The following is a 144,179-nucleotide window of genomic DNA, read 5'->3' on the forward strand; positions in this document are numbered from 1 at the left end:
GCTGGGGAACCAAGGTATGCTGCGCGTTGCTCTGCTACTTCTCTACATCGGAGCAATACGTGAGTCGGTGTTTCATCTGCCTCCATGCACGCTCTGCACTGAGGAGAGAGGATGTTATTTAGTATTAGGTTTTCCATGAGGTCCATTTGAGGGTCGATTTTTATCGTGTTTTAGTTTTTGTGCACTATTTTTGGTCTAGAGAAAAAATCGGCCTTTGCTAGTTTTATTCCGGAATGATCTATATGTGTAATTTAAAAAAAAATTACTGACGTCCATGGATATCGTGCGTTATCTGTGGCCACGCGGGTGGTAGCATTGGTTTTTCTCGATGTAGAGAAACGGGTGGTACGACTGCTGTAAAAATGGCGGCGAGGCGGTACATTGTGCGTACCCCACGCAAAAATGTTGGAAGCGTATTGTGAAAAATAAGTGTTCAGTTGTGGTTATGTACCGTTAGAGGAACGAAAGCAAGAGAAGTGCATCCATACCTTCAGCTTCAGCTCCAAAAATTAATTAAAATGTTATTACAGAGTATGTCTGCAATAAAAATTATATTATGTTGCACGCCTCATAAGCAAAGCGTTTAGGTGGATATTACTGTCAGTTTAAGCTGGTCAGGTTACGATGATTCTCTTCTTTACTGCTTGAAGGTTGAGAAAAATCACTATTTTTAACACTTATGATATTTTTAAATATCTTTTTATTATTTAAACGAATTAAAAAATTGTTTAAAAAAGTTCTGTCTTGGACGTCCGTGTGTCTGTCCCATATCTTGTGGTTACGATAACGAGCGAAATATTTCACTTATCGAGTTGTTTTTTTTATAGGCTTCAGTATTTTGAGGAATAGAAGCCTATTACGCTTCTTAGATTTTTACGGTTCCGTCTCGTAAAGGGTAAAACGTTACCCTGTTGCTAAGACTCCGCTTTCAGTCCGTCTAGATGTCTGCCTGCCTGCCACAAGGCCGGTACTCATGAATCGATATAGTTATACAGTTAAATTTTCACGGATGATTTATTTCTGTTGTCGGGATTCAGCAACAACTAAAAAAACGGAATTAAATTAATATCTCCGGGGTCTCCGTTGTTAAAGAGCTGTTCCCCGTGTGGTTAACTGCGTTTATTAAAATATATTTTATTTAAAAAAAAGCGTGGGGTGCTTTATAAGATATTATCAAAATAATAATCACTCTACTCATATCTGTCAATAAAATATTTATAACTATTGACACCCATGCACCCCACGCTTTTTTTACAATAAAATATATTTTTTTTAATCACACTATTATTAATTTATATTTATTGAAATTTTTAACACTATTCTTAATTTAAATTTATTAAAATTTATTTTCTATTTTTTAGTTCGTTTTTCTAAAAAAAAGCGTGTTTTTTTAGTTTTTTTTAAACTATTAATTTTGGACACAATGAACTGCATACAATAATGGCTGAATGAGGATTCTGTATGTTCTTAATTCAATGGTTGGAAGGTCTCGATCCCGATGTACTAATATTTATATTTACCACTGTTTTTATTTTCTGTGGAAATCGAAAAATATATTTATATCGCTATCTTTTTAACACAAAACAATAAAAGTATCGAATATGTTAGGCGGGCATCTGAATAACTTAGTTTTTATTACGGCGCGCGGCGTTCAGCTCGGCACGCGGCGTTCAGCTCGGCAAGCGCGTAAATGACAATATTCTTTTTTTAAAATTCATGCACATAAGAGTATGGAGGGTAGAGGTAAGGAGAGTCATCTTATATGGGAGAAAAGTTGAAAAAGTGTCCAGTTGTATGCGCTAAATAACAGTTCAAAAATCCTCCACAATGGCGCTGGTGGATGCACAGGGTATGGTATGAATGTAGCAATCGTAGATGAATTGAAGTATGCCGAGTTAAAAAATTTAATGTCATTATCGACTAAAGTAGTTAATTATTGAGAATTTCAACAACTTACGTTGTACAAAATATTGTGGTAAATATAACCTTACTTCCTTGTTTATTTTTCAAGCCTACACTAACAATATTTATATTTGGCGCTTCTTTTAAGAGTTACCTTGATGCAAATGTGGCGCCATCCTAATTTAATACATTTTGACGACACTTTTTCATATACACAGATGATCCTCCTTACCTCTACCCTCCATACATAAGAGCAGTAAGAAATTGGCTGTCTATGTGAAACTCTTTGCGCAGAAGGATCGAAAAAAAAACCAAAGGAGTGTTATAATGAAATTTAGTACAACATATAATGGTTATCATGACATAGGGTTTTTTAATAAGTTAACTGTTTCAGAATCTTCTATAGAGGATTTAATGCAATAAAAATTAAAATATATTTTATCTACTCCCATGAGTAGATAAAATATATTTAATGTTCTGTACCTATAACCCAATTGTACAACTTACGATTATATTTAGGGTGTCGTTTTATATTGTTGTTGTATGAGTTTCTTGGTGATTCTTGATTTACACAAATCGGCCAAGAAACCTAGGAAAAAATAAATAAAAGAAACATACACTGAATAGAAAACCACCTAGCATAACATAATACCTAGCGCACGCTAAGAACTACATTGTCCGGTGAATAAAGATCCACAGAGATTTTTCTTCTCGTGTTTATTGTCTTGGTGAGAAATACAGTTGTACTCCGGTTTTAACAATTGCTATCTTTTGTCATTGTCATGAGCAGTTCATGTTTTGTGAACGATAGGGAGTGAATACTGCAAACAACATCACATGGTTTTTGTGCAATACATGCGTGAAAACAAAACGGCTAGAGGAATGTAAGTAAATCAATATGTAAATAAAAAATATATATGTATTTATTTATTTAAACTCTTTATTTGTACACCACTACACAGTTAGGAAAATGAAGAGAGAAACACAAAGACAGTAGGATACAAAAGGCAGCTTATCGCTTTAAAGCGATCTCTGCCAGGTAACCTTAGGATTAGGACAACAAGAGCGAGAACAAATCGGTGGTGCAAAATTATTGTAAACCTATATTCAAATAACTATATACATACGTATACATAAACAAAAAGTAGAAGTAAAATATACATATATATAAAAAAAAAGTATATGAAATAAATATAAAAATAATAAACCAATATTATTATGATAAGCTTTATTAATAAATAGATGGAAAAAAAACCAGTCTTCTTATTGCGTAAGATACTAAGAATTAACGTTTTTAAACATATAAAGCGATTTTGCCTGTTCCACACTTCGATAGCTTGCAAATAATAAAGTATAAAATCAACTTCTCATCAGTGGCGTGCGCTTTATACAGAAGCACTGCCTACTCTAAAAATTTATATAACTCGTAAAGTAGAAGGTTTTCCATTTCCTGCGAATTTTTTGAATTATACCTAGCCTGGTCTAAAACATTGTGCACGCCACTGTTTTTCAATAATTTTAAATTAATCAGCCACTTAGTTTTCTATATCTCTATAGAGTTATAGTCAGTATAGTCTTATATTTTCAATAAAGTTAATTTATTTATTTATTTCAAACAAACACATAAAAATTAATCCAAAGAATACAGATAAAGTCTGTGATTTCCACACTAGGATTCCCTGTGTCGTGGAAATCTAATAATAAAACAAAAAAAATCAAAAACATAAAAAAAAAAACAGCTTAGCATACAAATTCTGTTGGAGCAATAATGACACAAAAAAAATGGTTGTCTGTAAAGTCGGCTTACTAACGATAGTTGAACGTGACAACGTCGTAAGAAAATACTGATGGAATGGTTGCATTTTTCAAAAGGAAATTTTAATTTTATTTGTTTGATAGATATTATCGTTGCTATAAACAATTGACACCTCATTCACTTTTCACTGCACTTCATCCTTGCTGAAAACATGTAAATATATTATTGTATAGAAGCTGTCCACGCGGACGCATCGCTCACTCAAGTAGGAGAGAGACAGATGTCGAACGCGGAGGCCTACTGTGCCTCTTTGTCGCTCGTTCCGCGCTCTCGCTTGCACTTCAAGCCTTGAATGGAACGCCTCAGAGCGAGGTAACGCCGCATACTTCATGTTTTTTCGTGCCTGCAGCCGGCTCCATCGAATTATAAGACGTTGTCACGTCAAAAATTGTTCTTTAGTGTGTGTAATGTGTGTGCGTGTGTATGATTGTGTTGATGTGTGTGTATAACTGTGTTTGGGTGTCCATGCGTGTGTCTCTCTGTGTGTTTATTGTATGTTATATTTATTGTAATATTGTAAGCATTTTTAGGAGTTATCAATTATTAGTAGTATTAAAAGACAACTCTAAGGCATGTACATTATCCCGTGATGGTTTTCTTCATCGTTAAAGAGTTATGTGCGTGAGTTGTTACGCACATAACTCCGAAAAATTAGAGCTGAGCGCCCAAGATTAAACTCTTTCAGCCTAAAAGGGAGACCGAAGCCCTGATTTCCAGCAGCTTTGTCGATAAGAAATCTATCTATTGTATAGAGTTGATAATAAACGGGTCGTGATACGGGCAAAGACAACACCATAAGTAGACAAGGCCATATTGAAGATAAAATTTCTGATGCTTATAAGGTTGCTTTTACGATACACGTTGTATTTATTACGGTGTATTTGCACGTTGGGGTAAATTAAGCATTCATCACACGTGCTGGAAACAAGGACTAAAGTAATACTCGGGCAGTGTAGACATGCGTTTTCAAAAATAATTTCACAAATATAGTATGTAGAACTAAAAAGTTATTTATATCACAATAATTGAAATTTCTTTACGATTGATAAATTCTTTACTTTAGAGTTTTAGACTATATAGTTAGGTTAGATTAGGTTAGGGGGAATCTACAGGGCACAGCTAGTTTTTGACAAATTGAAATTTATTTATATATTAATGGAAATTTTAGCCCTATTTTCTTGGATGAGAAACCTCTTATGTAATGTATTTGATACTTATAATTTCCAGCTTTAAATATGGAGATAGAACATTAGCAATAAATGCAAATTTACCCTAGTTAACTTTAAGACTTCGCGTCGCTCGGTCAATACCAGAAGCGTAAGTCTGCGTTCCCCCAAACATACTCGTAAATCTCCATTAGCATTAGACAGGGAAGTGATGGCATGCTTTAAATTAAACACTTTATTGACTTTGATCGAGATATGAACGAGACTTTGGATGTGACGATATTTAATAACGCCATTATAGGCGACATGAACGAAAAATTTAAACGGGTTTGACTAAGGATACCTCATATATTATGAAGCCGATATTTCATAAGTTAGGTATTTTAGACCTCTATTTTAAATATTAAAAACTAGGTGCAGTGTTCTCGCTCGCATTTAACTGAAGGAGTAGGTATTAAACCTTATGTGCCTGTTATTACACTGGCAACTAAGCCCTTCAGACACCAGCCTGAACCATCAACCAGTGTTGTGTACCAACAACAATGCTGTTTGGCAACAGTAATAGGTATAGCGGTATCACGAAATTACTACTCCAAATTCAAATTCATAAATTCATAAATTCAAATTCAAAATTAATTTATTTTAAGTAGGCCTAATATAAGCACTTTTGAAACGTCAAGTCTGTCTGTTTGTAGTGGCTCTACCACCGGTTCGGAAGGCAGATTCTACCGAGAAGAAGCCGGCAAAAAACTCAGCAGTTCCTCTTTTCCAACATCAAAAATTTACATTTTACATTTTAACATTCATTTTTCTATCTTGTGAGAGATAAAAGCGCAGCCGGATGCTTCCAAGCAACCTTCAAAAGTTACACTGGTATAACTTGATTGTGATACTAGTGTAACTTTCAACCGGTCACATTGAAAATGTTACTGCACCCTTAGAAGTCTATTTTCAATTGAGTTCAAAGGGTACCTGACACTTGCTAGTTGAGGTCTACGGAAGCAGCATTTCTCGGTGCGTAATTGTCTAAGCAGCTTTCGCTGATGCGTCTTTATAATTTCTTGTGCTTTTTTGTTTTATTGATGCTTGTCCAGTCTATTTTTAAACTGATTCAGTGATACTGTAGTCGCTACATCTTCAGGCAAGGCATTCCACATTTGTACATTTGTATAACTCGAACTACAGCCCTTTCTGTTTCTCAGAGAAAAGGGTTGCTAAGGATGATGCCGTAAGTTTTTAAATTCGTTGATCTTTGTTGCTAGCACCGGTTGCTTTACGAATCTCCTCACTTCTAAGGCATAGAGCATTCTCAAACCATAAATCACTCCATGCTAACCATGAGCTGAGTGCTGAGTGCAAGTAAAGCCAAATAAATTATAGTAACCTGCTGCCACACTAAATTAAAAAGTAATAGAGCTTTTTAGTTTTACCGCTCGTCCGGAGAATTACTGGCGCCATGTTTATTTCTTCCTCCAAAAAGTATCGCTGTGTTGTTGTCTTAAGGGCGTGTTTGCGGTTGTAATTTTAGGCACTTTGAGGCTTAAATTTTCTATGACGTGTTACTGATATGCTTTGCGAACTGTTGCTCTGTTTATAGGCGATGTTTTTCCACTGACCATCAAGTGCTCCATTTGCTTGGTCCTTCAGTTATAACTATTTTATAAAAATAATAGCTGTTGCCCGCGACTTCATCTGCGTTTGATTTTGTTTTTTAAAAGCAGGGTCGCTGCAAACTGCGCCAATCGGCCGTCGAATTGATGTTGTAATTCTGTTGTTTTTATATAGATACTTCAAGGATAAATGTTACTTTTCTTATGTCAATATCAGTATCGTCTAACTCTGAACTAAACGTCATTGCCATAGTAAATGTAGTGTAATGTAGTGTAGCTATAAAAGCACTAAATTCTCGTTTATGCAACATTACCTGCACTGTGCATAGAAATGATGGAAAACATTTTCCATAGAAATGGCGCTTTCTGAAGCTTATTATTATTCCTACAACTGGAAGATGTTTGCGTTATGAACATTATTTTTTTTTCATGTGTCATGTGTCTGGGTGTATATGTAAATTATAAGTTTTAATGTATGTTATTAATTTAAGCCAGATCTTAGTACCCTTGTCACAAGCTATGCTTACTTTGGGGCTGGATGGCGATGTGTGTAATTTCGTAGTAAGTATATTTATTATTTTACGAAGTTGATTTTCGCCCCTTGACCCGGAATATACTAACTCCTAGAGTAACGAGGCGGGCATTAAGTAATTAATTATTTTTAAGTTTATATAATTTACTAAAGTAATGATTAATAAGTACTTCGTAAAATATACATGACAGTGACAGAAGCGGTGATGTGATGATGATGAAGCTAACTTGTCTAAGTTATGTGCATTTTAAGCACACATCACATGCCTCAACGGTGAAGGAAAACATTGTGAGGTAAACTGCATGACTGAGAGTTATCCATAATGTTCTCAAAGGTGTGTTGAGTCCACCAATCCGCACTGGGCCATGGTGGACTACAGCTGGTGGGAGGGAGGTGGGACTACAGTGAGAGGACACCCGTGCCGCGTAGTGGACCGGTAATGGGTTGATACGACGAAAATATATTATAGTATTTTTTGCAAAGAACGTAATATTTGTCATCAGAATTTAGAACGAGGCTTCTAAAAGTGACGTTTTGTTTGAGGTTAACTCAATCTCGTTAAAAAGAAGAGTGGATTAAAGTAGCACTAAACTTTTTCGTACATGAACAAATACTATAAGATTTGAATGTGCTCCTTAAAATGGTGATAAGGTTTGTAAATTTTTCACAACAGTGAATTTGCAACTAAAACAGTCTTAAGTACATTCAAAAAAATAAATATTCTAATAAAAAAAAATCTAAAAATATTTATTTCGTTTCGTATAGTTGAAAAATAATACATGGATATTAAAACCATCCTATTAAGTTGCTAGTATTACAACTAGCAATTGTGGTGGCGGCCCCGCTCTTCCATAACATCATACACAAATTGAAATCAATAAGTAGATCTTTAATGTATAATTGAAAGTTATAAAGTTTTAACAAAGATAGTAACAATATGTTTGTCTACTTGTGGTGCGTTTGTTTGTGCGCGTGTGTGTATTTATGCGTGCGTGTGTAATTTTGTGTGTGCGTGTGTGTTTGTGTGTGTGTATGTATGCAAGTGACTGTATGCAGAGTGTGTATTCAAGCGCGTGTTTGTGTGTTTGTGCGTTACAGTGCATGGGGTGCAAAATATACATGTACATTTGTTGCATCAAATTCAACGTTTCGTAATAGTTTAATTTATGCAACGAATCAGTAAGTATATTTTGCTGCCTGCTCTCAGTTATATTTCCGAAAACTATCTACCTATATCATCGTACAATTCTCGCAAATTTATTTCCCAGATCGCAAGGGCGCTGAGTTAGCATCTATTAGGATTTACTGACGCTTTTCCGTTTGTATTCTCCATTAGCTATCGACAGCTTGGCGTAAAAGGGTAGAAGATCGATGGTCCTTGCTTAGATCGTATTATACCTGTTACGGAAGATAGGGTTTGATCTGACGTCATGAGGATCTTTCTAAATCACAATCAGATTCGCATCCTGTTTTATTTATAAAGCCTTCATCACACTGCATCTGTTAGAGGTATGCCAAGTTATAATTATCCCACGCTTCTATGGTTTCTATACGACACGTCTTTGTCGTTACGTTCTTAAGCCACGGCCAACCAGTCTAGACCAGAGAAAATTAAGAAACCAGAAATTTCCCCTGCTGGGGATTGAACCAGGGACCTTTCACATACAAGATCATATCGCTCACCACTGCGCCATGGAGGTTGATGGCATCTTGGATACCTACTTGGATTACAAGCATTTCTACGAGCGTTCTAATTCACCGAAAGGATCTAAAAATCATACTAATGATGTTTTTATTTTTAAACTGATACTTTTGCATCGAATTTATTCAAAGAATGACTTTTAACACGATACAAGATAATTATTACATTGCAGAGAAATTTGTTGCTCCGTTTCAGTAGTTCAGGAAGTTCTTAGACCAATATTGGAAGCCAGATTAAAGCTGGAAACTTATCGGATAACGTGGCAAAGATTGGTGTTATTTAAGTATTAAATGCCTTAATTATAGAGCTCGGAGAAACTTGAACATTCGAGTCGGTAAGACGTGGCTTATAAATACGTAATATGGTTTTAAAGACTCCACACTTTATTAGGAAACGTTTGAGTTTTCAGTGGAGTTTATTTATAGTATGAGGTCACGTAGAGTAAATTTCTGAGTTTTCTGAGTTGTTTTTTTTTTCTAGTAATTATTGGCGGACAAAACACATGAAACTTCTCATTGGAATGGAAAAATCATCGCTTATAAACAGAGTTAAACTTCGCAGGGCATGCAAGGAATACGTCCTGCTAAGGGTCGCCCTGTGTCAAACCTGAAGCGTAGGCGTGATGTGCCTGTGATTACATCGGCATCCACGCCCTTCAGACCGGAACACAGAAATGCTGATTAGCGGCAGATATAAGCATGGTGGTACTACTCTTAGATTAGTAGTTGGTTTAAGAACATTATGGACAACTCACGAAGATTTTCTTAGATATTTATCCCGATAAATTGTTAGAAATATTGGGTTAGGCTCTCATAAATAAAATACAGTGCACATATTTAAGTTATTTATTTACTTCGTTAATTGCCCCTTTTTTCCCACTGACATTGACATTCCGCCTACCAAGACCTACAGCTTTCGTTCAGGAATCGGGAATCCTAACTGATTCTTAGTGCTGTTTTTTACAATTTGTTCGTTTGGATGTTTTATTTATATATATTTATTCCAAGTCCTAACCACTAGGCTGTCAACGCATAAATTGAAATTTAAATTCAAAATTTCTTTATTCATGTAGGCCTATTACAGGCACTTATAAGCGTTCGTACATATAAGTTTACATAAATGTAAGGGATGGTGATAACTTCGTTCGCCAACTTAAACCTAAAAGCATTGGCTATCCCACTCTGGTAGTGGAAATTGGCGGGGACCTCTCGCCCAGCGTAGTATTTGCCATGCTGAGAAGCGACAGGCCTTGGGAAAGTGTGTCTGACTCCTGCCAAGAAGTCATCTTTTCTCTTTCGACAGCCAAGTGGCGCAGTGAGCACTGACCCTGCTTTCCGCGTCCAAGGCCGTGGGTTCGATTCCCACAACTGGAAAAATGTTTGTGTGTGATGAACATTAATGTTTTTCAGTGTCTGGGTGTTTATATGTATATTATAAGTATTAATGTGTATTATATTCATAAAAATATTCATCAGTTATCTTAGTACCCATAACACAAGTTATGCTTACTTTGGGGCTAGATAGCGATGTGTGGCTTGTCGTAGTATATTTATTTATTTATTTATCTTGCAGAACAAGGATGCAGAGCGGATGGCTGAAGAAGCTACAGACACACATCCGCGCCGGCGTAGATGGGGGGAAGGGAAACGATGTGAATACCAGCTTGCCCTGGGAGGCGTCAGGTAGCTATTGGGATAGCTACCCCACACTCAGACGTCATAAGAGTCTTCCTACTATTTATTTATTTAATAGGAAGCCAACGTTATAAACAATGTCATAAATCGTTTATAAACGTAATGGTAATATTATAAACTATACATTGTATACCCCACTTACAGGCTAACTCTGAATGCATTATGAAACTTAGACGTGCTTCTATAATACTTATATAAAATATAAATTAAGAAATAAATTTAAAAAATACTAAACTTAAAAACTATTACTACTATATTTAATAGATATAAATTAAGAAATAAATTTAAAAAATACTAAACTTAAAAACTATTACTACGCAGGACTAGGATTTCCGCAAAATAAAACAAATATAACTTCGGGCAGAGTAACACCCTGGTTGACTCTCACACGAATAATGTCCGCTTGTTATTCTACTACCCTATTTATAGTATTTTTGTCAATGTATCAAATCAACATTTAAAATTTAGATAGCTCATACTATTTGATCAATTAGTGTAATAAATCATGATTACATTAATAACCAATTATTGTAATATCAAATAATTAAATTAATATAAAACAGTATCTTGTAATAACTATGTGCCAACTACGTCACGTCCGTCGGGCGCCTATTGGGTACTTGTTAACACTATATAATAAAAATAAAAATAAAAGAGGATTACGTAATAAACAGTTTTTTAAGTTACGTAATAAACAGTTTTTACTAAGGAGGGGGTCAAGCTGCCCCTCCTGTTTAGCGTGGGAGCCCTGGACTTAGTTGGGCGGTTGTTACCAAGGGGTCCCCAGAAGTCTAGTAAAGCCAACGCAATACACATGCCTCGGTTTTTTTAGTCTGGATATAAAAGTCCCACATTTCCTTTTTGGCAGGACAGAGGTAGCCTTAAAGCATTTCCACCACGACATTAAGCCTTTAGTATCGCCAAGCCTTAAATGAGGGTTTGCCGCTGTCCGCTGAGGAGTTCTGTCCTCTATCTTCAACCACAGTTTGGGCAAAATGAAACACATATTATAACCTCTATTAATAGTACAAAAATAATTAATTAAATTGGTTATAATTTGTCGGAGTTATGATGTAAAATCGTCAAACACTCATCCCCTCTCCCGAGAAAGGAACCGAGCTTACTGTCGGGATAAAAAGTATCCTATATTACTTCTAACACGTCCAAGAATTTGTGTACAAAGTTTCATGAGGATCGGTTAAGTAGTTTTTGCGTGAAAGCGTAACAAACAAACTTACATTGACTTTTATAATATTAGTAGGGGTATATTTTAAACAAAACACCGGTATCTCCAGAATGTTGCAAAGTTACGCTAAGTTCTGCGATTACTCGCACGTGCTCGTGCTTTGGTTGTGTGGTTTGTTGGGCCATTTGTTATAAACTTTTTGTATTAAAGTGTACTTTATGTGTGTACCGGTGTGGTTTAAACATCGTTTACGCTTCCGTTTTAAGAGTGCAGTTTTCTGGCGCTTCACCACTCTTTCTGTAGGTATGTATTTTACGTCTTTGGTTGCTTGAAGGGTTCGATATGCAGCAAGTGTGTAGCGGTTTTTTTGTGGTTTCTGTACTTTAAGTGTTGTGCAATCAAGTGTTTATGGGCGATGGTTTTCACTTACTATATCCCTACTTATATTATAAATGTAAATGCAAGTTTGTTTGTTACGCTTTCCTGCAAAAACTACTAAACCGATCATCACGAAACTTTGTACACATATTCCTGAAGGTATTAGAAGTAATATAGGATGCTTTTTATCTTGAAATTAAGCTCAGTTCTCTTAGGAGACGGGACGAAAGTGTTTGGCGATTTTACACCAGGTTTAGCTATCCTAAATACATAAAGTGCTGCCACATTTATGAGGCATATGTCTTTCGAAAAACAAAAACAAAAGCGGACGAAGTCGCGGGCAACAGCTGGTTAATATATAAACTCAAAATTCCAAAATCTTTTATTCATCTAGACCTTATTACAGGCACTTATGAAGCGTTCATACATTTAACATGTTACACTAATGTTAGTGATGGTGATAACTGCATTCGTTAAATTAAAACTAAAGCTAGAAGGGTTCCGAACGCGCCCTGGTCTAAGAAAAACCCACAACCAACTTAGCCAGGTTTTTTTTATTTTTGTTATCACCATCTCAGTCTTGTTAATGTTGAGCTATGAAGTTACAGGCATTCATTCCCAAGCTTTTTTATCTTACATTTAATCCTTAATATTATAATAGGATTTTTCAAGCAATATTTCACTTTAGATCCGTACAGTTAGACGACAATGAATAAATCCGAGGCGTCGGTCTGTATTTATAACAACACTTCGAATCACAACAATTGTTATTACGATTAAAGATGATAGAAGTAGAAGGTTAAAGTTATTACAAAAATTGTACAAACAATGTTTTTTAGATTAGTTTTAAATAATTCGATGCTCTTTTGGCACATGTGTACACACATTGTGTCAGAGTTCTGAAGCCAAATATAGGTATCACGCCGATAAATATTTCAATTAGAAAAAAAACCATACGCGAGGAATTGAAAAATAACTTTTAAAAAGGACAGCCCTAACAAAATTTCCATTATCGCCAGTGAAGCCACGATCATTATTATATCCTGTTTTACCTAAAACTCAAGTGGATGCTATCCTAAATGACCCCCTATTTGTAATGTTTAGCCACTAAGCCAATACAGATTAATCCAGAATCTAGGTGCGTGAAATTTAATAATCCAGACCAAACCAAACATCAAATACAGCTCAATCTAAATTACACCGTACTCCAACACAATAAAAATCATTACAGCCTGTTGCTATTTTGTTGTTGTCCTTTGGGATTTTACATTTGGACTCGCCCTTTCCCTATTCGATTACAGTTATGTGTTTTAATACCCACGAGTATTTCTTCTGTAAGCGGACCACTAACTTGTTTAGTACATACCTAATCTTGGATTATATTAGTTTAAAATGTGTTGACGGCAGATCGGAATACAGATGTCACCACCCCTCGTTTTCCCGCGGATGTCGTACGAGGCGACTTAGGGAATATAACGGAAAACCGGCAGCAGCGTCTTCCGTGGTACTACTAACTACTGCGATCAGCAGCCCGTGTTCCCAGCGTGGTGATTATGGGTAAACCTTCCCGTTGGGAGAGGCCTAGTGCAGCATTGGACTGTTATAGTTTATGGATGGTCGATGGTCGATAAGTGGAGATGTCTCTTATAAAGTTCAAAGTTTGTATTAAATATAAGCTTATCATCATCATCATCATCATCTCAACCAATGGACGTCCACTGCTGGACATAGGTCTTTTGTAGGGAGTTCCACAATGCACGGTCCTGGGCCGCTTGCCTCCAACGGCTCCTATCTACTCGCCTGATGTCATCTGTCCACCTCGTTTGGGGCCGACCTACGCTGCGTTTACCGGTGCGGGGTCGCCATTCCAGCACCTTAAGACCCCAACGTCCATCGGTTCTCCGAGCTATGTGCCCAGCCCATTGCCACTTCAGCTTCGCAACTCGCTGAGCTATGTCGGTAACTCTAGTTCTTCTACGGATCTCCTCATTTCTGATTTGATCACGTAGAGATACTCCTAACATAGCTCTCTCCATCGCCCGCTGAGTGACTCTGAGCCTTCTTATGAGGCCCATAGTTAGCGACCATGTCTCTGATCCGTAAGTCATCACTGGCAACACGCACTGTTCGAAGACTTTAGTCTTCAGGCACTGGGGGATTTTGGACGAGAAGATGTCACGAAGTTTCCCGAACGCTGACCATCCGAGTTGGATTCGGCGGTTTACCTCTTTCTCGAAATTGGACCTACCTAACTGGATCGTGTGTCCTAGGTATATATACTCGTCTACAATTTCGAGTGCAGAGCTCCCAATAATTATTGGGTGGAGCGGAACATGAGCGTTGGACATAATTTTCGTCTTGCTCATATTCATACGAAGGCCCACCTGTTGAGAAACTCTGCTGAGGTCATTAAGCATCGCATTAAGGTCTTCCAGAGCTCTGCCATTATGACTACATCGTCGGCAAACCGAAGTTGAGTGATGTACTCGCCGTTAATGTTGATGCCAAGCCCGTTCCAATCCAGAAGCTTAAAAACGTCCTCCAACGCAGCTGTAAACAGCTTCGGGGAGATAACATCTCCCTGTCGCACTCCTCGCTGCAGTTGGATCGGTTTCGTAGTCTGCTCCTGTATACGGACTGACATAGTGGCGTTTTTGTACAAACACTTCAAAACTTCGATGTACCGGTAGTCAATTCGGCATCTCTGCAGTGACCTTAACACAGCCCAGGTTTCCACCGAATCAAAGGCTTTCTCATAGTCCACAAATGCTAAGCAAAGTGGCCAGTTATACTCTTGAGTCTTCTGTATAACCTGCCGCAGCGTATGTATGTGGTCTATGGTACTAAAGCCCTTTCGGAAACCGGCTTGTTCGGGAGGCTGGAAGTCGTCAAACCTATTCGCGAGACGATTCGTAATGACTCTCGAGAACAACTTGTAGACATGGCTCAACAACGAGATAGGTCTGTAGTTCTTCAGCAAGGTATTATCACCTTTTTTGAAGAACAGAACCACCACGCTCCTGTGCCATGCCTCTGGCGTTGTGCCTTGATGAATGACGGAATTGAACAACCGCTGAAGGACTTTAAGTATCGGTTTTCCACCCGCTTTCAGGAGTTCTGCTGTGATTCCGTCATCACCCGTAGCCTTGTTGTTCTTTAGTTGTTTGAGAGCCATACTAATCTCGTAAAGGCTGACATCCGGGATATCTTCAGTGAAGTGTCGGGTCAATTTGGCTCTAGGGTCTTTAGCCAAACTTTCAACAGGCTTTGGTGTTGAGGTGTATAACTGTCCATAGAATTTCTCAACCTCACTCAGGATCTCTGGTTTAGAAGAAATGAGACTACCATTTTCAGTCTTTAGGCGAGTCAACAGGCTCTGTCCGATAGACAGATCTCTGGCGAACACTTTCGAGCCTTTGTTGCGCTCAATGGCGACTTTAATTTTCTCAGGGCATGTATGGCTTTGGAGGCTTTTGGAGGTATGTATGGCTTTCGAAATATCCTCATACAGTGCCTCTACTTCCTCGTCGGAGTGCGCAGTTGTGGGTGCGTAGACCTGTATAACCTTCAGGGAATACCGTTTGGTTATTCTGAGTACAAGGTACGCTACCCTGCTCGACACGCTTTCGACTCGAACAATGTTGTTGACAAGGGATTTGTGGACGATGAGTCCGACACCACCTTGGGACTGTTGTTCGCCCTCCCGGTAGTAGAACAAGTTGCCGGATTTTAGGATTATCGTGTCCTCCCCCTCTCTACGGACTTCAGATAAACCCATGATACTCCAGCGCAACTTGCTCACTGCTTCTTCCAGCTCGACTAACTTCTCATCGGTCCTCAACGTGCGTGCGTTATACGTTGCTAGGTCCAGTCGTCGGGTTTGGCAGCGGAATCTCTTCCGGAGATTCTTGACACCCCTTGCCCCGCCGTTACCATAACCGCTGCCAGAGCCAGGAATAGCGGGGCTGCTGGGGACTAGGGGCTGTGGCTTTGTTTTCTCCATTCGTACAAAGATTTGCCCGGTAATGACCACGCTGGGCAGGCGGGTTGATCATCGCAGGGCTAGACTGATCGCACCGGCGTCGCTGCTGCCCGACACCGGTCTGTGCCATTTATTCAGTCTAGCCAATTTGAAGTCGTTATACCGCCACTTGTCGGTCGCCAGAGCCTCGTCGGTTAGACGGCAGGGTGCACCACGTGCAGGTGAGGTTGGCATTTTGGGAGGCTTACTGGTACTAGCCTCCCCCTTACACCCATAAGCTTATAGAGAAGTCTTATTATAGTGTAAAGGAATACGTTATCGATAAAAAAAGGTTGGGTGTGAATTATTGTTCTAACCAGGTATATGTCAATGTATATTTGTTACGCTTTCACGCAAAAACTACTTAACCTATCCTCATGAAACTTTGTACACATATTCTTAGAAGTGATAAAATATAGTGTAATATGGGATACTTTTTATCTGGACATTAAGCTCGGCTCCTTTGGGAGAGGGGATGAAAATGTTTGACGATTTTACACCATAACTCCGACAAGTTATAACCGATTTAAATAATCATTTTTGTATTATAGAGGTTGTAATATGTGTTTAATTTTGCCCAAACTTTGTGTAGATCTGATGAATGTGGTTGGAAAAACCCCCATTTAAGGTGATTTTAGCGATACTAAAGACTTTAATTTTATTTAGAACTACAACTAAATTGAATGCCACATCAAAAAACAAAATCAAACGCAGACGAAGTCGCGGGCAACCGCTAGTAATAATATAAATGTGAAAGTTTTGATGTTTGTTACTCAATCACGCAAAAACGGCTGAACGGGTTTGGATGAAATTTGGCATGCATGTAGCCTTTGGCATGGAAAAGAACATAGGCTTCCTTTTATCCCAATTCCTTAAGTTCCTTTAGCGATAAGGCTGTCTATTGTACCTGCGTTTTATTTAGTGTTGTTTTTTTGTTTATAATTTCATTTCTGTTAGGTGTACAATAAAGAGTATTTTCATTTCGTTTCAGTTCCCTTGGTAGGATAAAAATTATTAACGAGCGAAGCTTTAGACCCATTTCTGAAGTCCACGCAGACGAAGTCGCGGGCAGAAGCTAGTAATTTATATGATAATTTGAGATGGTGGTAAAAAAAAACAAACGGCTAAGTTTGCTGTGGGCTTCTTCGTAGACCAGGACCAGGACGCGTTTGAAACCCTCGTAGCTTTAGTTTTAATTTTACGGATATGGTATATACATAGATACACTATATATAGATACACCCTCAGGTAAATTTCCTGAGCTCATGAAAAAAAATTGACTGCCTTGTGGTTCAAGTGTTTAGCACATTCGACTCTAGATGGACGGTCTTGGGTTCGAGGCACTGGTTGAGCCACAAATTGTCATGTACTTAGTTTTTAAGTCAATAAAACTTGCGTTGCTTCGAAGAGCTTGTTAAGCCACTGGATCCAGTTTTCAAGAAAATTAAACGAAAACAACACTTAGCCAACACGAATTAGCGACGTGGTGGGCTTATAAATTTTGTACTGAATGTTTAATATCCATTATCATAACATTCAGTGTAAAATTTATACAGCTTAGGAAAATAAAAAGCAAACGTAATATTTTTACGGATAAAAAGCAATTCTGTGTTATCCAACCCTGAAATCTAGGCCCGTGGCATTTTATAGGCCTGAATAGACAAATTGCTGGACAGAAGTTTTATACAAAAAAACCTTTGTTCTTTTACAGCTAAGGGCTAAATTTCTGTGAACATTTCATTATCACGGACAATTTGCAGTTCAATGTCGCATTTATAAGCTTGTTATATATGATGAGTAATAGAGAAAGTTGGTAGCGATAGCCAAACGCTTTGAAGGTTTAGTTTTAAGTTTTCCTGAAGAATATCAAAACTAGAGATTTTTTTCTATGTTCGTATTTCATCACTTGTCTGAAAGAGATCTCTATTATATATAGTTGTATTGTGATTATGTTTTATTGTCTGTACTTTTCTAGGGTGTAAAACTGTGGCCATATAAATAACTCAAAAATAACGTTTGTAACGTTAATTTTGGGAATTGATATGGATACAAATTGAACGCATATTGTTACAAACAACCTTATTACTAGTACTGTAAAGCTCATAATTGCGCTTGACAATCTAACGTGTAGGACTATAGTCAATACCTATGAAACAACAGTAATTCTGACAATTGTCATTAATTTAAAACTTTCCTAGATCATTCATTTTATCATGATTTCCTAGTAAAGAAGGTTCCAGGCCTCCGATAAGTAGTAAAAACCGGGCTAACTTGTCCGGGTAAGCTTGTCCGAGTCAGTCCGCTCTGAAAGCGAAGTCAATAATTTCAAGCGAACAAGTGATCAGTTATTGAGAATCCTAGTGTACTCGGCTTCCATTCTGGACTACGATTGACTTGCGATTGGGAGTTTGAAAGTTTGTATTGAAGGGAAGATTAATGTCTTAAAGAGTCATTAGTAGTTCTTATTGCAAGTCTTCGCAACTTAGCACGTACTAATATGAAAAGATTTTATTACTTTTTTTAGCTACCACAGCTGTTAATGCTTCCCAAAAGTTATTGTAAACAAAAGAGTACATCTTTTGTACATTAAATAAAAGAGCCATTGTACATTCAATAAAAGAGTACATTGTACATTAAGGCGAGAATGGGACTGATTACTAACGGAACGAGTTTTGTATGCAATTTCTTGTATTGGTTAAATTTGTTTAACCACCTAGCGCAGTGGGCAGCTATAAACCCCCGGCGAGGGAAATCTATAACTTCTTAATTTTCACTAGTCTATCTGGTCTTGTGGGAAGGCTTTAGCCGTGTCTTGTTACCACCCTACCGACAAAGGCGTGCCACCAAGCGATCAAGCGTTCTGGTATGTATTTTATGTAATTGTCAACAGGTTAGCATCTTAGACTGGATTGACTTATCCTGAGGTAATATTGCATTCGCGGGCTAACTTGTAGTAGTAAAATAAAAATATGTGTTTATGCATGAATACTTAGTGCTGTGTAGTGGCGGCAGTACTACGCCTCCTCGTTCTACGGTACCATCTACCGCGACCACCAACGCGTTTTTTTTTGTTTTTTTTTTAATAGATTGAACCAGCGTGGTTATGAGTAAACCAAAGGACTTTTACTCCAGCAGTAGGTTGTTATAAGCTTTTACATGGGTCCTTATGTACACGTGTTGGTCACCAAGTTTATTTTGAATACCAAAATTATTTTCGAAAAAGAAGATCGAAAATTCAGGCATCCAATATGCCCAGAAGACCCACAAACTGCGAAAAGAAAATTCAATCGCTCTATCTGAATGAAATAATAATTTAGGATCAGCTAGTAACGTAATACACTTTTGAGATGTCTGTTAGAATATTATATTCCCAAAGTGCCCCTTGTGCGAAGCCAGCCGCATTTTCCTCTATTTGAAAGACTGGAAAAATGTTTTGAAAGCTATTTTTGATATTACAAGATATTACGTACTTTATAGTCAGCTTATTCTGTCGCATCTGGTTTATATTAAAATGTTATAATCTCAAAAGTACTAAATTAATCCTATACCAGCTTATTTAAAAGAAAGACACAGAATTAAGGACGATTACAAAATCCTCATTCAGCCATTATTGAATGCAGTCTAGTGTTTTTCCTACTATAGTATTAAGGACTACGTCAACGATAAAAATGCTTGGGTGTAAATTATTGTTCTAACCAGGTTGCTTCTCTTAATAGTTTTTGAATGACAATGTGAGATGGTGATCAAGAAAAAAAAAATAACAACCGGCTAAGTTTGTTGTGGGCTTCTTCTTAGACCAGAGAGCGTATGGAACCCTCGTAGCTTTAGTTTTAAGTTGACGAATTTATTTATCGCCATCAACTCACTCCTATGTCATATTTTACATGTAATGTACGCACCAAAGGTGCCATCTATGTGCCTATTTGAATAAAGATTTATTTGACTTTGACTTTTACTTTGTGTCCAAAAACAGTGAAAACGCCCCGCGCACAGAGAGTGGACGGGAATCGCGAGTGCAGCAGTATTATTTCGCCTAGCGACCAATTGACCAGAATTTACGAAGCTGACTGCCAACCTTCGCTAGTCGGAGAGGCACCACAAGAAGAAGAAGCTAGTAAACGTTTAAAACATTACAGGTAAATTAATAACTGTCAACTCCTAATGCTATAAAGTGACTAACAGTTCATTCGAGAAACACTTCTAAAGTGGAGTGGTTTTTAATGGTTTAATATAGTCGTGTACACGGTTTCTGTATGCTCTTAATTTTATGTAGATAAAGTACTTGCTGGGATAGGTTATTTACAATATTGAGGTCTAAAACCATATTTTCATTTCCTATGCAATGTTAGATTAGTCAAAGCTGAGCACTAAATTATCAGGGAATCATTGAAAAAATATTAATTTCAGTGTAAGTTATTTTCATCAGCATCACAAGTGGCCTTTAACTGTTCACTGCTGGATTAAAGTACCTACTCGCCAACGAATAGTGGCGTGCATAGAGGGCATGCACATAAGGGGAGGGTATTCATATGATATCTAATGAAGGAAATCTTCAGTTCGAGTTATAAATACTTAAGGATAGGATTTTTATAGCTCTTACAATATCTATCTTTAAGTTTTTTATAACTCTTAATGGAGATTTTCTTCATTTTATATCACCTACATACCTTGTGCCTACCCTCTATGCACGCCAGGCAACGAAGGTCTGCCCATAATCACCACGCTGGGCAGACAGGTTAGAGATCTCTGTAGATGGTAGTGGTAGCACAGAGCTCGCTGTTGCCCGTTCTCAGTAAAACTTCCTTAGTCGCCTCGTACAAAACCCGTGTTAAGAGGAGGGTTGGTGGCCACGGTATTCTGATCTGCCGTCACCATACGGCATATTACTAAAAAAAAATATATATGCAAAAAAAAACAGAACCAGTCACTGTTGCCGCGGCAGTGAATCAATGAGGTTATAATGTAATACATTAACCTGGCCCTACTTTGCTGTAATAAAATAGCTACTGAGTACTGATATTAGAGACTAAACTCTTACCACTGTATATCTTCGAAAGACAAGAGCTGACCTTTTGAAGACCTCCTTTGCGCAGTTGTGAGCGCTGTGGATTTAAGTGAGAGGTCCCGGATTCGATACCCAGCAGGGGAAATTTGGCAATTAATAATTTCTGAATTTTCTCTGGTTTGATCTGGTAGGAGTCCTCTGACGTGGCTAGTTACCACTCTACAGACAAAGAAATGCCGCTCAGCGATTTAGCGTTCCAGTACGATTTCTCGTAGAAAAAGATTAGTGGTATAGGTTTAATATAACTGCCATAACTGCCATAACCTAACAGGTTAGCCCGTTACCATCTTAGACTGCATCATCACTTACTCTAACCTAACTCATAGTGGAATAAAAAAAAGACAGAGGAAGCTTTTTTCTTAACGTGTAGACAGCGCGGCGCTTGACTACAGTCATAGCTGATGGTAACTCATGGAGCTAAGATGGTCGAAGATTCCTTTGCAAAGAAGATCTTTCCACTCTGGATTTAAAAAAAAAACATATTATAGGTTTTTGGGTCCCCTTCTCATTTTGAAAAGACAACCGTGCCTCATAGAGTACGTTAAGCCGTCAACTACCAACCTGCATTGTTGGTTCTTAAAGTCATAAATCCTACCGTTTTCCAACTCACCTGTTGTAAGAATCCTATAAAGTCCTTACAGTACGTAAACTATTCTTGTTGTCCATTACCCTTAAGACACATTCATCCCTTACATTAGATCCCACATTCCCCGCTAACAAACGCAGAAGCGACATTCTTTGCCGTATCGTTTATAATCTCCGAACATCCTTCTTTAAACACCAACATTCATTCTTAGCTCCCTATATATATAACAAGATCAATAAAAAATTAAATATCTATCCCATGCCTAAATGCAAAATACACACACACACACCCACAAAACAACTCACATATATAAAATACACTAAATCTAGTGGAACATACGTGGTAAACTCCTTATCTGGATAAAAGACTTCCTAAACGAAAGAAAATTCCGCGTGAGGATTGGCAATGAATTTTCAAGTATTCGCCCAGTACGCAGCGGCGTGCCTCAAGGTTCTGTACTAGGGCCGATATTATTCACCCTGTACTTAACCGATCTGCAAAATGTTTTAAATCTTCCTTTTTCCCTGTTCGCTGATGACACAAAATTCTTCGGGAACCCTATGCATCAGCATAAAATGATTCAACAAGATTTGAATGCTATTTTAAAGTGGACGAAGGAATGGCTACTATCGCTAAATGTCAATAAGTGCACTGTTTTACATCTTGGTAGGAAGAACCCACGGCTGCCATATTATCTAGGTAATAAGCAATTAAAAGTGGTGGATACACAAAAAGACCTAGGCGTGATCATAAGCAGTGATCTAAAATGGGAAGCGCACATTGTGGCTATTGTCAGTAAGGTCAACTCTATCCTTTACACAATTAGGAAAGCATTTTTTATATAAATAAGAAAACCTTCATACAGATATATAAGACATATGTAAGACCTTTATTGGAGTATGCTTTCCAGGTCTGGAGTCCCTATTTTGTCAAGGATATAGAAATGCTTGAAAAGGTTCAGAGACGAGCCACTAAACTGCCAAGAGAATTGAGAAATCTTTCATATGAGCAAAGGCTTGCAAACCTGGGACTCAGCACCCTTAAAAGTAGGCGAGAAAGAGGTGATCTCATTGAAACTTATAAAATATTAAATAAGTATTACAACATACCGAATTTTGAGGAAATATTTTCAAAAAAGAGTAACCCCAGATTAAGGAGCTATGGTCTCAAACTTGAATATCAGCAGGCATCGTCTAATCCTTCCAAGCACTTTATCAGCAATAGAGTTATACAAATGTGGAATGCCTTGCCTGAAGATGTAGTGACTGCAGAATCACTGAATCAGTTTAAGAATAGACTGGATAAACATCAAAAAGACAAAGAGCGCAAGAAATGATATAGACGCATCAGCGAAAGCTGCTTAGTCTATTATATAATAATAATAACATTTGTATAATTAGATTACTATAACTCGTAGGTGGGCGGTGGTACATGCAGCACAGTTTTTACTATTGCAGTGCCACCCTTGCTAAGTGTTTTAAGTGCTGTTTCAAATAAAATATTTATTATTTACTAGTGTACCCAGCCCGCTTCGCCGATCTAGATTTTGCTTTATTTTATTTAAATAATAAGCTCTGTCACAATAAGGTCTGAAGAATGGCTTGCTGTAGTAAGCCATTCTCCTAAGAGAAAGGATTGAGTTCAGTGGGACATGAGGACGAAGCTGTAGAACATGACTAAGACTCGATAACTTAATACCCCATACAGTGTACGGAGATACGAAATTTCCATATTCAATTTTCTTGCGTATCTAAAAGGAAAATAATAAGAAATATAACTCCTACGGGACAAGAGCACGGGCGTTTCGATACGATGAAGTAGAAGAAAAATATTCCAATGTTATTCTAAAATATATTTTGGAAGCTTTGGTAATCTATGTAACTCCGCTATCCTTTTTGTGACTTTTTTTTTACTATAAGCGTGGTTTTTTACTGTTTTTGGGTGCAATTTCGGGCTTTCCTTGAGAACAAGACATTGGCCTGTAATAAAGGAAGTTTATTTCCATCTCCAGAATGCAAGTAACAGAATGTCGAATGGAAGATCTACAATACGAGTAATATCTCTTTTTGGAGCGATATGATATCCTTTGTGGGGTGACCATAAATATCTAAAGTGTAACTTTCGTATTCTAAAATAAAACATAATAATACAAAAAAAAAAAAAAAGTTATCTAATTCTGTGAATTCGTAGTTCACAGAATTCGATTATGTATTAAAATTTGCGCACTAGACAAAATAATCCTGTAAAATTTTTACAACTCTTTAAAAAAAATATGAGTGTGCTATTCTCCACAAAGCAAGTTACAAATTCAAGATCTAGGAGACAAGTTATTTACATTGGAAGGTCACAAATAAATCCAGGATATCTATTTTACTACTGAGAAATATGAAATATATATACAGAACATATTTCCATTAAAATTCCCGTATTTTTAGTCATACACGAGAATATTATAATAGTTATAATTATTGTCATATTATGAAATTGGAGCTGTCACTGCACCGCTGTGAGAACAAAGACCGAAGAATGTACCATTTGTAGAGTCACCATAATTATATGCATCAAAGTTCTAATCTTTCGCATAAGACTTTATTCTTAAATAAATACCAGTTCACAAACGTATTCGGAAAAAATAATCCAATTGAAAACTGACATCCTTACTCTCTAAAAGGAAAGTATATTTTATCTTTCCCTCTGTCTTTAGTGACATTTAGTGGTGATGAATCTAACGAGTTCCTTAATAGCACAAAAAATTAGTAACAAGAGTTAACAATGCAGTAGAATTTGAGTGTTCAAATACAATGTTCATGTATATTCTAAGTATTTATGTATATTATTTATAAAAAAATATTCATCAGTCATCTTAGTACCCATAACACAAGCTACTCTTAAATTAGGGCTAGGTGGCGATGCCATAATATACTTATTTATTTATTTATTATATTATTAATTTAATAATGTTTCCCAATGCAGCCGGGCACTAACTCGTTTCTTTATTTTCAAATAAAGTCTACGCAAATTTAAAATAACAAAACACTCCGCATTGGGGCACATGCAATAACTAGCGGTCCCTCGTGATTTCATGTATAAGTCAATCTTAAAAGATAGTCGTATGCTTTTACAGGGGAAACACTGTCATACATAATTTTATCGAAACTTTAACCGTTTAACGCAGCGCACGCAGCGGAAGCTCTCAAAAGAAAAAAAAAAACCCCGATTTTTAAACATTCTTTTATTGGTCTTAGCGTGAGGATGTATTCTTTCATTGGTCTTAGCGTGAAGCCTTCCTCGATAAATGGGCTATCCAACACAAAGATAAATTTTCTAATCGGACCAGTAGTTCCTGAGACCATCGCACTCAATTGTGTAATAATTCATTCATAATTTAATAAAACCCGATTGGGTTTTATTAAATTATGTTACGCCATAATAGGTCTATTATTATGCTTATTTAAAAAATGTATATATTTTTTTCATATAAATAAATAATAAGAAAAATAAACTATTAATTTAATTTTTTAACACATCTATTTATTTATTATTTAACTGAGCCAATGATGCACGACAAAGTAAAGTAACCGTGTTGATGCAGAAGCGGCAAACTAAATGTCATGCACCGCGTGTTGACTCTATTGCTATTGCCAGTGTTTATTACTGTTTTTATCCTGTGAAGTCGTATGTTTTTCTGGGATAAAAAGTAGCCTGGGTTACTCCGTCCTTTTTACAAACTTTATGCCAAAAATTAAATAATTAAGGAAGGACAAACAAACAAACACACTTTCACAATTTTTAACATTAGTAGAGATGGAAAGAAGGAAATGGAGAGAGCTGGGGGAAGCCTACGCCGGAGAGGCGACTTCTACCGCAAGTAACAACGAATAAGAATTAACACAAGCTATTAAATTAATGTAACGTAATGAAATATGTAATTTGGTAAATATTTATAAATTTAATTATGTAATGTAGTGAAATTATGTAAGTGAATGTAATATGTAATTCTTAACTTAATGGTGGTAGAATAAATAGCTTTTTTATTTTTTTATTTTAGGAATTGTCTAAGCTACTTTTATAAAGGCAGTAATCCTGAGTGCATTATAATAAATCTACAGTCAAAATGCTATATATTTCAGACAGCGCATCTAGATGGCTTGGCTAAATACAGTCGAATTGCCTCACGGCCGAAGGATTACAAATAAATGGGCAAACGAGACAACGTTTGATCCTCGATTCGGATCAATTGAGCTGGGACAAAGGGCAACAGATTGAATAAATTTACCGATACGTTAAGTGAATAACAATTGTGTTAAATTCTTCAGTTCATAAATAAAATAGCTCATTCGCGTGCATATACTCGTGGGATATGCATTAAACGGGAAGATATAAAAGGAAAAAGGAGAAAATCTCTGGTACGAGTTATAACAACTTGTGGGTAGGCTTTTTATAACTCGTCCCTTAACTTAATTATAACTGGTACTGGAATTTTGTTTAACTTTATATCATCTCTGTCTGCGTCTACATAGTATTTTTATTTTGTTTTTATGCTATTTATTTTAATACATAAACTACTAAAATTAATATTCTTCGCGTCCTGCATGTATTTGTTTGGACATTCTGCACATTCCTCTAATATCTAATAAGTGATAAACGACTAGGACACCGGGAGGTATCTTTGCATCGTTCGAGTCCATGTAGGACTGAATTGTATCGAAAATGCATCCGTATTTACGAGTGTACCAAAATACACACAAACTCAATGTCATGAACATATTATTTACCCACTTTATAAAATAAATGTAACATAAGTTTAAAGTATGCACGCCACGGCTAGCTGTGGCTTTAATTGCAATAACTGCATCCCTAAAAATCCTATCCAGAATAGATGTGAAGGTTTATAAGAATGTATAGATGTATTTATTAATTATATTATGTATTTTTGATCTATTGTTGTAAACTAATTTATGTATTAGTATGTAGTTATTTGCATGTATGTATTTTAAAAATTTGTACAACCAGCAGTCTATTCTCCCTGGCCGAGATCGCTATTAAGCGATAAGGCCGCCTCTTGTATTTTATTTTATTGTTGTAATGTTAATTATGTGGTATACAAAGAAAAATTTAAATATATATGTATGTTTGTTACATATTCACTTTCTACTGAAAAAATCTTGATAAAATGGGACATTTAAGTCGATTTTTTTTGGTTTATTTTTTTAATTCCACTACTAATAAGCCCTTAACTGAAATCTCACCTGGTGGTAAGTTATGATGCAGCCTAAAATGTTAGCGGGCTATGTTAGGCCGTATGGTAGTCATACCCCTAATCGGTTTCTACGCGACACAGCACCGGAACACTGAATCGCTTAGTAGCACGTCTTTGTCGATAGGGTGGTAACTAGCCACGGTCAAAGCTTCTCACCAGACAAAAACTGCTTTAGTTAGTCCCTCTAAAGGCCGAAGCTTCCCTTACAGAGGGACTGATTTTGATCTCCAGCACGCCTGTAACATTTTAAGGCTTTGTGTGTTTTTAATTTAAGTTATTAGAATATCACATTCTTCAACAGTAAAGGAAAACATCGTGAGGATACCTGCATGCCTGAGAGTTCCCATAATATTCTCAAAGGTGTGTGGAGTATACCAGTCCGCCAGCGTGGTTGATTCCTTCTTAACCCATTCTTTGACAGCCGAGTGGCGCAGTGGGCAGCGACCCTGCTTTCTGAGTCCAAGGTCGTAGGTTCGATTCCCACAACTGGAGAATGTTTGTGTGATGAACATGAATGTTTTTCAGTGCTTGGGTGTTTATCTGTATATTGTAAGTATTTATGTGTATTATATTTATAAAAAAATATTCATCAGCTATCTCAGTATCCATAACACAAGCTACGCTTACTTTGGGGCTAGATGGCGATGTGTGTATTGTCGTAGTATATTTATTAATTAATTTATTTATTTATTTTCGTTGTGGGAGAAGACCCGTGCCCTGTAGTAGGTCGGTGATGATGATGACAATGATCATAAAGTAATAGGAAATAAAACATCAGTTAGCACATTTTAACCATTTATTATAATAACTTTTACGCAATATCTACAGTAATAGTTACGACATTTAATACTGCAACAAGACTCAAAGATAAAAACAATATTATTTTAATAATTATTTAATATTTATAATATGTATTCTAATTATACACAAATATCAAGCTTAATGCGGTATAGTTATTGCTTTTAATTTCAGATTTTTACATTATTTACAATTTTAAATATTCTCCTTTTTACACACACTCTACATTTACAATAATTTTATCTTAGAAGAAAACGTTTTTATTGAAGACAAGTAGATCACTAGGGCTAGCAGCCGTGCCACCATAAAAATAGCTCTTCCCGTTACTCGTGGTTGCTCTATAGACGAGATAATGGGTAGACATAATTTACTCGTGGCGCAAACGACTGTGAACTTGCTAAACTTTTTACAGGATTTCATAATAAAATAACTCAGTGTCAATATATGTTTTCATAAATAAAACTTAGTAACAATACATACAAATCGGTTTTTTATTCGCAAAAGTAATGAAAAACTTCATATGAAACTTGTCCAATGATCATTATGCTGTCGGCTCGACTAGTCTCTCTCGCGTTCCTAATTCTTGGCTTGAGTGTCTCTGATCAATATAGCACACTTTTATCAGTAAGTACTATTTGTATGGCACTTATTAAAAGTATTTTTTGTGAATATGCAGTACCTTTGCATTCTTTAATTATTAATTTAAGACCGCTTGGAGCGGCAGAGCTCTCGCAGACTACGGAATGATTGATCTAAGAAAGGTTAGACTGATTTACACTAATGTTTGAATTTGCTCCCTTCTCCCGGTCTCCTTACTTAAATCTGATACGCAATTCCATCACTACTTTACTTACTTAATAAACGTTGATTAAGTGAAGATAAGTTGGGGTCAAGTAAGTTAGATTAGAACAGAGTATCTTTCAGAGAGATCTAATCAGAAATGCCGTAGACAAACCAGAATTATAAAGTAATGGGATATAAAACTAAAGTAACAAATACCGCGACCGGTACACGTTGGGGTCCTATAGCGTTAGAATGGAGAATCTGTTTAGATGATATCAGGAAATATGCCAAGAGCCGCGGTTCAACTCCGTGGTTTATGGAAGTCACTACAAGAGACTTATGATTGTGGAAGTCATACGACGTCGATGACAACAAGAAAAGTCAGTACAAGAAAGATAAGTATAGCTAGCATACGCGCCATTTCTACCCATTATCTCATGTCTTCATAAAACACGAGTAAAGGGTAAAGATAATTATCTCGTATTTAGCATGCTAGCCCTGCATGAAACATTACTTCACGTTTATTATAAATATATTTTGTATCCGTAAGTAGATATAAACAAAAATAAGTTCCTTAGCTTCTTGTAAGAGAACGGCCTTAATGTAAACACAGTGCCTATCAACCCAAGAATGAACGTGACGGGTCGTTATAAGTGAAAGAGACATAAGAAGGGACATAACTGTTGCATAAATAAAATTCTCTTGCGTGTGCTCGCAATACTGCTTTATTTATGTCTCTTCGTTCAATCCTTTGTCTAGCTTAAGAAACAAAGTCCTTCACTTTTCTAAGCCTACTAGCCTACTCATTAAGAAGAATAAAACCCAAGAGTCGTCGGCGATACTTGAGACGCTGTTTGTTTTGTAGCAATTCTTTTAACACGGCTGGATTTATTTGTCACACTCGAATTATTTTGCTACGGAAAAGTCGGTTTCTTCAATACATCTATTGTTAGGTTTACCTATTAATTTTAATTTTTTTATTGTTATCAATGAAGAAAAATCGGTCTTAAAAGAGGTCCTATTGAAACCAATTTTTGTAATTCTGACTAATTAATAATCGCAGCACACTAATTATAAACGTTAATTTTGACGTCATCATTTTAACTTTATATAAAAAAATTATCTCCATTCACATATTTTTACCATGTCGGCAATGGAACTCTAATAACGATGGAATTTGCAATCGGCTCATACAAAAACATATGAACAAATACATTTAAAAAATATTATTGACATAAATAATATATATGCACGTTGCACAAATTCGTGCAATTTTGCAAGAATAGCTAATAGATTCGGTTTATTTAAGCCTATTAAATAAAAATAATCATGCATTTATGTAGCAAAACTGCAAAGAAATCGGATTACACCAGCGATTTATTCATAATGCAACCGTTTTTCTCCTTCTTTATCTACTTCTACTACTAGGCTTGTTGCCACAGATAAAGTACCGACCGTTGACCTAAATTGGAATCACATATCAAAAATTTACGGCGCCAAGGGATGGTAAGAAATTGGTAAAATAGAAATCATGAATTTCAACGCTACGGGAATCGGGATAGGATCAATTGGAAATAGGTACACCCTGGAGACAATGTTTTGATTAGTGTGACCTAGCGACAACATAATGATGTATTCGACCCAAAATTATTGTTATCTATATTCTTTATTTAGAAGTTTCGACTAAAAATTAAAAAAATATATATAACTTAAAAATGCTTTGCTGGGGATTCTACTTTAATGTGAAGTTTCTACAGTATTTATTTGATTTACACTTCTTCACCTCACTTTTATCTGGGAAAAATCGTTTTAAGCTTTATAATAAAACGACGTCGAAGCTGTTTTTATGAGATGAAACTTTATCTTTTATCTAGCTGAGGAAAAGTATTCAAAATGGTTAAACGCTTTTGAAAATTTTCTTTATTTAATAATGGAGCTTCGAGAACTTAACCTTATCCCCGATTGAAAATATGAAGTCATTAACTCAAAAGGTGCACGGTGATTATAAGACAATTTTTAAAGTATAAGGTTTGTAAATTGCCGTAAAAAATTAACATGATTTCATTGATTAAATAAGATGTTAATTATCTAAAAGATAACGCTTTCTTATATGATATTTTTTTAATTTATTAACCACAATTTATATTAATTTATCAGAAAGGATGTTTACGTTATACTAAACTATTCAATAATATACATTGAACTCATTTATACTCTAAACTCCCACATAGTAATTGAAATAGTTTCTAATAATAGTTAATTCTATTAAATATTAATTTCATAAGTAACTTAAAACGTTTAATTAACGCTTAATAATTACGTATTTGTTTTCCCCTTTTGCAAATAAAACAAAACAAAACAATCTTTAATCTTATTAAACTAGTTTATATGAAAATACTGATTCTAGATAACTACTTCTAGTAAATACGAGTCAATCAATGGACAAATTAATATGATTTACCTTACCTACTGAATATATCAATAATTTTAAATTAAAAACGAAGTAATCATAAACACTAATATTATTATACACCTATATCACAACACCTAATCTAAGTTAATTTTAACTATGATAATATGAATATACTATTTACAGTAGAATCGTTAATTAAAATTAAAGTTTTATAGTTATTAAACTACGGTTAACAATATTTGGTGAAATTTGCACTTTTGGTTATATATCAAGATGATAATAATACGGGAGGCTTACTACCATAGGTCAAAGCAGTATTATTTCAATATATATATATATATATATATATGTACCTTAACGTCCCAAAAATAAAGGTTGCATTTCCGAATACTCAAAATTTCATTCGATATGAAGTTCGTTTTAATTCAAAATGATATATTTGATTCTGCATGGACTTATGATAGTAAATTATATACGCTATTAGATTGGAACTCAAACCTTCGGAGACAAATGTCCTACTTGATAGAAATAACCTGTTTATAACGCTGTCTCTATTTGTATTTGTTAGTAGGAACAAAAAACGTTAATACCGGTGAGGTGAAGCGTGGATGGGATGAGCGTAAATTGTAATGTTAGTTGGTACAAACCTCCTTTTCTTTATAACCTACTGTCCTACTACTAAGATAAACTGGTGCCCGTACCTTCTTTGAGGCAATACAAATGGCCAAAGACACGACCCGATGGAGAGAGATAATATATGACAAGATTACTCGCCATAGCAGTGATCAGTCTCAGAATCGAAGAGGTGATCAGTGGGTGGGACTTCGACTTCACTTCCCTTTTCGGGGGGAGATCGAATCCCAGCACGCACCTCTAACTTTTCTAAGTTATGTGCGTTTTGAGCAATTCAAATATGACTTGCTTCGACGGTGAAGGAAAACTTCGTGAAGAAACCTGCATGCCTGAGAGTTCTCCATAATGTTATCAAAGGTGTGTGGAGTCCGCACTGTGTGTCCGCACTGTCCGCACACCAGCGTGGTGGACTAAGGCTTTAACCCCTCATCAATGTGGGAGGAGAACCGTGCCCTGTACTGTGCCGGCAATGGGTTTATATGATGAGTTCCGAGACTCATCATATAAACCCAGGTTTAAGTTCCAATCTCTTACATAATTTATTTATACAGAATCAAAGATATCGTTTTGAATTAAAACAAGTGACAAAACTAATATAATTATACTCGTTCTTCGTTACATTTAATGACGAAACTTTTTTTTTATTTGCATTTCGTTTTGAACATATTTTTAATTGCATAAAACTCCGAAAGTAAGCAGTGCGTACCTCTGGTACGATCTCTGATCGAACTTGGCTGAAGTCTCACTCTCGTCTCACTCATCCTATAAAATTACATAACGAAACTAAAACAAAGCGAATTCAATATTCAGATAAGTTCAATTTGTTTAACGATTAGATTAACGGTGATAAAATCCTTGTTAAAATAAATAATTGTTTATATTTTTAACCAGCACGACATGTTGCATGTTATACATTAATTCAAACGTAGTTAAAATACATTTGGATAAAAATTTCCGTGACCGATGAGTTAATTGGAAAAGCTGAGTTTTACGGATTCATAATTTGTCTAGTTTATTGACTTCTGGTCGGCGCCCTCAGAAACCTGTGGTGCGATTGTGTAAGGTAATGAATACCATAATATCATCTCATAAGCTCACTATCAATTTATTCCGAATTTCGTCACCAAATTTAGAAAAAAACTACATAATTTTGTTTACTTTTACTTTTAAAATAATTTACATTTAAAAAACCTATAGCCAGCGGGATACTATTAAGATAAGCCAGCGGGATTAAGTAGGTATGTGTGCCTTAGCCGTTTTAAAAAAAAAACTCTGCTGGTAGGTCAATTTAAATAAAAATCATTAATTTGAGCGATTAATTTAGTTTTAAGTTCGGTAGAAAAAAATCGGTACTAGTAATTACCTGACTCTTAGAATTAAGAACATACAGAATCCTCATTCAGCCATTTCCAAAATCTGTGAAAACGCCCCGCGCACGTATCACTTTACACCCGCGGAAACTTTTTCCCATTTTCAAATTTTATGGTGAACGCTTAGAACATTAGAGGTAAAATAATTAGTGTCATTTGCTAAATGGTATGGGAATGACTAACCATTTGTTCGAGAAACCATTCTTAAGTGGAGTTTTTCGATGCTTCAATATTAGACGTTTTCGACGAATTCTGTGACCTGACTTAAATTTGTTCTGCGATATGGGGTACCACTGAGTATATGTATATATATGTATGGTAAGGCAAATATGTTTCTATGTATTATTTTATTTTTCTGTGCTTTATTTATTTTAATTTTTTATTTGTTTTATTTGACATGTTAAAAACATTTATTTCTCAAAAATAACACAAAAGTTCACTTACATCTAGAATACAATAATATTTTAAAATTAGTAGATACAAAATCCCAAAGTGCTTTACAAATGTTTTTTTTACTTTGTTTAAAATTTAAAAAAATGTGGGTAATTAAAGAAAAAGTTAGCGAGCGATAATGCAAATCGTTTTATAAGAAAGAGGTCACATTAACTTAACTGAACGGTATTTTGTACATGTTCTATAACAAGTTTTTTAAATATTGGTAAACTTTTAGTGTTAACGATTATCTCAGGTAAATTATTGTACACCGGTTGGATATTATGTTCATAATGGATATTTATAATGTTTATAATATATCTTATCAATTCTCCTTTGTAATTTTTACTTTTTATGTCTTCATTATCTACACACAATAATTATAACCTTGTCCACTTTACCCAAAAGTGAGACTCGTAGAAAATACCTCCAGGCATAAGTTTACTTTCGTGCAATAAAGAATTAGAGCAAACAATGCCTACACCCTCGTTCTATATCTGGGGAACTGTATCAGACGCGAATCGATTCGGTAATATGCTTAATCTAGCATTCGCAGAGAAATGTGTCTCTCTTTGAGTGCTATGTCCGGTCTGGAACGACATCCAAGGCCCATGAAAATTGAAAAAAAAAGCTGACACGCCCGGCTCGACTATGCACCTAGCTTTAGTATTTTGGGGCTTTTTTCATATTCTTCATGTATTCCTTATTGCCTGTCTGCTCGTATACAACGTGTAAACGAATCACGAAATATTGTTTATGGGTGCATTAGTATATTTTATAAAAACACCTTATAAAAATATAAAATCAATACAAGCATATTTATTTTTCCGTAAAAACTAATTCATAACATTCTATTTTTTTACTTATGACAACCCTATTAGAGATCAAATACCAACACACGCATAGTACCTAGTACCTACACTACGCTACTTGATTTTAATTTTGCATGTGATGTTATGACTGTACCTTATTTCTTTCAGTAAGAACTATAGCGTGCTTCACTCAAAAATATTAGCGTTTCGGCTTCACAGATAAGTCTAGGAGACAGTTAATAATCTACCTCTAAATTATGTGAAGCATTATTTCGGTTTTCATTTACACGTTGTATTAATATAAATAAATAATAAAATATACTACGAGAATACACACATTGTCATCTAGCCCCAAAGTAAGCGTAGCGTGTGTTATGGGTATGAATGTTTTCCAGTGTCTGGGTGTTTATCTGTATATTATATACAGAAATCTGTATATTAATATCATATTAATTTCACATATTTCCGTTTCGAGTGTAAAGGGATAGAACTGCCGTCTTCAAAACTTACAGCACTCATAACTTTTGTATTGTACTTTTATAAATAAATTTCTTTAGTGATAACAAAAATTATCATTTTTACTAGTTTTAACATTTCAATTTAAGTATCTTAATAATTATTGATTTAAGTATACTAAAATATTTTGCTGATTTGTTTTCAAATCCTTAAATTATTGCCAAGTTACGATTAATTCTACGACCTTACCTATATCATACAAATCATTGATATTATATTTAGAAAAAAAATACACTCATTTTTGTTGACATCCAACATTAATATACAAATAAATTAAAACATAAATTAATAACGGCAATAAGCGCAATAATTATTATTAATTTATCATAATATATAACATATAACTATTTTCAATCACAATGATATTAAGCTTATAGTATTATTATCTTAAAGCTTAAAAATAGTAATTTTATAATCGGACTTTCCTCGAATAAACATGACTAACATTGCTTGCATTGAATTTTACTATTACAAATACACATTTAAACAACCTCGAACCTTTTTAATTATTATTTCGATATTTAATTGATAGAAATTTACGGCGTTACGTGACGTGTGATTTTGCTTTAGTTCCTATTTTTTCATTTACTACTAAATCTCGGTACCATAGATGCAATCTTATTATTTATCTAACTCTTAGATAAGTTATAACCTTACGATACTTTCGCACGAATGTATACTTGTTTATATTCTTACCACTACTATATTGAAAACATGTAGCCATCGAAATCGGATGTTCCAATTCAAACACGGATACGTTAGACGTGCTGCCCGCACTGATCTATAGATATTGTATCTACAAAGAATGCTTCTTAAATAGTTTTAAAAGACAATGTGAGATGGTGATAACAAAAAAATAACCGGCTAAATTTGCTGTGGGCTTCTTCTTAGACCAGGGCGCGTTTGGAACCCTACGAGGGTTACTTTCTAGTTATCGCTATCAACACACTTATAAGTCATATTTTACATGTAATGTACGCAAAAGCGCCATCTATGTGCCTATTTGTATAAAGAAAAAATTGACTTTGACTTTGAAATTTGGTATCGCTCATATCTTCCATCAAAGAAATGTAAAGCTGTATGTCGATAGGATAGCTTGATGCCATAATTAGTAGTGGTACTTGTGGTAGTAGTAGTAGTAGTAATAGAGCTTTTAGTGGCAGGGCTCGACCGGGGACGTAATGCTGCCAAGCTTCTTCCTGCGACCAAGCAGCATAGGACGTACTATCGCTTTTAGTATCTATCTTTAACCGCCGACGCGAAAACTACGGAGCTTTCTAATTTTGTAGTGTTTGCGTTTGTGTGTATGTCTGTCAGTGGCATCGTAGCTCTTTTGTTTCTTTTTGTTTAAAGGTGAATTAGTCAGAAGCGCTCTTAGCTATGTTTGATGAAAATCGGTCCAAGATGGCCGCCACAAATTCACAACTTCATCAAAATGGGTTTGATACATTAACTAGTAAAATACACTTTGACAAATTTCAAATCTAACATGGCTGCCACTACAAAATGGCGAATTACATTATGTGTCGAGGATTTTGATTTATAGTTACGATACACATATTCTTAGAATCTAGTTTGCAATAAGCTTATAATATGATTCAAAAGCCACAACAAACAAATTACAAAAATTGAGTGTCCAACAATAATATTATACTCGTATTTGCACCGTCTAATTACGAATTATTGCTTTGAGTTGTAATGCAGTTACGTTGCTACGTTACATGGGTATAATTATCTTTTATTATATAATATTCATAAAGTGATCTAATATAATATTATGGTAATATAAATATTTATAATATTATTTTCTACAAAAAAAAGAAATTTAACTTGATCTTTGAAATACGAATAAAATTCGTTGTGGGTTTGCATTTTTTAAATTCATAAATAGTTCAGAAAATCACTAAACGTTATGATAGAAATTGTGGACTTTACTATGAAAATTTTGGACTTATCATCAATTGTTGGACATAGGGATTTCTTGACTTTGGCTTTTCAGTTGTATATTTTACTGTCATATAAGACAGAATGATATTTTCAGTGAGAGACCTAATAAAAAATAATAATTTAGTGTTTAAGTATTTAATCACTGAGTGGTTTACGTAACAATTTAACCGAAAAATAGTTCTCATAATAATTGCCAAAGAACTAAAGACAGTTCTAATGAATTTTACATCTAAGTATATATTCATAACTCGCAATTCTTCATCAGTTTCTTGACCAGGAAATTAAAAACAAGAACTTTAAATATAAATATGGTTTGGCTTTTATTTATTCCAAAATTTAACAATTATTAAGTAATATTTAACGAAATTTAGCCTAACTTACCCAAAATAAACCTATAATATACACTTTGAGGACTAAAATTCCAGTATATCACACAAAAGACGCAGCGCCCGTGTCTTTCCAACAGCTAAAGCAACAAGGAAGTGCACACATGAGCGTGTTTTTAAACGCGTCTCTAAAGTCGCGGTTAAAATACGCGTAGATCAGCGGGTTGAGAGCAGAGTTGAAGTAGCCAATCCAAAACAACACGCCGACTACGACATCTGGCGTCTTGCACGGCTCACCACACACGTTTGTTGTTACGTACCTAGGAAAAAGGAAAATATAATTTTAAGTGTAGGTAATAAATAAAACTATTGACCCGTGCAACTTCGGCTACCGGAAAACACAAATAAAATGACATTTTCTAAAAATGAATCCTAGCTAGATCGATTTATCGCCCCCGAAACCCCCTGTATATTAAATTTCATGAAAACCGTTGGAGCCGATTCCATGATTTATATATATACAAGAATTGCTCGTTTAAAGATATAAGATATATGTGGTATCAGTGTGTAACTCTTATTTTTTAGAATGAATAATCTAGAAACGACAAGATTTTTTAAAGTCATTGACGTGATAGTTACTAAATTGTTCAACGTCTTTATAGTTTTAAAGATTTAATATTTAAAGTATTCATTTTATATTTACCAAAGACCTTCCGCAATAGGCAATCTTTATATATTAATAAACAGGATATTTAAGATGTAAGGATATGTATATATGTATAGTTATTTAAAAATAACAGAAAAAAAGTCTTTGAATGCAATTTCAATCAAACTAACAAAATTCAAAATTCAAAATTCATTTATTTCAAGTAGGCCTAATATAAGCACTTTTGAAACGTCAAGTCTGTCTGTTTGTAGTGATTCTACCACCGGTTCGGAAGGCAGATTCTACCGAGAAGAAGCCGTCAAGAAACTCAGCAGTTGCTCTTTTCCAACATCAACAGTTTACATTTTGCATTTTTACATTCATTTTTCTATCTTGTGAGAGCTGAAAGCGGAGCCGGATGCTTCCAAGCAACCTTGTCATTATAATTATGTAACATTATAATTATGTAATCATGTGAGGTTATTAATTTGATTTGATGAAAAAAAATGTTGGAAAAGAGCTACTGTGTATCTTGGCGGGTTCTGCTCGGTAGAATTTGCCTTCCGAACCGATGGTAGAGTCACTACAAACAGGCATGCTTGACGTTTCAGAAACGATAATAAGGCTTCTTGAAATAAATGCATTTTTAAATTTCAATAAATTATTTACCAAAGAAAAAACGGTAGCCAACACAGCAAAAATGCGCCGACTATTATGCCAAGTGTGCGCGCCGCTTTATGTTCAGCTCGCCACGACTTGCCCGCCGCACGAAGACTGGCACCTGCGAATGTTAAAATTGATTAACTATGCGTAATTTTCACAATGATTGGTTTTATTTTATACTAGCTGTTGCGTTGTCTGCGTTTGATTTTGTTTCTGGATGTGGCATTAAATTTAGTTGTAGTTCTAAAAAAAATTAAACTATTCAGTATCGCTAAGGAGCGGTTTGCCTTAAATGAGGGGTTTGCTGTTGTCCGCTAAGGAGTTCTGTCCTATATGTAGATCTGATGAATGTGGTTCGAGATAGCTCCAACCACATTCATCAGATCTACACAAAGTTTGGGCAAAATTAAACACATATTATAACCTCAATAGTACAAAAATTATTTTTTAAATCGGTTATAATTTGTCGGAGTTATGGTGTAAAATCGTCAAACACTTTCATTCCCTCTCCCAAAGGAACCGAGCTTAATGTCGGGATAAAAAGTATCCTATATTACTTCTAACACTTACAAAAATATGTGTACAAAGTTTCATGAGGATCGGTTAAGTACCGTTTTTGTAATGTACATCTGTAACTGACTTAGTATACGTTTTGGCTAGCTATATGTATACTTAGGATATAAATAAATAAATAAGAACTGAAACTCTTCAAATAGATTTGTTTAAACAAAGCAGATGTCAAGAATGTGTACCTACTCTACTTGAATCTTTTTGCTTTTACATTTCATACAGAGCCTTTGCAATCAGTAAATAAGAAGACTGACATTGCAGAGAAATTCAATAATAAAATGTCCCGCTTCGCATATAAATTGCGACGCTGTACGATTTCCATATCAACTCTCGAACATCGTGCAATCCTTTCTAGTGTTATAAATGTTATAGTGCGTTCTTTTGTTTGTTGGTTTTTCCTTCCTTCAGGCCCTAAATAACCAACCAATTAACTTGATTATGGCCTTAGAGTTAGTTAAAAGGTCGGATTAAATTTTTTTCTTTCTTCTTCTAAGAAACGGTTCCCACGGGATTTGTAAAAACCATAATAAACGCGAACGAAGAACGCGGGCAATGTTGTAAACCGAATAATTTAAAAAAAAATTAAAATACAAACTTGGAACAACGTTAAATACTAAGTTGAATAATTTGATCTCAGGGAATTTTGGTACCTTGGTAGAAGCTTTCTTTAGTAATCAGAAATGTGTTATAATTAGATTCATTTCAGTATTGAGGTTACACTCAAAAGGAATTCAACAGAATGTGTTCGAATTTCCAAATCAAAAATTTCTACTACGGGTTTGACTTTAAAATTGCCTTTTGTCATAGAATCTCTGCATAGTATAAAATAAATACGCTTTCTGCGTTTTGTACGATAATTCAAACGATAATTATACAATATATATAATCAAAGCGAAAAGTCACTGACTGGTCCATCACGAAATTTCCGGAACTATAAAGCCTACAAACTTTAAATTTAAAAAATAGGTTCTTTAGAGGATGTAGGTGTCAGCTAAGAAACGGTTTTGGAAAATAACCCCCATATAAGGGTGAAATAGGGGTTGGAAGTGTGTATCAAAGTGTTGGAAGTTTAGATACGCGAAAATATGTTATAGGTTTTAAACGATGAAAATATTTATATATTTTGTTTGAAATTTTCCTGTTAAGGGTGGTAAAATAGCCGGTCCTGTTATTACTTTAGGGTGGCGTTATTCGTTATTTTAGGGTTTATTGGACCCTAGGCCACTGCTGCCTCTTCTAGCCTATTGGTGTATGGATATACCGCCATCCATCGGTCGCCAGAGCCTCGTCCTTTGTCTAGCACAAGAAGTCTCGTGCAGGAAGCCGTGCGATCAAACGAAACCATGTTATTTATCGCGGCAGCTACGACCATTCTATCAAGTAACACGACTAAGAAGAAAAATAATGCAAAACCCTTCGTACCTGATAATCATTTTATTCTTTACAAACAACTTAACAAATAAAAAACAATCGGTTTCTAAATCTCCACGTAATGCTACAGATTAAAAAATGACTCGAACAAAATTTAAACTGCACCGTCGCGTTAGTTATTCTAAAATTTATTCTGAGTAGAAGCCAATAAAGGGGTCTGACTCAGCACAAAAGCAGATTTTGCATGCATTCGCAGTCAGAGCGCCAACTTTGAGTAGAATACTAACAAGAGTACAGTCTGGCTTTAAATTTTTAAATTTTATCTAGAAGAGTAGAGTTTTAGAAGGAAGAGCTTTTTGTCACAGCTCGTCAGGGGAACTACATCATGCTTATTTATGCCGCTCAACAGCATTGTGGCAATGCTGTGTTCCGGTTTGAAGGGCGTGGATGCCGGTGTAATTACAAGCAAATTATACTTAACACTTGAGCCTCTGACTAATGGACACAGGGCGGCAGGATGTGTTCCTTGCATGCCCTGTGAAATGTTGATTTCACTTACCATCAGATGGGCTGATTTATTTACTGATTTATAACAAATCTTAAATTTGTTTTATCAATTATAGGTTATATTGTAGACAGTCAATAGGTACTATAGGTAATTATTAGACAATGGTCCGAGAAGAAGTCGAACTATCATAGTTTAAATAAACAGCTTTTGTGTTACAAAAAAAAAATAGATCTCCAATAGAAACAAATGTGATTACATATCACATACGGCCGACTGGCGCAGTAGGCAGCGACCCTGCTTTCTGGGTCCAAGGCGGTGGGTTCGATTCCCACGACTGGAAAATGTTTGTGTGATGAGCATGAGTGTTTTTCAGTGTCTGGGTGTTTATATATATTCTAAGTATTTATGTATATTATTCATAAAAATATTCAACAGTCATCTTTGTACCCAAAATGCTTACTTTGGGGCTAGATGGCGAAGTGTGTACTGTCGTAGTATATTTATTTTATTTATTTATAATATTATGTAAATAAAATAAATAAAAAATAAAAATACATAACATAATATGTATCGCAGTACTAATTAGACCGTCAATTATTACGATAAAAAAATAGAGTAACTAATTCTGATCGCTTTTGCATGCTAATGTATTTTTATAAAACGAAAAATATAAAATATAACTAGTGTAATAAGCGAACATGATGAGAGGGAAAACCCGATATTTACTCCATATAAAATCAAGCCCTTCGTTGCTGGTGCCATCTCTTGTCACTACAAGAGATGGCACCACTAGTCCTTTACCACGCGCAATCGTTTGTCCCTCGCCAAAAGTATAAGTACCGGGTGTAACACAATATTCAATGGCTTTTGTTAGGAGCTTAGATTAAAGTAACAGGTGCAGCCAACTCCTAAGGAACTCCTGGGACTTACTACATCGAGCGTCAAATCACTCCCACGTGTTTGCGGCTGACTTTCCGGCCCTGCCCTTGGTGCCCTAATATCGGTTTTCTCTACAGTTAATGCTATAATTGTTAACAGACGTTACCATACGACTAAGGCGTTTCATTTACCGCAGCAACTCCCCGCTCCCCGCAACGACCTTTACCTAATAATTCTAATAAAAAAAACAATAATTTAAAATAATATTAGAGTTTTTTATGGCTTAAGTGATCTTTAATTTGTTTGAATTCAAAGCTAATTAAAAATTAATTGACATTGACAAAGAGTTTGTCGTGGGCTTCTTTTGAGGCACAGGACGCGATAATTTTAGATTGGATTTTAATATGTTCTGTATCTAAACTTTTCCATTTTACTGATTTGCTACTATCTTATTGTATGAAGAAAATACAAAGCTGTGACTATTCTAAGTTATTCCAAAATCAATACTTATAATAAAACTGTAACTGGAAGATTGCTGTACATTTGATATATTTTGAAAATTTTGACCGGGGGATTCCTTAAAATCGATACTGAGTCCAAAACAGATTATTATCTCATTTTTGTCTTTTTGTCTATCTGTCTGTCCGGGCATCACGTGAAAACTACTGAACGGATTTAAATAAAATTTGGTAAAGTGGTAGCTAATATTCTGGGTCAACATAAAGAATACTTTTTCCCGATAAACAATAAGTTTTCTCCGGGAAATGGGATGAAAATATTTATCAATTTTGCTTCATAGTTCCGTTAAATTTAAACCGATTTTAATTATTTATTGAAGTGTATTCTATCTTATTTTAATGAAGATCTGATAAATATTGTACGAGATAAAGAACATAACTCTTTATAGATAATAGCAAGTCGCAAGGCAACTGTTATCACTGATTTGGTGAGACGAAGTTGCGCGGGTCAGCTAGTCTAAGCTAAATGTATACAAAGTTATAATACCAATTCCTTTTAAGCGAGATTTTTCTATTATATTGCGGTTAAGGTTATAAACCATGCCATTTTTAGGAATAAATAGTCGCATGACTATTGGGCAACTTTTTATTCCAGTCGTTTCGTTTTGCTTATGGACTATCGCTATACCAAAAATCACGTCGATCCGTTATTTCGTTGCGGCGTGAAACAAAAACATTTGCATTTTAAATATTAGAAGACCAGCTTTACATTTAAAAATATTATGATGCTGCGGAAAATTCAGAATAACAATGTTTTCATCGTAATGAAAAACAGCACGACAAAAATAGTATTTGTTCAACAAGAGAGTTTGTTTTTGTTGCGGGTGCTGAGTTTGAATACTAAGCAAGCGAAGGATCCCATGATTGAACCACGACAGTTGCTAATGATTCTAAGTTAGAATCCTGAGCATAGTTTAGTGAAAGGAATTAGAAACTACTTTAATCTCGTGTGATACATACAACCACAGAATTATGAACATACAAAACCCTCATTCAGCCATTATTGCATGCAGTGCATTGTGTCCAAAACTAAAAACGCTAACAAACTTTTCTTATCATTTTATGGTAAACGCTTAGACCATTATAGGGTTAATTTTTACTGTCATCTACTAAATGGAATGAACTGACTAACCGCCTGTTCAAAAACACTACTAAAGTGGAGTGGTTTTTGATGCTTCAATGATAGTTGTACACACGGTTTCTGAATGGTTTTTAATTCTTTTTATACAACTTTTTAACTCGCTAGCGAAAAAATACAAGATACATATTAAAACATATATAGTACACCGAGAACACACGATCCGGTTAAATAGGTTCAGTTTCCACTACCGAATCGTGACCTGGTCTAAGAAGAAACCGAAAGAAAACTTCGCCGGTTTTTTTGTTTTTTTTTGTTATCACCATCTCACATTTTTAAAACTATTAATCATCCAGTGATATTAGTTACCAGTGATAACTCACGGGTCTATCGGCCTCATAAGAAGTCACACAACGGCGGATGCAGAGAGCAGAGCTACGCTGGGAGTATCTCTACCTTATAAGAGCAGAAAAGGAAATCGGTAGAAGAACTAGAGTTACCGATATAGCTATAGCTAATGAACTGCGAAAATAATGGATACATAATATGTAGTTTGGACAACCAATATAGGTTAGGGTCCTAAGGGGCTGGAATGGAATCGCGCTAGTTGGTTGAGTAACAAAGCGTTGGTAACTCGCAACAAGATGTAAAGACCGCCGCCGGAAACAAGCTCCAGACAGATCAACAGATCTGTCTCCAAAAGAAGACGTCATTCGAGTTGAGGTGCATCATCAAAATAATCACAGCTATGTATCCAATCATCTTTCGCAGGCCCAATAATGCCCCATTGGACACAGGCCTCCTCTTTCATAAGAGTGACGGTTTTTGGAGCATAGACCCACCACGATGCTCCAATGTTAGTTGGTGGGCTTTAACAACTATTACAGCAAGTTCGGGGTACGGGGGTGGATGTGTCCAAAATTTCCTAGCAATAACTATGAGTCCTTATATAAGATAAAAAATGTGTAAAGTAATAACTTTTCATTTCCTTGTTAAAAGAAATTTAATAAACTTTAATAATTTGATACAGAACATTACAAATTCCCGAGAGCAATGGTTGGAAAGCAAAATGTTGGATTCATTTGGTCGGGCGGAATCGGTTTGACAGTTCTCGCGCTAAATCTAAACTTTAGATATGTATGGAATAATATTGTAACTTCTTGAAGTCTGTCGAGATCACCGTCTTTGATAACAAGTTTGTACAAGTTTGTATAAGTTTAAATTATATTAACGTTTCGCATTTGAGTTGTATGTGGTATTTTTTAGTCCTGAAGGATAATAAGTGCCTTGTGGCGACGTTAAAAAAAAAAATATATTATAAGCACTTTTGAAACGGTAACGTCAGTCTGTTTGTAGTGACTGTACCACCGGTTCGAAAGGCAGATTCCACTGAGAAGAGCCGGCAAGAAACTCAGCAGATTGTTCTTTTCCAACATCATTTTAAAGTTTAACAATCTGTAACAGTCACAATTTTTCTGTTTTGTGAGAGATGAGAGCGGAGTGGCCTGCTTCCAAGCAGCCCTGTCGTTAAGGAATTCATCAATCGTGTAGTAACCACGATTTGTTTAATGTGTTTTAATGTATTGTCTAAACTTAGGTAAAGTTAGATCTAATATTACCTTTGGTATCATGTTATAAGGACATACACCCATCCCCACAAAGGATTTCTGTACTTTTCTCAGATATACAGATATCACTAATTTATCTCCGTATCTAGTAAGTCGACTGTTTATATCGACTTTTTGTTTATAATTACTTATGTTTTGTTTAATAAAGATTATATTATTATGAATATATTGTGAGGCTACTGTAAGTATACCTATTTCTTTAAATCTGGCATAAAGAGATTCGCGTGATCTAAGTTTATATATCGATTGCACAGCTCTTTTCTGTAGTATAAATATAGTTTCTATATCAGCAGCTCTGCCCAGATTAGAATACAGTTGTCACAACCCCTTGGATTAGAGTTAGATCAGACTACAGTTGTCACATCCCCGCGGCTGTCGTACGAGGCGACTAAAGAAATATAAAAAAGAACGAGCAGCAGGCTTCTCTTCACCAACCTTCCCGTTGAGAGAATCCTTCAATCCAGCAGTGTACTACACTACCGGTGTAATAAACTACGACAATACACTCATCGCTATCTAGCCCCAAAGTAAGCATAGCTTGTGTTATGGGTACAAAAATGACATGAATATTTTTACGAATAACATACATACATACTTAGTATATACAGATAAACACCCAGTCACTGAAAAGCATTCATGTTCATCATACCAAAATTTTACAGCTCCACAACCTTGGACTCAAAAAGCAGGGTCACCGCCCACAGCGCTTATCGGCCATAAGTATATGCCCAATATATATAATATATGCCCAAGTAACTACGTGTCTAACGGAGGTCAGACTAGTTAAAAATACTGTGAACGCTGGGATTTGAACTCAACCCTCCCAAAGTGAAGCCGACGTCCTAACCACTGGCTATCACCACTTGCTTATTTTACAAATAAACTCAAATACAATTGGCTCGACCCGGGAACAGAACTCAGGACGTCGTGATCAGCAGTTGTAGATGCTTACCACTAGACCAACGAGGAAGCCAATTTTTATATTTTATTTATAATTTCTATCGTATTAATGTCAAACACATACAAACTGACTGATCTCTTCCGAAGGTGCCAAAATACCAACACTTTAAGAAAAACTAAACTCATTCAATGTATTTAAAACTAAACTCGCTGCAAACATTATAAACAACACCATTAAATTTAAAGTCGACGAATAAATTCTGTGAGTAACATGGAAAAATTTGCACTTAATGACGTAGAGTATTATGTAGTTTTAGATGTAATTAAGTTCTCATTATTTATTTTATGGGAATTAATGTCTTTAAACTTAAACTGAACTTAACCTTTTTTTTTATCGTTGGAATAAACGCTTACATAATTTGAACGGAGATAAAATTCAGATACTACAGATTAAGTTCCGTGAAATGGTTTCAATACCTTGCGATGTCGATTCGCTTTATATTTCAAATGAAAACTCGAGGTCTTTGTTTCATTTTGTACGATCGAGCAATCCATTATCCCCTCAGAGTTTAATCAAGAGCATTTCCACATTCATGTCGCTTAGAGATAACAATCGTGTCAACTATAAACGTGCAGACATCAAAGTGAGATATATCTGATGTTTAAATGTCAGGGTATTCATGCCTTTCAAACGCAGAACGTAATATTATTATCTGAGTTCCGATCTTTCACTCCACAATGTTTTTCCATTTCGTGTAACAATTTCTAACATAATTTCGTATAATTGGATTTTCGAATAAAACACAATTTGTGTGTACGAACTAATAATAATATTAAAATGTAAAAAAAAACCTGACATTCAATATGGTGCTATAATGAAAACTATATTGCATGTCGGGTTTTTTTTAATCTTTATATCTACTGGTCAAGTCCTTTCACTTGATATTTATATTGAGGAAGTTGTGATGATAATTGTAATGCACGATTTTATTGCGGCGGCCATCTTTGACCTATTTTCATCAAACATGGCTAAGGACACTCCCGACAATTCATCTTACATACAAAAAAAACAAAATCAAAATAGGTTCATCCGTTCGGGAAATACGATGCCATAGACAAAATGTGCTGTACTCAATAGAAGAATGGTTTATTGGTAGAACACCGTAATGACATTTCGGCTTATTATTAAACTAACGACATTACAGTATAATTTTAAAACATATAATAGTATGTTTTAAAATTAATAAATCGGTTTTATTTTTTATCTGTGCCAATTCAACTCTTTCTTCTACGTCCATTATGGGTATTCGTGCGGCTCCATTAGTGTGGCCGTACATTTTTCTAAATTGTAGCCTATTTAAATAATGACGCTTCCAAAAACAATATTTCAAATCCCATTAGTTGTATCTCAGATCTTCTTCTTCTTTTAATAGATAATTATGATAATGGGAAAATTGCGTACAAACGAATATTAATAAGATAGATGGATAAAATAGGTTTACCTTGCGAGTTTAGTTCTGTTGCTGCTCTCGACAAATCTCTTGTCGCAACAGCTGACGAGCAACTGGGTCTCCATCCAATTGGAGGCTGTCCACTTGAAGATCTCTTATTTGATCCACTAGAACAATAGCCCGAACTGGCTGTATCACAGCTAATGTTTACTGATTTCCTTGGACTAGCTTCTTTGCTTGGACAGATGTCTCCCAAGGCCATTACAACTTCTCCACCGAATTCTGTCTCTTCCGGCCCCACTTCTGTGAACGTGCTGTAGTTTGGACTTATATCTGAAGGTCTTCTGTCGGGGTGTAAATAATGCGAATGATGCGCGCTGTGCGAAGTGTGCTTTATATGGACAGAATTGAGCAGAATATTTGACGAAGTTCTCGTCAACGCTTCCCTTTGTCTTACCGCTTCTCTAAATATCTTACAGTACATTGAAATCATGACTAAACTTGGTATCCAAAAGGAGACGCTCGAGGATATTATAGCGTACACCATATTGGCTTTGAATACACAAACATCTGGATGATTTTTTCTGTATTGTCGATGGTCTTCTGTTGTGTACCATCCCATGAATATTGGGACGAAGCTAATGAACGCTGGCCATAGCCAAACATTTGCGAGCATAAAACAAACAGTTCTGTGGGTCATCGTGACGGGATACTCCAAAGGTCGGACAATCGCGTAATACCTATCAACGGATATACAGCACAGATGAAGGATTGAAGCGCTGGAGAAGTAAACATCGAGGGAATTGAAGATATCACAGACTAGAGGCCCAAAGAGCCAGGCGTCAGTTAATTCTGCGCTTGCGTTGAACGTCATCGCACATAACGCGACCAACATATCAGCGACTGCGAGACTGACGACGTAATAGTTTGTGATGACGCGAAGTTTCCTGTGTCGATGGACCGATATAATAACGAGGGCGTTCCCGAGGAGTGCTCCGAGGATGATGGTGATGAAGACGAGCCCTTTGAGGACGATGAAGATGGTGTGCAGGGTTTCGGGCGCGGCAGGCGGCAGCGTTGAATGCAAGTCGTGAAGTAACGCTGGCTCCGTACCGCGCCCGCGTACTTCTACCTCCCCCCGAAGAGCGCCATCTATTGACAAAAAAAACAATTAGTACTCTTTTTATTGAACAATAATTTGAAGTGTAATATTTACTTAATTAAGAGAAATGATTGTAATTTCAAGTCCCTTATTTGTCGCAGCATCGATGCTGTGCTGTTTTCCATATATCTCAAAGTGTATACCACCTTAACGTAGAATCATCATCATCAATAGTTTATAACACTGCTGGACTAAAGGCCTCTTCCAACGGGTGGTTTTGCCCATGATAACCACCATCACCAACCCATGTTGGTGATCGCAGAAGATCGTCTTAGTGGCACTGATGACGCTGATACCCGTTCAGTGTTATCCCTTAGTATATTATATATACCTTAATCGCCTCGTACGACACTCGCGGGAAGAGGTGGCAACTGTATTCTGATCTGCCGTTAACGTATTATTAACGTATCATGACAGTCTCATAATATAAAAGATAACAAATAGCAGCGATCGAAATGTTGATTCGTAATAATGTTTACCATATTTGTAGTTGTCATGTGAGGGAGCGTTTATTTAACTAAGTATTTGTAATGACATAAATATGATATCATCACATATACACGTTCACCAAGTAGGCTCATATTGCGTAATGCGTATAAGTATTTGTGAGTTATTTCGTCTTTTTAATTAACTTGATGCCAGAAATCAAGATAATTGGGGGGGAAACAAACAAACACACTTCGTATTTATAATATTCGTAAAGATTTTATAATTATTTAGTAGTTTTTTACATACACTTGGTGGAATTATCAATTTTATAAATTTAATATGCATATAAAAAAAAATATTCATCTCTTTTTTTAAACGTGTCTCTCATTGTAATATGGACCTTTGAAAACGTAGATCGAAACTGCAACGTTTCCTACTAGATGACGCTACAGTCGCTATAAGACTTATGTAAAAGGCATATACTAATTTTCGGCATCGATGTTAGGAGAGCCGTAGCTTAATTGGAAAAAGCGCTAAGGCCGCGATTTCCAGAGAGTCGCAGGTTCAAAACTGTCGGTTCCAAAATTTTTTATATGCATATTAAATTTATAAAATTCGTAAGGATTACTTCCTTTATACATAAAAGAAGAAAAATAGTCTAAAATAATAACATTGTTTGGTAACATAATTTTTTCCATTGACTTCCTACATTATATGACATGCGGATCTAGACAACTAAAAATTATTAAGAACCATTTGCCCAAGATTGATGTTTGGTACTGTCCTCACTATTTCGCTGCTTAAAACACGAAACCAAATGAGGGGGGTCTCGTAACAGAAAATTGCACCCACTCACTGAGGCACCCAAAGAGGCAATTTGAAAGCTCTTTAGATTTCTACTGACCTAAGGTATTTCTTGTTAAGCTTGAGAGGTAAATGCATATTTAAAAATCCATTACTCTGATGTTTGCTGAAACATCGTGGAAGTAAAATTAGCATATTTCTGTATTAATTCTGGAATATGAATTTTCTGGATTCTCTGGATTTCGCTACGAGCATATATTACGTGAAAAAGTTTTCCAATTCTTTTAATCCTTTTTAATTTCTACGCAATTTTTTATGCGTTAATAGTCGGATATTTTTTATAGCGTTCTAAAGGGTACTTACTGGCAGGTAAGATTAAACGTTCTAAACTTGATAGTTTGATCATAAATATTTGGTTCTCGTTAGAATCTGCTTAACGAACCGGTGGTAGAGTCACTACAAACAGACACACTAATTGATGATTCAAAAGTGCTTATAAAGTAGGCCTACTTGAAAAAAAAAAGTTTTTTTTTTAAGGAAAAATACTCTATAGGAATCAACAAACAAATTATTTTAATGAATGCAAGATTAGAGACATAACATTTGTATATAAAATAAGCTTTCGTCTAAAGTTTCATTTAAGGTTATAAAATGAGAGACTTTTAAAACAGCTTACACAGAAACTCGGATTTCATGTAGAGCAAGTTTTAATGAGGGCCTTATAGTAAAAGAGTCAACAGAAAAACATCCTATCATTGTAAACTTATTATCATAAGTCTACTTTGTCAGTTCACTATGTTACACCAAAAATATTTTAGTAGTGATAGCCGATTGGGTAGGGCTATCCCCTTTTCAGAGCTATGTATGCAATTATTAAAATATAACTTTCGTTAACGGATAAGGAAATATCATGAACAAACTTGCATGCACGTTCTCGAAAACCTTCTCAAAAACATGTGTCCCAAAACCCTTCGGAGTCTGGATAGGAGGATAGGCGTGTCCTCTAGTGGGCTGTTAATGGGCCAGTAGTTATTAAGATAATTAATGTTGATACATTAAATTGTTACTAATTCTCGACTATAATATATATTTGGTACCTATTTTTTACAATTTTTTGACATATTTATAAATTTTAAATTTGAATATTGATAAATAAGAAAGTAGTCAGTAGTCTCAATTATTTATTTATTAAAGGCTTGTTCCCAAAACATAATATTATTGGAAATTAATGAAGAGCCAATTATTGTTGTGTATAGATTTAATTTATCTAGTTATTGGGAGAATGTGTTTGCATATTTAGCCATAGCGCGCTGCCATTAGATGATGTTGCAGCTAGATACTCTTTAAAACTATTTTTGGTTAGCAAATGGGAAAATACGGAAATAATACGATAGTATTTGAATTAATTACGTCGTTATTTAAAATTATTGTCGGTTAGTTATTTATGAAACTTATTCAAGGGTTGCCTTCGAAAATAAGTTTTTAAAGTAATAACTGACGGACAAAGCAGAGGGCCCAGCTGATGGTAAGTGTAAAATCATCGCCAATATACAGAGCAAAGCACACGTCCGTAACAAGCCGCCCTGGGTCCATCAATTTGAGGCGTAGGTGTGAAACCTTGTGTGTCTGTAAATACTCGGGCAACCACACCTGCTGAAAGCTGCTTGGCGGCAGAAAAAAGCATGGCGATAGAAAGTCACAAAAAATTCTAATATTACTAGATATATATAACATTATTACTGATTATTTTTAACGGTAGTCTCTTTGACTATACTGACATATCAGACACTTGGCAAAACTATCTCGGGTCAGTCAATGGGGAAATATGAAAACCCTTTCACGGTGTCTGACGTAATTACGTCGTGAAGTTTTTCCTTCAGGTCAATGCGTTTGTTGATTAGCGACGTGAAATTTTATTCTGGGAGTATATTAATGAAGTTATGTGAAAATATTATACTGATATTTATCATATCAGTATGATAGTTTTAAATAAAACAGTGTTTATTGACTAACTCATTTTCCTTTATTTGAACGCATAAGTGGGTAATCATAGGGAAAAAGCCGAAGAGTAAAATAGGCTTCCTTCATATCGGTTCATTTCATATCTACTGTGTTAAATTTGTAGTAAATAACTTTATCTCTGATTTAAATAATTTGGTAATATAGATAATTTGCCGTCAAAAAAGCACGGTCTACTTTGAAATGAAAATTATAGTTGATCACAATTCCCGAAAATAGACCGTCATAAGTTACTCAATATTTAAACCAATAAAAAAACTTTTTCTTCTTACAAAGCTCCTAAAAAGCTCACAATACGACCGCAAAGCTTTCAACAACTTAGAGTGCTTTTAATCCTGATAAAGTGCTTTGAGTTTTCAAACAGTTTACGGCCTAAGTTATTTTCACAGAGCTTTTTACCATTAATATGCTAAAGTTCTATAAAAAACAACTTCAAAAGCCACACACGCAATCTGTATAAAAAAAAATCGGCCGGGGTCTAAAGGTTTTGTTTACTGAGGTAGTGGTTTTGTTGACATAAATTGCAAATTGTATTTAAAGAAACTATTTCCCGCGCAAACACTCGCCAGGTGTCCATTTTCGAAGTTAAAGCAGTACAAAACTATGTTTATATAGAAGTGACGTCATAATTTTGAATTCGGCGTTTCAACTTTCATGTCGGTTCGCTAGATTCGCAATTTTATTAATTGAAAATAAATGCCGATATCACTTAGAATATAAATAAAAATACGTTTTTCATAATACATTACTCATATATCATTAGATAAATTAAATATTTTAGCGATTCTTTATTGCTGTCATCATGCCTATTCCGGCTGTCTCCGGTCATTAGGGCAACGGGACTAAGTTTCAGCTAAGTCAAAAACTTGGAAATGATTCTATATATTACAAGATTAGATTAGTTTTAAATATAACCTTGTCAACTTGATTTATTTATACTATCAACTAGAGGAGTTTTTAGTTTGTTTTCATGGTGAAAACTTTAGTTTAACTTAGGTTCTATATGAAACATCTGTGAGTGAGACATTTAGTGAGCATTATAAACAGATTGACACTATAATAAGTGAAGATAAATAAATGCTTCTACAATAACATTATTTTTAGCTGAAAACCAGTGGGGTTTTTGGTTTAAATATTTAATATTATAGCTCCTGAGGATCCGGTGTCGGAACGAAACGTTCGTAGAATGTATAATGCCGAAGATCTGCTTGATGTGGATTAAGAGTGAAATTATAAAATTTAATATACAGTACAGATTCTCCAGCTTTTGGCAGAGTATAGCAAAGTAAGCTTAATTTTCTTGTGATAAGTTTATTATATAAAACATATACAAACGACATATTTGGTGGTCATTATATACAAATAGACTCTGGAAACTTAATAAAAGCTTGTTAAATTACTTTATTTATGCCTACCAATGGTCTTTAGTTCGAACCTTTTTCTATAAAAGTGATAACTTTGTAAAAGTGTTAACTTTGTTACGGACTTATTTCAAGCTAGCTTTATATTAAACATCTGCGAGCGACATATTTAGTGGACATTGAAACCTTATTTATTTGGCATAGCGGGGCGTTATCTAACCGGGTGTTTGGCGCGACGACTTGGCTATAAGCCAAAGGTCAAATTAATACCACGGGTATCAGAAAAGCGTAAAATCGATGATCGGCCGAAATATTAATAACTTGACAGTAGTACTCTTCTATCACCTAGCACAGAATATCTAGACCCCAAGCTAGGAACTTAGAGGATGTGAATCCGGTAAAAGCTTTAAACCGAATTCGGTCATTAACTCTTAGGCTCGAATCTACGATTGCGTATCAGTGGTCGGTCAATCACACGAATAAGAATTAATGAACAAGGACATGTTTATTAAAAAACATTAGTCATCATCATCATATCAACCCATTACCGGCCCACTCATAGGGCACGGGTCTCCTCCACAATGAGGAGGGGTTAAGGCTATCCACCACGCTGGCCCAGTGCGGATTGGACTTCACACACCAATGAGAACATTATGGAGAAGGAAACCTGCATACCTGAGCGAGGTATGCAGGTTTCCTCCCGATTTTTTCCTTAAGAGAGATATATTAATTGCTTAAAACGCACATAACTTAGAAAAGTGAGAGTTGCGTGCTGGAATTCGAACTCCCCCAGAAAGTGAAGTCGAAGTGCTACCCAATCGGCTATCGCCGCTTCTAAAAAAAAATATTATGTGCCACATAATGTAGTGAAAGAAGTTTGTTTGCAACATGTTTCAGATGCTTATACATGTTTTTTTTAATATTTCAATGTGAAAAAACTTGCGATAGCCGAAAGAAATGAAACCCACGATACAGGTTTAGCGTGGAATGGAAATTTCATTTGTTTTTAATTTGTAAAAAGACATTTTTTTCTATAGTAGGTACTTTTTGAAATTGGTCATTCACACAACTGGAATCGCAGACTTAAAGCGGCATTAAACATGTAAATATTTGTTTCAACTTGGCGACAAACGATGGGCGTTGGGGTTCCAAGTTGCCGGGGTGGCATCCTCGCACTGAAAAGCTCAGTGTTGGTAGGTTCGCTTGTGGGCGTCTGCAAGCTTAACTGGCTATAAAAATACAAGTCGCTTTTTCTAGTGGTTTTGATGATAATGATATATAAATAAATAAATAAAAATAAATAAATAAATTCTTATTCCATGTTCTTGAGCCACTTGTACCAAGCGTATCTCTGTCAGTCGGTTGATATCATCAAAGGCCTATCAAGGGTGCATTTTCTGGTATGGGATCGAAATTCCAAGATCTTGGGACCTCAACGTCCTGTGGCATTATAAGCACCACGACTTAACGCATCCAAAACATGCTTGCATAAAACTACGAGAATTAAAAAACCTAATTAAATTGATGAATTAAATTAAGAGCTGACAAAGTCGTGCACAGTAGGTGTATAATGAAATTTAACGCTTCCCAAGTAACTAAGTGAAGTGCGAACAACTGTTTCAGTTGAAAAATTGTTTTTATTATGCATAAAAAATTACAATAACTTTTTCGTGAACTACCCTTAGCTGTCGTATGGAATGGGTTGTCATTGTGGGATGTCGGAGTGCATGCTGGTGTGGTCGTTGTATAGAAATTTGATAGTTTACTGGAGAAATTTAAGTGCGTTTGACACCGGATGTATTCCAGAATTTCTGATTGTGTGTTGCTTGAAGCAATTCAGCTATGCAAGCAACTTTAGAGTCAGTCGAATTCGAGTCCATTGTATGCAAGTTTAAATTTTATGATCTTATTTCTTAGTATGAGTTTTTTTGCTTTTAGGGGTAGTAAAGAGTTTCCTATTTTTAATTTGATATGTAGGTGGGCAACGCAAATTTATTAACTCTGATTGGTAATGAAAATTATTTACCTCAAAAACCTATCAATAAAAGAGGCTTTTTTCTTGACTAACTGGCAGACGATCTAAAGGATGTACGGAGAAATTTGAAATTTTAAGAAATTTTCTTTGCGTACCTCAGAGGTCTAATAAATAAGTTTTTCTTTAAAGACTTTTGGTTAAATAGTAAGAAACACAATGTTTACAGCTTTTGTAAATACCTAACACTACCCCAAACGGATGTAATAGAAAAGCTACATTCCGAAACTAGCAGTTGGCTTTATTTTTTGCCTTTAATTAAACATGTGGACAGTTATACGTTATTTGAAAATGGGCAACGAGGTACCGTATAGAACGTCAAGCGAGAACTAAGTAAAATTATGCTAGAAAATTTGACTTGACGACCTCCCTGGCGCATACGTGAGTTCTGTGGTCTAGTGACTGGAGGTCTCAGGTTTAATCTCCAGCAGAGGCAATAATATAATTGATTTACCCCCAACCTGTTAGGTTAGCCTGCTACCATCTTAGACTGTATAATTATATACCACTAGGTGAGGTTGCCGTCCAGGGCTAACTTGTAGTGGATTAAAAAAGGGTTATCGAGTATCGGTAAACTACTATGCAAGTTGAAAAACTGCTATTCTGCCCTGTAGGTCTGGTGGTAAATTCGGACAGCTGCGGATTAAAAGGTCCAGGGCTCGATACTACGGCTGGGCCCAAAGTTTTTAGGTATTAGGTCTAATTCTCAGCACCTGCCTGAAGTAAGGAAACTGATGTTTACTCCCATGCTTTGGAGAGGTGCTAGTCAAGGGCTAACTCTTGGTAGAAAAAAAAACTTATTACAAATAGTATACGCCAACGAAGAATCTTTATAAATAGCTCCTCTTTACAAATAACTGTATGGTATTTTATCAAACAAAATGACATTGACAATGTTTATTTTTCATAACTCGGCTATCTGGAAGCGCGAATGGTTCTGCAGCTTGGCTAAGCGCCAAAGGTCAAGTTCAAACACCGGGTCACGAAATTGATTAGTGTCAAAACCAAGTGGTGCCTCGTTGACATTGTTACCAGCAAAGATAATTGATTGTTTTTATTAATTTTAGACTCTAGAGTATTATTAAACCGAGATCAACCTTAGAGCAGATTATCAAGGTCTATTTTCTCTGCACTTTGATAAAGCTATGCTGCCCTTTCGGGACAGTGGTCAGCACATTCCACTGCGGATCACGAGGTTGGATTGGTTCTGTAAAAAATTCTCTGTATCAGTTTGTAGTTAGAAAATTGGTGCTATTTATACCGCATTTACGTTGACGGTCCTGATAATAACCAACATGATAGTAATCGTTAAAGCCCACAAACTTGTATTAGAGGAGTGGTGATTTAAGGTCTACTTCTAAAGAGCTTCTTGCTACCTAGCAGTAGCAGCGTAGCTATTTGTGGCAGATCTAGTCCGGGACTAACGCTTTACTTATTTCTTCCGCGTTGCTGCATTTGCAAGCATTGCTGTTCTCCAATCTGAAAGGCGTGGTTGCCTCAGGTTGATGGAACAATGTGTCACAAATGCGGCTGTGCCACGGATACATCAAATCATACATTGGCTGACTGCCCAAAATGGGCGGTCTCACGTAAGGCACTCGTAGCTGCGGTTGGGCAAGACCTCTTGCTACCAGCCATGGTTTGGGCCATGGTAGGAAGTGACAGGTCTTGGAAAGCAGTGGTCTCTTTCTGCGAGGGTGTGATGGTGGCCAAGTAGTTGAGAGAGGTCGACGTATACTCGAATCCGCTCCGCAGCAGAGTCGGGCGTAGACAGCTGGCACACAACCGACGTCTGCCCCTTTGAGAAGGACGGAGCTCCTTCTCAAAGGGGCAGGCGTCGGTTGCGATAGATACGGGGATCCTGGTATGCCTTCGATGGTATTGAGAGGTTATTGGTGTTTCTTCCTCGGTGGGCGCCGCTGGCTGGGTAGCGGTTGTGTGCGAAAGCGTTCCCGTGACCTAGTCAACAGGCGACGAGTTGGAACAACGTGGGGTTTCAGTCGGTAAGAGTTCGGCATAACCACTGCACCCGTTGTAACGTGGTATCTTCATAATATCCTCATGGATACCAGCTCCCCACGAGAAAAAAAGGTTTATGGAACATGCCAGTACTTTCTGGTACGTGTTGCTTGTATACTCCTGGAGAGGGGGCGGCACATTGCAGGATGTACTTCTTGCATTCCCGTCAAGGTGTCGCTCTGTTTTTATGCGATGCTTTTCCAATGACCATCAGGTGGGCCATCTGCTTGGTCCATACATTTTGACTATAAAACAAATGCTAAACTTATTTGTTAGTTATTAAATGTTTGTTTCATTCATCATTATATGTTGCTGTTCAATATACTGGTGCCAATTCTGTTGTGAAAGTCACATCAATCTTTAAACTAGACTAAATTTTCAGGTCTAAAAGTAGTGCTATGCTTTCCACAGGAAGCATTATGAACAGGGCGGCACTACTCAAAACCTACAACCGTCCACTTCGAAACAAAGGACTTTTCAAGAGCGCGCCATTGCACGCGTTTCTTCCAGCTGCCGCTTCCAGCCATCTCTTCAAGGTCATCTGTCCAGCGAGCTGGTGGTCGTGCTTTTGCTAATTCGTGATCTCCACTCCAAAACAAGTCTGCCCCAATGGCTATCGGTTCTCCGACATACATTACCCGCCCACTGCCATTTTAACTTGCTTATTCTTTGAGCTAAACCCGTGACTTAGGCTCTTCTATCATCATCAGATCCACTGCAAGTATTAACATCTCTGCTCCATTTGTCATTACAAATAGGACATGCTCATTAAAGACTGCCGTGTTTTGTCATTGGGTTACGGGAAATTAAAGATTTGACTCAGTTTTCTAAATGGTGCCCAGCCCACCTGAATTCTTCTGTCAGCTTTCTAGTAGAAGTTTTTCAACCAGTTTAATAATTTGACCTAGAGTAGAACTACTATTTGTTGACAACTTTGATGATAGTTATCCGATCATCAAATAACTGATCCGATTTGGCACCATTAGCTTATAATTATTGGAAACGGGAACAAACCCTAAATTCTGGGTCTATGCTGATTTTCCGACAATCTCGTTACCGTAGACGTATTGCGAATTCGGCACGATTCGAATAAATGGATGAACGGAATAATCGATGCTTTTCGATTCGCTGTGCCTCGAATTCACGATGAAAGGAAATGCATGCAAGGGTTAAGTGTGATTTCTATGTTAAACGATTTCGTTGTTCATCATCTTATCAACCCATTCCCATACCACTAGGTAGTGGACCGGGTCTTGTACTTTCGAGTCTCTCCTCACACTGAGAATGAATAATGCAGGTTTCTTGACGATATTTTCCTTCACCGTTGCAGTAAGTAATATTTTAATTGCTTTATACACACATACATACAATTACAACAACTCGGAAAAAAAACATACAACTCGGCCCCCAAAAGTGAAGTCCTAGTGGCTTCACTTTTGGGGGCCGAGTTCGATTAAGATATATAACAGCTTCATCGATTTTAATTTCATTCATTAAAAAAAATGTTAAGACTATAATTAACTAACTATAATTAATTAACTCACGATCTATAATCGACCGAGATTACGAACAGGTGCTCTGAACTTTACTTGGAACACGCTCTAAAGAACCCTAAAAAAATTTAGTTCCTATTCAGTCTTTATATTTATTTCTTTAAGCTACCTTCATCTTCTACTAACATCATCTCACAGGACATCCACTGCTGGCCATATATATATATATAGGTGTTTTGTCGGGATTTTCCCAAACTTCGGTTCGTGCCCCTGGGACTCGTTTTATGTCGGCTGCCAATCTTGTGGAAGGTCATTTATGCATTGGATATTGGATATTATGCATTGGATTCTAAGAATATCTTCGGTATCATGTTTTATAAGCATATACTATTTATTTATAAAGAGCACTAACAACATACATATTACACGTTTCTAAATATAGCACACACACAAAAAAATGGACTAATATGCACGTCCATTACAAGTGAATACATTACAAGTGAAGTTGATAAAGCGTTATGTAAACTTAATTTTACCTCAATTTTATCTCAATTAATATGTTTCTCTCCCTTATTTTTCTTTTTTGTAATTTGTTTGTGTATTGAAACAAAACAAAGTGTCTACTAGTTCAGTACTCACGGAACAATTGAATTGCTTTTCACTAATAATATAAATAATTTGTAAAATACCCCTACTAACTGTTCGTCACTATTATTCTTTTGCATAATTTCTAATGAATTTAATGTTATGTTTAGTCCTTATATTATTATTGTAGTTGTGAGTTGTTATCATTTAGACATATTTGGTTTCGTCAGATTTCTGTTTCGTCAGATTTTCTTTTCGCCAGATTTTTGTTTCGCCAGTAAAAGTTCAATCACAAAGAGCGATCGATTTAGTTATAGCGATGTCTTTTTCTAAAGTGGTACAATGTGTAAATTGCATAAATAAATAAATATCTAATTCAAAATATAATAGGTATATATATGGTCATATTATTTCACAAATAGCCTGAACAAATTTGAATTTAAAAATATCATAACAGACATTGTAAAGAAAATACAAGAAACTGGTTTTGTTATTTTTGGGAAGTCTGTGATCAAGGTACAGTTAATGTTAGTGCCATTAAATAACTCGTAAATGATTCTAAAGAAAATGTATAAGAAAAAACGTCGAGTTAAGAAATAGGTATTTTAAAATAGGCGAGCGATCATACCACTGTACGGCACGCCACATCTCTTTAAAGGCCTGAGAAACAATTCACTGATAAAGGATTTAATGTATGTAGATTCAATATTGTGATTTTTTAGGGAACCCATATGTAAATTCATCGCCATTTTTATGTTGCGTGACAATGCGCTGGGAATATTAAACTAACCTCAATGAATGCGACGTAAGGCACAAAATGGCTTGACAATCTAGAGAATACTAAAATCAAGAGTTTTTTGACATTCGCAATGCTATGAGGATGTCTCTCAATCGATCCATAAATTTTCGTCTCCATCTTGAATTCTACATTTCTCATACAAAGTTTCGAGTTGTTAGACCAAGATCACCGGGTTATACTTATGTTGACAAAAAGTACAACTAAGGCTATATTAATTTACTACAACTGATCGTTATCGAATCTATGCTTAGCTCCACTTGGTGCCGTGCCAAAGGCCCTAGTTTTGATCCAAGGTCACGAGAATTAAACTGATTTAAAAAATACCATGTAAATCTGAAAGTGCCACGTTGTTTATTTGTTCATTTGCTATCTATGTTCAGCTTAACCATGGCACCGTCCGCCAGCATCCTGGATATGGACGTAGGGTTCCTTTTATCTTGCTAAATGACCAGATAACGTTTCCGGAGAATCTAAGAATAAGGTGCTTCGTATGTGTACAGCTCAGTCGAAGTTTTTGCATAGAGATAGCTTGCAACCTGGTATCGGATAAAGAATACTTCTTACCCTGGGTAAACTAAGGATTTCCACGAAGTCAAAAAAAGATCTGTAATATCATTTCTTTCTAAAATTATGAATCCAAATAAAACATTATTTTACTTTTTTGTGACAAACTTTTGCCAATATGTCTTTTGTCTTTGCGTGGATTTCCCAAATTACAAAAAAAATGCACTTCGATACATATCTTCCTTATTATATATATAAGTTAACCTACTTTGTGTGATAACGCGCATACGGGGTATGCACTAAGTAGCTAGTAGACGATATAAATTGAAAAATGAAAATCTCCAGTACGAGTTATATGTATGCTCGCTACTTGCTCTGTGTATATATATATATATGTACACATGTAGTGTTGCAACCGAAGTGAAAATTATTTTGTATTGAGATTCATTCAGCTGGAAGAGATATGACCGCCGTTATAGAACTTCGAAGAGAGTTTTGAGATCCATTTATATTTGTACACTTGTATACTACATTTTATTTAAACGTATAATCATAAACGCTAACATTTTTGCTTTAGACTACTAAAATCATGCTAAAATGGCCCACTAGGGCCATTTTAGTATGATTCAATTAGAACTTTACTACGTAAATTACTAGAAATTATCTCTATAAAAAAAAACAACGGAATTTTGTTATACCGTTGCTGCGTGAAACAAAGATAAACCAAAGTTATACAGAAGACTTTTTAAAAGTGGCTTGAAACTTATCGGTATTTTAAAAATCACTCCTAGTTTTCCTAAGATAAAGAGTAGCTTCCGAAATATATTCTATTTATCTGCATATTTCATCCAGATCTGTCCAGCCGTTACAATAGCAAAGTTTCGCATTTATAATAGTAGTAAGACTTTTTCGCTATATAGTAACCTACCTGTGATTACTACGACACACAAAAATACAATAAAAAAAATTGCGGTTCACGACTGGCAAGACTTTTACGGCGGTCATCAAATACGAGATCACAAGAAAATTGGTTTTACGTTGGATTTAAATTTCATTTTCTTTCAAATTCAATTCCAAGAACCCTAGATAGAGGTTTTAAAAACGGCTGAAGTCTTTTGTTGTATCTAGAATATACTTGTTAAATACATACATATAAACCAAATTAAATTGAATGCCTGTGATTTCTGAACAACTGTCATTTTTTTACTGTGACAGATACATCGCCACGTTGGCCCAAAGTGAGTTAGGGGTACTAAGGTGACTGATGAATATTTTTATTTAAATATAATTACAGATAAACACCCAGAAACTTAAAAGCATTCATGTCCATCACAAAAACATTTGTGGGAATCCAATCAGTGTTGGATTCAGAAAGCAGAAAGCAGGGTCGCTGCCCACTGCGCAAACCGGCTGTCGAAAAGTTTTTGGTAGCGTGTTGGATTACGGATAACGATGTCTTTGGTTGTTTTGACAATACGCTGGCGCAGTGGTGATCTAATAATAATTAGGTCCCAGGTTTGACTCCAAACATCAGCTCTGGCCTGATAGGAGACTACCGCCGTGGTCAGTTACTACCCAAGCGACAAAGATGTGCCCCAAAGCGATATATCTTTTCGGTACTATGCCACGTAAAACTGATTATATTCATCATATCAACCCACTACATGGTATGTTAAGGCCGTAGTCCATGCAAGTTTACTCACGATTTTTCCTTTACCTCAAAGGTAAGTGATATTTTAATTTCTTAAAACACAAATAACTTAGCCCAGAAAGTAAGTGGTGCGTGAATGAAGCCGAAGTCCTACCCACTGGGCTATAACCGCTTCCGGTATGATATTAACAGGTTAGCCTGCATCTATCTTAGACTGTATCCATCAGCACCTTTTTGAAATCTTGACGTTCCAAAAGGCAACTACATAACAGTCACACTGGGCTACTTGAAAAAATGATTTTTGAATTTCGAAATCAAGGACCAACTTGTAGTGGTATAAAAAAAAGTTTTTAAGCCACAATTAGGTGTTATTCACCGCTTGTTTTTTGCCATCATATCGACAAATTTGTTAATCAGGTCATCACAATCCAAAGACCAGCAACAGATGTTATTCCAAAAGTAAGCCAAAAGGGTCAAGATTGCCTACTGGTATTTTATAAGATACGTTTAGGAGAGCGTCCTCAGGGCTTGCTTGATTTAGTTCGACCCTAACTTTTCTGAGATTGAATCGCGAGGCATTGAAATTACGTATTTGAAATTTCATTCACACGTACGGAACGCTATGCTTCCTCATTGCTAAACCGCACCGCTAAGATACAGTCCTTTTAGCTTCCTTCAAACCATATAAAACGCATCTTCTTGATAAGCGCGCTCCATTTAAGGCCTCACCAGCAATTACTAATAAGCCATTGTTAAATTTACTTTGCTCCAAAGTTAATTCCGTTAAGTTGATCAGTTTCATTACGGGTATAGCCAAGTAGCCTAAATATAAAAAAAAAAAACCAGCGAAGTGCGAATCGGAGTCGTGCAAGGAGGTGTCCCTACCATTATCTAAAAAAACGGCAGAAAATGTAGCAACAAAAGTGTATGGGAGCGCCCCTGTTATATTTGAAGGTGAATAATATAACTCATTATTCTATGAATATGTATTTCAAATGTCTTACTGTTGCCATTATCAATATCAAACAAAAACAAGCAAATTAAATCAAATTCGTATGGGATCCCCAATAAATATTTATTTTAGTATTTGTTGTTTTGTAGCGACAACAGAAATGCGTCACCTGTGAAAATTTCTAATATATGACTATCACAGTTCGTGAGATACATCCTGGTGACAGACGGACGGACAGACAGCCAGACGGACGGACAGCGGAGACGTAGTAATAGGGTCCCGTTTTACCCTTAGGGTGCGGAACCCTACAAAAAGATTACAATCCAAACCTCTGCCTCAAGGTGGTCATATTTAAGGAAAAGTCATATTACTAAGGTACTATATAAAACCCGTGTAATATCCGTTGTAAGAAGCCCTAATCCCCATTTATTAGACTACCGAATGGAAAGTCGATTGAAAACGAACGTGTAAGAGGCAATTTGATACAAGCCAAGCTCGCATGTTGGCGTGGAACGAGCTATAAAGTAGACCTCTGGCGCGATTCCAAGCTGTGCCGAGATAATGACCTTCGACTGCGCTCAATCAATAAATGTTACCCCTCACTGTTATGAACAAACATACTTTATAGGCAATTTATAGGTACGGATAGGTAGTATTTAATCGTACAACATTAATTATCTTTACTTAGCGGTTGCTCGAAATATCATCCGCGTACGTTTTCTGATAGAGTTGATTTTTAACACCCTACGACGCAAAAAAGTCGTTAATCAACATTTCTTAAATATAGTTCATCGGGTAAATTCAACGATAATATTTTTGGATTTATCGATATTTCGACACAGTTACATGGATCGTGGTCACGACGGGATATACCCCGTCCCCAGTGGCGTGCATAGAGGGTATGCACAGGGTATGCAGATGATAATAAAATGAAGTAAATATCCAGTACGAGTTATAAATACTTGAGGGTAGGCTTTATATAACTCTTACAATACCTATTCTTAACTCGTACTGGATATTTTCTTGATTTCACATCATTTGCATACGCTGTGCATACCCCCTATGCCCGCCACTGCCCGTCCCTTACTAGTAGTCCCGTGAATGTTTTTTTTCGTAGTTTGACGTGTCCTTGTATGTAGTAAAATATTTAGCTTCATCTTTTCTTATACAATGACTGTTAATAAAAAAAATGTAAAAACGCTATTGCATCTTTTAAACCGTAGCTATTATTTATTTTAAATACCATTAACTTAATGTCAAAGCGGTGATGCGTTGATAGCCTAGTGGGTGAGGCTTTGGCTTTCCTTTCGTGGAGACCGAATTCGAGCCCCGGCACTGACTTTTCGGAGTTATGTGCGTTTTTAATTTAAGCAATTTAAATATCACTTGCTCTAATTGGTGAAGGAAAACATCGAACAACTCTTCGAGAACTAACTCATCGAGTTCATAAAAGACAGGCAAGCATGGTAGACTACGGCCTACACCCTTCTCATTCTGAGAGGGGATCTGTGCACTGTGGACCGGTAATGGGTTATGATGATGACGATGATGAACTAAATACTTTTGTTTTCCTGCAACGTAAAGGAAAGCTACCTTCTTAATTTACTTTTTTTTATATTATGAAAATTATTCAAATTTCATCTAATTTCCTCACCTTGCTTTCACCCCTTCAGGGATGAATTTCTGTGTTAAAAAGCAGGCTGTAGCAACCAGCAGATTCAGCTTCTGCTTACCCTCGATAAAACTTTATAAAAGTCAGTGCAGTCAGTATTTTCGAAATCACAGAAATCATTTAAACAAAATCCAGCCATGACATGAAATAAGGGCCAACAATTTAGGTAAAGCATATTTGCTGTAAGACAGGCATCTTTTGGTTATCGTAATAAACTTTGAAACGCTATCTAAGTCGGACGATTAAATCATAAACACTAAGAATTACTCAGCAATTTTTTGTAGGCACTATTTTAATAGAGGAACGATTAAGTCTAGACGTCTACTTAATCAAAGTTGCGCTTGGGAATCGTAAATTAAATTAAAGCTGTTGCCAAAGTATCGAGGATTAAACGAGAGATTCTGACTGTGATAAAAAAATAACTTTGGATTTCCCTGGTGTATACAGGTAGGATTATTCGCTTAAGTAAAACGTCAAGCAATCGATTCCTAATGAGGACAGTATAAGATATATTTTTTCGTTTGATGATAGGTTATATTTGTTTCGTCCGGGAAGTATACAACGGATTCCCCGGGCTACTAAAGCCAACAAGAGGGACATGCCGTGGTGCATTTTAGTTCAGGTATACAGTCCTGTAGAGGAGGCGTATACCTGCTTGGTACAACAACAAAAAATTTAATTGCACTCTTTCAAAATCTAAGGTAAGAACGATTTAATCCGAAAATACTTTCTAATATCAACCTCGTTTTCAGGACGTACATATTTCTCGTGTAATCTTACCTATTTCACCGTCTATACAAGCAAAAACCAACTGTCTCAATCTTTATAAGTTCAACGATTAAGTCTTGACGTTTATCTTATCAAAGTTGTGCTCCAGAATCGTTAATTAAATTAACGTTGTTCGCAAAGTAATCGACGATTAAAGAAGACTTTCTTTCTTTGATCAAGTAATTGCTCTGGAATTTCCCTGGTGTATAGAGGCAGGATTATTCACGAATTGATTCCTAATGAGGAATAAATGTATCACTTTTTGTTTGATGTTTGGTGGGATTTGGTTTTAACTGCGATCGAGGCGATGTAATCTAATACGTACAAAAAGTAAGAGGCTACAATACGTAATGGCCATAGAGATCTACCTCTATGGCTGTGTGTTACGGTTTACGTTTTGTGATTCCTTCAACCTTGCTCCACCCTTGAGGCAAATAATTGCCTACATCAAGATTAGGAATCGATCTTGTAAGTGGAGTTTTATGTAAGAGTCTACATTATACTTATCTAACGGTCGTAAATCGTACATAAGTTGATATATTGTTTCAATCAAGAACCATTACTCAGCAATTTGTTTTAAGTATTACTTTAATAGTTCAACGATTAAGTCTAGACGTTGTACTCATCAAAGGTGCGCTCCGGAGTCGTAAATTAAATTAGCGCCCTTCGTAAAGTATCGACGATTAAAGTGGAAATATTTTCTTTGACAATAAATAAAATCGTTGCAATTTCCCTGGCGTACACCGGTACGAATATTGTCTTTAGTATATGACCTCACAGATTTGCTTTCTAATAAGGACAAAGTATTATTTCTATGAGCACACACACGTTCTAACAATTGTTTCTTTGTAAAGTGGACATCTTCTCAGGATGCTCCTTTTTCGAGAGAAAGTGAGAATTGAAGTAAATTTGAATATCACTGTGCAGATTTTCCTGGTTTTTACGGATATTAACTACGGGTACAAGCTAAATGCTCATTGTATGTTACTACTAACAATTTAGATACCTATCTTAATATATATAAATCTCCTGTCACGATGTTTGTCCGCGATGGACTCCTAAACTACTTAACCGATTTTAAATTAAATTGGCACACCGTGAGCAGTCTGGTCCAACTTAAGAGATAGGATAGCTTAGATCTTTAAGTAAAGTCACAATTTTATTTTATTGCAAATTATTTGTCTATAATTAATTGACAGTCACATGTTATATGTAAAAACAACTATACTCATTTAAGGCTTAGCGATACTGAATACTTTAAAAACAAAATCAAACGCAGACGAAGTCGCGGGCAACAGCTAGTCGACTATATGTAATAGTAATTTATCATGTTATAAAAGTACTAAGATCCCTGATTTTATTGGCATTGACTGTCAGATAAATGCTATTTATAAAGTAAGCTAACCAGACCAAATATAATAACCGAACAAAACACTCAAGGCGACCAAACTTTCTCACTCAATAAATTTCTAACGTAGGTAAGCTATAGAGAAAATAGAATACCCGTACCCGGTACCTCTATTTTAAGAGGGCCGAAATATTGCCTTTGTTGCTCCATTTGTAAGGCCTTATAAAAAAAGATAAAAGAACTTTTTTGCATTTAAAGTGGAATAAATTCGTGGGACACGAAAAGACGACTTCCTCGATTTATTTTTATCTTTGCATTGTTGTCCGCGACCGTAAGGCGTTAGGCTAAGTTCAAATGACGATTAGACCGAAGCGATGCGAGATTTTTTAGTGAGAGTTTTCTGGCTTTCGCTTTTCGGCATACCACCCATTTCCTGAATGCGGTTGTAGATGAAACAGACACACGTAATACTCTGCTGCAGCGGAGTAGCGGAACTACGCGAACACCTTGGCTCGTTAACATCACTCCCTGAATCACTCGGCAACCTAGGCTACGAATATTTCTGAAGTAAGCTTGGCTGACTGGACTGACTCCCGCGAACCAAGTACGAAAATAGGTCCAGAAAAAGAATAATTTGCTCTTCTGGCAGAATCATTTAGGAATTGAACATTGAACTGTGGAATGCGCTCCCACGAGACATACGTTAGATAATTTATTTATTATTTCATAATTGTATTAGTTATTTATTTTTTTAATATTTATTGTTTTATCTTTCATTTTAATTGTGTAATCTAGTTCACTTATTAGTAAGTAGTTATTGGAATGTCTTAAACCCTGATCCTGAGTTTGTCTGGCAGAGATCAAGGCAGCCGCCTTTTATGTTCTGCATCTGACTTTGTTTTTCTTTTGTGTCTTTGACTTCTTTGTAAATAAAGACTGTAAATAAATAAAATATACATTATCCTGACGTTTGGCAATTAGCATGGTCCCTTGTGCCTCGGTTAGCACGTTATCCCATAGGGCCAACGTATTGCCACTAACAAGCTATTCATCTTGCATTAGAGTAACAAAGAGGGGTGCTATATAAATAACGAGTAGATATATTATAGTGAGTCAATTCGGACCAACAGTTTCGGTCAACAAGACAGCGAAATATTAATTCCGCTGTCTTGTTTACACACTCATTAGGGTGTGGTGAAAAAAGGAGTCCCCCCCATGCTGGCCATGTCTTCTGCCTACCGGTCTTGTTTGCGCAACGGTACTAGCAATGAGTATACAAACAAGTTGGCTCACTATGATACTATGACAGGTAATAAATAGGCTCTTGATGATGATTATGTTAATTTTGGGAAAGTCAAACATTCATCATGAATTAAACCAATTGACGTCCACTGCTGGATATAGGTCTTGTGAGGAGTTCCAAAATCAACAGCGCCGGGCCGTTTGTTTCCAGCGGCTCCCAGCGACCCGCCTGATATCGTCTTTCCCCCTTGTTGGGTCACCATTCCAACACCTTAAGATTCAACTGCCAATTGCTGCTTCGCGACTCGCTGAGCTATGTCGGTAACTCTAGATCCTTCTACGAATCGCCTCATTTTTGATTTGATCATGTAGAGACTCGCCATAGCCCGCTGAATGACTCTGAGCCTTCTTATGAGGCTCATAATCAATCATTAATCTTTAATCTATATATATAAAAGGCAAAGGTGACTGACTGACTGACTGACTGACTGAATGAATTACTGACTGATCTATCAACTCACAGCTCTAAACACTTGACAGATCAGACTGAAATCTTGCACACAGGTAGTTATTACAATGTAGGCTTCCGCTAAGAAAGGATTTTTGAAAATTCCAACCCTAAGAGGGTTAAATGGGGGATGAAGGTTTGTATAAAATCCTTCATTTATCAATTTATTTTTCAAGGTAATTCCATGAAACTTTGATTTTAGGTTTTCTATTAAAATTAAAGAAATACTTGTATCACATATTTTAAATTTCTAACTCCCAAAGGCATTAAATAGGGGATGTTGTGAAAATTTACCAAATCAAAAATAGAACTTAACGTGAGCGCAGCCACGGGCAAAAGCTAATGTAAATATAAAATTGTATTAAGGTAAATACCGAAGTTTACGATTACACGGAAGCTCTAGTCTTTAACTTACATAAGTTTCTATTTTTACCATAAGTGAGGGCACAAAAATAGTCGAAAGCAAATCTCCAAGCGAGGTTGAAGCGACCTCGCACGCTATGCCCTTGTAAATTACCCTTGACTTATTGCGATCAGGGCTCTGATTCCCCATGACAATTACATATCAATTAAGTATACTTTTCGGAATCTGTACGGTAAAACCGGGATTTTTATACGGGGCGTCCCACGGCCATGCCACATAAGGGGAAGTACCTTAAATATGGAATGGAATATTTTTTTGAAAGAAGACTTCGTTTCATTCGAAACTATGACAGCAAAATTTAAAAAAAAACAGACTTCTGACAACCGACGCTGCTGAATTATACCCAAAATTAGGATCAAAATGTTCTAAAGTATGGTTACAATTAATTATTGCGGAAAACTTAAAAGGCTCAATTTATCGATTATACTTAAAATAGGTTTTCATTTTATTTTCACTTGCAGTTGCAGGTACGACAATAATATTTCTTTAAATAGTCTTACTTTAATTGAGTATAATAATAATAATAACGTTTAATTTAGATAAAAATCCATAGCTACAACAATAACAATTATCTTATTTACTATATTATAAATTAAAATTGGCCAAACCTATAAATAATAAATAATTAGGAATCTTCTAACTAAGTTAAGTACCCTCTTGAGCACTTGGTGGTATAGGTATGGAATAAATAAACAAAAAAAACTTTGCATTATTAATATATGTATAGATTTTGGTAACCCTTGACTGCAATGACAGCCCTATTGAAGATAAAAGACCGACGCGGGCATAGTACCTTGTCACTTGATTTTAATTTTACATGTGATGTTAGAGCTTTATCTGCTTTAGCTTTTTCAGTAAAAAATATGGCAGTAATTTACTTAAAAACTATAGTATTATTTCAATTTTTATTTACATGTTACATGTTGTATAGGTTTGTATGATGTACCTAAAATACAGGTAAAACTCTCTGCAATCTAATACCAGTCCTCAAAAAGCGGAACACTTATATAATTTCATAAATTAAATTTTCCGTTTATATAAGTAACGAATGAAATTAACTTAAAATTGGAAGCATTTACGTAAATGAAACTGAATTAAATTCAAGGCTAATATTGTCTCACTAAAAAGGTCGACCGACAGTGAGTTCAGTTTACTAATACATTTATAATAATAAACACTGTAATGACCGACTTTTGGGGCATAATTTCTTCTATTATTTTAAGTTACACGTTACTAACAATACTCTGATCTGCCGTCACCATACGGCACGTATTCTTCCCTCCCTACTAATATTATAAATGTCAATGTAAGTTTGTTTGTTACGCTTTAATGCAACAACTGCTTAACCGATCCTAATGAAACTTTGTACACATATTCTTGGAAGTGTTAGAAGTAATATACAATACTTTTTATGCCGACATTAGCTCGGTTCCTTTGGGAGAGGGGATGAAAGTGTTTGACGATTTTACACCATAACTCCGACAAATTATAACCGATTTAAATAATTATTTTTGTACTATAGAGGTTATAACATGTGTCTAATTTTGCCCAAACTTTGTGTAGATCTGATGAATGTGGTTGGAGATAGAGGACAGAACTCCTCAGCGGGCAGCAGCAAACCCCTCATTTAAGGCTTAGCGGTACTTAATACTTTAATTCTTTTTAGTACTACCCCTAATTTGAATACAAAATCAAACGAGAAGTCGACGAAGTCGCCGGCAACAGCGAGTATAATATAATATAATTGTTTTATTTTTCTGCTAGATTTTGCTTTATAATGATTAAGCAAGGCCTAGCGGCTAATGATTCAGTAGACTAATGAGCCTACTGAATCATTATTTATAATTATCCTTAATCGTAATTGTTATCCATATTTGGCTAGACTTATTAACGTTAATATAATTAATTACTGATTCATTACCAGTGCAGTAATTACCATTAATTAATTTAATTAACGTTTATGGGTAAAATCGTATTTCTATAAGTATAGTCAGTTGATTGGTAAAGTTGGCATTGAACCTGCTTTCTGAGCCCAAGTCTCTGGGTGTGACTCCCCCTGGAAAATATTTGTGTGATGAACATGAATGTTTTTTAGTGTTTATCTGTATGTTATAAATATTTATGTATATTATTCATAAAAAAATCATCAGTTATCTTAGTATCCATTAAAAGGTCAGCTTACTTTGGGGCTAGAAGGCGATGTGAGGATTGTCGTAATATATTTATTATTATTATTTATTATATATATCTTTGTCCTATCTATATCTATACTAATAATAAAGCTGAATTTGATGATTGAAATATTCTCTTTGTTGGTAGGGGGTCAACGGTAAGGTAAAGGGGAAATTAGAGAAAATTCAGAAATTATAAAATCCTTAATTGACCCTCTAACCTGGGACCTCCAGCTGATAGGACCACAGTGGTTGCCACTGCACCATAGAGATAAGATATTGAGATATTCTGTCACTTTTTCGAACAAAAGGCAACTGGTGGTTATCTCAATGTTATAAACTAAAACATAGGTTACCAATTCGTGGTTGAGATCTTAATTTGACACTTTTTGATGACTATCTTAATTTGACACTTTTTGATGACTGACATAACGAGCTTTGACCGCCGACTTACCGTAATCGAAAAAACACAAATTTTACAAAACCAGGTTTATTTAAATAGTTTAATAAATTGCAAATTATATTTTCAAAAAATATTTCCCGCGAAAACGCTCGCCGGGTGTAATTGCATTGCCATAGTCGTGACGTCATAGGCAAATTAGAACTTTAGTAAGTTCTATTTTCCTAGCTAAAGATATTGATACAAAAAAAATTGCAAACGATAGTTTAAAATCATAAAATACTTGAAATGCGCAGATTTTTTAAGTAAGTGGAGTTAAAGCGGTACAAAATTATGTTTATATAGAAGTGACGTCATAATTTTAAATTCGCCATTTTTACTGTCATGGCGAATTGTAGCAATTTTGCAGTTATATTTATTGAAAATATATACCAATCTCACTTAAAATATAAATAAGAATACGTTTTTCATTATACATTAATCATATATCAAAAATTAAAAAAAAATAAATTCAAAACTCATTTATTTCAAGTAGGCCTAATGAATAAGCTCTTTTGAAACGTCAAGTCCGTCTGTTTTTAGTGACTCTACCACCGGTTCGGAAGGAAGGTGAAGTGAGGAAGATTCCACTGAGAAGAGCCGGCAAGAAACTCAGCAGATTGCTCTTTTCCAACATCATTTTAAAGTTTAACAATCTTTAGATTTTTCTGTTTTGTGAGAGATGATAGCGGAGTGGCCTGCTTCCAAGCAGCCTTGTCGTTAAGGTTAAGGTTATCATTAGATAAATTCAATATTTTAGCGATTCTTTGTTGCTGTCATCATGCCGCTTAATACCATACAGAAACCTTGTACACGACTTATTTTAATATGCTTCTTGAACAGACGGTTAGTCACTTTATACCATTCAGCAGTTGACAGTAATTATTTTACCTCTAATGTTCTAAACGTTTACCATAAAATGGGAAAATGGGATAAAGTTTATGAGCTACCAACATTCCGCGGGTATGAATTGAGACGTGCGCGGGGCGTTTCCGGACTTTTTCGTTTACAACTAACTGTAAACGAAAAAGTCCGGACACAATGTATATGCCTGAATGAGGGTCCTGCACATTTTTATTTCTGTGGTTAAATATAAGCTTGTAAAAACAGCAAATGGCATAAAACATTTAGTTAATTTTCAACAAAGTTATGCGTAGAGTAGAGTCGTAAATCTACGCTATCCGGCGCGTCGTGTTAATTCTTAACTTGGTTTTATTTGAAAAGTTATTTCGTAATTACTCTTCAAAAAACTCGTTTCATGATAATAAAAGGCTCTTGTTAGGAATGTCTTAAATAACTGAGCTGCTTACTGGTGAAAGTGAAGTCAAATATTTCTTGTGTAAATGTGTACACGGTAGCGAGATAGGCCGAGTGGTGTTACTACCCCTCCTGTTCCCGCGGGTGTCGTACGAGGCGACTAAGAGAATATAATAGAGAACGGACAGCAGCTTCCTCAGTGTTACTCCTACAATTTACCGCGATCACAAACAGGTCTGCCAGCCTGCTTTTTATAACCTAACGTTAAATACAAACTTTGGACGTTTTATGATCTCAGATTTCGAGTGTAGTTTACTGTAAAATTGTATACGATTTCCTTTAAAAGAATAAATCATTGTATACTAGCCTAGTATATATCATTACAAATTTATTTTTGGTATGTGCCTCGGATTGACCTCCGTCCCTACGCTAGAGAAACTGCGTTACATTATCTTTAGGTAAAGAACATTTTAGAATTACCTAAAGATCACTCTGTGGACTAGCAGCCTTAAATCTGGTATGTACTGCCAAACTGATAAGTTATATCAATTGCAGAAGAGTAGGTAAATAGCAAGAAAACTTTGTGTGAGAATGGCTGACCTGTAAGAATTTTTCAAGAAACCTCAGAGAATGCAAAAAAATTTCAATTTAAATTTAGAACGTATTTCGATTTTCAGTTTTATTCTGGACAATTCGAATGCGCTCGTGAACATGGACAGTTTTGTTTAAAAGAAAATTCGGTAAAGAAATAGTGTAAGTCTGAATTCAATTTTAGTGTGAAACGTTACGATTTGCAATTCTTCTTTTTTTTTATTCTTATGCATTGTAGAGTTACGTAATATAAATTTAATAGAAATATCAATGTGAATTAGTAATTAGAAATAAAAAAAAATTTTAACAATCTAAATACTGAGTCGACATAAATCGTATTTCTTATCATATTAAATTTTTTTATAAACCAAGAAAAAAGTACTTCAAGTTTTCGTTAGAATCAATTCAATCTTGTAAATTCTTTATATAATTTTTTTATATCCAGATAATTTTACTAAATCATGTTAAGGTGAAGAAAGATAATCGGAGAAATATATTATCAGGTCAAGAGTTTAATCTTTCATGTCACCGTGGAGAACTTAATGCATAATTAAAAGTTTAAGTTCTTTCAGCTTAATTTAGCCCTCAGTACTTTAAGACTGTGTTGTAAAGTTTCAAGCGAGTTTATTGGCATATTTTTTATTTTATTTATTCAATTACAAGTCCATTATAATGTCATATAGATTACGTAATTATTATATTTTCAAAAAAGAATATCAATCTAATGTTTACATTTGAAATGGAACTCTGCTAGGGCCCTGTAACCAGATTGAGAGGCGGACTTATTATTGTCAATATTAAATATTCTCATTTAGGAAGTCGTTTATTTTATAATACGCTTTCTCCAGTAAATAATGTTTTAAGGGTTTTGTAAATAAGTTTATGCTTCCTTTTTCTTTTGTATGTTCCGGGATTTTGTTGTAAATTTTTGTGCACATGGGGTTTGGGGCCGGTGCTGTGGATTTTTAACTTAGATGGCGGTAGGACCAAGTTGTGTTTGCGCATGCGCCGCAATGTATCCTGCCAGGGCATGTCTTGGAGTTTTTTTACATTTATTATATGGCACACGTGATAATAAAAGTACCGGCTTGGCATCGGTATATTTTGATCACATATTCCAATTTTGTAACAATTTCAACGGATTGGCTTCCGCTGCTTACCATAAAGGAAATATTTTGTATGGATTTCTAAATTTTGCCGCCTTTGTCTTGTTATTGGTACAAATAGACACTAAAATAATCACTATAATGGGTTTTAATCAGGAAAAACATCATCATTGTCATCACATCAAGCCATTACCGGCCCACTACAGAACACGGGTCTCCTCCAACAATGAGAATGGGTTAAGGCCGTAGTCCACGCTGGCCCAGTGCAGATTGGTGAACTCCACACACCTTTGAGAACATTATGTTTATTGTTTATTGTTTATTGTTATTAGGTACACAAAACAGGTAATAACTAAAAGTAGATCTAAATATAAGGAATAATAACAAGTTTTGTTCTAAGCTACAACCCAAAGTATGTGTACACAACTTGGAATTAAATTAAACAGAAAGTAAAGATAAAATTTAAGTTGAAACAAAAAAGTAACACTTAAAAAATAATATAAAATGATTTCACTAAAGATTATGTGGAATAGTGCTTAATAATTTGATTTTTAAAAATATTTATCCTTTTGTTAAAAATGTCAATATTATGATTACTTGATACTAAATCATTATAAAGGCGGCACGTGCGAACGATGGGATTGTAAAAGGAAGTATTGTTCTTGTAGACACTTAGGGAAAATGGTTTAAAATATTTTAATCTGGGATTAACGCGAGTATTTATAGTAATGAGCGAGAGCAAGACGGAAGAATCAATTTGGGAGTTAATGAGCTTAAATAAGAAGAAATGTATAACACTCATGCAGGTTTCCTCACGATGTTTTCCTTCACCGTTGAAACAAGTGATATTTTAATTGCTTAAAACGCACATAATTTAGAAAAGTTAAAAGTGCGGATTCGGACTCGTCCCCCAAAAAGTGAAGTGGAAGTCTTACCCTGGCTATCGCCGCTTCTCTACATCAACTTAAAAGTGAATACACTTTTGCATAAATCAAGCTCGAGTACTACGTACGACTATAGCTTAATTATAGTTGCGAAAATATATTCACCTACTATTTGTGGTCGGTTGAAAAACTATAAAAGCTGGACATTTTTTCCTGACATATTTTGTTGATGACTGTATATCCAGTACATTATTGATCGAAGCTTTAAAACGAATACCGAATCCAGCCATCCATCTTACATGACGTGCATTAGTCAAATTTTGTTTACCATGTTCTGTCTAATTAACAGCGGTATTTGTGTTCGTAAATGTAAGTTTCTGAACTAACATGCAAAGAAGAATCAACGTTCTATAAGTACTACATATATAGAACGTGGGTCTTAGACAAAAGTTCTTGTATACCTACGTGTAGGTTTTGTGCGAAATTCAATAGCGGTTAAGGTAAGACGAAAGAAAGGAAACCTATCCCAACTAATCCTAACTAAAATTAAAAAAGCGAAAGTGTATTTGTATATTTGTTTGTTTATCCTTCCTTACTAAAAACTACGGGCCTCATAAGAAAGCTCAGAGGCTCGGTTACTCGATTTACGTGATCAAATCAGAAATGTGGAGATCTACTGAACTGGAACTGAGAAAAGAGTACTGGAATGGCATCCCCACATTGATCAGCGCAGCGTTGGTCGACCCCTAACGAGGTGGACAGACATTATGCGCGTCGCAGGTAGCCGCTGGATCCAAGCGACACAAAGCCGTGGAATTTGGAACTCCCTACAAAAGACCTATGTCCAGCAGTGGACGTCTATCGGTTGACATGATAATGACTTCACAACTTTACGGCCAATCAACTTCATCTTTGGCATAGAGTTAGTTGAGAGTAACATAGGCTAGATTTTCCAGGAAAACAATCTATTCCCACAGGATGAAAAAAAACGTTAAAACGCGGATGAAAAATGCGGCCGAGATCTAGTTTATTTATCATTAAATCATTAATTTATCATAAATACTTTTATGAATAATTAATTAATCATAAAAATCATTAATTAATCATACAAGTATTTATGATAAATTAAGGATTTAATGATTATTAAATACATTATACTTGATTGTTTAAAAAAAAATACTAATAGATTTATTTTCACTAAAACTACCAATCTTGCTGTATATTTAAAAATTTCTTACTAGCAAAAAATAGGAGTTTAATTCGTCGAAGAACCATTAATAATACCGTGTATAAAAACTCTATCAGCATTCGAAAGTTCCGTCAAAACACACCAGTTGTTCCAAAAATTTGTTATAAACAGACAGACTTACAGCAGAATTATATTATCTGGCCTCCATTTGACCCCTTGCAACGCAAAACTAACTAAACTTATCCTCCGTGCGCGATCCACCGGAAAGTACCACCACTCCTCTTGTGGTAATTTATATAAAAATCCTAGAGCGCATTCTACGTTAAAATATACCGCTTTATATATTTCTTTGAAACATCACAACCTTTTACGTTCGAAGTACATTACGTGAGCGATAAAAGTGTTTTTTATGCTAGAAAAATATAACGAGAGGTAGTTTAGTTTAATTTAAGCTTTTACATACCCTCGCTTTTTATAGTTGGGTACGTTAAAAATGGATTGGAGTTAGGAAATTTGCGGTATCATTTTCGGTGCCTCGAAAAGCAAAATAAGCTGGGCCGATGGCGAAAAGTTTTCTTTTCGCCATCGGCCCAGCTTATTAGCTTAGCTCGCACTGGAGCAACATCATGGGTACTATACTCTTAAATTTCCCTCATATTAGAGAGCAAATCTATGTTGAACAAAATCCGAGGATTGATGATGATAAAACATAATAAGGTATTAGCGCAAATTTAATACAAACGAAACATTTTATTTATCCGTACTAATGTTTTTTTTTTTATTGGTCAAATAAAACAATTGCATTAAAATGGTTAGTATAAAAGCAACGAAAAAACCGCAGAGGTTTGTCCTCGGTGCCTATCTGCAACGATTACCTAAGGTGTTAATTAGAAGAATAAAACCAGCTGTGGGAAAAAAAAAAACATACTGCTACATTGTAGAACTACTACTACTTGTAGTACTAGGTTACATAAATATTCGTTTAAAGGAAATTGCATACAATTCTACAATAAACTACCAATTGACATCTTGGAGATGTCTCTTAAAAAGTTCAATGTTTGTATTAAACGTAAGCTTATAGAAAAGTCCTATTATAGTATAAAGGACTACGTAAACGATAAAAAAGCTTGGGTGTAAATTATTGCTCTAACCAGGTTGCTCTTCTAATAATTTAAAATGACATTGTGAGATAGTGATAACAAAAAAAAAAACACCCGGCTAAGTTGGTTGTGGGCTTCTTTTTAGACCAGGACGCGTTTGGAACCCTTGTAGCTTAAGTTTTAAGTTTACGAATGTGGTTATCGCCATCATCTCACTACCGTGTAATTCTTATGTACGCATCAAAAGTGCCACCTATGGGCCTACTTGAATAAAGATATTTTTGACTTTTACTTTTGACTTTAGAAAGATAGGAACTAAGTAAGCGTGTAAATTTTAATTTTTAATAGTAGGGACTACTAAAATAAATGAATATAAACTATACGAGATACAAAAGAGTCAGCCAACTAACTTCGCTAAAAAGTATTCTTTGAGTTTACGCTTAATGTTTTTAATATTTACATTTTGAAGTAGATACTACAATAAAAAATAATTTTAAAGCTCTTTAACCATCCCAAATAAAAGAGACGATAATATTATCGCTATTACCTTACAACCTCTATCGACTGTGACCGTGAAAATACATTTTAAGAAAGAGGGTAAAAACGAAATCTGTTAATTTCCTAAGCGTCAAACTAAATTAAACCTTAAATCATTGTCAAACAAGTTCATTTCAGTTACGTCACTATGTAATTTGTCATCGTTACAGTAGAAAAGGACACGATTTATTATGTTCAAGATTACCCGACTGCTAGTGAGAAGGGTAAAAGTTATCAGGTGTCCGAGACACTGAAGTGATTTGTTTGAGGACATCTTTAAGGATGAACAATACTTTCCGAGATATATCCCGAATTTCAGATGGTTTCTAGAATCTTGCAGCTGTATGTAATTTAAAACATGAAAGAGAATTTCAAACAATGTAAGATTATAGCTATATTGATGGTAATTTTGTAAAAAGTATATATAATAAATTAATCTGAGGATTATTGAAGACAATCTCCGCATTATGAAAATTCATTATGTAAAATAAGCTACTACTTTGTTCAGCCCAGAAGATCCGATGGACGATTATCAATTCGGTTGGCTCTGGTTACAGGTGATATTAAATGATCTATGAGAAATATTCAGACTATGTTGTTTAATAACCACAAACTCTAAACATAAAAAATTCTACAAAAATCGAACTAGACACAAAAAAAAAATCTTGTTCGATATCCACAAACCCTAAACACAATATATTCTAAAAAAATCGAACTAGACACAAAAAAATGTTTCTAAAACGAAATCAAGTACTCAGATACTATCGTATAACCATTACTGTAAACCCAGTGTTATCGACAGGAGCCGTGAAATTGCTTTTTAAGGAAGGCCAGAAAAGAAATCTGTTAATTTTACGTTATTTTACAAATGTGAACCTAATTTAAACCATGTGAGTTAGCTGATAGAGGTTAATTTCGCTCACTGCATCCTATAATTCGTCATCGTTAGAGCGGAAAAGGACAAGATTTATTATGTTCAAGATTACCCAACTCCTAGTGAGGAGGGTATGCGTTAGGGCGTTATCACATTGATCATTTGCAATTGTTAACTCTCGTGTGCGTACGTGCGTATCCCACGCGGTAAGCAAGCATTTCATTGTGGTATACACAATTAAATGCTTGTTTATAGTCAGCTCAAATAAAGTATCTTATGGAGTAATGTAATGGTATTTTTTCGTTCAAATTGATTTTAGGAGGCCTATTTTACAGACCACTGGTGCACAAGAAATACGTGAACATAAAAAGTTACATCGATCGTTTTCCTTTGACGTTATGTTTATAATATCTAGGAACCATTCTCACTCGGAAATCGTAGGTGTATAAGCATTTATTAGCGTTTATTTAATTTGCCGACATTGATACTTTATAGCCTGTGATCGATAGGTAGAGCAATTATTGGCAATTTCATGATGTTTTTATAGTATGGACATGCCATTAATTCGACTAGATTATTAAATTAGACTAGATAATTTAATTAATACAGAATTAGATAGGATATAGACCGCAACTTCTGCCCCTTCGGACCTTATAGTTCGGTTCTCTGCGCAATGTGCAATACCCATTACCACTCAGCTTCGCGACATGTTACGCTATGTCGGTAACTCTAGTTCTTTTACGGAACTGGTCATTTCTGATCAAATACGTAGACTCAAGTACACTCTATCGCCCACGGGACAAAAAACATTATAGAAAACTCTCAGGTGTCATCACGATGTTTTCCTTCACTGATAACACAAGTTATAGATTTAATTACTTAAAAATGAAACGGAACAAAATCATCTCCCGAAAGAGAGGCCAAACTCACACCCACCCAGTTACCCCCTAGGCTATCACCACTTTCACGAAACAAAAACACCATTACCCCTTGTAATGAGGATAACAAGTTTATATTACGACGTGGAGAAATAAAGCGTGAAAAATCCAATCTAAAACCGATAACACGTAAAAAACGAACATTAAAATACCCTTTGTCTAACAGGGAAACAAGTATTGTAGCTTTTGTAGAGAAAAACCAATCTTCCCCCGGGTAAGAAACAATTGTATTACTGAGCGTTACATCAAATCGCCTCGGGGGACAATAAACGATGTGAACGTTTTTACTTCTCACAGCCAGTAGCGGTCTCATGCAATTTTATTCGATTGGGATTTGATTTACGTTTACTTTAACGTTATTCTAGTCGTTTTAGGTAAAACGAAAACGAGGTCCTTATTTCTGTGGCTGAAAAAAGGGACGGAAACTTTTAGACAATGGGTGTTTTTGACACCACTGTGTCCACCACTGTGTTTCATACATAACTTTATATGTATGAAAACCTTAACTTAGTAATATGTGTGAATTGTTTGACTTAATTACTTTTTTATAATCTATTAAAACATGCATTGTTGTATTGGATACAACGGATACTGTTTAATAATAAAATAAACTGAAAGAGTAACGAAATGTACAAATTCTAAGAAGATTTAAATTTCGTTCAAGAAACAACAAAGTTGATCTTATTTCTAAAATAATTACTAAGACATAGGCTGGCTGCACACAGTCAATATTATTGAAAATATGCAGAATATTGTATTAAATATTGACGTGTGGAGGGGGCGAGCCACACGATAAACATTGCGAACATGATCGTAAGGTATCGTTCGTTTTATATGTTCTGATAAATGTACTGTAGCATACTATAGCTGGTATGAATATAAGTGTACTGTAAAATACTGTACATATTTCTCTATAATATGGGAAACACGACTAAGCATTATTTTGTGATGTAAAACTATGTATATCTTGGAATAGCACTATTGTGCCGTATTGTGGCGGCAGATCAGAATACAGTTGACATCACCCCTTCTCATCCCGCCGGCGTCGTACGAGGCGACTAAGAGAATATAACGGAGGGCGAGCAGCGTCCTTTGTGCTACTACTACCATACACTGCGATCGCCAATTCACTTTGCACAGCGTGTTCACTATGGGCAAACTATTCCTTTAAGGGAAAAGTCCTAGTTTAGTATTAAGGACTACGTCAATGATAAAAAAGTTTGGGTGTAAATTGGTTCTCTAACCTGCTTCTTAAATAGTTTTTAATAACAACGGGATAAGTTTAAAACAAACGGCCCAGTTTGTTGTGGGCTTCTTCTTAGACAAGAGCGCGTTTGGAACCCTCGAAGCTTAGTTTTAACTTGACGAATTTAGTTATCGCCATCAAATCACTTCTATGCCATATTTTACCTGTAATGTACGACAAAAGTGCCATCTATGTGCCTATTTGAATAAAGAAATATTTGACTTTGACTTTTGACTTATGAAAGTTCCTGATTGGCAAGGCATAGGGTGTTACAATATGCTATAGGTTATCAAATTATTAGATCAGTACTAGTCTGAGAACGGTCTACACATTCTAATGTACTATCCAGCGTACTATGTGTAATGTCCAGCATTTTTTGTACGTCCATGTTCTTGCTGTTTCAAAAAAGGTAAAGAAGTTACTGTTAAAAAATGGCAATCTTACCCACTCGCAGATTTTCAAGGATAAAACTCATTCTTATTCCGTATAAAAATACAAATGGATCTAACCAAGTCGCCTCAAGGGACAATAAGTGATGCGACCCATTATTACAGAATTCCCGGTTGTTATCTTCAAAGGCTTTTATTTTTTGATTGATTGTCAATATATATTATTCTGTCAAATTACAAAAAATAAATAAAAACCGGCTGATCCATCAAAAACTCAATATTATATTGCCCTACCCCGTTCTTTGTTACTCCTTTAATCTTCAGAAGGCACTTTGGATTTCTGAGTACATTTTTTTACATTGTAGTGCAATAATAGTGGTATTTATGATTATTTTTTTTATGTATTGTGTTTCATATTTAATTTTTTGTATTATTTTTAAGCAAATATTATTTTTATTTATCATATTTATAATGGTTACTTATTTGTCTTATATATATTATATATTTTTTTTTAAGTAATGAAATATTAATTTTATGGGTATATGTATATATGCACAACCTAACTATTTTCTGTATATTTTATCTTCGCCATTGGTTGCATGGAAGAAATCGCTATGAAGCGATAAGGCCGCCAAATTGTATACGTTGTTTTGTTATACTATACTTTTTTTTATGTACTTTTTGTGGTGTGCAATAATAGTATGTTCATTCATTCAATCAATGGTGTTAACTAGTACATTCAACTTAAAATTCATGACATAAATAATACATTGCATTTATTTACCTGTAGCGAAATATAATTTGAAATCCATGCAAGACAATATAAAAGGTAAAATATTTTTATGAATGCGCATTCATAAAAATATTTTACCTTAGATCTGACTGCAGTTTTAATCTTCCCAGGAACGAAGCTGGAATTAAAACAAACCGAAACAACAAACATGCTTTATATTTTCTTTTATACACGTGTTGGGAATTTAATTTCATTTATGATACTGTTCTTTTAAATTTTATGATAGCTCAAAAAATAGAGCTATCAAAGCGTTATTTTTCGAGGTATGGCTTTCTGCGGGTTTATTACGGTACAGTTATTTTTTTATCGCTGTATTCGTAATATTATTAAAAATATTTTTACCTATTGGTTTCTAAATTTGATTTTAAGGGAATGTTATATATGTTTTTATTATAGATAATAATATTTTATAGACTATTTGTTGAAAAAGCGGTGATAGCCGGGGTTGCCGAATTTAATCTCCGGTGTGACTCTAATTTTTCGGAGTTATGTGCGTTTATTTAAGAAATTTAAAATATCACTTGCTTTGACGGTGATGGAAAACATCGTGCGGAAATCTGTATGCCTGAGAGTTCTCCATAGCATTCTCTGAGGCTGATAACCCTCTGTAGGGTTTAAACAACGTCACTGGGGGATAAGGGCGATCTCAAGAGCTCGCGAGAAGTAACGCTTCAGGGCTCGACGGCATTCAAGGCAGTAGGGAACGTCTACCTTAAGGATCCTCTTGTGAGGCTAGGACTTTAACTAAGGTCGATTAGTCCGAACCCCCCATCACCATGCTTAAGACTAGTGTGGCTTACTGTCGACTGCTTAATGGTATGAAGTGGAGTGGTTTTTGACGCTTCTGTGGTATCAGGTTTTTAGAATGGTCATCAATTTGATGACCAGTCACGAGCGATTGTAAACTTCAAGTCCCTAGTGGTAAAGTACTTTGTAACAATATTATATGATTGTGTCGCAAGCAATCACAAGCATCCTGTACAATATAGATTGGTTCCTGAAAGCCATTACGTACGTATCTGGTGTTGTAAACGGTATAAATTTCATTAGTCGAAGTACTAAGAAAGAATGTGCTTTTGAACCAAATTCTCTATAAAGGCTGGAAAAGCTATTCAGACTATTCATCACCACCATCATTCACCATGATCACATTAACCCATTACCGGCCACTGCAGTGGTCCCCACAATGGGAAGGGGTTAAGGCGGTAGTCCACCATGCTGGCCCAGTGCGGATTGGTGGACTCCACACACCTTTGAGAAAACTATGTAGAACTCTCAGGGATGCAGGTTTCCTCAATATTTTTCCCGTCCCCGTTGAAGCAAGTGATATTTGAATTACTTAAAACGCACAAAACTTAGAAAAGTTAGAGGTGCGTGCTGGTATTCGAACTCGGTCCCCCGAAAGTGAAGTCGAGCACAAACCCAATGCGCTATCACCGCTTAAGACTATTATATTATCTCAATTAAAGAGATGTTCATAACATTACAGTTATAATACATCAATACATTATTGGAATTCCATGGCCGTACGTTTCGTTACGTAACGCGTTACGGCACCAGTCGGTCTAGTTTCCCTTTTTCTCGCGCATACGAGAGTGGAAGGCAGATTGTTGCTTTTATAGGATAAAATAATGAAACTTATAATTTACATACACAAAATTACAATGTACATATTGAAGAATTTAACTAAGAATAAAATATATTTTATTAATAAATTACCTTACATTGTTATCATATAAAATAAATAATAACGCTTTTCTCACATTAAACTATTTCAGTATTAAATTGGTCCGTTTAAATAGATAGATAGTCTTTTTTGCAGAAATTAGAAGAGAAAACGAGGAATAACAAAAACAAAAATAAATTGTATGAAATGCGCAAAGGCGGTCTTATTGCTTTAAGCGATCTCCTCCAGACAACCCTTTATCTGGAGTCAAGTAACGGAAAACGGAATAATGCAACAGTAAAAACTAGTGATAAAATAAATTACATAAACTTAGATCAGTTTAAGTTATCACTTCTGACACGTTTTTGTTTCTAAGATGGCCTGCTTGTACTATGTTGGTTTTTAAAGCCATTACTTACCTTTGCATATAACAAATGTTGTAAAGGCTTTATTAACAGAATAAATTTCATAAGATGAAGCACTAACACGTGACCTTACCGTAATCTGGTGAAAAGAGAATGCGCGGCTCTTTAATCTAACTCTTTAATATGAGGTGAGACAAGGTATTTTATATCCCAAAAATAGGGGAGATGGCACAGGCAGGTGTAATTGCAGACGGTTTTTCCACAATAAAAGCTGATGCAGAGGTAATATAACACTGTTTCCATCTAAAAAAAATCTAAACCTACAGTTTGTGCAAAGATGGTCAGTAGAGTAATTTATATTATTTCAGTTTGAAATGCGTAATTAATCTCATTCAAATATAAAACGTACTAAGGTTAAAATAATACAAGGATTAGACTCCTTCAAAACAAAATGGTATTTCCATTAAATTTATTTCTCAATTTAAATGAGGTAAAGGTAGCCTACGTTTGTTGTCTCCCAGAGGAACTCCGAAATCCTAATGTATTTGTCACTCTCCAATTCCTTAACGCCGGATTGGTACTGAGGTGTACTTGACAGAAAAACCGTTTACCTAACTTAATCCAGGTCCTCGAGATCCGGAATATGCTACCAGACCAATGGTAATGTAAATAATTTGCGCAAACATTTTCTCGAAACTTTGTGGAAAGTATAAATTCGGTCCTTATCGGAATAGTCTCAAAAAGGTACGGACTTAAAATTCTAGTTCGCTTCAAGCCAAGTTTTCAGCAATTTAAACTTGTTCATCAATTCATTGAATGAGTTTTAAAGCCGTGATAGCCTAGTGGGTAGGACTTCGACTTCACTTTCGCTAGGACTTCGACTTCACTTTCGCAGGGCCGAGTTCTTCTAGCTACCCGTCCCTATACGAGTCTCCCTGCTGTCTGAGGGGGGGTCAAGCTGTCCTGATCACCTCCTCCTTAGCTTAGTAGCCCTGGCAATCAGTTGGGGTTGTTGGTAGACGTCTGGGAAGTGTACAACGGGTTCCCCGGACGTCCAATAAATCCAACGACAGGGACATGCCGTGGTGGTTTTTAGTTCGGGTAAACGAGTCCCACATAACCTCTGTCCTGCCCAAAAGGACAGAGGTAGCCATAAAGCTTTTCCACCACGACAAAAAAAAAAAAAGAAAAAAAAAAAAGGCTGAGTTCTTAGCCCGCACCTCTAACTTTACTTAATAATCTGCGTTTTATGCAATTAAAATATCCCTTGCTTCAACGGTGAAGGAAGACATCATGAGGAAACCTGCCTGAGAGTTCTCCATAATGTTCTCAAAGGCGTGTGGAGTCCACCAATTAGCACTGGGCCAGCGTGGTGGACTACAGCCTTAACCCCTTCCCATTGTGGGAGGAGACCACTGTAGTGGGCCAGTAATGAGTTGATGCGATGATAATGATTATGATGTATAGTCTGAATAGCTTTTCCAGCCTTTATAGAGAATTAGGTTCATCCTCTCTCAGTACTTCGACTAATGAAATTTATACCGTTTACAACACCAGATGCGTACGTAATGGCTTTCAGGAACCAATCTATATTTTTTTATTTATTTTATTTTATTTATTTATTTATTTGGTATCTATGACCCATCACTACGCACTACACTACAACATAAATAGAATAATTAAAAACTAAACTTACTAAAAAAAAAACTTACATTAAATATTAATATGCAATATAAAAAAAAAAGTTACAAATTAAAATTTCTGCGTCCAGGCAGCCATACGTGGAGTTTAATATACAACTTGTAAATTGGAGAGTATCGATTTATATTGTACGGGATGTTTGTGATTGCTTGCGACGCAGTCATATAATATTGTTACAAAGTACTTTACCACTAGGGACTTAAAGATTACGGAGGAGACCCATGCCCTGGGCTGGTAATGGGTAGATATGATGACGATGATGATTCATTGTTGCCTGCACTGCCTGCAATTCACTCTCATCATTTTTCTCCATCGCGCCAAAGGAAGTATTACTTCAAAAAAGTCTCTCCCTCTATGTCGTCGTTCCATCGTGATGGACGGCGTTTCCCACTGCGCTTTCTTGTTCGTGGTCTCCACTTTGCTGATCCAACGTCCATCGTACCTTCGACAAACATGGCCTGCCTTTTGCCATTTCAACTTTGGTTCTCCTGCAGATCTCTTCGTTTCTAAAACCTTCAGGGAAACTCTTAACATAGCCCTCTCCATAGCTCGTCGACTGACTTTAAATTTGTGGTGGAAGAATTTTAACTAAATTTTAGTTGTAATTAATGTCTGCTTTCACATACAGCTAATTTGTATAGCAGCCCACGCTTTAAACACCAGGCATTAGTAACTAGGGCTTGTCGAGCAAATGTTAAATTACCGGTTTAGCAAGCTGTCGAAGTGACCTTTCATGAATCCACCAATAGTTCGGTGTTCCATTAAATACTGGCACAGTGAATTAAGGAGAGATAAATGGGGTTTCTAATTCAATTATTTTGCTCTCTGTCTAACACAGCGAAGGTTTAACAGGTCACTAATTTATTTTAACAAATGAAAAAAGAGAAGAGGGATCTTTTAGTATTTTGATTTAATAAAAAAATATACCACGACAATACACGCATCGGTATCTAGCCCGATACTTTGGGGCTAGATACCGATGCGTGTATTGATGCGTGTAGTGATATATAATGTTATGGGTACTTAAAATACTGATGAATATTTTAAAGCATCCAACTCCGCTTTCAGCTCTCACAAGATAGAAAAATGAATGTTAAAATGTAAAATGTAAATTGTTGATGTTGGAAAAGAGCAACTGCTGAGTTTCTTGCTGGCTTCTTCTCGGAAGAATCGGCCTTCCGAACCGGTGGTAGAGTCACTACAAACAGACAGACTTGACGTTTCAAAAGTGCTTATATTAGGCCTACTTGAAATAAATGAATTTTGAATTTTTAATAGTTCTAGGTTTTATGCCCAATGGAAAAAACGGGGCCCTATCGTTTTCACAATTCACAATTAGTGAGATGATGTTGGTAAAGAGCAACTGCTGAGCTTCTAGGCGGCTTCTTAAAAGTCGGTAGAAACTTGAACCTGACCTTTCAAAAGTGCGTATATTTAATTAATTTTGAATTTTTTGAATTTTGAAACAAATATCATCATCATCATATCGTCACATTAACGGCCCACTGCAGGGCACAGGTCTCCTCCCACAATGAGGAGGGGTTAAGGCCGTAGTCCACCTCGCTGGCCCAGTACGTATTGGTGCGATTCAGATGTCAGAGCTTAGACTGTGGTAATTCTATCTTGGATTGATTTAATTGAACCACTGGTAAATTATAATCATTAACGAAAAAAGGAAAATAAATAATATAATTATATGATTGGTTTAACTTATAAAACACATGTCAATTCTTTTGAACAGCATCATCTGAAATCTTGCATACATTTACTACACTATTTTACTTTGAATGTCAAACCAACTACACCTTTACCTTTGAATACCATACTACACACATTACTTTGCATACTTTCACTTCACACCCCTTATACATATCTACATACTCGTATACATAGCACCACTATGAACATATTTGCTTGCCAAAATTATATATTTTATTTTAAATGTCCTTTTGTTAAAGTTTCTCACTATTTGCTCGTTGTGTAATTTTTCCTGTATAATTGAGGAAGGCTGACTACTGAAACGCAGTTTATACTAGTTCAGTAGTCAATGAACAATTGGACTGTTTTACAATTACACATAGGTATTTGCGATGTAAATGTACCTACCTAATAACTACAACCTATAAATATTATACATCTAAATAATTTGTGAAGTTTTTACAATTTCGTATTTTGTAGTTGCTATGTGTACAATATGTAATTAAATAAATAAAAAAAAAAAAAAAAAAAAATTGCTGACCAGGTTGCTGTTGGTAACTAGCTCTACTTCGAAACACGTGATGTGTTTCAATTACAGTTTGTATTGCAAAGATGGCAACATGTCAATCTATCAGTGCTGCCATCTTTGAAAAAATCAACTTGTGAATAGCACTCTTTGCGTAGTATTCTAGCAGAATCCTAAAGAAAAAAACCGATAATCAAACCATCCAACCAAAATTCATAAAATTCGAGCATTTATTAAAATTAAGTTAAGGCATTGGTTAGTGGGTCGTATAAGCAAAAATTCTAGCCAATTTGCCTATAAAATCAAATCAATTGAGTTTTCCTCTCGCTCAACAATTTATTCGAATGATTGAAGTTTAAAGTTGAGCCTGTTTTTGCAGATGCTGAAAATATTTATGATAAATTGTAATGTAAAAATATTTAAACTCGATTCTATTCTGGGATATCCTTTCTTGTATTAAATTCGAAATCAAAATTCAAAAATGTTTTATTCATGTAGACCTTACCACGGGCACTTTTGATGTGTTTATATATACTACCTTTATAGCTGCCTACATAAAGCTAGGAGGGTTGCAAACGCGCCCTGGTCTAAGAGCCCACAACAAACTTAGCTAGGATTTTTTTTGTTGATTACAAAAAAAAATCCACCACACAGTCGAATTAATATTTATTAATAATAAAGTTTGTGGAGAGTGCACCGGTGTTTGCGCACTATAATATCTCTATTCTAGTGCACAAGTGTGTGCGATTACTCAATCCAAACCAAAACCCTTCAGCTAGTCTTTGCTTATTCAGTGGTGATTGAATGCGCAATGACTAGCCAATTAACTCGCCCGATTTTGTTTGTACCAACATTTGGTTTAATATTTGTATGTAGACATTGTGTTTACTTTCAGGAATGCAATCTAATATTATGTTAGATTACACTGTGTACACCTGGTACCAGTATGATTGTGCATTTAGCTACAGTTTGTTAGTTAAATAGCTGCGATCGGGTTTCAGTAATGTTAAGATTCTTAGTACCTATTTTGGCTTATATTTTATTGGATGAAGATTATCATGTGCCGCGTGGTGGCGGCAGATTAGTATACAGTTGTCACCAACCTTTTTTTCTCGAGGCTATTAGAGAGAGCAGATGTTGGTTTGATTGAGTTGAACAGTACATTGAAAACTATTCCAGTACAATGTGAATCGCATGATAAAAAATTATTAAATCCAAACCATAAGGCTTTTTCATCGCCGAATGAGCAATTGATTATTCAATCAACTCCAACCATTAATATTGAACCAATATTTGATCAATGATTTAGGAAGATATCGCGGTTGCTTATGGGTACAAAAGATACTACATACCTTTCATGTAGATCACACGTAGATCTAACTTTTCATAGTTAATTTTTCTTCATTTTGTTCGCCAAATGTGTGTGATCAATTTCTCAGTACTGTATAAAAACTGTTAAAAATTTGCTACGTAATGATAGAGTATGTAGTGGTTAGACTAAGTTGAATACCACAGTTAAAACAATGTCAGTACAAAGTGAATCATATAATAAAAGATTACTAAATCTAAACCATAACCCTTTCATCGCTGAATGAGCAATTGATTATTCAATCAACTCGCTCGATTTAGTTTGAACCAATATTTGATCAACGATTTGGATGAAGATATCGCGTTTGCTTATGAGTACACTGTACTAGATACCTATTATGTAGTTTACACGTGGAACCAACTTCCTATTGTGAATTTGGTTTCATTCAGTTCGCCAAATGACCGCGATGAACTTCTGATTACTGCATATCAGTGGTGTGTACAAGGTTTACGACCAGGGCAGGCATAATTCAGTAACTTGGCAGAAAATGGAAAAATCCTCCTAATTTACGAGTGATATAATTTTTGATTATAATTTTTACGAGTGATTCCTAGAGACGGTAAGAGAAGAAGGGGAAGACCATTCCGAAGGTGGGAAGATGACTTGAGAGCGACAGCAGGACCTCTGTGGACAAGAAAAACCCATGATCGCGAAGCATGGAAGAACCTGGGGGAGGCCTACCGGTGTCTCAATAAGTAAATAATCAGTAAGATAAGATTGTTAAAAAGGCTATAAATAAATAATTTTTTAGAGTGCTTCTACGCATGTATGAAGAGCAGACCACTGGAAAACTTATAAATAGATTACCTGAATACTATGACTCTCTATCTCTCTCTCTCTCTCTCTATCTGTAGACAGTTGAACTATGTATGTAACACCGCCATCTAGCCCCAAAGTAAGCGTAGCTTGTGATATGCAGTGGCGTGCACTTCATACATGCACATAATCACTGCCTACCCAAATTATTTTATATAACTTGTATTGGTGGGGAATTTTTTCATTTAATGCCATGGTCCTGCTTTATACCTGTTCGAAGACCCTTTGCACTCCACTGGTGATATGGGTACTAAGATAATTAATGAATTATATACGGAAATACTTATAATATACAGATAAACACCCATACACTGAAAAACATCACACAAAAATTTTCCAGATTCTGGAATCGGACCCACGGCCTTGGACTCAGAAAGCAGAGTCACTGCCCACTGCGCCAATCGGCCGTCTAAGTAATAAATATTTGTTGTTTATATTGGTTCAAAACTTGTGACATAAACTAAAACCTTTTAACGAATAAATTATTGATTATTCAATTAACTCATTTGATTTAGTTCGGACCAATATTTGATTTGCTGTTCGTATAGTGAATAGCGTTTACTTAATGGCATGCAATATTACGTGGTGGCCATTATGCAGTTTACACGTGGAACTAACTAACAATATAAGAGGCTTTATTTGGTTCGCCAAATGGCTACGAAATTTTTGTACCTATTCGTAACAATTAATCATTAGACGCACGAATAATTATTTAAACTTATTTATTATTTATTTGCTAAACTATATTAATCTGTATAGTGCGATAAATTAGCTAATTCAAAAAATAAAAAATAAAAACTAGGAACGAACACCTTTATTAATTAACAATTAAATAATTAAATATAATCCACACTGTTATATAACAGTGTTCTCGAAGCTAGTGAAGTAATCAGGTATTTATATAAATACCTGATTACTTCACAAGCCTGATTACTTTTGAGAACACAATACACTAATTTGTTAAGATTATTCCATTTTCTAATTTGCAAAATAAGATGTTTGATATTAATATAACTTTCATCTATAGTTGATACGGCAGGAATGATGTAATTTTAATTTACAACCAATTAATTATCTTTAGCCGATTTCTCTAATTAATAAATTTGATGGTGAATGGGTTACCGATTAATTTTGTTTTAATAAAAATAATTGTTTAAAAAACACTAAAAATACGAAAATGTACACGCTTTTAGTACACAATCCTACATCAAGTGCTTGAGAGGGACAATTGTTACCAGCTATGGAGTTTATCCGTTACGATATTATTATTATTTTAGAAATAAATTAAACTAAAAGATCGACTGTTTTTTATACAAAGAGTGTTTCTTAGTTTATTTAATAATAATTTATGGTAATAATCGATGGGACCAAGCAGATGGTTGGTGATGAATAATTGTTAAGAATCTTAACAATTATTCATTGTAAAGTCAACATCTCCTGAGGATGCGCCGGTTTCGGAGCGAAACGTGCGTAGAGGGTACATTGCCGAGGATCTGTATGGTGTGGAGTATACGGATTGAAGAAATTATAAATTACACCATACAGATTCTCCTGCTGTTCGCGGAGTATAGCAAATTAAGCTTAATTTTCATAATATATTATGGATTTCCGCAAAGTAACGCCTGCTTCTATCCAAGACGGTTGGTATGACGATCCTGACAAGCTCACAGATTAGTATTGATTATATAATATCTAGTATGTGAGTTTCTCAACAATAAATTAAAGAAACTCCAATTTGAAGCAACTAAGTTCACCTCGCTCTGCAAGAACGAAAGCTACTTTATTTATAGCTTACAAGTTTATATGCCCAACGCGATAAATATCTAATCTTGACATGCTATCAAGAGTGAAATTAAACTCGTAAATTTAGATTAAGTGGCTACTGAGCAACCTGATTTATTTTCTACACAGTTTCATACTAAAAATATTATTAGTATTAAACTCTTTATTTGTATACCACAACATTAAATAAATAAAATAAATAAAAATAACTACATACTTATACATAAACCAGTGTATACAAATGGATTAAAAGTACAAATACTCTAGATGTTTTCTTACTAGTTTAAAGTAAGAAAACATCTAGAGGCTGAGAGTATGAGTTAAACTATTAAAATACGATTGTAAAATGGCCTTCTTGCCTTACCCCGTGTCCTAGAAGGCAAGAATTCTGTTCATATTTGTTTTAATAGGCTCAAGGCGGAGATTAAATTAGTCATAGTTTTATTATGAACATTAAGCTTAATTTGATATAATTAATCAATAGTAATCTACTATTCAAGCCATTTCACTTGACACCCATGTTGTGGAAGTTATGAAAAAAATTCATAACATGTTGAGGGAATTGTGTAAAAAAAATGTAATTCGCAATTTTGTGGTGGCCAACTAGGATTTAAAATTTATCATAGTGAATAGTACTCTACTATTCAAGCCATTTCACTTGACACCCATGTTGTGGAAGTTATGAAAAAAATTCATAACATGTTGAGGGAATTGTGTAAAAAAAATGTAATTCGCAATTTTGTGGTGGCCAACTAGGATTTAAAATTTATCATAGTGAATAGTACTCTACTATTCAAGCCATTTCACTTGACACCCATGTTGTGGAAGTTATGAAAAAATTTCATAACATGTTGAGGGAATTGTGTAAAAAAAATGTAATTCGCAATTTTGTGGTGGCCAACTAGGATTTAAAATTTATCATAGTGAATAGTACTCTACTATTCAAGCCATTTCACTTGACACCCATGTTGTGGAAGTTATGAAAAAATTGCAATTCAACATTTTCAACGGCAGCCATCTTGAACCGATTTGCTTTAAACATGCAAATCGGTTCAAGATGGCTTGGCTGAAGCTTAAAACAATCCCAACTAATCCACCTATCAAAACAAAAAATCAAAATCAAAATCGGGTATTTTTTTCGGGAAACATGCTGCCACAGACAGACACACACAGAGATACGGCAAACTTATAACACCCCGTCGTTTTCGCGTCGGGGGTTAATAAAATTAGCGTTTATTATTCACCCCAGGTGTGGTACTATAACATTCTTACATTTAGTATGGGCATGTTAAAGCTTTCAGCGTCAATTTAGTGACGCTAATCCCCCTTGTACTGGGTGTATAACACGTTCTGGTAAAAGCATATTTCACATATTACATCTTAAATTTGTTGAGTGAACCGTTGTCATATTATAAATGAATTTTTGGAGTCAAAGTAGGTAACATTAAGTAGCGATGGATAAATGCGCAGTATTTTTAGAAGCTTATCCTACTATATAAAATATAATATATTAGCGATAACTGAATACTTCAAATTTTTTAGAACTACAACTAAATTGAATGCCACATAAAAAAACAAAATCAAACGCAGACGAAGTCGCGGGCAACAGCTAGTATAATATAATATAACTTATATTATAAATGTTAAAGTGTGGATGTTTTTAAATCTGATTGATTAAAAAATATCCACACGGCTGAACGGATTTGGAAGAAATTTGGCATGGCCTTTGACATGGAAAATACCTTTTATACTGATTCCTTAATTAGTTCTCGAGGGAAACATGTTTACGAGCAGACGGCTTCGAAATTTGGTATGCATCCACCTTTGCTTTCTATACCGATCTCTGAAATAGTTCCTTGATCTCTCTCAGATTGATCTTTACAAATCAAGATTTTACAACCATAGAGTTAACAAAGAAGTAGAGAAGTGTCACTACCAGCTTACGCTTTATTTACCAGTACGGGATCACCCGAGCGACTGTATGATCTTCGAGGTGCGAGCAACGCCCACTTTAGCTTTGTCGAACCTTACCTTAGTGATCCGTGGTAAAACTCATCGTTATCACCATCGCATCAACCAATTAACATCGACTGCTGGACATAGGTCTTTTGTATGGAGTTCCATGTCACGTCGATTGTCACTTCGGCTTCGCGACTCGTGGAGCTATGTCGGTTGCTCATAAGAACGCCCAGAAGTACTAAGAGAGAGTTCAAAGTATATCTACTTGGTCAAATCTGGAATGAGGAGATCCGTAGAATTAGGTATTCTACGGATTTTGAGATTTGACCAATTAGATATACTTTGAACTCTCTCTTAGTACTTCTGAGCGTTCTTATGAGGCCCATATTTTGCGACCAATAGGTCCTTTCTTCTCAGGCACTGAGTGAGGCACTAAGGTATTGGGGACGAAAAATGTTAAGAAGTTTCCCGAACACTGCCCAACTAGGTTGGATTCGGTGGTTTACCTCTTTCTTGAAATTGGCCTTACCTAACCAGATCGCGTATCCTATCTATAAGAACTCTTTAACAACTTCCAGTGCAGGAATGATTCGAACACGTAGATATACAGAGCATCTCGTTATATCGCCCGCAGAGCGACTATGAAGTTTCTTATAAGGCTCAATAAGCAATCACGTTTCTGAGTTAAAAGTTTTCACTGACAACTTTAACTGTTGTGGTTGGTTGAACTAAAAACTAGGAGAAGGTAATACAGTTCGCTTTTTAAGTCGGCCTCATCTTCAGTGACACAGATTCGAATGTAGGTAAGCTAGGCGTCAGTGTCGGCCGTGGTTATTTCCAACCCAATAGACTTTATATATTTTCTTTATAAATATTTTACCTACAACAACAACTATATTTTTTTAATAATACTCATTATTACAAAAGTGTTCTTCTAAGCAATTTGAACTTCAGGAGGTTCTACTTAGGTTTCGATTCTGTTATAATCCCAATACTTAAGAAAAATGTTAAAGTATTGGGGTTTTCAGTTTGAAAGTTATAGTACCTTCTCAGATAATTGGTTTTGTCAAACCTCGTGCCACTGAGAGTACATTAAATCGTCAGTGCTGGGTTTTATCACAAACACGGGATAAGCATCGTTAAAGTCCACCATTTGGCATTGGAACAGCGTGGTAGGTTACTGTCCGAATTCCCCCTCTCCTATGAGAGACTAGGCTGCACCCAAAGGCTGGCCTTGATATTAATAGGCTGTTGATATCCATAGTGACATTGAAACATATTTTCGCGCAATTATCATGCCTAGTAGAAGTCTTCCGTTATGGCTAGTTACTGCCCAAAGACAATGCTATTTGATTTAGCGATGTAGTGTGTACAATTATTATGAGTTGAAAATACCTGCTAGTTTCCAAAAGGAAATTGGAAACATGCGCCTTAACCTTACGGCATTATCATATGCGTAATATAGCTGGATTCGATTTTAAAGAATTGCAAACTTAATAATATAAAAAAAAACATAGCCGTCATTTTAGAATACTCTTTTAAGCGATAGTTAGCGGATCCAGAAAATGTTTGTAAAAAAAAATATGATGTCAAAAAATATGAATACATTTTAACATATTATTCTTTTACTATTGACGTCTACTAAATAAATAAAAGATAACTTTTTATGAACTACTTTGAAAAAGGCACATTTCTATTGAATATCAAATTTAGTTAGTTTAAAGAATAACTTTCATAAATTTACATTACAGTTCCTAGCTGTGGTTGAACGAAAAATAGAATAAACAAAATTGCAATATAAAGCTTCTCATAACAAAAATTTCTTTGCAGTGTTATATAACAATCAATTTTATGTAATGGATAAAAATATAACAAACCGCAAACTTCATTTAATGTGACGCAGCCGACATTTTTATAGTTTTATTTAATTCCTATTATAAAATCAAATTACAAATTACTAGTTTATTAAGATTTAATAACATTTTTGGGTAACTGACAAATAGGTAAGTGAAAAACACTATGAAATATAAATTTTAGGTTCGCGCAGAATAGTCTAAGTTACGTAAAAGTTTCATACTCCTGTCTATAATTTTAAAACAATACAAGTTACGGTTTCATTTATGAGTAAATTTACTGTTAAATAATGCTAGAACTGCAAGCAAAATATCTCTATGAAAAGTTCTACAAGCTATTTATTTCTTCTCTTATAACCTGGCGAAAAAATGGAGTGGTTTTCAAATATTCTCAAAACCAATTTCTAATCAAACCAAATAAAATAGGTACCTTCCAATCCATAGAGTCCGCTCGCATTCCCTCTCACTATGATATTGTACGTTGGCTTGTCAGACAGAAACTTATCCACTTTTTACATAACAATATACGCGCGGAACAATATATAATATTCACTCATGCCCGAAATGTTTACGAATCTTTGTAAGAAATAATATTGCGTAGACGTGCTACGCGTTCGGTCTACGAGAGAATACTGCCGTAGCCGCTACGGAGCTTGGAGTGCCAATATAATGTGTTATTTTTGTTTCGCTTCCGCTCACTGGGATTCGTATGTTTGTCTTTGTCTCTAAATACGGTATCTCAATACAGTGGCTGTAGCAGGCTGTTTGCTGAGGGCTTCAACTGGAATCATTGTTGCCGTTTTGGCGTAAAGAATTTTCTCCGTGTAACAGGGATTAACGGCCGATTCACATCATTCTAGTAACTGTCTATTTATTAACTTTTATTTGTCCACTAAGCCAATGAGGATGCACTCAAGCATTTTAATGCTCCTGAAATAGTGAGACAGTGTTTTCGTGCAGTATTATAAAATGTCATATGTTAGAGGCAGGTGAGTATTCTAGTTGGTTAGTTTCATAGTAGTTGCCCATTTTAAGAGCCAACTTACTTTTACTAACTTTTCTATAATAATTATGAAAACTAAATGGAATAAAACTCGGCCTGAAAATCATTATTGCAATACATCTCAGCTGCAGCATCTAGCTGAATTAGCACCTTGTTGAGACAATGTAAATGGCCAAAGTAAAATTAAGTAATAGGAATCTCAGATCCTAAAGAACTTTTTTTATAGAAGAGAAGAATCTCAAGTTTCAACGAGTACCCTTCTACTGTGTGGCTTGTTAAATTATATGTATGTATCTATATTATTACATCCAGGTATAAATAATACCTCAAGACATTCATTCTAGTCAAGTGCTTGAATTAATACACCGAAACCAAAAACTGGAGTAATGTAAACGAGAATTTAAAAGTTATGTTTTGTCAAGCGCGTGATACCCACCGTGTGACGGGTTAAGATCGGCGAGTTTAGATTTATAGCTTTGCTTTATTTAGAAAACGCAAAGATTTTTCTTGTTTCTAAAACTTTGTGTGATGTACGTATTCATGTGTTAATTTATAGTTTGAATAATAATAAATAATTAAAGTTTTATAAATTTTGGCGTAGGCTTATGAGTGGCTTTCTAAAAAACCATTGATAAGAGCTCAGAATACTTAAAAAAAGGTAAAAATGAAAGCCTAGAAATATCTTTAGATTAGGAGTTACTTATTTATTAAATTCAAATTCAATTTCAAAAATGTTTTATTCATTAGACCTTATCACAGGCACTTATGAAGCGTTCATACATTTAACATGTTACACTAATGTTAGTGATGGTGATAACTGCATTCGTTAACTGAACTAAAGCTAGGAGGGTTCCAAACGCGCCCTGGTCTAAGAAGAGCCCACAACAAACTAAACCAGGTTTTTTTTTTGTTATCACCATCTCACAGTCTAGTTAAAGTCGAGCTATGAAGTAAGAGCAATAATTCATACCCAAGCTTCTTTATCATACATGCTATCCTTAATATTATAATTGGATTTTTCTATTAGCTTACGTTTTGAACTTATTGAGAGACATCTCAAGGATTTCCTCTGGTAATTTGTTATAAAATGATATACGATTAATTTACCTTTAAATTAATTATTAATTTTATGCAGCCTAGTAAACTGCACAACAAGTTTATTTTTACTTCTTATATTAATATTGTTACAGTCTAGGCATAGCCTTGATCGCCGTTAGTAAAACGGACATAAATTGTTTGTTTTGATACTCGTATCATTATATTATATTTTACGCTCATCCTCACGCACTAAATCGATTATTATTCGTCAGTTAACGAATGAAATTAAATTCAAAGAAATTATCGGGGCTCATTAAACGCGGGTTGACATTGTACGCTATTATGTTATATGTCGTTTCTTTAATCCTTTCAATAATAATAATAATCATTTCATAATAATAATCATTTATATTATTAATAATAATCATTTATTCAGGATAAAAATAATGGATACAATATTACATGAATGTCCTAACCTCTGCGGAAGGAAAACCTGTGTACAAAGGGTAGGTCCTTCCAGTTGTTAAAAAGATAACAATATCGATTTCTTGTTAACTTTTAAGCTATTGACAGCTAATTGGCGCAGTGGGCAGCGACCCAGATTTCTGGGTTTAAAGCCGTGCGTTTGAGTTCAAGAATATTACTTATTAGTAGCGTAGTATTTTTTTTATTCCACTGCAAGTTAGCCCTTGACTGCAATTTTACCTGGTGGTAAATGATGACGCAGTCTAAGATGGTAGCGGGCTAACCTGTTAGGAATTGTGGTAGCCATACCCCCAATCAGTTTCTCCGCAACATCGCATCAGGACATTAAATCGCTTAGCGGCACGTCTTTGCCGGTAACTATATAATATAATCATTTATTTTTCTAAAAAACAATGTAAACAGGTAACCAAAGCTGAACTACAAAGTAAGCTAGAGGCCCGGATAACTAAACTGAGTATAAACTCGTATGATAGTTATCAGTGCTCTCCTCAGTTAACAGTTGCATATATAATAAGACATAGGCTTTGTGCTTATAAATACAACATTTCAAAGTACATAATAATTAATATCTAGTCTATCTATTAATAGTAGTTTTGTGAGTATGTGAATGTGTGTTTATATGTGTATATGTACGGTAGGTATTATATTCTTATATATCTAAATCTAGGAGCAACTTCTTTATTTCTTACTTCTTATTTAACTAGCCTCAGCAAAAGCCTTCCCACCAGACAAAAAAATTTGTGACAGAGTTCGCCCTGGGAAGTACTACCGTCATGATTATTTCTGCTATCTAGCAGAATTTCTTTGTTCTGGTCCGAAGGGCTTTGTGTTTGCTGTTGCCAGTGTAATATTCCCCGCGAATTGTTGATATGTTTATAGGTGGTGGTTTCTCACTAACCACCAATTATACCAAAAAAAAAATACTCTTTTTTTCTTCTTCTTAGAGAGCCGTCTCCTTACGAAGGTTGGCAATTAAAAGGGCGATCTCTACTTTGGAGGCCGCTGCTCTAAATAATGATTTTGTGCTCTTTCCATTGTCATAGATTTTTGAGCCATGATTTTTGAGCCTTCTTCAGCCTGCCATTTCACCTTGTATGATAAGCTGAAGAAGTTCATACTTTTTACCATACCAAAATATTCTAGCTTTCTTCTTTTAATTGTTAGGAGTATTTCTGGAACTTTACCGATTAACCACCGTACACGATCTGTCCAAGATATCTTAACATACGTCTGTACACCCACATCTCGAACGCCTCGAGTTTCCTGGACAGGATCTCTGTTAGAGTACAGGCTACTTTTTCGTATAACATTATTAGGTTTTAATTAATTTTTAGCAGACAGTAAAATTAATAATAACCTTAATTTACTTATAATAATGGTAGTAATATAAATCGCAACCTTAATTTACTTATAATAATTGTAGTTACATAAATCGCTTTGTATTTTTCTAATAATTCATTGTTTAAAACAGATAACATATTATCTGCTTGCATTGCTAATATTTCTTTCTTGATACGATAGTAAATAAAACTGGAATGGGACATTCAACTTTTGTTGGTGCTACACTTTTATAGGCAGCTCCTTAAGCATTCAAACCTACTAAAGGAACTCATATATTTTTTATTTCCTTGCAAACTTTAGTATTTGGAACAAAGAAATCAGTTTTTATCATTATCGCTAAAAGTATGAGAAATTGAAAAAAGAAAGCGGTTTAAGTTGACAACGTCTTTCCACGTAAGCATGAATACTTTTCTGAAGTATGAACCTTATGTTATATGTGTTAAGAGCTACATCATGAAGGTATATTAACATCTAATTTTAACAAAATTATAGACGGCCCATTGGCGCAGTTTGCAGCGACCCTGCTTTCTGAGTCAAAGGCCGTGGGTTCGATTCCTACGACTGGAAAATGTTTGTGTGATGAACATGAATGTTTTTCAGTGTCTGGGTGTTTATCTGTATATTATAAGTATTTTATGTATATTATTCATAAAAATATTCATCAGTCATCGTAGTACCCATAACACAAGCTACGCTTACTTTGGGGCTTGATGGCGATGTGTGTATTGTCGTAGTATATTTATATTTATTTATTTATCTAAGGTCGGATATGAATAAGTCAAGGAGCCTTGACCTTTAGATTGTAAGCCTTAATGACACGGTTCATGTCCATTGATAAAATATTACTGGGCCCATTTACAAAAAGGGTTGTATACATATAATCAAAAGGTATTGATGGTATTATGTTTGATTCAAAAACTTAAAGTCATCGTCTATTCATTTAATTTAAAAAAAACATGTCGCTATTCAAGTTATGTCAGCGCTACAAGTTAGCTTCTGAATGCAGTGGATACCACCTGCGGGAAGTAATGATGCAGTCAGTCATCCTAAATCGGTTTTACTCGGATTAATACCACTACCTAACGCTAAATAACCTTGTCTCAGTACACCAGTTGGTGAGCCACGGCCAAAACCAATTCAGAAATTATAACTTTGCATATTACCTTAGCCGGGGATCAAATCCGGAATCTAATTTATAAAACCACAGCGCTCAGCTCTGCGCCCGGAAGTTTGACAGTACTTTTTTAAACCAGCACTTTTATACCACGTCAGCTTAAAACTATAGTCAACCTTTCGATATTGTGATATTTAATAACTAAAACGAATAAATAGTTAAATATTATTTAAGGTTTCATATTAAACACACCAATCCGTACTTGGCCAGCTTGGTAGACTACGGCCTAAACCCTTGCCCCTTGACTACGTGCCCTGTAGTGGGCCGATAATGGGTTGATGAAGATGAAGATGATGATTAAACGTGCAAAATTCATTTATTAGTCTAGCCTAAGAGTTGAGCTCTAAGTGGGGAATCTACATTATGAAACAAGAACAGTTACATAGTTTTTCATTTACTGGCAATACGTTTTCGTAAAAAAATTAAGCTAAATATGATATACTCCGCAAAAAGCAAGAGAATCTGTATGGTGTAATTTATAATTTCTTCAATCTTTATACGCCAAGCAGATTTGCAACAATGTACTCTCTACGCACGTTTCGCTCCGAAACCGGAGATTTGACTTTACAATGTAAATATATGTGAATTCATTGTATGAAAACATCTTCTAATAAAAAACCCATGGTTTTGATTTTGCCAATTCAATCCGTATTCGAATGCCTTAAGGCGTTAAAGAGAACGAACCGAAGAGATATTACTAGTATAGAACTAGTATCATTCCTTGTTTAATAACGACACCCTAAAAAGAGTCATCTATCAATCTAGGTACATTATCCCTTAACGTTCAAATGTACACGAGAATTTTACAAGGAAATGGATTTAAAAACATACTGAAGAGGGTTATCTGATGTCATGTTACAAGCTCCTGAATGGTGCTTTATTTGAACTTGAGGGGCTAAAAGTTAGTGCACACTGCTGCAAGAGCCGCAATCGGTAAATAAGTCATTGGCAAGGACTTCGAGAATTACATGAACCGGTACTAGATCTTCAAGAAGTGTCAAAGCCGCTAGAGATGATATAGCCGGCAGAAGTGCCAGGACCGCGTGACAAAGTTACATATTAATTTGTCAGAACCGCAAGAGGTATTAAACAAGAGGTGTTAAAATTGTTAGAAGTTTTTCGAGCTGGCAGATATGTTTCGTCAATAAGCGTTGAAGTATAAGAATGAGAGTAAAGAAGGGCAAGAAAGACAGGATTGCAAGAAAAGTAAAAAGTAGGGATTATTCCTAATTTATTCAAACTACTTCGACCGGACGAAGGTAAACTCAGGCAGGTTTGTATGTTGTACATCAAACATGTTATTTTTCCATAGGCGACATTGACATTATATAGAAGAAGAAACATAAAAGAGAGAATACGTAGGTAGGTTTAGGAGTACAGTACCATTATTATATAGATAAATTAATAAAATAAATAAATGCATATAATAAAACAATACACAAATCGCTATCTAGCTCCAAAGTAGCTTGTGTGATGAATATTTTTATTAATTATATACAAACACAATTTCAATATAAAGATAAACTACCAGACTTAGAAAAACATTCATGTTCATTACACATAAACAATTTCCAGGTGCGGGAATCGAACCGATTATCTAGAATTAACAAACAATAATCAAATAGCTTAGCAGCTGTTAGCAGCGATTATGCTAGGAAATCATGATGCAAAGGATAGGATAATATGAGATTAATGACGCCTAGTTGTGGCATATGCTTAGAATACAACGAGTTGACCATTCATTTCCCACGCGTCACAGACTTAAAACAACGCTCTGTATCTCATGACTTAAATCACCTAGTGCAATAATTGAATTCGGGCCTAGTTGGTTGTCATATTGTGCGAACGTCATAACAGTTTGAAAAATCGAATGCAAATTACTCTTTATCCTGTATTTTCAGAAGGTAAAAAAACATTGCATTCTCTTGCGGATTTTGCAGCAGTCTGCGTTCAACATAAAGCTATGCTCATTAAATCTGAATTTAGGGATGTGAACTTTGATAATATCGATAATGAGAACTACGAGTATGTAACCTATACTTACAACTTTTACATCGTCCAATGTACACACGACACACAACAATATTAATTCCTCATGTAAGTTTATTAATGTTTCCTCATCAATAGTTAGATTGTTTTCAATGCTATGATAAATAGAATATTTGATGATACCTTAAGTATCATGTCTGTAACTTTTGGTAATAGATTAATGAATATTTTATTGACTTTAGCGTATTAAACTTAAGTAACGAAACAAGTATAACAGTGAGCTTGTTTATCTGTTTGAGCTTTTTTTTTACAAATTACGTGGCTTCTTATACATTTAAGTTACAACACGACCTAGTCTTTGTCTCTGGATAAAAAAGGATTCCTATAGAATTTTTAAAAGCCTCCAATCGTTGCTAACGAAAGCTTGCTAAATATAGTGATATATTAAAGAAAACGAATAACCTAGCTAGTAGGTATCGATTTTAGCACTCTTAAATACATCAACTGTTTAACTTACTATATCAACGGAATATAACTCTTAAGACTTACTGATAAACAACGTACTACCTAAACCGTTGAACCTAAATAATTCAACGTGAACAACCTATCTAGGACAGTGCACCGATGGACGATTTTCAGTAAAATTATCTTTAACAGGGTGAAATGAGGTGTGAAAGTTTTTGAAGTTAAACTTCTCTAGAATAGTTGTGATTTCGAAAAAATAAGTCTATAGAGACACAAACACATAAATGTATAGGATTCAGCCGGCGAGAAAATGAGATAGAACACATTAGACGTTCGGACTCCATGTGTTTGTTTGTTAAATTAATTTTAAAATTATGCCAAAAACTAAAGTTGAAATAATCTTGAATACTGGCGGAAAAAAATTAAACTAAAATTTAAAAAATCACAAAAAGTTCTACGGAACCTATCCGAGATATTCGTGCACGTCAAAAAAAGTTTTTTAATCAGGGACTTTTCAGAAGTTTCACTTGCACACACACACACACACACACACCCTTTTTTTATTTGATTTTTGTTTTCATATGCAGTATATTGCCAATTCAGCTCCGGTCTTTCTGCGATTGGATCAGTCTACATTCAGTCTATATGCTATAGTCAGTCGCGTGAATAGAGTGTATGCACACAAATTCAAATTCAAATTCAAATTCATTTATTTCAAGTAGGACTACTTTATAAGCACTTTTGAAACGTCAAGTATGTATGTTTGTGTGACTCTTCCACCGGTTCGGAAAGCAGATTCTACCGAGAAGAGCCGGCAAGAAACTTAGTAGTTGCTCTTTTCCAACATCTAGATTTACAATCATTTTGCTATCTTGCGGGAGATGAGAGCGAGGCTGGCTGCTTCCATTCTACCTTGTCATTCAGGAATTCATCAAATGTATAGTAACCTCGCTGTACTAGATGCGTTTTTACACATTTTTTTAAATGTGTGCATTGGTAGGTCAAGAATTTCCTTAGGAATTATGTTGTAAAAGCATATACTCAACCCCACAAAGGAGTTCTGCACCTTTCGCAGACGATATGCAGATATCACTAATTTATGACCGTTTCTGGTAAGTCGATTGTTAATTTCAGCTTTTGATTTATAAAGAGTAATATTTTGCCTCACAAAGACTATATTATTATAAATGTATTGCGAAGCTACTAATAGGGTATGCAAATTATATAAAACAAGAAAATCTCTAGTACGAGTCATAAAAACCAAAGGGTAGGCTTTATATAACTCTTACATTGCCTAGCCTTAAGGTTTTTAAGAGATTTTAAGGGTTTTAACTAGAGATTTTTTTGGTACGCACTCAGTATGCACCCGCTTACTTCATGTATGCACACCACTGGCCATATAACAGTGTCTGTGTACTTTTCAACCGACTTAAAAAAAGAGGAGGTTATTAATGCGGAGATTTTATGTATTTCCGTACTTGAAAACCTATAGACAGATTTGCAACATTTTTTTTTGTTCGAATGGGGTTTGTGAAAGAGAGAAGAGTTCGGGCAAAAAAACAACAGGCCTCTTTAAAAAATGACAGCAGATCAACTGCGATTGCAGCAACCGCATAAATATGTTTTGTTTACATATAATCGTCCAACGTAACATCCACCTGTACTTTTCTATCGAAGTTAGTAGTAGTTGCATATTATTTGCAACTGGAAGCAAGCTTTATAATAGCGATTGACACATTTGTTAGCTTTGTACAAAGTATTTAAGTTTGATTTATATATACAAGCATTAAGCTTTCTTTTGGGTGTTTATCTACATATTATAAGTATTTTCGTGTATTATTCATATAATTATTCATCAGTCATCTCAGTGCCCATAACACTAGCCATGCTTACTTTGGGGCTAGATGGCGATGTGTGTATGTCGTAGTATATTTATTTATTTTCATTTGGTTCAACATTTATCACCCAGCAGCCGGTTTATTTTTGTCGTTAAAATTATTTATATGTTGTTCAAGCTATTCATAAATTTGAATATTTTATAAGCTATAGATTATGCGAACGATTGTTGACATTATAATAAACATAAAAGTTGAAAAACTTCCTTTAGTTTCTTCGCTTTCATCGAGTTGCTTTGTCCGCATGAATTTTTAATGAACTTGGTACTTTCTTTGTATACCGTTAGTATGAAATTGCACACCTACTTTCAGGTTTTTTAAATATCGAAGACACCAGAGTAACATGGTCCTAACACTTCTTGTCTTAGAGCTTAAGTTTGTTTTTAGTTGACTTTAGATAGCCAGCGTCTCCAACGGAAACTTTTCAAAATAAAAAACAAGAAAATGGACTTAGAACATGGCGTTTTAGGTTTTCTTTAAACTAACGTTAGAGTTTTACGATATTCGAAAACCACTGAAGCTCGCGAAGTGCGCTATTTCTTACTAAGTAAATAGTCTTCAGCTTAAAGTTTGCAATTCTTCTTTTCCATTTAGTTACAGTTAAAAATTCATGTTTTCCTTGAAATATATTATGAGAAACACAAAGACTGGCGTAGGATACAAAACGGCGGCCTTATCGCTTAAAAGCCATTTCTGCCAGGTAACCTTAGGACAACAAGAGCGAGAACAAATAGGTGGTGTAAAATTATTGTAAACCTACATTCAAATACGAAAACATAAAAGACATTTACAAAAATAAAAAGAAAAAAAATATATAGTTATATGTACGGGAGCTATCGTGATACGCTCGACCGTAACGATAGGAAGATCTTCCTCCGAGCGGGTGATCGTGCTCGAGGACCGAGGTCCGAACATTCATTTTTGGAAGTTGTATAAATAGGCATTCTTAGTGAACACTTCGCTAGCGCGATGTAGGATTTTAGTAGCGCCATCTAGTTATGTAATGTGGGTCTCCACATTACATAACTAGATGGCCACAGTATTCCCCTCCGAGACTGGAAGTACCATTGAAGCAGTGTTGCTTGCTGTAGTATGCCTCTGTCACCAATCGTGTGCGTACGTTGCCTGCGTCGAGAGCGTTGAGAGCGTTGCGTGCGTAGAGAGCGTCGAGAGCGTTGCGTGCGTTGAGAGCGTCGAGAGTGTTTCATGCGTTTCGTGCGTTGAGAGCGTTGCGTGCGTAACGTGCGTTGAGACCGTTGCGTGCGTTGAGAGCGTCGAGAGCGTTTCGTGCGTTTCGTGCGTTGAGAGCGTTGCGTGCGTTACGTGCGTTGAGAGCGTCGAGAGCGTTTCGTGCGTTTCGTGCGTTGAGAGCGTTGCGTGCGTTACGTGCGTTGAGACCGTTGCGTGCGTTGAGCGTTACGTGCGTTGAGCGTTGCGTGCGTTGAGACCGTTGCGTGCGTTGAGACCGTTGAGCGTTACGTGCGTTGAGCATTGCGTGCGTTGAGACCGTTGCGTGCGTTGAGACCGTTGAGCGTTACGTGCGTTGAGAGCGTTGTGTGCGTTGAGCGTTGCGAGCGTTGAGCGGTGCGTGCGTTGAGAGCGTGCGTGCGTTGATTGCGTGATTGAGTGCGTGAGGCGTGCTTTGTGGTGCTACGATTATCTCGTCGGGTGTGCGTCAGGCATGTGTTGCGGTGCTGCGATTATCACGTCGGGTGTGCGTCAGGCTTGAATGGCGGTGATGCTGCTGCGATGATCACGTCGGGTGTGCGTTTGGCTTGAATGGCGGTGATGCTGCTGCGATGATCGCGTCGGGTGTGCGTCATCACGTCGGGGTCGCCACTGTACGGGAGCTATAGTGATACGCTCGACTGTAACTATAGGAAGATTTTCCTCCGAGCGGGTGATCGTGCTCGGGGACCGAGGTCCGAACATTCATTTTTGGAAGTTGTATATATAGGCATTCTTAGTGAACACTTCGCTAGCGCGATGTAGGATTTTAGTAGCGCCATCTAGTTATGTATATTATTTTTAAAATAATAAACTAATACATATTATGACAAGCCGTTACCAGCCCGCTTCGCGTGGCATAAAATACATGCCAAGTGAAAGAAATATTAAAGTGTGTTATCCAGCCTAATTATTTATCATGAACGGATCTTACGAAATAAACTAACCCTTAACTACGTAAAGCTTATTTATTGCCAGGAGTTAAAACAATAAATAACACAGCTTTCCACATTACCATGGAGGTACTGTTTCGTACGATGCGTTCCCATTATTTTACATGGTGGTAGTGATTGCGATTGCGATTGCAATTACTTTATCCTGATGAGTCAATATATAGGTGGAAATCTCTTAAATATATATAAATAAGCTATATTAATAAGTAGATGGAAAAAAAACTAGTCGTCTTATTGCGCAAGATGATAAGATTTAACTGCATTTTTAAACGTTTCAATTTATTTGCCTGTTTCTTGACCAACGACCATCTCTTTGGCTAAGTTCAGATTTTTTCACGTTAGCTACCGATACATGCCTAGTCAGGTCAATGTTAGATCACCTGGCCCTAAGAAACATCCTGTAAGCATTTTGTAGCTTATTTTATTACAAAAAAAGTTTGCACTAATAGTGAAGCATCAAAAACCACTCCACTTTAGAAGTGTCTGATAACAATATATAAACAAAATACTTATATTATAATAATAATTAATCTAACTGCTTTACATACATATATAACTTAACACCTCATTCAATTTACCAATAATAATTTGAACATACAAGCATTCACACAAACATACATATCATCATTCACGAACTTACATTTACGATCGTACCTAACGGTGTAATTCAACCATAGTCCATACCGATCGCAGTTGAAACGCACAAACTCCCGACTGGTTTTATGACGTCGTCGTACGCTTGTACGTAGTCGGTACACTAACCGCCTGCCGGCAGTTCGCTATTGCATTCGTGCACCAGTCGTGTCGCTCAATGTAAAACAAATGTTATTGTATTTCTTATCGGCTCTAAACAATATTGTAAATATTGTAGTAAAGTGTTCCGAAATACAAGTGTGTTTAACATTTATTTCAAACCTATATATCATCGGAAGATCATAACTCGCCAACCCATTACCCCCTAAATTGAGGATTCTGCACGTTCTTAATTGTGTGATTAGTACGAATAAAACACGTAATACTTTAGTCTAAAGGGAATCCAAAAGTAGTCAGTAACTAAATTATTACTCTTTATCCCTTCTAAGTAAAACTCAATTATTTCCCATTAATCTTTAAGATGCCGGTAAGCCGAGTATCGATAAAAGTTAATGAAAGTCTATTACTTGTACATCCCTTTTACAAACTTTGTAAATGAATTTACGCTTTACGTGTAAAAGGCTAAATAGTTTTGCTATTCTGGCAATATACTTACGGTATGACTTTTCTAGAGATGGCGACTCTGACATTTATTATCGCCCACTACAGGCCACGGGACTTCTCTCAGAATTAGAATGAGAAGGGTCAAAGTCCAACATGCTGGCCGAAGCCACCAAAGTAAGCGTAGCATGTATTATGGTCACTAAGGTTACTGATCATTATTTTTATAAATGGCGTGATATGACAGATCGTTGCTTGCTTTGCCAATAGCGTTAATCGTGCGAGATGCTGTATTACTTGTACCGATAACAATGAAAGTAAGTTTCGAAAGAAAAGTTTTACACAGCGAAATGTTATTCTCTTGAAAAATTGATCTGGCAAGTGAATTTAATCATTATCATTTTAAGTGATTTAAGTTGGAGGTCCCGGGTTCGAATCCCGACAAGGGTAATTTTTCGGAACTTTTAATTTCTAAATCTTCTCTAGTCTGGTCTGGTAGGGGGCTTCCGCAATAGTTGGTTACCACCCTGCCAACAAAGACGTGCTAGTAAACGATTTTCCGCAACAATCAATTTTTTTATGACAAAGTTGCTTGGAAGCATCCGGCTCCGCTTTCATCTCTCACAAGATAGAAATATGAATGTTAAAATTTAAAACGTAAATTGTTGTTGTTGGAAAAGATCAACTGCTGAGTTTCTTGCCGGCTTCTTGTCGGTAGAATTTGCCTTCCGAACCGGTGGTAGAGTCACTACAACGACAGACTGGACGTTCAAAAGTGCTTATATATTAGGCCTACTTCAAATAAATGAATTTTGAATTGTTTTTCTGAATCAGCACTGGGCCAGGGGGTGGAGGACTACCGCCTAACTCCCCCCCCCCCCCCCACCCCCCCTCATTATGGAGGAGACCTGTACCCTGTAGTGGGCCACTAATGGCTTGATATAATTAAGTTAGTTTGCACAACGTGTTTATCGATAAAAATATACATATAAAGAAACACAACCCTATTTCAAACGAGAGTGGAGTTTAAAATAAATACAAATGGGAATCGTAGCGTACACCGAAACACTCAATAATATTTGGTAGAAATTTAGCCTTTATGACATACGTAATAAGTATTACTGAGTATTGAGCCACCGTACACTACCTTTTCAGTTTATATAAAGCCGAAATGCGCTTACCCTGCGTCATCATTATTACTTAGTATTGCTATGCTAAGGTTTGCAGAAGTCGTGTTTTGAGCAAGAAAAAACTTTTAGTTCATGGAAAACTTGTAGGTATTATATGAAAAATAAAGAGATTTAAATTTTAGTAGTTATTATTTACAACGCCAGCTATTTTAAAACAATTGTGCTACACTTAAAAGCGACATATAGGCATATATATTTGACGGCCGATTGGCGCAGTGGGCAGCGACCCTGCTTTCTGAGTTCAATACCGTGGGTTAAATTCCCACAACTGGAAATTGTTTCTGTGATGAACATGAATGTTTTTCAGCGTCTAGGTGTTTGAAATATTTATATATATTATTTATAAAATTATTCATCAGTCATCTTAGTACCTATAACACAAGCTACGCTTACTTTGGGACTAGATGGCGATGAGTGTATTGTCGTAGTATATTTATTTATTTATATGTAACGATAAGACCAATGGGAGCATAGGATATGCGGGCATCCAAGGCTTAATAGGCTTCTGTTGATGTACATTCGATAAAGAAACCTTAAAATGGATTAAATATCAAAATAAGAAATGTTATGTAAACTTTGTAAGCAACACCTCATTAGCAGATGAAAAGATATTGAAGCGACAAAATACGAGACAAGTCGATGATCAAAATGAAAAATTGAAATAATGTTTTTTTGTTTTCGTACGTATTTGATATTAAAATGAGCAATGATCGCAGAAATTTGACTTCTTATATTTTAATACTAGCGGATGCCAGTATGTTTGTCTGTGTATAATTTCTGATATCTCGCGAGATTAAGAAATTCTCCTGCTTTTCGCAGAGTATAGCAAATCATTTTCATAAGATTCCCATAGATTTTTCACATTTAATAGGACCCTTCTAATTCGAAAACTATGAATTTATCTAAATATGCTATTTATGGTGTGTGTGTGTGAGTGTGTCGGTGAGTGTGTGTGTGTTTGTATGTGGATGTGTTTGTGTATGTATGAGTGTGTTAGTGTATATGCATGTGTCTATCTGTCTGTGGCACAATAGCGACCGAACGACCGAGCCGAATTCGATTTTTTCTGTTTCTAATTCGAAATTTCGAATTTGAATTAGACGGGATTGTTATTAGCTATGATTGATTAACTAAATTAAATTAAGGATCAAGATGGCCGCCGCCCCACATTTGACGTTAAAACTATCACAAATATATAAAATTTTAAAACATAACCGACATCTTTTCCGTAACATCTTATTGTATGGGACTCATATTATGATTTAGTGCAGTAATGATTGAAGGCAAATAGCCAGTTGTACTCTTTTCGCAAGGACAATAGCGATCGATGTAATAGAAAATTCTGAGCGACCTTCCTTCATGCCTATTCGGAGAAGTCAATTAGTTTACCGCACTGTTACTGAGTTGAGCTATATGAAAAGTTACAATTACAACGAAGTTACAATACTATTCTGTGTTCGTTGATGAAAACAAATGAAAGTTTCTTTTATTCTATAATCGAAGGGTGAATGGGACGTACCAAACCTCCACTATTACTCAGCACGGCTAGCATAGGCAGGAGACAATTATATCCCCGGGGAAAGGATACAAATTTATCTTCACCCACAGCTTTATCAACTCTCAGAGCACTGGCGCACAAGTGGAAATAATATCCAAATAATATATGTGTATTAATAAACGGGGGTAAACTCCTATTCCATGTTCCAGTGATTTAGCAGGTGGGCACGTTAATTACATCCCTTGGATATAATCGGGGGATATAGTTTTATCTCCCGCCCGTGCTAGCCCTGCTGGTCATCCGTCCGTTCCTTTGTCTATTAGAAAGCTGTATCTCATGAACAGCTTTTTTATGATTACTAATTTATGGACCAAGCAGCATCGTCTATAAACAGAGTAGCACTGCCCAGGTCATGCAAGGAACACATCTTGCAGTGTGAAGCCTTATGTGCCTATGAATGCACCAGCAACCACGCCCTTCAGACACAGCATTGTGACAATGCTGCTTAGCGGCAGAATTGAGCATGGTGGTAGATCTTCCCCGTACGAGCTCTGTCACAAAAAGCTCTACTACTACTCCCCTTTTGTTTGGGTCCATACGATGGGTGCATTCGAGCATCCGCTATTTGTCTTTTCATCCGTCCGCCTGTCTGCCTAAACCCAATGTGTGCATTCTAGCATCCTCTGTTCGTCTTTTCATCCGTCCGCCTGTCTATCTAAACCCAATGTGTGCATTCTAGCATCCGCTGTTCGTCTTTTCATCCGTCCGCCTGTCTGTCTAAACCCAATGTGTGCATTCTAGCATCCGCTGTTCGTCTTTTCATCCGTCCGCCTGTCTGCCTAAACCCAATGTGTGCATTCTAGCATCCTCTGTTCGTCTTTTCATCCGTCCGCCTGTCTATCTAAACCTAATGTGTGCATTCTAGCATCCGCTGTTCGTCTTTTCATCCGTCCGCCTGTCTGTCTAAACCCAATGTGTGCATTCTAGCATCCGCTGTTCGTCTTTTCATCCGTCCGCCTGTCTGTCTAAACCCAATGTGTGCATTCTAGCATCCTCTGTTCGTCTTTTCATCCGTCCGCCTGTCTATCTAAACCCAATGTGTGCATTCTAGCATCCGCTGTTCGTCTTTTCATCCGTCCGCCTGTCTGTCTAAACCCAATGTGTGCATTCTAGCATCCGCTGTTCGTCTTTTCATCCGTCCGCCTGTCTGCCTAAACCCAATGTGTGCATTCTAGCATCCTCTGTTCGTCTTTTCATCCGTTCGCCTGTCTGCCTAAACCCAATGTGTGCATTCTAGCATCCTCTGTTCGTCTTTTCATCCGTCCGCCTGTCTATCTAAACCCAATGTGTGCATTCTAGCATCCGCTGTTCGTCTTTTCATCCGTCCGCCTGTCTGTCTAAACCCAATGTGTGCATTCTAGCATCCGCTGTTCGTCTTTTCATCCGTCCGCCTGTCTGTCTAAACTCGATGGGTGCATTCTAGCATCCGCTGTTTGTCTTTTTATCCGTTCGCCTGTCTGTCTAAACCCGATGGGTGCATTCTAGCATCCTCTGTTCGTCTTTTCATCCGTCCGCCTGTCTATCTAAACCCAATGTGTGCATTCTAGCATCCGCTGTTCGTCTTTTCATCCGTCCGCCTGTCTGTCTAAACCCAATGTGTGCATTCTAGCATCCGCTGTTCGTCTTTTCATCCGTCCGCCTGTCTGTCTAAACCCGATGGGTGCATTCTAGCATCCGCTGTTCGTCTTTTCATCCGTCCGCCTGTCTGTCTAAACCCGATGGGTGCATTCTAGCATCCGCTGTTTGTCTTTTTATCCGTTCGCCTGTCTGTTTAAATCCGATGGGTGCATTATAGCATCCGCTGTTCGTCTTTTCATCCGTTCGCCTGTCTGTTTAAATCCGATGGGTGCATTATAGCATCCGCTGTTCGTCTTTTCATCCGTCCGCCTGTCTGTCTAAACCTAAGATAGAGAGTTGAAGTTTTCACAAAGTTGCAATCGAGCATTCGCTGTTCGTCTGTCATCCGTCCGTATGTCTGTTTAAACCGTATTAGATGGAGAGTTGAAGCTTTAACAGTGTTATTTTTCTCGAAAAATAGATTTAGTTTAGACTTGTACGTTAAAATAGGATATGTCACGTACTATATTGCGTTCAAATTATAAAGCAAAAAAGACTGTAGAATATCTGCTATCAAGCAATAAATCGTAATCGTAATCGTACTCTTGCATTTTGCTGGCGAAAATTAGCTCGAAATCTATGAATATGTAAATAAGGAGCTTCGATGATTCAAAAGAGCTTGTAAAACTCCATTAGCATATTTCGAGATGCGTTTTAATTCTGACTTTCGAACCCGACTCATAAAGTTTGGTTCGATAGAATTATGATTAAAATTCAGTTAAACTAAAAACTAACTTTAGATACTGTGAGGAATAAAACTTTATACGATCTAAATGATTTTGATATAACCGATATCAAAAGCCATAATTAACTAGAAATGATAATATTTTTTTAAGCGGCGGTGATAGCCCAGTGGGCAGGAGCTCGACTATGACGACGCACCTCCAACTTTTTTAAGTTATGTGTTTTTTAAGTCATTTAAATATCACTTGCTTTAACTGTGAAAAAAAACATCGTGAGGAACTGTGTGAGGAAGCGTGGTGGACAGCCTTAACCCCTTCTCATTGTGGAAGGAGTCCCGTGCCCTGTAATGGGCCGATATGATGATGATGTAATAATATTTTTACTTTGGATTATTCTTTTTTCAGTTTTTTTATAGGTTTCATTGACGGACCAAGTATATATCAGATCAGATAATCAGACCGGTACTTTGCAGGGCATGCGTGAGCAGAAATAACTCCTTTCTTAAACAATCATCACTTGTTAAAAATGGGTTCTAGAAGGAAGTTGCATCTTGCAGGTCTTCTCTATGACGTAATAAAGCAAGGTAAGCCTTTGTATCTAATAAATAAACTGAATTGGGTTATTGACGATGAAAGGAAGCTTCGAAGCAGTCAAAACCAGCTTCGCATCCCACTTCATCGTACTGCTGCGTTTAGGGGCTCGTTCACGTACTCCGCCACGAAGTGTTGGAATAATATTCCTCCGCCAATCAAGAACTTTAAAAGTAAGTTTGGATTTAAGAACCAAATTAAACAATATTTATTGGCCAAACAGGTGGAATTCCAAGAACATGTGGCGGAGTCATCTTTTCTCTAGAGACAGTCTGTATACTTTACTATACTTTACTTTACCACTTAATAATTTTATTACTATTATATTGTTTTATGTGTATTTACTGTGTATCTTAATAAGTTAATGATATATGTACGTTTTTATTTTCAAGTTTATATAAATATATGTTACTTTAATTTATTATTATTATAGTTGTGGATTTATTTAGTTAGTTTTTTTTTTTAAATAAGCTTAAAATGTGGTCAGTGGATGGCTACGTATTTCCGAGGTGTTACCTGGTACAAGGTGCCAACTGAAAATCAGCGCTGTATGCTCCCACTGGCGCATGCAGCACAATGCTGAGCTGGCACCTTTTTTTCTAGGTTGTGCCACACATAACATATGTGGTGTTGTGAATATTGTAATGTGTGGCGCAATGTAAAAAATAAATGTTTCTTTCTTTCTTTCTTTCAAATAAGCAAGGTTATATAGGCAATTCCCCGCGGAATGATTACGAACGGCGTAAATCTCGTCGCTGCTGCGAAATGTCACTTTTGTATTTTAATGTCACGTAGAAACCGATTACAGGTATGAGTTAAGTAATACTACCATACCTCACTTCAGTGGCGTGCACTTCATACGAGCACAAAAGCGCTGCCTATCCTAATATTTTCTCATAACTGGCAACGGAGGAAGGTTTTGCCATTTTGTGCCATTTTACTTCTGTATGCTTACTCTGGTCCAAATTCCTGTGCACGCCACTGCCTCACTTACCAGATAATGTCAAGGGCTAACTAGTGTATCAAAAAGAAGAAACGTAAATTTACCCATAATGAATGATAAATATATAATTAAAAATAAAACTCCCAACTTTTAAAAGTTTACATTACCCATTCTGAGTTTTGAAAAAAAACGTATTTTGGCCATTTGTCGCGGCGGCCATCTTACCGCACAGACACGTTAAACTTATGGCCCCCGTCCTCATTGTTTTGGGTGTAAAACCATAACTATGTAAAAGCGGTGGCAGAAGTTTCCCTTATTGGAATTTAGGTAGGTTAATGATATTTGTCCTCGGAGAAATTTTACCTGTCGTCTTTGCTAACACTTAAATAATTAAGAGCTAGTCTATTGGCCGAACACAACGTTACGTTAAACGCATTCACACAAAGTTCCTATTTCTATTATAAACCTACAGCAGTATATAATATTTTATACTTAGTACTAATTGACAGACCTGCTGGTTACCGGCAGAAACAAGCATAGTACTTCCTCGGATGGGACAAAAAGCATTACTTCTACCATACATTACTCATAAAGCCGCGTATTCATTTGTGCTTATGTTGCAATAGCAGTTTTTTTACACGTAAAAGAAGAGGGAAAGAAGAAGATGGAAGAGATTGCGATAAATAGGTACGTTGAGTTGTGATTATTTTTTGGTTCTAGGTATTGTTGTGTGTTGCGTTTATAGCTTTTTAACATTTAAAAATTATATCGGCAGTTATTATAAAGCATATAGTGCTTCATATTTTTTATAGCTATATAATATAGCTGCCGATATTAGATACAAAGCTTTAAAAAATAATGAATAAAATTTGAAAAGGACCGCTTGTGTTTAGGCTCTGTAAAATTTGTCTGAGTTTTGTACAATTATATGCTTTAAACGAGGGTATCCGCAATTTTTTTTTCCATTTACTCGATTTGTATTGAAATGAAAAAGAAAACTACTTTAAAATAGCAATCAAAACGAAGTTGTTTTTAGTTTCTGAATATAAATGATTTTTTCAAAATGTTGATTTATGTTTTAAATACATCAATTGCTATAAGAAACACCAAAAATATATGATGAAGTTGTTGAAGACCTATTTTTGTTTTAAAATTTGTACCTAAACTAGTAAGTACATGGCTTAAATCGTTTGAACTTTCTAGAAAATGTAACACTCCTTTTGCATTCAGGTTAAAAATGCATTGAAGAATTTCAGTACAAAAAGTAAAATTTATCACGAAGCTGCCACAATTTTCCTGGAGGGAAAGAAACTTAATCTGCAGAACTGTAAGAAAAACATGAGCGAAATGAACAATTCAAAACCTTCCACACCGTGAGAATAAAATTTCATTACCAAGATTACAAGGTTTTCTCCTACATTCTTCAGTGTAGCAGTGACTCTTAATACCAAAAACATAAAATTCAGTTTCGCATAACAAAGTAATGGTGAATGCAAATTGTATACTTGTTTTAGAACGGTGTTACAGGTCCTTAATTTGCAAAATGGTTTTTATTCTGATCAAAGTAAAGTCCATTTTGAGATTACCGAGTAACGAAGGGATCATCTAAATTCTAAACGACAAATGGAATCTCCTAAAAGTTTAAATAGACGACTGATTTATGTTGGAGATTAATCCACCATATCTTCAAGTATTATCAAATTTCACCATTAACTTATCATTTGGGGGTATTATAATCATGAAATGTGAAACGTGGTTTAAGTTACACGTTGAAACGTGGTCGCAAATGATTATAAAAGAGAAGTTTATAGTTTTCTCTTTCCCTCTCTTGGTTTTCCTAATCCTAAGGTTGCCTGGAAGATAAATGTTGCAGTAGTTTTATAAATTGGGTAATTAATAAAACTTTGGATAACTATAATTTAATTTATGTCAGATATTTTATTAAATTTATTAGCATTTTAACAATTGTGTTAATATTACTTATTTGATTAATTAAATTAAAATATGGGTGCATTTTGCGACACACTTCAGTCTTTTATAAGACTCTAGACGATGCAAAAACACCTCACGGTGTCTTAGTCTTTATCGCTACTATGCAATAAGGCCGCCAATTGTGTCCTACCTTTTAAGATTCTTCTTTTCATATCCATGTCATAAAGTATATAAATAAATGTTAAAGAGGAGGGCTTTGTTTATGATGATGTCGATGAGCTTCGTTTTCGTTTCCTTTATCTTATTGAAACTGTTTGTTTTGCTTTAGCTAATAACTCCTATTTATTTTTATACTAGATAGGCTTGCGTTTGACAACTATCATACCTAATGTAAAGATATGATACGGTCTAAGATGGGCCGCGCTTTCACTCTTGCCTTGAAGGCATTGAGTTAAGTTGTATGAAACACCGAAGCCGTAAGAGCCTTTTAAACCTTAGCTGTCCGTATCAGAAACGTAGATGAAAAGTTCTTCGTGCGTGTTGCCTGTATGTCAACCACATAAGGATGCCACCGTTCACGGCGTCTCGCTGTTCTATCGTATGGTAGTCCTATGTCTGATTCCCTTTTCCGGAAAGTATATAACGGGTTCCCCGAGTGTCTAACAACAAGAGGGACATCCCGTGGTGGTATTTAGTTTGGGTATACCCCTTTTAGTGGCTAATTTGACGGCCGATTGGCGCAGTGGGCAGTGATCTTGCTTTCTGAGTCCAACTTGAAAAATGTTTGTGTGATGAACATGAATTTTATGAGTGTCTGGGACAATGACCCAGACATATGTTCAATAAAGTATTCATCAGCTATCAAGTACCCATAACACAATCTACGCTTTTTTGGGGGTTGGTTGCCGATGTGTGTATTGTGGTAGTATATTTATTTATTTATAACCTCCGTCCTACACAAGGGTCGGAGGTAGCTATAAAGCTTTCCCATCACGCCAAGAAGAAAAAGCTTGTACCCCACAAGCTTTTATGTCCATTTATCGTTAGCCTATAACAGTCCACTGCTGAAGTGCGTATGAAAAAGGTAGCAGCAATCGGACGTTTGTTATTAGATGGACATACTCTATCCATTTTGTGTTTGTACATTAAAAAATCCTAGTGGGTTCAACAATTCCCACCATTTATAGCACTCGAGTTAAGGGTACTTTTGTATTATTGCTAATAGGGCAAATTAAATTGGGATAAACGCCAAAGTTTCGGTTTGTATCTGATGTATTCGCACTAACAAGCTCGATGATTGATGATAGAAGTTTTGGAAACTTTTTGAGGTGCCATCGGTCGTGTTATTTCAGTAGTGGAATTTGGAGCCGAACTGAAAACAAATTTAATAAATTAATAGTAATTTTATTAATTTGCAAGTGTGTCTGTATGTTTATTTCTTTATGTATTAGCTCCGTTCAACTATATTTTGGGTATATATAGCTTGCATCCTGGTGATGCACATATTATAAATTTTGGTCCCGGATAGTACCACGGTAATATTCACAGGTGATTTAAAGACAACTTTTGTTTGCAGCTCAACTGATTGCTTCCGAATTAAGCAAATAGGTATATAGTATGCAACCTGGTGCAAATTATATCTTTTATAATTTGTTAGCGCATTGTTTGAATTTCCCGCCACAAAGCTCTGCGTCATCACTTAGGAGTTTTAAATTCATTAATCATCATCATCATCACCATCATCATATCCACCCATTGCTGGCAATGTTTAATTTTTTAATTTACCCGCACCAATCCGCACTGGGCCAGCATGGATTGGTGCGGGTAAATTAATTATCTGTAATAGTTTTGATCTGTTATAATGTTGAAATACTTAAATCTGTTTCAGTGATTATACGCCATTCTAAATTCTCTTTGTATAAAAAATTGCGGCATGACACAGTAACTCTGTACCTTAAATTTTAACAATACAAATATTCAATTCCAGCTGCCGTTTTATTGTACCACGTCGCACCAAATTCTTTCTATCCATAAATGAACCCAATGCAAATATATATATTTTAGATGTAGATTAAGATAAAAAGTACCCTAGGTCGCCCATAAACTAGCTCTATACAAAAACTGTGTGTGTGAAAAAACCATGGTGCGAGAAATGTCTGAGAGTTCTCTTTAATGTTCCCAAAGGAGTGTCTACAAATCTTGCCACTTCAACTTCGCGGCACATCTGTTTCAGTAACTCTGGTTCTTCCACAGATATAGTGCCTGATTAAGAAAGCGCGGGGCCTGGAGCAAATTCTATAAAAGAGCCCCTGATCTGCTATGGGTTGTTAAGTATAAAGTAGTTAAGATGCAATTCAATACTCAATACGTATCTTAAATACGTATAAACGTATCTTAAACACAAAACGTATTTGCTATCTATAGGTTACAATTTTGTGGGTAATTAATAGTGTAGTAAATTTCTATAGGTGATGTCTGTGTGCGTGGGCGTGTGCGTGTGCGTGTTTGTCAGTCAGTCAGTCAGTCAGTCAGGCAGAGATGAGTGGTAATAAATATGCGGGGCCTTCTTTCGCGCGGGGCCCTTAGCAATTACTACTCTTGCTACGTGGTTAATCCGGCACTGTACAGATATCTTCATTCCTGATTTGATTATGTAGAAATACTCCGACTACAGCTCTCTCCATCTCTCGCTAAGTGCCTCTGAGCCTTCTTATGATTTAGACTAAACAGTGGTCTCTACCTATGACCATGTTCTTTCAGAAGGCACAAGTAACCAAGCGAAGAGTAAGTGAGCAATATTTGGCTTTTGTTTATTCACTCGATTATGTGCTATTTTTAACCGCCGATGCCGAAACGACGGGGTGTTTTAAGTCTGTGTGTGTGTCTGACTGTGACATCATGTTTTCCGAACGGATGAACTTGTATTTAAGATTTCTATGGATGAACCGATATTGATTTTGTTTTTGTTTGAAAGATGTATTAGTCGAGAGTGTTCTTAGCTAGCTTAGCTTAGTTTGATGAGAATCGGTGCAAGAGGGCCACAGAATGGCGGCTTACATATTTTTTCAAAACTCCGGCAATATCGGCATCCAATGAAAGGGCTTGTCTAGTAGAATAATATACGCTATATTAAAAGTCGAGATTTTTTATTTGTACATTTTTGGTTTTTTTTATTTATATATTATTTTGAATGTGAAACGTTTTCACTCTCTTGGGTATATAAAACTACGTACACAAAAACTTGAACAAAAGTCCAAAATAATTAAACACCATATCGTTTCTGTTATAAAACGGGGCGGTCCCGAGGCGACAAGCGTTCGACCACGAAATGGCGGTTTTGGGAAAAATGTGTATAAATTTTAAATTCTCACATCCTAAATTAAAATTGTCGGTTTTATAACTTTTCGTGTTGATTGCGCGTGAATTTGTTGTACTCTGCGATTTGGGTACGTAGCCACTATTAATTTAAATTGCGGTAACATTTTATATTATTTATGCAACTCATTTATGTTCAGAAGACAGTGCTACTCGATTGACTGTCCAGGCCAATATGCTGTCAAGAACATTTCGATGAGTAGGTACTGAAAATCTAAGACTATTTCGCTGTAGCTAAATTGAAATCGTTAATCCATAAAATATATACTGCTCCATTCAAGTTCTTCACGCGTAAAAACCTTACCATTCATTTAGTTATACGATATTTCAAAGCCTTGATTTTCTTGACAGGGAAAAAATTGAAAGACAATTGCATTTGCACACAGTTGGTATTTAATGTTATTGGAAACTTTACCTTAAACCTCACATAATAGGAACGACAGCAAAATATCGAGGGACCTTAATAATAAATTGCGAGGCGTATAAAAATCGGAATCGATAAACCGCTGTCGTTGAAAATAGGAATGAAATAAGGGTTGACTTTAAAAAAAATGTTCTTCTATATCAAAGTTTGTTCCATTTGGGGCTGTAATTTTGTAAGTGGAGTCTATACGTAAGACCACTTTTAGGCTTAAGATCCATAGATGACAGAGTTGCAATTTGCAAATATTTTATTTATAATTTCTTTTTTGCTATTTTTGATCCATTCTAGGAGTCGTCAAGGTGACAAACCAGATCAAAAGTTAAATTTTACAAAAAAAAAAAAAAATACGCTACACATTTACAATTCGAGGAAGTTTTCGCTGTGAAGAACTACATAGATCATTTGAATTCTTCATCATTTACACACTTAATAAACTTTAATAACTTTATTGCATAGGTTTATAAAATGTTTTTTTTTTCAGGTAATATAAAAAAAAATTACGTCGATCGTTAATTCGTTTTAACAAACGATATAACATCTACGGCCAAGGACGAATAGTTATACAAAACTAAGTATTTTCTTACTACTTTGTTTATATAAGTGATGTGTCAAAAAAAAAAAAAAACAAAATTCAAAATTCATTTATTTCATATAAGCACTTTTGAAACGTCAAGTCTGTCTGTTTGTTGTGACTCTACCACCGGTTCGGAAGGCAGATTCTACCAAGAAGAAGCCGGCAAGAAACTTAGCAGTTGCTCTTTTCCAACATCAACAATTTACATTTTACATTTTAACATTCATTTTTCTATTTAGTGAGATATGAAAGCGGTGCCGGATGCTTCCAAGCAACCTTGTCATGTCAAAGTAACCTTCGCAGACTCAACACGCAAAGATCTGGACTTCTGTAAATAATGATTTTAAAAAAACGTATAAAATAACATATACATTTTACTTTAATATTAGTAATAATTTAATGAACCAAGCATATAGCCTACCTACTTGTGAGTGTAAAACTTTTGTCTATCAACAGACACGTGTACGTGTACGTGTAAAAAGGACCTCAGTGTAATAAGGCGGCACTGTGCCTTTTATGACACAGGAATCCACGCACTTCAGAGCGACATACAGTATTGCTAGGCGGCAGAAATAAGCATGGTATACGTACTTTCGACGAGTTTTGTCAAAAAAAAACAATTAGGTACTTATTATGGCTATACAACATTGTCCGCTAAAAGTTAAATTATAATGTATGAAATTAATGTAAAATGTTGGTTCCAATTTCGCTAAGTTACTTTTTTAAATGGACTCCTAAAGAATTATTAGCTTAAACTTTTATTCGCGGCTTCGCCTTAGATAATTCCCTTGGTGTAGAAGTTAAGTAACGTTATAACCTTCATTACAAAAGGTAATTTTTTTGAAACAAAGTTCTTAGGTTTTGAATGCGTACATGGCGCAGTGGTGAACGCTATGGTCTTAAAGTGGGATGTCGTCGGTTCAATTACCGAATTTCTGAATGAAATGAAAAAATCAGTAATGATCTGGTTTTGGTGGGAGGCGCGTCGATGCGTCGTCGTGCGTGTTTAATGTAACTGTTATATTTCTAACAGGCTAAAGCTCTACCATTTTACTGCATCATCACTTCCCACAAGATTAGAGAGCTGAGCTAACTTGTAGTGGAATAAAAAATATACAAAAAGAAATAGAGACGTTCAATATTACCTTAAATTGATAAAGCTTAAAATAACCTGTCGTTAAGAAGTGGGGTACACAAGTAGTTTGTTCAGGGTAGACATAAAGGGAGTAAGTATTATTAGCTCAAAAAAAAACAGCTCGGCGGGTCATGGTGCACGTACGTTAACTAAATAATAAATAATAATAACTAAATAATAATGTACGCTCACACTATGTAATAGAACTTGTAAGTTAATTAATGTTTTCTCAATAAGCGAATTTTTATGTAATTCTTCTGAGAAAAATAAAGATCTTAAACCTTAAATAAAAAAAACATAACATCGAATTGAGAACCTCCTCCTTTTTTTAAGTCGGTTGAAAATATGGGTGAATACGGTCACGGGATTGAATATTACGTCTATAAGTAAGGTATCCGTTCGGCTCATATTACGCTAAATTCTTTTCTCAAATGCATTTCATTACGACTGATAGTTAAACGGAGTTAAATGAAGGAAACCACAGGGAACAGCTAGTATTTAATATGAAAACATAATTTAGGCTTATAGTAAGACTATATTAAAATATATGTTTAATTTAGAGCAGAGAACAATACACGCAAACATCTTTAAGTTAAAAGGCTTTCATGTTATTGTATTAGAAAAGGGGTGGAATCAATTAAGGTGAATTGGAGCGTATCCTTTTTGCAGACAAATTAATTTTGCCGAGGCACAAAGCTATCGAGTGCTGTCTTTGAAAAATGTTGCGGATATTTCGGTTTTTGTAGAATTTTGTAATCACGAATGAATATAAAATTTTCCTTTGGAATTTGGAATTCTGCGTATTTGTGGGATGTAGAAAATCACTTTCGTCCATTTGTCTATTATGGATAGATAATTTATATAGATAATTTGTTCTCGAGCAATAAGTTTTTGGAAACCATGCGACTCCTTCTTAGCTTTGCGTTTTCAATAGTCCATATAAGGCATTTATCAAGAATGATTTTATAATGAAAATTTCGTTTCCAAAACATACCAATATGTTTTACATGATAAAGTACGTATTATGTTGCTAAATTATTTGAATGAGACAATATTTCAAACTAAACATAACATAAATAATGGGTCACAAGAGGATTTCCGAGGGTTTAATTTTTTTTTTTTCGTTTACTTTATGCGACTGTCGAGAGTTTCATGAAGGTGTTTTTTTGTGCCGTTTTATGCTTACTTATAAAGTTTGGCTATTATAGAATGCTAAGTAAGTATACATTTTTTTTATTTTTTTATATGCCAAATTAAAGGACAGATGCAAATAGGAATAGGAATAAAAAAAATACGTCAAGATTAAAGTCAATGTACGATTGTGAAAAGATAGTTATGTATCATATACCTCTCAATCTTGAGAAGAACCAGATAAAATTATTTATTCAATTGTTCATTCAATTATTCAATCTGCTCGTTAATAACTCCATTTCTGGAAATTTGAGTAATGAATGATCGGTCATTCATTTATTCTTTTTAAACTGGGAACAATATGTTGACAACCCTATAAAAAGCTCATTACATTGTTTTGTATAATCTATTGTTAAAATTTTTGTATTGTCCAATAAAACTACATTCGCTCATCCGTTCATTCTTTAATTCATTCAATAGTCAACTCTTATTTATAGCAACCTTTCAATGTGATTGTTAGCCGTTGGTGACCTTGATCTTTCCGATTTGGCAAACAGGCCAACGTGAGCACTAATGAATTTAATCTCTTTGCAAGGCTAGTACTGAAAGTGTATATATAAGAGGTTGCGGCGGGAGTAACCTTGTTATAACTTTTTAAACCAAGTTTTTAGGGTTACGTACCCATAGCGTAAAATAACCCATAGAGTCTTAGTAATAGGGTTACCAATTTATTAATATGGCATCTTTATAAGGTTTGACATATGGCTGACATACTATGATTCTATTATATAATTACTTATTTACTTGATATAAAATTATATATCACCCGAGTGTATCTCATGAACCTTGATAGTTAGGACACTGTCCATCTTTAAATTTCTCCCTAGCCTAAAGGTTGTCTGGAAGATATCTCTCTTAAGCAGAAAGACCTCCTTTTTGTAATTAATTTTATTATCTCACAATAATAAGTTTCTATGGTGTACAATAAATTAGACAGTTGAATATTTCACAGATGATGTGTTGCTGTTCCCGCTATAACAACAAATGTTAAAAAACAGAACACAAAAAATATTTAAGGGGTATAACTTTTCCTATAAAACAAATATGATATTGTTGGCGTTTTCATAAATAATTAGCGTACCCAGCCCGCTTCGCCGGGCTAGATTTTGCTTTATTTTATTTAAACAATAAACTTACATCATTAAATTTTTAATTTAAGTCTCATAATATATTAAATCATTTATTTCTCTCCGTATTCATTCTCTTCTATTCTCTTCTCGAGTGGGTGAAGATCATTATCTACACCCATGTACACCCAACAATAGAATATCATCATAGTAAATAAAAGCTGTATTTCACAGTTTGACAGTTCAAAAATAGGAGTGCTCCGATCGTCACCAAACTTTAGAGGGTTACTCGCCAGGTCAATCCGAAGATTCCCTGAAAGTTTCATTGAAATCGGTCCGGCCGGTCAGAGCCTATACGGAACATACACACACACACTTTCTCTTTTTTATATATATATATAGATAGATGGTACCATTCGCGTGCGAGTCCTACTCACACTTGGCCGATTTTTATTGAAAAACTTCAATTAGTTCTCGTAGTAGCTCTTTTTACATAATTATTACTAAAGCGAAAAAGGTGGAAACATAATGTAATTGTAATTCATGTCGGAGAGTTTTATAGATATTTTAATAGCTGAAATTAAAAACGCAGATAACTGCTAAAAGTTGGAGGTGCTGGGAATCAAACTCGGACCTCGGAAGGAAGGCCGAAGCTCTAACCAATAGGCTATCACTGCCTTTTTTGTGCATTAAAAAGTTAAATTGTATTTCTATATATAAAAGTTAACTTATCAGTAAACCAGAGCAGAACCCGTTCACTGTAGATTGTAAGCGGTCATTAGCCTTGATCTATCCGATTTGGAAGACGAACCAATGCTGGCACTAATGAATTAAATCTCTTCGCGAGGCTCGTAATATAAGTATTTATAGGGTTTTGGGTGGAGTGACCTAGTTACGATAGCTTTTCTTTGAACCTGCTTGTTTTTACTCGTGGAATTCGTTGCATGGAAAAGTTAATTCAAACAAAAAGGTGCAGCTCTAGCAGATATGTCAAACTACAGTAAACTTTAATTGTAGGTAGAACTTATTATCATTACTAGTCCTCACTAATATTATAAATGCGAAAGTGAGTTTGTCTGTTTGCCCTTCCTTAAGGGCCTTGCTACAGCTCTACTACAATCCGTTCGGATAGTGTTTTCAAAAACTGTGGAACACGTGTTTGTTACTTCAAACCCAGCCCTTATACCGAATTTCATTGATATAACTTGAAAAATGTCAATATGAGTAATATTTTAATAAATCCTTTCTCTAGGAATGTGTTCAAAGAATATTCTCTCGAAATTACAAATTCCAACATTTCGACTCTAGGTTCTGCTAGTTAGGACAAAACCTTTTATACTTATAGAAGATATTATTTACAGAATATAAGAACAAATGAAGTAAATTTTGAGGACCAGTAAAATCATCTTCACGCTATTCCCAATCGATAAAAAGAAAAGCCTAGATTAATTTACGTTCTTGCTTAGGTCTTTACAAAAAGTTATACATAACATAAGCTACTTCGCTTTTTAGTTCTCACTTACATTGAGTTTCGTTGCTGCGGAGAAAATAAAGTTACACATTTCATATTACGTTATTTATTAGACCTTCCGATTTGACGTTATATACACAGAAAATCGTTCCAAATGCTCTGCAAATAAAAATTTCACGAACGCTTGCCAAACTTTCTCGGCTTCACGAGTTCAGGGTTCGTAGACGGATCGACGCCGGTTGATTTTAGCCAGGTCAAGTGCAATTCTGCACACGCTTTGAACTACCAAGCGAGGTGATGTGAATGTTAAATTTAATAATCAGAAGGTTATTTGATTTTAAGTTAGAGCATTTTGATTTTTAGTTAGATCATTTTGCCTAAAACCATCGTAACTGCTTATAATAATAATAATAAATATTTTTTTTTTTTTTTTAAATTTTAAGTTGTGTTTTTTAAGGCATTTTTATTAATTTAAAAAAAAAAAAAGAAAAATAATAAATGATAGAATATAATAAATAATAAATTAAAAAAAAATACTTTTTTTTTATAAATTTTTAATAGTGTTTTTTAAGTTATTTTTAAGCATTGTTAATAATTAAAAAAAAAAAGAAGCAAAATAATAAATGATAGAGATAAATAATAATAAATATACTACGACAATACACACATCGCCATCTAGCCCCAAAGTAAGCGAAGCTTGTGTTATGGATACTAAGATGACTGATGAATATTTTTTATGAATAATACACATAAATACTTAGAATATACATATAAACACCCAGACACTGAAAAACATTCATGCTCATCACACAGACATTTTCCAGTTGTGGGAATCGAATCCACGGCCCTGGGCTCAGAATGCAGGGTCGCTGCAAACTGCGCCAATCGGCCGTCTATATGTTTAGTGATCGTCTCGGCTTATATGTTTAGTGATCAGGAGTTCCCAGTTTCCATTGCCGTGTTGGGCCATAATTTGGTAGGAATTAGGTGTTTTTAGTACAGAAGTTTGGAAAATGGCATTGTCAACCACCGTGCCTCGGCAAGGTTAAACCTTTGGTCCCGTTATCATATCTAATATTATGTAGGAATAATAGTTAAGGAAGCGTTGATATTGCTTTTTTGATGACCTTCGTAACGCAGCGGTGAGCCCTGTGAACGACGGACTGGACGAGTTCGAATCTCAGCACGCAACTCTAAGTTATGTGCGTTTAGGTGATTAAAATATCACTAGCTTTAACTGTGAAGGAAAACATCGTGAGGAAACCTGCATGCCTGAGAGTTCAATATAATGTTCTCAAAGGTGTATGGAGTCCACCAATCTGCACTGGGACACCATGGTGGACTACCCCTTCCCATTGTGGGAGGAGACTCGTCTTCTGTAATGGGATTATTATGTACACATAAACACCCGTCCATTGAAAAATATTCATATTAATCGCACACACATTTTTTCAATTGTGGGAGTCGAATCCACAGCCTTGGACTCAGAAAGCAGGGTTGCAACCCACTGTGCCACTCGTTCGTACCCATGAGGATTTCCCACAAGAAAAAAAAGCCATAATTACGTCCAAGACGCTAATGCTTTTTTAAATTAACGATGAAACTTATGACAAACACACGGTAGGCATGAGGTTGTGTACATAACCTACTCGATTATTGATTATTGTTCTCATTGAACTTTGTGTCTATTATTGTATATGATAGTGGCGCGTTTAGGCTTCATGGCCAGAATATAAAACGAAATAAACATCTTTGATTATTACTAAAAGCCCTCCCACGATTGACAGGGTGTATATTTATTCGATCATGTAATGCTAGATTTATTTTATTTCCCAACTGATTTCACTTCACTAAGTGTTCGGTATCCTTCAAAGAAGTACGACAATATATGTAGTACATTTAACTGGAAAAAAAAACTTAGGCACATATAGATTTCATGGACGCGAGTTGCCAAAATTATCGAAATTGTTTTAATTAAATTTGACAAGAAGATTATCTTCGTAGTAAATAATCACGGCCATTATTATATTTACTTTTTGGATATAACATTATCAAAGAGAAAGTTCACATCGGACCCATTATTAAATTTCCATTCGTGACACAGCATAGTAAAAACAAAGGAAAATAGACTCAAATCAAACTAGTGAATCAACGAGTATTTCAGGTCGAGTCTTTCAGTCGAGTATTCGAGGTCACCAAATTTATATAAATATTTTCAGTATCAAGTGGTTCCAAATTACGGCAAAATGACGTTGGCAGCTTGAGAAGAATCTGTTTGACAGCCGAGGAATTTGTTTCATATCAGAGGTCTGTGCGATCATCGAATATTGTTTTATGATTTATTAAACACTAGCTGCTGCCCGTGACTTAACCCGCGTTAAACATTTGGATTTTCTCTCTTTATCTTCTCGCGACAAAAAATGTAATTCAAAAGCTTTAGTTATTTTGAGACATATTTTTATGTATTCAATAACTTTATGTTATTGCTATTGGATAGAAGCAGGCGTTACTTTGCGGAAATCAATGATATACGAGAATTACGAAAATTAAGCTTAATTTGCTATACTCTGCGAACAGCAGGAGAATCTGTATGGTGTAATTTATAATTTCTACAATCCTTATACTCCGCACTAAACAGATCTTTGGCAATGTACCCTATCTGCACGTTTCGCTCCGAAACCGGAGCATCCTCAGGAGATGTTGACTTTTGTTTGAGTAGTTGTTAAGAAATATTCATTATAACAATTATTATTCATTAACAAAAATTTCGAATTGTTTTTTTTTTTTTGTTAATTTAGTTTTCTTACATTATCTTATTTTATATGCTTATAATTAACAGTTTCATAAGATACAATTTTTGAAAAGAAAAGTACAGCCCTGCTTCTGCGATTTGATACATCGGCCAGGCTGTTCTTCCTATACACATAGATAAACTAAAACTATAAAATTTACACACTTATAATAATTATTACTAAAAATTTTTAATCTACTAAGTATTGTTGAATTTCTTGAGGTCACTCAGGATGGAGTTTACCATGTCGGTGTAAGATTGCAAGGCAGATCTTTTTCGCATCAGAGAGCGCAGCTCATAGGGGGACACCCCAAGGTGCCCGCAAAGGAACTCATGATCCAGGCGGAGTTTTCCGAAGCGGGGACATTCCCGAAATAGATGGTCAAGGGTTTGGCTGGCGGAGTTGTCACAAGGGCACTTAGCGTCAGTGGTTATGTGGAAGCGGTGTAGGTAGTGTTTGTTGTATGCGTGTCCAGTGAGAGCCTGCGTGAGCGAGAACGAGATATCCGTGAGCTTGAAGAGCTCGCGAATGTCCATGATAGTAGGCAGCTGTCGCTTAGTGTGCTGCCCCTGCGCCTCGCTCTCATATCGGCTCTGCCAAGTGTTTTGATTTTCCTTTCTTATGTTATGTCTCACAAAAGATATCGGGTAGTGACAGTAAGCCGGGGCCTTGTAGAGACCGGCCGCGTTTTTGGCTGCGGCATCGGCCGCCTCGTTACCTTCTATGCCCACGTGACTCCGGACCCAAGCAAATTGTACGGTTCCAGAGCTCGCATGCACTGTTCGATGGATGTCCGCGACCAGAGGGTGTGTATTGCTGCGATCCTGGATGGCTTTTATGGCGGAGCGGGAGTCTGTGTAGATATAAGTATGGGTGTCGCAGAGTGTGGCAGCCCATGAGCAAGCGCGCAGTAAGGCAAACAGCTCGGCCTGGAAAACCGAACAGCAATTGTGCAGCTTGTACTTCCTGTTGGCGACTATGCGTCCCCGGCAGTAGCTGACGAAGGCTGCCCCGACTGTGCCGTCTTCTTGCCTACTGCCATCCGTGAATATATGGTTTGCATGCGTCGTCAGCTCGGATTGGTACCGCTCCACCTCATCTTGGCTCACCAGGAACTGCGCCGGGAACGTAAGACGTTCAGCAGGGTAAAGCATAATATTGGAATAATAGCTGGACCAAGCCCCAGATGGTGAGTTGATAACCCATCGTCTAAAACAGAGGAATACTTAGTGGGGCATGCCAGGAACACCTCCTTCAAAGTGCCGGTTACGGATTATACCGGCAACCAAGATCATAGACCGGAAAACTGTATTGCTGCTTGGCGGCAGGAATAAGCGTGGCCGTAGAGCATTGTCACAAAAAGCTAATAAAGTTACTAATTCGGATTATATATTCGTTTGTTCAATTTGCAATTCAGTAAAAAAGAAGCATAATTTATTTATTCTTTAAAATAATTGTTTTATAAATATAACCTAAAATAAACAATTTAAAACTGAATAAAATCTAAAACGTCTTCGAAACCACCGCAGCGAGGCACAGTTCCTAAGATGCTGGCAGCATTGCCCCTTTGGATGGCCAAACTCATTCGTTGGCCAAGGTAACTGTTCGCTCTACGATTACCGGTAGACTCGATAACCCTTTTCGATAATTCTTTGAAAAGAGCTCGTGCCTCCGGACCTGACGGTCCCAAAGTCTCTACTCCAAAAGGCACAAAAATGAAGCTGCTATCCAGGTTTTCATATTAACAGAATAAATAATAATAGAAGCATAGCTACATTGAATGATATTTCAAGATTTAGGTAAGTACCTATCAAATCTTAGTATTAGGTCTTGTCCTTGACTTTTATTTATGCGGCAATGAAAATGGCTATTTCCTTTAATTGCGACCTTATTATTACAAAAGTATAAATGGGATTAGCGGAGATAAACGACTGGTATAACCTCTATTGATCAAGGGCAACCTTGGCGGACGCCGATATGTCTGCGATATGGGAAAGTGAGGCAAGTCACGTCGAATTTATTTGGCCCGGATAGGCGTAATGTTGCCAAGTCACCGGAAAAACCGAAAAAAGTGAAACCCTACAACTGTGCGCGCTTTTTGTTTTTATTGCTTACATTCTCGTTAACTTGATGTTGGAAAAGAGTAACTGCTGAGTTTCTTCCCAACTTCTTCTCAAATCTGCCTTCCGAACCTACACAGTCACTACAAAAAGACAGACTTGACGTTTCAAAAGTGTTTATATTAGGGGTACTAAAACAAAATGAATTTTTAATTTTGAACTTCCTCGATGGTCTAAGGTTTAACATGCTATATATTTATAATTTATTTATATACTAAGACAACGCACACATCACCATCGAGCCCCAAAGTAAGCTTAGCTTGTGTTATGTGTATTTTTATGAATAATATGCATAAATACTTATTATCTACAAATAAACACCCAAACACTGAAAAACTTTCATGCTCATCACACAAACATGTTCCAGTTGTGGGAATCGAACCCACGGCCTTGGACTCAGAAAGCAGGGTCGCTGTAAACTGCGCCAATCGGCCGTCAAATATAGATGGCGATGTCCTGAATTTGACTTTTGACGACCTTCCTAGCCCAGTGGTGGTGTGTACTTAAAATACCACTGCGCAGTGGTCTTTTAAGTAGAAGAAGCCAGGTTCGATACCCGTCGGTGGAAATTTGGGAATTAATAATATCTAAATTTTCTCTAGCCTGGTTTCATGGGAGACCTCAGCTTACGATTCCTCTACTTTCTGAACTCATCAGTAATCGCAGAACGAATCATCACTTAACACCGGTGATATTTAAGTCTAGGGCTAATTTGTAAAAGAATAAATAAAATACTTTATTCTGAAAAATACTTTTCATAAAATATAAGCAGTGATAACAATCTCATCAGCTGTATATACATATATTAAGGTCAAATGGAGTTTTTGTCCCGAGATAATATTTAAAAAAATCACAGTTAGGGTTGCCAATTTATTTAAGTTTACTTTTATATAATTTGTCTAAGTCGAGTTTTACTGATACGTTAAAAAGGTGGTGACTATTTGCTTTCTTCGAAATGGTACTCGTACATGTAAGCTAAAACCGCCCAAGCAAGTACATAAGTACATAGTGATGTAACTATCCATTGGCTTAGATTAAAAATGTGTGCTTTTTGTTAGTATTGTGTAATTTAAACACGATCAAAGGCTAAAGCGATCTTTAGAAAATTTACTACACTATATATTATTATGTATATATATATATTAGGGTGGCGCAAAAAAACCGACTATTTTTTTTAGTCTCACGTGAAAAAATATCGGTTTTCGATGTTTTATGAGCCGTCTCCAAAGGACAGCTCAAAAAATTTTTTTTAAAAGTTCGCTCAGAATTTTTTAAAATTTTAAAAATCATTAAAAATCGACATACATTTTTTCCTTATTGAAATTATTAAATTTAAAGAATATTATCTCTCTCCAGAGAGATTTCCAACAACGCGGGAGATATGACAGTGCACAAGTGTGTGCGCAAACACAGGTGCATTATTCACTATACTCTCATAATCCATTTGCACGACATTGTCGACGCGACCGGAAATGGATCTATCTATATCCGGTGCTCTCCAAGGAACGGGATTAGCCAACGCCAATTTCCAAACTATGGGCTGGTACTTAGAATCTCGTGACAGAAAATCGCAATACATTAGCCCGAAAAAGGAATCAAGCCAACGACCCGTGATCTGCAGTTTAATTTGATACTAATCGAACGACGCAGTTACGAACCTTATATATGTAACTACAATAATAAATTTATTAAGTCCACTTTCATAGTTCAAGTACAAAAGAGTCATAAAACATTATGTTAAATGGAGCTTATTTCCTCCCTGCTCCAGACCTACCGGCACCCCCAAAGTCTCAAGGACCCGCTGTGGTGAAAGGTAATAAATACATTTTTTGACTATTTTTACGTTCTGTATTACTTGCGTTGCTTAAAGCAGTCTTAGTGTAATATTAGCGGAGCCTCGTGACTTCGTCCGCGTATAAATCACCCTTCTGAAGACTTTTAAAGGGGCACAACTTTGTCGTTGGCGTCCCAAGGTGCTGGAATGGCAGCCCCGCTGGTAACTGGTAAGCGCAGCGTTGGTCGACACCCAACGGTGTGTACAGACGATATTAAACGCATCTCTGGTAGTCGCTGGATCCAAGCGGTACAAAACCGTGAAATTTGGAACTCCCTTCAAAATACCTATGTCCAAAGTGGACGTCTATCGGATGATATGATGATGATGAATTTTGACATTCACGCAGCGAAAGCTCTCAAGAAGGAAAAACCCCCTTTTTCTTCATCGTTGCCATGCTCCTATTAGTCTTAGCGTTATGATATATCGCCCATAGCCTATCTCAATAAATGGGCTATCCAACACTGAAAGTATTTTATAATCAGACCAGTAGTTCCTGAGATCATAAAGTTAAAGTATTATTAGAATAATATAGTTTTTTTCTGAAATTATTTAAATGAATGATATCGGCAATAGTTGGTAGGAACACCAACATATTTTACATCATAAATACGTATCTTTATGAAGTGAAAAAAAAACCAATTGTTCATGGACTACTGAACTAGTATAAACTGTGTTTCAGAAGAATGTTGGCTTCATACAAATTTTAATTAAAAAAGTTGCAGCAACAAGCTGAATAGTGACCATTTTGTTTCTGCGACATATTGTTGCAAAGGCTTGGATTAATTAAAATAAAATATAAATAAATAAATAACCAACGACAATACACACATCGCCATCTAGCCCCAAGGTAAGCGTAGATTGTGTTATGGGTACTAAGATAGCTGATGAAAATGATTATGAATATAATACACCTAAACACTTATGATATACAGATAAACGACACTGAAAAACATTAATGTTCATCACACACACATTTCCCAGTTGCGGGAATCGAACCCACGAACTCAGAAATCAGGGTCGCTACCCACTGCGCCAATCGGCTGTCAAATTATAACTTAAATAACAATAATAAATTATAACTTAGTTTAATTTTAATTTAATATAAACGCTGCTTGTGAATATTAATTTTAGTCGCTAGTTTTTAATGAGTTGAATGTTTCAACTCCTGTGTATTTTATTTTTTGTAAACTTTATGTAAATAAATAAATAATAATAATAATGTATTTCCCTTCTTTCTTACATAGAAAATAATTTAAAAACATTTATGATTTCCCTTACTTTAAACTTATCGTAAAACATTTCACGCTAAATTTAAAATCCAAATTTTTTAATTCTTTATTCATGTTAGCCTATCACAGACACGCTTTATGAAGCGTTCATACAAATGATATGTTTCCATTATTCTGAGGTAATGGTGATACATCCGTTAACTTAAAACTTAACTAAAATATTAATTTTTCGTTTTGTTCTGCCAGTGTCGCGGAAAAAGTTATGAGCCCAGTGAAAACTCATCTTTCGTAAGCTGAACAAGCTATTTATCATTTTCAACGCAATTCCAAAGGATTATGGGATATTCTTTCTGTTATTCGCAGGAGAATTTATTGGTTGCCATGACACAGCATTTTCTTCACACTACCATACCCCAGAATACAGATTGTTCTGTATATTGTGTGTCACGCATATTTATTTATTTCTTCATTTTGTTACTACGACAGGGCCACTTACATACTTACTGGATAGAACTATATGGAGAACTATAACATAAATGAATGAAAGATGACATTAAACATTACTAGCGGACCCGCGCGACTTCGTCCGCGAATGAGTCGACTTAAAAAAATAGTCGTATGTCCAATATAAATGATTCCGTGATTCCAATATAAATGAATCCTAGGCAGATCGCCCTATCATCCTAGATTTAACGCCCCCGAAGCCCCCTGTATACTAAATTTTATGAAAATCGTTGGAGCCGATTCCGAGATTCCTATTTTATGTATATATATATATATATATATATATTCAATTCTTGTATATATATATATATATATATTTATATATACAAGAATTGCTCGTTTAAAGATATAAGATTAAAGACATGGTATTAATGTAGTTTACTATAGTTACTATCAAACTTATACGGGTCTTACTAATAGACGTTGTATAGCTGATAATTAGTTATACAATGGTTTTTTCTCTATCTGTCATCAGAAATTTGAAAAAAAAGACCGAACGCAAAGTTACGCAATGTAACTTGTACAGTTTACAAAGTTTATTAGTGAAGGGGTAAATGATAAATTTTGTGCTTATGTTTAGTTTTTGAATGGATATTTAGATGTATGACTGGTATGAGTTTTATAAAGTATATAATAAATTTTATACAATCGCAATAATCAAGCCAGTAAAGGTAAATTCAAGTTATGTATATAAATAAAATTTTAGTAGTCGTAGGTTGAGCTTTGTGTGACAGCGCTCGTCCGGGGAAGTACTATCACCACGCTTATTTCCGCCGCTAAGGAGCATTTACATCAGTCAATGGCTAACATTTAGAAGAATAAACAAAACAATACATGAAAAGTAATGCCGGAGAGTTGCATGTTGCACGTATGGACAAGGAAAAATGGACAAATAGAGTAACTACCTGGCAAGGTCCAACAAACAAAAGGAAAAGACGTAGACCGAAAGAAAGATGGGTTGACGAAATAATAAGAAAAGCCGGTGAATATTGGTTAACTAAAGCAAAGGACAGACAGTCGTGGGGAAAAATGGAGGAGGCCTTCACCCGTATAGGGGTCCATAGTGAAACTTGATTTTATTATTTATTACTAAGAATTTAATATATATATATATATATATCATTTTTATGCATGCACATATTATAATGTATTAATAATTGATAAAAATGTATTATGGAAATAAAGAGGCTATAATAATAATAATAATAATGCCGGAGAGTGAGAAGACGGGTGGAAAGAAATTTCATCTCAGACAAGATAGAACTAGTAGGATTTAATTAGTAGGATTTAAAGGTATTTAGTAGGATAAGATTATCTATACATAGGATTATAGATATAAAGATTGTAGTAGTCAGGTAAAAAGTATAAGTTAACAATAAAGCATTCATGTCTACGTTAAATACGCTCAGCAAGTGCTGACGATGTACACGTCGTCATTTTTTATGAGCATATATGTTTGAATAACCATGGCCCTCCTAGAACACGGGACAACATAAACGCCCTTGGCATACCCGGACGAAGCTCGGTCATTCACCGCACTATTGATTTCACGACTGAACTGGCGCGTCATAGAGTAAAACCTATTTCATTGATATACATTGCTCAACAATTTTGAAAACAAATACTGAAGATGTTATATCTTCGTAAGAACAATAAAATATTCGTAAGAACATTATTATCTATTCCTGTTTTATTTATTGGGTCTACCAGCGATTTTACATACACAAAAAATAAAAAATAAAGTTATACTTCTTTGGCGTAACAAGATAAAAATCTTTTCAAAGTTTATCTTTCGCCTGATTCTACGTTTGTAGGATAAACGACACCAACAATAGTAAAAAAGTATTTAATACATTGAAAGTTTTTTTATAACGCGTTATCTACTTATATAAAGTTTATTTAAATATCTAAAAAAAATATTTCTACATAGTTAAAGAAATGGACGTAGTAAATTTGGAATACTAATAGACTAGTTATCGGACAGACAACCAAGTTTCAGTCGATATTAAAATTTGTACAATTGAATCAATTAAAATCAAATCATCGGAATGACCCGCAGACTTTGACAATTGAAAGTGTACCTACACTAAACCTTATAGATAACTTATAATTTTTCCCCAACACGCCAACAGAAGTATAACTTCAAAAATAAGTTCGCAATAATAATTCATCATATAATCGTCATCGTGATCAACCTATTGCATTGCATAATAATAAATACGGAAAAAGAATATTTTGTTTAAACAAAAATGACCTACTAATAACAATAGTATCAACGAAAATATAGGTCGTCCACTTATGGACATAATACTCAAAACACTGTTGCCTCTTAGAATCACTAGACTTAGTCGTTAGGAGAAATAAGCGCCAGCCCTTGGATCACCAGACGTGTGCAAAATACCATGGGTTCCAGAGTCTCAGCTCAAGCGCCGAGAAAACTGTTAATAACTTACTGTACCTATGTATAAAATAATAGTCTTTGCCCGCACTCTTTGTGCAATGACCTAGTTACGCTGTCAGCCACAGATTGCAGGTATTGTGGATCTCGCAGGCTTTAAACTCTGCCTATGACCTGTAAACTGTTAAATATTTCAATGAACTGAAGGAAAATAATGAACTCGTCCCAGTACCTATGGTCTTTTTTTTTAAACTTAAAACAACATTTATTGAAATTTATCCCTATACAATTTCAAAAACTGGTAGTTGCCATACAAAAGATTTTTTAAACTCTTTGGCTGGGTTTCAATATTTTTTTAATTACTCCTATTTTGAGGCAAACATTGCAAAAACCATTATTCAAATCGGTCTGGTAATTTCTTAGTTTAATGCGAGACACATGCACGGTAATTCATTTCTGTATATAAATGTTTACGTGGGAGAACAAAGAAGTAGAAGTAGAAGAAGAATGACGGCCAACGTAAGTGAGAAGTCATGTTGTGCCAACCCCAATGTGGTATGCTCATGTGATGGCTTCATAGCTTAATTTAAATTTACTGGAAGATGGTGATAACAAAAAAATAAATTTACCCGGCTAAGTTTGTTGTGGGCTCTTCTTAGACCAGGGCGCGTTTGGAACCCTCGTAGCTTTAGATTTAAGTTGGCGAACGAATTTATCACCATCCCGTTACAATTATGTAAACAAATATGTATGAACGCTTCATAAGTGCCTGTGATAGGCCTACATGAATAAAGAAATTTTGAATTTGAATTTGAATTTATCACGATAAGAAGAGAAGGAAATTGGAACATAGATATTTGATAGTTAAATAAAGTAATTTATTTACTCATGAATAAGAATGAAAAGTTCTCAAAAGCGGTAAAACAAAAGTAATCCTTCAAATAACTCGACTAACCAACTTTTGGTTATTAAAATATTAAGTGCTAATGAAATTCCAACATTAAGCTTTATGTGCACTAAAGTTTCTAAGGCGGTATAATATTGTGTAATACCTACTTTAATATTTGACGAAAGAATTAGTTATTTTTAAAGTTTGCTGGTAATCATAACTTTGGACTTATTATCAATTCTCTATTTCAAAGGCAATACAAACAGGTTCGTAATTTTTGTAACGTAAGTTCAGCATTTTCTTTCGAAAAGTACCAGTTAGACACGACAAACTGATGATGACCAAGAATGGCCACTGAAACTATACAATCTTTTTATTCATTATGATATATTATATAGTCACAATAAAGGAGCCAATATTGCTCTAACCAGGTTGCTCTTCTAATAATTTTAAATGACATTGTAAGACAAAAAAAACACCCGGCTAAGTTTGTTGTGGGCTTCTTCTTAGACCAGGACGCGTTTGGAACCCTCGTAGCTTTAGTTTTAAGTTTACGAATGTGTTTATCGCCATCATCTCACTACCGTGTAATTCTTATGTATGCATCAAAAGTGCCACCTATGGGCCTACTTGAATAAATATATTTTTGACTTTGACTTTGAGCTGAAGATGAAGTGCCGGGGATAGCTCAGCCAGTCGCGAAGCTAAAGTGGCAATGGACAGGGCACATAGCTCGGAGAACTGATGGATGTCTGGTCGATGGGTCTTAAGGTGTTGGAATGGCGACTCCGCACCGGTAAATGCAGTGTTGGTCAGCCCCCAACGAGGTGGACAAATGAAATCAGGCGAGTTCATTGCAAGTGGTCCAGGACCGTGGATTGTGGAATCCTACAAAGGCATATGTCCAACAGTTAACCTCAATTGGTCGAAATGATGTTGATAATGAAGTCTCATATGAGTACTTTTATAATATCAAGCCTGCCTCTATGATGGACTCTTCTACTGAAAAATTGATTCTATCAACAAGAAACTGGCAAAAACTTAACTAACTAACTCCTTTAAACAATACTTTATGAGGGAAAAATCAAAGTCACTAAGATTTAGTCTCGCGGCTTATGTTATGAACTAAAAGCAATATACTAAACATCAATAAAAATATACGATAATTTAATAGATAGAAATATGTTTTCCTTACAATAAAGTTCAGACAAAGAGCTGTTATCTCTTAGATAAAAAAATAAGAGCTTTTACCATTTGGCAGTGAAAATACTATTTCTATCAAAAAAAGCTTGGTCTTTTACGATGTAGCTATATCAAAAGCACACTTCGAGAGTAAATGATCTTATGTAACAATATTAAATGTCTCAAAGGAAATTCGATTTCGTCAACGTCTGTCATTAATTATGGTAGGGACTGGCAGGCATCAAACTGCCAGAGCTCAGAGAGGGTGGAGTTTCTTACGCTAAGTATCCACGTACGTACCCGTGCGACGGTATTGGGATACGTCGAGCATGTTTGAAAATACTTAAAAGTTTTTAAAAGCAATTGGCTCAGCTCTGTTTCTCGCTGTTTTTTTCAATTTATTCTACACATACAGATACTATGATTTTACTGAGATTTTATGCTTGCTTGATTAATTCTCAGTTGAATCTGCATTCTTCACGTTTGGAACGTGGTTAGTGGTGCTCTGGTTATTTAATTTTAAAAAGGTAATACAAGAATGAGCAATTGTTAAATATGTAATCGATCTTTTTTTCTGTTGAATTTCAAATTAGCGTTAAAATCTGCATTAACAGACCGACTTGATGTTTTAAATTACTTAACATTAATGCATTTGTATTAAAATTATTCAGATCATCATCAAACCGAGACACTCAGCGTGGTCATCATTTGCAAACAATCCTATTTGGGGGCTGCAGCACATCAGTTAACTTTTATAAGATTTTGAATAAAGTCCCGGTATTGTTGCTGTACTACATACATAAAAAAATGTTTATGACTGTTTGGCTATCGCAATTAATAAAAAGCAAATTCGTCATGAAAATGGCACGCATGTTCGAACGTGTAAAGCTAGCATTATAAGCTACAAATATCGAATGAGACGTTAGAAGGTCATTCATGTTAGACACGTCTGATAAAAATTGCGATTGTGGGATAAAACAATTCCAAGCAATACTCAGAGCTTATCAGATTATTTACCGTCCGCAGCCTATTAACGTCCCACTACTGGGCACAGGCGACCTCTCTACTAGTAGAGTCTGTTTTAGACCATCGACTCACCACGCTTATCCAATGCAGGTTGGTGGGCTTCAACGACTGTTATCGTAACTTAACGATCATAGCCGCGACGGATGGATTAACATTCTCACCGAGGCACGGGGGTTATTATTCCCGTAACCTGGGATTCAAACGCAGGACCTGGTTATCTGTAGTGTACATGCTAACAGCATCAGAATAAGCTTATTCGACCCAAGCTTGAAAGATGAAGTGACGTGTGGTGTCTCAAATATATTTATGTAAATATAGTATGTAAAAGATGTTTGCATATGGTGAGGGTAAATCAGATTACAGTTGTTACCACCCCTTTTCTTCCCGGGGTGTCATACGAAGTGACTAAGGGCACAACACGCAGAACACGCAGCAGCGTCCTCTGTGCTACTACTATATACTGCGATTACCAAGCTCAGCGTTATTATGGGAAAGGCCGCCCATTGGGAAACACTATTAGTTCAGTAGAGGACAGTTTTAGCTTATTCATGTGGTGTCAAAGTATATTGTGAAACAAACAAAATATAACAACTGAAGACATTAACAATATTTTATTTCAATGTCCATTATAGAATCAATAAATAAATTATAATAAATAAATATACTACGATAATACACACATCGCCATGTAGCCCCAAAGTAAGCGTAGCTTGTGTTATGGGTACTAAGATAGCAGTTGAATATTTTTATGAATATAATACACGTAAATACTTACAATATACAGATAAACACCCGGACACTGAGAAACAATCATGTTCATCACACAAACATTTTTCAGTTGTGGGAATCAAACCCACGGCCTAGGACGCAGAAAGCAGGTTCGCTGCCCACTGCGCCAGTCGGCCAGAATTAGTCGCGACTATAGACGACTTTTCGACATAAAGGCGACGCACAAAAGGACTCTACAGAATAAACAAAACGGCGTAATGAAGTAGCGGAAATGCTCGAATATACAAACGATTTTATTGCAAAAACGCGTTTTTTTTAACGGAACCGCTGTACTATGACATATTACTGGAGACGGCAAAAAAATTATGTCCCATTTTGTTTCGTATAAAGTTATTAAAACCAGTTTGACTGTAAAAGTTTTTAATCGCTTTCCCTTGTCACGCTTATTTTCGATTCAACGGTTTGAATATATGTTTTTCATGTTTCATGCTATTTTTCACGGTTTTAACGTTAACTGCAGGTCTTAATGTAAAAACATAAATGTATCGGCCGGGATACTTTACTCTAAAGTTACGGGACATGTCAAAGGAGAACTCCTTTGTCATGTCCCGTAACTTTAAGGTCTCTAATATACAACAAAAAAATATGTTGATAAGTAATTTTTTTTTATAAAGACATAATATTGTCTTGGTACTTTTTTTTTTGTAAATGTTAATATTACCATATTAATGATTACAAATGGCAAATATATGAACAGTTGAAAAATTAAGAAAATCTAAATCAAAAACTTTGTATTGGGATAGATCGAAGTTCACCGGTTAATCTAGTGTAAAGTATAGTTAGCGTTTTACCATATAAATATTTATTGTATTTAACATCACGTAACATTGCCTGAGATACTAATAACATCGGATGAAAATAGCCTACGGCCAACTGGTTTCCCTTGTCAGGGTGTAATCTTCCACCCTTTAAACATATTATATATGTATTTAATTTATTTATATTAAATTGCAATTTAATAGTAATATTAAATTGATTGAGAAGGGGTAGTGAGGGAGGGTGTGTTCTGATCTGCGATGGTGTGTTACCACACTGCACAATGTGAAACACACACAATAAACAAAATAACACAGTTTTTAATTCCACTACAGGTTAGCCCTTGACTGCAGTCTCATCTGGTGGTGACGATGCAGTCTAATATGGTAGCGGGCTTACATTGCCGCTAAACGATTTAGTGTGGGCACGTCTTTGTTGGTCGGTTGGTAACTAGCCACGGCCAAAGCCTCCCACCACACCAGACCAGAGATAATTCAGAAATAATAAATTTCCAAATTGCCCCTGCCGGAAAGCGAACCCGGGACCTCCTACTTAAATTCACAGAGCTCACGATTGCGCCATGGCGCATTCTGCACTGAAGGATCCTTTTTCTTAGGCCGATTCACCTCTTACCAGGTAATCAAGTGTGATTACAGAAGAACGCTGGTCTATATATTAAAAAAATATATTTGAAGGCCGATTGGCACAGTGGGCAGTGCTTCTCCTGCTCTCTGAGTCAAAGGCTGTGTTCGATTCTCACAACTGGAAAATTCTTGTTGTGATGAACGTGAATGTTTTTCAGTGTCTGGGTGTTTATCTGTATATTTTACATAAAAATATTTATCAACCATCTAAGTACTTATAAGACAAGCTACGCTTACTTTGGGGCTAGATGGCGATGTGTGTTAATTGACGATGTATTTATTTATTATAAGTTTGCATTAATTTTATCACGTGACCTGTACGCGTGGAGTCCCACACAAACTCCCAAGGGCCCAGTTTCACGTGATTACAAATAACATTTAATATAGGTAAATGTCAATCGGAAAGTCAATATATTTCGGCGCCGTAGTTAGGCAAATAGAGTGGCGGACATTTTAGATCATAATCTAATATTATAAAGTCAATGCTTGTCTGTTTGTCTTCAGTTCAACCGTTCCGATAATGATGATATTTTGCATAGAGATAGTGTGTATCCTGAAGATGGACATAGGATGTTCTTATTCCCGGAAAAGAACCCAGGGAAGAATAAATTGGCTATGCTTAGCAGCAAACTGATTTTGACAAAAAATTTAATATGGACCTCATATCCTGGAGAAAGATAAAGAAAACTTTCATTTCCCATATCAGCCATTTGAGGGTAGTATTCAAAAAGCTAACTAACTTATTTTTTAAACAAAAATCGAAAAGATTTTTATTATTTATGTACCAAAAACTGTGATAACAAAATACTAATTAATAAATAACATCATCATATAAACCCATTATCGCCACCCCCACTACAGGGCAGGGGTCTGCTCCCGCAGTGACAAGGGGTTAATACCGTAGTCCACCACCACAGGCCCCACCAATCCCCAGATTGGCGGATTCCACACACCTTTGAGAACATTATGGATATTTAAGTAATAAATAACTTATATACCAAGTTGAGTGTGTGTGCGTGTGCGTCTGTGAGCGTGTGTGTGCGTGTGTGTGTGTGTATATGTGTGCGTGTGCGTGTGTGGGTGTGAATTAACCAACTCCCTTTTTCTTAATTTTTGGGATGTTAGTTATGTTTGTAGAAAATCGTTCATAGATGGCCGGCGCCACAAAAACATATTACTGTACATGGTGTGGTGCTACATATGGTAAACATAGACAAACTGATTACGTAATACTAAGTAAATCAAACTTTGGATTTTCTCTTTACCTAATGGTTTATCACTCTTGCTATGCGAAAACTAATAAAACTTTAGATTAA

General features: G+C 35.6%; 1 protein-coding gene across 1 annotated transcript; it reads right to left on the reverse strand.

The window, feature by feature from the left end:
• Positions 1–37,051: 37,051 nt before the first annotated feature.
• Positions 37,052–96,972, reverse strand: LOC120634083 (octopamine receptor beta-3R-like). The gene is made up of 5 exons (XM_039904475.1): positions 96,915–96,972; positions 96,612–96,689; positions 47,212–48,312; positions 38,264–38,375; positions 37,052–37,268 (listed from the first exon to the last, which is right to left on the reverse strand). Exons 1-5 carry the CDS (start codon positions 96,970–96,972, stop codon positions 37,052–37,054), a joined length of 1,566 nt encoding a protein of 521 aa, XP_039760409.1.
• Positions 96,973–144,179: the final 47,207 nt, after the last annotated feature.

Source organism: Pararge aegeria, chromosome 23 (genome assembly GCF_905163445.1).
Source record: "Pararge aegeria chromosome 23, ilParAegt1.1, whole genome shotgun sequence".
NCBI lineage: Eukaryota > Metazoa > Arthropoda > Insecta > Lepidoptera > Nymphalidae > Pararge > Pararge aegeria.

Excerpts from the sequence above, each read along its gene's own strand:
- LOC120634083 (XM_039904475.1), bottom strand. The coding sequence starts at position 96,972 with ATGATTCCAGTTGAAGCCCTCAGCAAACAGCCTGCTACAGCCACTGTA. Across the intron at positions 96,690-96,914 it reads AGCCACTGTATTGAGATACC|TGGATAAGTTTCTGTCTGAC; the intron begins GTATTTAGAGAC and ends TTATGTAAAAAG. Across the intron at positions 37,269-38,263 it reads TGGCTACCGTTTTTTCTTTG|GTACGTAACAACAAACGTGT; the intron begins GTAAATAATTTA and ends CCTTTTTCCTAG.